The following is a 144179-nucleotide window of genomic DNA, read 5'->3' as shown; positions in this document are numbered from 1 at the left end:
TTAATTCAAAGCAATTGTACATATAGATAACCTCCTTAATTTAAGCAGGGATAACAGGTTGGGGGAAAATCCAGATATCCACAACTGGGAAATTTTAAGATGTGTATACATTAACTTCCAGAATTCCCCAACCAATTCTGAGGGTTAGGGGTCCACAAACCTTGAGAAACAAGGTATCACATGTATCTCTTTGCTGCCACCCCATGGTCATTTGGGATTTTGCAACTGATAGCCATAAGCCTTCACAAAGTGTAAAACAAACTGAATATATATCCATATGTATTCTCATTTAAGGAAGAAACATAAAAAGCACAGAAAAGCAGTAGGAAACTTAAAGACTCAGAAAAAGAAAGCAAATTTAAAATACATCAACACCATTCCTACAATTCTCCATCATTTTACAGTCTGCCTAGCTCTATCTATCTACAACTTTTACCTCACCCAAATGCCTGAGTGTCTTTAGAAAGAGACTTAGGAAACATGCACAAAAGCTTGCCCGAAGTAACACAATCAGTAGATCTGAGGCCATTATAGATAAGAACTTGTTATGATAAATTTGAATAACGTGTGGTATGATAAGAATGAGAGACTCATTTTCCAAGAGCTGTGCTATTCCTTTGAAAGAGATGCTTTAGAACAAGCAAGAATGAAAAGAAAATGCCTCTTATTCAATAGCCTTTTCTTGGCCTACTATGCCTGTTTTGAATTAGTTCCTGACAGTGCATACCTTTTAACAAAATGTGTTTGAAAATGTGCTGCCAGTCTCCTCTTTTTTGCCACTACAGACTAACAGGTCTCCTGCTACAATTCATATTTCACTTCACATTGTTGATGTTTCTTCTTTGTAGCATTCCTGAGCTATCTATGGCTTTTACTTATAGAAGCATAATATGCTGTCCTTCAGTCCCTCAGCCAGAAGAAAAACATTGCCCTGATTAACACAAAAACTAGTCCTGTGATTGTATCATCTAGGCCAAATTAATGGTGGATTCGCCGGCTTTTTTTTCTTATCATCTCCATTTGATGAGAAAAAGAGCTCTTAATAGCCTTTCTTGATGCATAGTGGGGCACATGTAGGTGGGTTTTAGGGGATGGAAGCACCCATCTATATTTCTGACTTCCCAGTATGGTCATTTTTGAATATGAGTATACCAGTGGTGGGTTTCAAATTTTTCTACTACCAGTTCTGTGGCCGTGGCTTGGTGGGCGTGGTGTAGCTTGGTGGCTGTGGCTTGGTGGGCAAGGGAAGGATATTGTAAAATCTCCATTCCCACCCCACTCCAGGGGAAGGATACTGTAAAATCTCCATTCCCACCGCACTCCAGGGGAAGGATACTGTAAAATCTACATTCCTACTCCACTCCAGGGGAAGGTTACTGCAAAATCTACATCCCCTCCCCACTCCAGGGGAAGGATACTGCAAAATCTCATTTCCTCCCAATCAGCTGGGACTCGGGAGGCAGAGAACTGATGGGGGTGGGGCCAGTCAGAGGTGGTATTTACCGGTTCTCTGAACTACTCAAAATTTCCACTACCGGTTCTCCAGAACTGGTCAGAATCTGTTGAATACCACCTCTGGAATATACTGCTAATAGATTACTGAAGGCATGGAGGAGGGAGTAGAGTAAAGTAACAGAAAGGTATTCTGGCACAATTGAGTACTGTACTTCCTCTTCATTCCATACAACTCTCCATATACCTTTAGTCTATCAGTCAACTTATTTCTGAATATAATTCTAACACTCTTCTATAGTACCACTAGACAGGTTTTTTTTAAACATGGATCTAGCACTCTTGAAAATTGCTTAGGCTGGAAAATTGGTGTTTTACTTTGAACTAAAGGAGGCATATGCAGGTGGAAGTCAGTATTACTGATCTGCACTGACAGGAATGTGTACATATAATCAAATGTACATTTGTACTTCTATGTTTATTCTTGGACTACAAGCAAATGGTAGCATCGCTAGTAGTACGTTACAGAGGAGTACAATTCTGACATTATGGCCTACACAGTATCTGGAATTAGCACAAGACAAAATGGTCATGGAGGGGGATGCCCAGTGACTATTGGATTCACTGGGAATTTTAAAAAACCTAAATTTGCTTCCAGCAGAGTACATTCTAGACTTTTTTTAAAAAATCATCTTTGGTGAGCAGTGGTAACAGCACTACCAATTTTTCTCTGAAAAATTGTAGCTTAGGCCAGCCCTGCCTCTCCCAATTATCACTGAATGAAAGCTCAACAAATGCAAGTTCTGTGTATGCAGTCAAGAGACCTTATCTTTTGCAGGATTCCCAATTTTGAGTATAGTTCACCTAATAATATTTAAATCTTTAATGGAATGTTGAAGATTTGAGGGGCTTTCTATTGGAATTGCTTTTCTTTCCCACTCCTGTGCACTCTGCATATCTGTTATGAATGCATGAAATAGTCTTAGAGTGATTAGATGAGAAGTAAACCTTCATCTTTCTATCAGGAAGCAAAAAATATGCTAGGCAAAACTTGCTTCTCACACTCAATATTGTGAAGGAAGGGAAAATCTATAGAAGTATCATGGCTAAAAAAGAAGTAGAAAAGTGTTTTGTTTATGAAACAACCAAGAATAAAATAATTGGTAAATACTTTGTTCAGTTAAATAAACTTTTAGGTTTTCAGTCATCTCTGACAACACTGTTTTACCAAAAATATGACTTGGAACAAAAAAGTGATGGCACACTTAATAATATCTCTCTGTGTTGCCAAAGTCAAGCTTGCAACTCAAGAAAAAATATATATCATGAGTTATTTATCTATGCAGAGAAAAGTTATTGTATGCCCAATATCTCAAAGAGAAAGGCATTTCTCTTTGACAGAAATTACTTCCATTAGAGCTGGAGGACTACAATCTAAATGGAAATTGTTTACAAGGACAGCAATAGAGCTAGATAATTATGAGTGGTTTTATTTGGTCTCAAAGGACATACTGTTCCACAAAAACCTGAAATGAAAAGAAGAGTAGATATAACGTTGCAGAAAGAACCTATCAAATCTGTTCCAGATTTAATCTACACTTAGCCCTAGCTTTTGATGTACCATTCTTTACTCCTACTATGATTCAGTTCATTATATAAATATAAAGAAACCAATGCCGCCCACCAGCTATATTTGCAGATAGTTTCAGGTTTAGTAGAAAGTAAACAGAAAAGGGAAAGAAGACTAACTGAAAAGCTGGTTGCAAGAGTTGCATTTGTTGCATTATATGCACAAAACAAATGTATGAAAGAAGTCCCTATTTTTTTGTTTTTTTGTTAACTTCAGGTTGCATGGAAAGCTAAGAAGGTCACAAGCAAAGTGTTTTTCCTGGAGAAAGGGAACTTTTCTGAATTTTATAATGTTTTCACTGTATTATCCACTTCCCATCAATCTGAATTCTGGAATATAGGATGCAGCACAGAGATGGATAATTTTTGGAACTGCATCCACATTTTTATAAAGAGAAACATCTGCAGTAGAAAGGATGCTCAATCCATAGCAATTCAAAGTTCTAAATATATGGGAAGCTTACATAACTAAAACAGACTCCCTGCTAGAGGAATTACTTGTCCAGGTGGTAGAGAAAGATAGAGTCAAGGTATCAAAAGATGCTTTGGAGATCGTGCTTTGCCATAAGGAAATTCTCATCAGTGGATAAATTAAAAGCCTGAACAGACTAAAGTGCACGGGGATATGAATACAATGTCTACACACATTTAATGCATTGTAATAGCAAAAAAACCCACTCTTGAATAGTTATGATTGTCTTTAACTAGCAACTGTAATAGCAGTTGCTAGTTAAAGACAATCATAACTATTCAAGATTATTTTTGTATTTAAATACCCTGAAAGAAACTTTCCTTTATTTTCTGTTTATGGTTGATATAATAAAATGTAATTTATGAGCTATGCAAACTATTTTACATATTAATACTTGTGCTGATTGGAGGACTAACTAGCTATGATAACAGGAATGATAGACTGGTGTCAAGCCACATCAGTAGCCCCATAAATAATATGGCTGCATCAATCTCCCCTGTTCCAAGCAGTCAACGTGAAATAATAAAAAAGAAAGTATTTGCTATTTTGCATTAAGTATTAGTATAGCATTTTCAAGTGAAATGTCCAATCAGATTCAAGGGCTCACTGTAATAATAGATTATAGTAGACAACACAAAGTCAGGCTGTCTAAATTGTTTGCTGGATTTCTAAAAGCAAGAAAAGTCAGTGTATAGCCTGGATTCATGTTTGTTTTAGAAATAACAATGGAAGGTTGGCCAATGAGTAGTAGGATGCATTGTTTACTCCTAAACATGAATTTGTAAAGTATCTTTAAGGAATCTCTGGCAGTCAGAAGTAGAACATCATGGCTTCTTCAAGGAAAAAAAATAACACTCACTATCTGCTCATTCTATTACAGAATCTTTAATCGAGATTGATTAGTACCACTATCCCTATATATAAAACTCTATAATGGCTCAATAAAAATGCAGTTTATATGAGCATTTTTTAAAAAAAAACAAATCCATCGAATACTCAGGGCAGTATAAAATAAAGCTGCTATCTAAAACTGAACAATTTGGGGCCAGTTATAGATACACAGAGAGAATTATATAACCAATGGCCTGTTACTAAAACCCTATTCTAAGTTACATCATTACGGTAAGACTCACAAAGTTTCCTTTCTACTTTTAATGCTCTTTTAAGAAGAGCTACAAAATGTAGGTTGCAAAAATCTTGTGGACCACCACTTGACAGCAGAGAAGAGTTTTCTGTATCTCATTGCTGTTGTCTGGATTTTGCAGCCCACACATGTTTTTAGGGATTTGCCCTATAACATTTTTAAAATGTATGAATGTTCTTGGTGTACATTATTTATGTCATGTACATTTAATAGCAACATAACCTTATATACTTAGCTGACTGTGCTTTCCTTTCTTGTATTAACATACCAGGCAAAAAATATCTGCAGATCACACAGGTGATTGTTACTAAAAGACTTGCAAGTCTAATTTGCTTATGAAAAATTTAATTCTTATAATGGAGCTTTCTTCTCCTCCCAACCTTAATTCCTAACCAAGGGTAAAAATTACCGGGAATTGTAGGGGTTGTAGTCTCAACATATTTAGAAGGCATCAAGCTAGAGAAGACTGAGAGGTCTTCTCTAGGTCAAGATAAGACCTAGAGAAGATCTATGGAAAATGGCTTATCTTGACTTTTGTCTCCTTGTTACCCTTTAGGTATGTCCCATATTTCCTAGTAAGTCATACTTTGCTTGGGAATTTTGGGGGGAAATCAGATTGAGGAAATTAATTCTTTCCCAAAAATATTTATAGTATTCTACCAAATATATATAACCTACACAACTTGAAAATTAAGTATATGCAGTATAACTGATTTTAATTTTTTTTATTCAGAGTGTATATTTTATGATAGCAATTCTATGCATTTTGTAACACTATGCACTGGTTGGAAGTTAATCTCCTGAAACTTGTTTCTGTTTCTAAGTAGACATGAACAAGAGTGTTACATTAATGTTGAAACAAAAAAGGTGAATTATTTTGGTCTTTCTAGATAATGTTAAAAGTTTACAAAGAATGATTGTTCACGATTTTTCAGTTGGATTCACCAGGGAAGACAATGTTTGTTAATTTACCAACAGAATAAAAAATAAAAGAAAGTTTCCATTTAATCCTAAATGTAAAACATTAACACTCTCACAGAAAATGATATCGCTTGGTTTGCTCTCCTCTCTAAAATATAGCTTACCCTTTAATTTTGTAAATTGGATGGAAACTGTTGATACATTTCTAGATGCTAAAAATGTACCACATGCTACATTATTTCCCTTAAGTATGGTAGTTCATTGGGACATCATTTAATTCTTATCTTTTTTTACCTATGGTGATAGGGTTGTCCCAGGGTGTAGTCAAAAAAACCACGATAATGGCCATGAACCAAAACTTCACTTTTTCAATACACCTTGATTTTTTTTATTGTCCTGTGTAGGCAACCCTGGTGACTGAGGTCTTAATATGTAATGCCAGGACAGGAAATTATAAAGACAAATACTTAGAATATTAAAAGCCTTGTTGTACCCCACAGCAGTCTCATATTTATGGAAAATTTATCACTATATTATCAGTGTACCGCTGTGCTGAGATGGTCATCCTAGTAGTTATTGCTAATGGACTGTTTAATGTTATAATAAATAAGCAAAAATATATTTACAAGAGAAGAATTGGATCCTTGAAGTAAGACATAATTAGCATCATATTTTAATAGAAGCAGGGTTGACATTCTTGGGATTTATTACTAACTGGAAAAAGTTAGTGGTAATTGTGGTCCTGTAACCTCCTTTCAAAAATAGAAAACCTAATGGAATCTGAAAAAAAATAGTATTGTAAATAAAACTACATGGTTGTTATCAGCCTCCTCAAATTTAAGATAGATCAGCTGCTGTGAATCTGCAGAGACAATATTAAATTCTAGAGCTGCAGGTTGAAATCAATATGAATAAAATGTTTGTTTTAATCATATCATTTTTTTATCCACACATATTTATACCTCCTGATTGCTACTGTTTAAAACCAATCCATTCATAAGATATTTTTGTGGGGAACAAATGAGCTCTATTTTCTTTTGTCTTAAGCTCCACTGATTAACAGCATAAATCAAATTTAATCTTTCTGACATTCTGAATGAATCATATTTTTCAGAGTCAAATGAACTGGGATTTCTTGTGCATTACTAATCCTTAAATGACCAACAGTAAGGTAACATTTACATGGATGCTACTAAATGGCCTCAACAGTTCTCCCAATACAGGGGTGAAATGCTACCGGTTCGGACTGGTTTGCCCAAACTGGTAGTAAAAAATGCTACCGATTCGCCCGAACTGGTAGTAAAAAAATGCTACTGGGTCGGGCGAACCGGTATTTCCGATGATCAGCTGTGACATGCAATTTATATTAGGATTTCCTGCTTTCTAGCTAATCTAAATCACGTAGCACAGCGGATCCCCCCCCCACACTATTCTACTTACCTTTCAGGCGTGCTTGGTAGCTGGCTCCACCCACCCACCTGGATGTCATCACATCCATTTTTGATGTGCTGTGCATGCACTGAAGGTCCTGCATATGCGTGCTCACATTTGTGAACCGGTAGCAAAGGTAAATAGATTTCACCCCTGCCCCAGTAGCATTGTTGAGAGATGTAATTGTTGCAAGAAGTGAGAAGTGAGACTGCCAACTAGCATTTTGGCCACCATGAAATTATTTCCCCAAACTCCTATATTAGCCGTGTCTGGAAAGCACCACTATGGTAGTATAGCAATGTCATCATGTTACAGATTTATTCTAAAAAGAAGAGTCCACATCATCTCAGCATCTCTGTAGTCATGCCCATAACTATCACCATAGCTAATACAGGCTTCTCTTAGAGAAACATTTGAATTTGTTAAAACATTGGCAATCAAAGCAAGAAAGCTGGTCTAATTCAGAGTCAGACATTTAAAGTACTTATGATAGCTAAGTGGCCTTATACCTACCTGTCAACCTGGATAAAATATGAAGACATTTGCCCATAAGTATCTTTATTCAGAGATACTGATCATCACTAAGAGGAATTATCTTACAGGAGATATATCATGAGCTACTCCAAATATTCTTATTTTCCCAAGTATTGTATTCATTTTTGTTTTTCTCAGCATCTTTTTATTAAAAATATGATTAAATAATTATTAAAAATTAAGTTGGTTTCTCTGCCCCATATTCTTTGTCCACTTGTAAAAAAAGACACCCCCTCTTATAAACAGAAATGACAATCACCCTTTTCCCTACCCACCATTGTTGAGTTGTCCTATCATGGCTCCTGTTTATTCATTAGATTTATATCCCACTTTTTGATCAGGAGCTCAGTACAGATACGCTGTCTTCCCTTTTCCTAATTGTTCCCACAACAGCCATTCTGTAAGGTAGGTTGAGCTAAAAGTAAGAAATTGACCCATAGTTGCCCAGTGAGTTTCCGTGATTGAAGGTAGAGTAGAATTTCAGGCAACCTTCTTCTTGACCTACATCTTAACTAATTTACCAAACTTTATATATTTGTTTCTTTTCTTAGTAATATATATCTCAGTTGATCCCAATAGGCCTACAGTTCCATCAGTTACAGGCATCACAATCTCTAGTCAAGGAGAAAAAAAATTGTAATTAAAAACCTCAATAGGAGTGATTGTTAGCCTTTTCAGCATCTTCATTCCAAAATTTCCAGAGATGCCAAATAATGAATTGGGAAAATTTAGCCTACAAAGGATGTGCTCAACCACCAAGTGACAGAATTGTGTGCAATAGTGGATCTATTTTGGCAGCATATGAGCCTTATATTCCATATCCAAGCCTTCTGTAATGAGTGATAATAGACTAAGACAAAATAATTACAGTTTGAAGGTTGTGTGTTGCTGTTCTCTGTGCAGCCTAATTAAATTAGTTCTTCTTGATTAGCTATTTTCTTTTAACATTTGTGGCTCTGCCTGGCAAGTTATAAGTTAAAACATGACTCAATGTGAAAAATAGGCTTGCAAATAATTTTTTTTCACTGATACAATCCTTTCCCCTGTATCTCTTTTACTTGCTGCTCTCATATACAAAATAGTGTCCTTTAATATCATTATACCTAACCAAAAGGCTTACCACTTTTTACTGGCTCCGCTCGCTATGCTCTTTAGCAACAACTTGCCATGAAGAATGAAAAAGGCAAAACTTTCCCACTGCTTATCTTTAGGCCACAGGCTCTCTCACAAACCACAACACATTTAAAGGAAAGTCAGGAAGCACCCACAAAACAAACCAGTGGTGTCTTTTGTTAAAATAAAAATTAAAGGAGACTTACTTCCTTTACATCAACTTCCCCTTCACCACATTGCTAACATTCTGAAACTAGCTTGTTTGGACACATTCTTGCTACTATAAAATTCATAGCTTGCAACTGAAAATCCTCTTCTTGATCAAAATAAACTAATCTGTGATAGAATCCTTGCTTACATTAAGGACTAATGGAAGGGGGAGAATAGTGGGATCCCTCCCAGAACAAGCATATTTTAAATTTTTATTTCTTTATTATTTAATTTTATTTATTTGCTTATTTTATCATATTTAAGAACCCCTCATCTCCCTTACTCCCCTCAGATATATGTATGTATGTATAGTCATTGCTTTTTCTCAGGAGATAACTGTTAACTATAGACAGATTGCTAAAACTATTACTGTGTCAATACAAGAAAATCCAAGTTGAACTCACTCTCGCTCACCATGGAAGTTCACTGCATGTCTTTTAGGCAAGTCATTATCTCCTGGCCTAGTATACTTCACAATACTGATGTGTGAATAAAAGGACACAACACTGAGTAGAATATGGCCACAACAAAATCAACAATGTGTCCTTGACATTCATTGGTGGATACTGGAATGTAATTGTAAGGATCACATACAGCTTAAAAAAGGAAAATGTTTTAGACCAGAAATGCACAATGAGAACCTACAAAATAGTCTGTAATCCCCAAAATCTTTAGCTGGGGGTCTGCAATGCACAAAAGACCAGGTCCACACACAAAGGTCTGATTAAACTGATTTATTACTAAAAGCCTATGCACAGCAATCTTCTCACATAATGCTTAGCAGCTGCTTAGAGTTAGATAAGGGAATGTGGTACTCAAGGCGGATTGGACTTAGCTTCCCAGTGGCTACATAGAGATTCTAGGCTGATTCCCCTTTTCACTCCACACCCAGGTTCTGCGATTCTGTCTCCTACAAAAAGTTAGAATTGAATTGTCATTTGTAATATGATGGAAAGTTAATAAAATGTATATATTACAGATTTTTAAAAATAGATTTATATGGCTGCCCAACTCTCACACAGTAAAATGAATGGAACCTATCTAGAAAGTCTCTGAGAATGAGACACCATTGAAGAAGAAGAAAATTACTGTATCATCTTGATCCCAGTCACTTCTCTGCCTAACCCACTTACTTTTTGGAATGCAGCTCATAGGACATCATTGAAATTCCCATTGGTCATCTTCAGTTCCTTGAAATTGTCCATCCCTGGTATACACAGTCCCTAGGAATTAACTCAGTTTCCTTCTCAGAAGCTTAGTAAAAGATGAAACAGGGGGAAAGTAATTCTTATGAAATGGTTTCTAATAAAGTACTTGCCTGAAGGGAAGCCTTGATCATGATAACAAGACCTCAAAGTGTTAGACAATCTTTGCTTATTTCTATATTATTTTTAATGTGTGAATAAGTGTAGTTAATTTCCATAAATGTTCCCAAAGCCAATATACCACAGTAGTCCAATTTGCTACTATGTGATTTACCACATACTCTCCATGACATGGTTATTTCATGTCTCTAAACCATTGCTAATCCTTCTGCTTCACACCATGCTAATTCTGAATCTGGAGTGATATGAGCTTTCTAACTCTGCATTCTAACAAAGAGTTTTGAGACAAATCTTATCTCAAATCTTTCAATGAACTTTGATTCCTTGATAGTTTTGTAAGGGGCTTCAGAGAGAGACCAGTTTGAATAAAATCAAATAGAATTCTTTATTGGCCAAGTGTGATTGGACACACAAGGAATTTGTCTTCCGTGCATCTACTCTCAGTGTACATAAAGAAAAATAAAATAGAATACATTCATCAAGAATCATAAGATACAACAGTAAGTGATAGTCATAGGTTACTAATAAGCAATCAAATTATACTAGGAAAAAAATAAAATAATATAAATTTTAAAGATACAAGCAGCATGGTTATAGTCATAAGTGGAAAGAGATAGGTACTAGGAGAGAGATAGGTACTAGGAAGGAAGAGAAGAAGAATAGTAATACAGTCTTAGTAAAATTTGACAGTGTTGTGGGAATTAGTTATTTAGCAGAGTGATAGCATTTGGGGAAAAACTGTCATGTCTAGTTGTTCTGGTTTGCAGTGCCCTATAGCGTTGTTTTGAGGGTAGAAGTTGAAACAATTTATGTCCAGGATGTGAGGGGTCAGGAAGGCAAGAAGAATAGGGGAAAAGTTACCAAGTGAGAAGAACTCAAATAAAGTATGTGAATCTTCTCTCCTGTTGGAAAATTGCCCCTTTTGAACTTAACAGATTTGCCAGAGCACTTTGTATTCAGCCACATATGTGCAGGTAGGAAAGTAGTTATTCATGGCTCCCTCTTATGTAATAGATTATATATACATATATACATATATACATATATACATATATACATATATACACATATACACATATACACATATACACATATACACATACACACACACACACACACACACACACACACACACACACACACACACATATATATATATATATATATATATATATATATATATATATATATAGTCACAACCCCTGGTATGCCCAAATATGGGAGGAAGGTCACACTTCCACTCTCTGTCTTCGGCTCGTTTTATCAGCATAAATATAACATACATACGTACATACATACATACATACATACACACACACACATATACATATACACATACACATATGTGTGTGTCTGTGTCTGTGTGTCTGTCTGTGTGTCTGTCTGTGTGTCTGTGTTTCTGTGTGTCTGTGTATACATACATACATACATACATACATACATACATACATACATACATACATACATTCTACTATTCATACTCAAAACAGCTCAGGAAGGTGTACGTGCTTCTCACCATTCATTTTGTCCTCATAACAAACCTTTAAACTAGGCAGGGCTGGGGGGGTGGGGTGGAAGGAACTTGCCTGAGCATAAGCAGTGAATTTCATGACCCAACAAACATTTGAACTGGTGCCTCTTGTCCTTGTAATTGAAAATGCTAATCGCTACATCACACTGCCTGCTTATCTGAGCATTTATGATGGCCCTCCCTTTTGATGACCCACCCCCTCCAGCCAGTTTCCTAAAGCACGTTGACCTTTTCCTTGTCACTAGTATCAGGCCTTTCCAGCTTGTTTCCATAAACTATAAAAAGCTGTAAATCATTACCAAGCCTCAGATTAGACCTGACAACCAAGCTTTTTCAGATGAGTCTGTTCCACTATATGTAATTAACATGTCTTGTCTTCATCATTTATATTTTATTTATATGTTCTTGGGAAGCAGGAGCATCTCCAAGAGGCTTTTATTTCTATGAATTATGCTTTGTAAAACATCGACAGAGCAATTATGATCAAGCAAAGGGCTCTGACTACTTTAGACTTTCTCCCTGCTGCAGTTTTGACCACCTGTCAGTCTTAAATAAAAACCAACAATGTGTGACAAACTGAAGGAGATTTCAGACAGAAAAAGAGAGAGGATGAGATTTTAAAAATGGGAAAAGATTTTATTGCTGGAGCACCATCAGAAATGGAATCTTTGTAGAAGTGGGTGTGTTTTAATCACACATCTAAAAGGTTGCTGCTTTTGGAGCAGCTTTTACTGATATCAAGGTTTTGTTGCTTGGCTCAGCTCACTCTAAAGAGTGGTTCTACCAGGTTGACAGTCCTGGCAGGATAATGGGAACTGAACTTTAAAAACAAAATTGTTGTTTTAACCATGTGTATTAGTTTTAATTGTAAAAACGGGGAACAAAAATTCATGAAAATGTAACAATTTACAATAAATGAATATTTTTTCCCTTGAAGCATACTTATTTAGAAGTATAATAGGAAGCTAGCTTAAACTCCCAGATTGTTGCTGTATTGCACATTTGTTTATACTTTCCCAAACCAGCTAGAGAAGTTGAAGGTAGAACTTGTGTGTTACTACTTGCAAAGCATATGCTCTGCTACTTCCTCAAAACAACTGACACACTATCTAATAGGAAGAAAGATATGGGCTTTTAAAAAGCTGATTCTTCTAGGTATTAGGGGAATGGATAGGCAAATTTTGAACCAAATAGCATTTTTATCGATGTTTTGATAAAGCTAAACTTACCAGCAATAATGCTGAAGAAGAAAGAAAGAAAGAAAGAAAGAAAGAAAGAAAGAAAGGGGTAGACAGACAGGCAGAGCTGATCGATAGATAAGATTGATATCACATATCAATGAAATATGATTGAACAAATATTAGAACCAAGAAAGAGAAATATAATGTTGGATAATTTCCAAAACAAATGGATGTTTTTCTTCATGTCCCACAATTGACATATGATCCGCAATAACTGATAACAGCATATCAGTATGCAGATAAAATTTCCAAGCATCCCTCAAATTATTCAACTTGAAATCACACCCTGTCATTATCTTTTAATGGCATCGTGTTATTGCTACGCTGCATGTTATTTTTTTGTAGAAACTAGTGGAGGCTGAATAATATAAAACACTTTGAAATATTAATTTTGGGTTGTTCGTTTTTATTTGCATAAATATGATATCAGGTTGAGTGTATTCTGTCAGATTTTAGGTTACAGAACTAGACTTGTTGCATAGGTGTAGAAAGGTAAGTTTTATTTGTAAAAACGATATGTGTGTGTGTGTGCGTGTGTGTTGTATTTGTGTGTGTATGTATGTATGTATGTGTGTGTGTGTTGTATTTGTGTGTGTATGTATGTATGTATGTATGTATGTGTGTATGTGTGTGTGTGTATGTATGTATATATGTATGTATGTATGTATGTATGTATGTATGTATGTATATGTATATGTATATGTGTATATATATATATATATATATATATATATATATATATATATATATATATATATATATATATATATATATATATACTTAAAGTCACAACCCCTGGTATGCCCAAGTATGGGAGGAAGGTCACACTTCCACTCTCTGTCATTAGGCTATATATATATGTTATATTTATGCTGATAAATAAATAAAGGGAGACTAGTATAGATCTATTTCAAGTTATTTAGCTCTCATCAGCTAGCCATACCCTTGCTGGGAATCGAACCTGTGCTCTATTGCCTCTTAGGCAGATGTGTTAACCATTGAGCTACAGGGCTCGACTCCTTATCAGCCAGGCCAGGGTGAAAGGTATATATTTAAAGTCACAACCCCTGGTATGCCCAAATATGGGAGGAAGGTCACACTTCCACTCTCGTCCTTCGGCTCGTCACAAGAGACCATCCAGACAGAAACCCAATATTTTTTTACTGTTGCCTTTTTGTTACATTTGTTATATTTATGCTGATAAATAAATACAGGGAGACTAGTATAGATCTATTTCAAGCTATTTAGCTCTCATCAGCTAGCCACAATATATATATTGTGTCACAACCCCTGGTAAGCCCCAATTATGGGAGAAAGCTAACTGCTTCCATCATCTGTCAATCGGCTCGTCACAAGAGTCCATCACGACAGAAACCCAATATTTTTACTGTTGCCTTTGTTATATTTGTGGGGTTTTTTTATTTGTGCTGATAAATAAATAAAGTTAGCTTCCTCCCATAATTGGGGCTTACCAGGGGTTGTGACACTAAATATATACCTTCTTCCCTGGCTTCAGCTGATAAGGAGGAAACCTGTGGCTTAATGGCTAAGACATTTGCCTAAGATGCAATACAGCACAGGTTCGAATCCCAGTAAGGATATGGCTACCTGATGAGAGCTAAATAGCTTGAAATAGATCTATACTAGTCTCCCTTTATTTATTTATCAGCACAAATTAAAAAAACACAAATATAACAAAGGCAACAGTAAAAATATTGGGTTTCTGTCGTGATGGACTCTTGTGACGAGCCGATTGACAGATGATGGAAGCAGTTAGCTTCCTCCCCTAATTGGAGCTTACCAGGGGTTCTGACACTAAATATGTACCTTCTTCCCTGGCTTCAGCTGATAAGGAGGAAACCTGTGTCTTAATGGCCAAGACGTTTGCCTAAGATGCAATACAGCACAGGTTCGAATCCCAGTAAGGGTATGGCTAGCTGATGAGAGCTAAATAGCTTGAAATAGATCTATACTAGTCTCCCTTTATTTATTTATCAGCACAAATAAACACACACAGAGACACACACAGACACACACAGACACACACAGACACACAGACACACACACACACACACACACACACACACACACACACACACACACACATATATATATATATATATATATATATATATATATATATATTCATATCTGTTAGGATGTATACTGTAGAATTAAAGAACATATAAGGAATATTGAGTTTAAAAACACAGAACAGTAAATATTCCATTAACTATACAGGCCAAAGCATGAAATAGACTCAGGGAATATCAATATTGTGTATTGTGTATCAATATGTAACAGATGTGTGTCGAGCATTATTATAGAACAGAACAGAAATGTGTAAATGTATAAAAATAATTGAGACAGGGAGAAAATTGATCAACTATAATTTACATGGTGGCCAGCAATTAGTTGTGGTCATTTCATCCCATTGAACAGAGGCAGTAAATGAGAATATGACATCTGTTGCCAGGTTTAATTTCCAAGCAGCTTTGAGAGAGTACCAGCACCGCTAAAAAATTGTAGGTACATATTTGTTGTTTCTGATAGCATTGACAAGAAGCATTTCACTACTGAATAACATAACCTTAACCTGTATATTTTATTTTGCATATGCCATATTGTGATTTGTATAGTCTACCTTGTAAAAAGCTTAGTTATATGTGCATAACAGTAACATTACTATCAAAATTCAAATACATTTGTTGACTCAATCAATACATTTCTTTTATCATTGTTTTTATTTTAAAGTGTGCACTAAATTGTAAGCCACTTAGAGCTTCATTTGCACAGAATGGCATATAAATTGTAGTAACCAAATAGCAACAATTATCACCATAAGAAATCCCTCTTGTTGGAGGAAAGAGCTCAGCAGAAATGGACTTACTTGCAGTGAAGTCATGTTTATGGCCTGCACTGACAATAAAGCACAGGACCAAGCTGAATTGTGAGACTGTAAGAAATCCGGACTTATTAAAAGGAAGGAAAAACAGCACAGCCGAATTCACCAAATCAAACAAAGATAAAGCAAAGGGATGTACCAATATGGCTGAAGGGGCAAGAATCAATAGGACCAAAAGCTGGGCGTCTGTTTCCTGGCAAAGCTGGGCGTCTGTTTCCTGGCAAAGGAGCAAGCTTTATTATTTATATCTGGTATATTTTAAACTTGCATGGTTTGACATTAAATATCATTCTCTAGTTTGGCTGGGGAAAGTCCAAAACTAGCATGAGGGATGATGGAGGTAAATTTTTGTAGTGGTAGCAATGTAATGGAACAAATTTCCCAAACTTGGCAACTTCCAGAAATCTAGAGAATGATGGTGTGTGTGTGTGTGGGGGGGGGGTGTATTATTAACAGTTTAAAAAGCAAGAATAAGAACTATGCAAAATTAATTAGAACAGAGAAAATGAAAAACAACAGAAAAAGTAAAGAAAATAGGGAAAAAGAGAGATAAAGATATAAAGAAATAACTTCCAATATTTTTCACAGCAGTTGCAGATAAAATGTTTTTACTTATCTTTTTATTATTATTATTTTCCTTCTACAACACCATACAGTCATTATATCAACATTTTTATGTCATCAGACCTGTACATGTAAGTATTATTTCGCTTCTATGTTTATAAACCTTTATACACAGTTCTCTCTCCCCCCCATCTATTTATCTATCTATCTATCTATCTATCTATCTATCTATCTATCTATCTATCTATCTATCTATCATCTATCTATCGAATATATATATATATAGTTTTGGTCACCATGATGTAGAAAAAATGTGGAGACTCTAGAAAGAGTGCAGGGAACAGTAACAAAGATGATTAGGGGACTGGAGACTAAAACATATGAAGAATGGTTTCAGGAACTGGGTATGTCTTAGTTTAATAGAAAGAAGGACTAGGGGATACATGATAGCAGTGTTCCAATATCTCAGGGGTTGCCACAAAGAAGAGGGAGTCAAACTATTTTCCAAGGCACCTGAGGGTACAACAAGAAGCAATGGGTGGAAACTAATCATGAGAGAAGCAACTTGGAACTGAAGAGAAATTTCCTGACAGTAAGAATAATTAATGAGTGGAACAACTTGCCTCCAGAAGTTGTGAACACTGGAAGTCTTTAAGAAGATGTTGGATAGCCATTTGTCTGAATGGTATAGGGTTTCCTGCCTAGGCAGGGGGTTGGACTAGAAGACCTCCAAGGTCCCTTCTAACTCTGCTATTGTATTTTGTGTGTGTGTGTGTGTGTACATATATACATATATACATATATACATATATACATATATACATATATACATATATACACATATACACATATACACATATACACATATACACATATACACATATACACATATACACATATACACATATATACATATACATATATACGGCTTAATTAATTTTATTCTTGTTTTGCAGCCATTTGTACCAATTGTTCCAAATTTCATAATATTTCGACTCTTCTTTGTCTTTTAATTTTAGTGTTAATTTGTCCATCTCTGCACGATCCAAAATTTTTTCTATCATTAATTCATCCAAGGGGATATTATTTTGTTTCAAGCATTGGGAAAACGCTATTCTAGCTGTGGTCAGCAGATATTTATATTTTGCTCCTTTAATTCCTGATTTGTTTTCAAATTTTCTTGGATGCCTAAAATTTCACTATTTCTAACCATTTTCGATGTGTCATGGCTTCCATAGTGGAAAGCCATGTCGGTATTTTCATGTAGTATTTTTCTCTAATTTTATTCCAGACCTGTATCAGTGCATCTCTAATATAGTGTCTATTAAAGTATTTTTGTTTCTTTTTACCCTCTTCCCATAGGAAAAAAGTGCCATCCCGTTTGCAAATTGTGGCCCTCTAATGTTAGTATTCTTTTATTTTTTAAATTTATCCAATCCCTAATCCATTTTAATGCTGCTGCTTTGTAATAAAGCTCCCAGTCAGGGAGTCCCATACCACCTCTGCTTGAAAAACAACAGAAAAAGAAAAGAAAATAGGGAAAAAGAGAGATAAAGATATAAAGAAATAGCATCCAATGTTTTTCACAGCAGTTGCAGGTAAAATATTTTAACCTCCTTCTCTCTAAAGTTATATCATTAATCTCTTCTTTCTATAATCTATACTGTGTAATCATCAAAACCATATATCACAAGTTGATTCTGTTTTTATTTTTACAAAAGTCATCCATCAGGGGTTTCCAGTCAACAATAAATGTACATATTGTCCTTTCTCTAAATCAAAGAAGTTTGTTCCTCTCAACAAATTCTGTCAATTTCACCATCCAATCTTCAATGGTAGGTGGTGCCAAATATTTCCACTGTTGTGTATGTAGTAATCGTTAATCATACATTGAAATTATCTTTCACAGCTTTTTTCTGTTTGTCCTTTAATCCTAAAACGACAATTGTAAGTCAACATTAAGCAGGGAATAAGGTAAAGATATCAGATATCTTGTTGGCTCTTTAAAGTATTTATAGATACATATGTACAAAATGTGTCTGGTGAAATTAGAAGTGCATTGATTATAGACATGAATATGGTCAGTCAAAGTTTATTTTTGTCAAAGACCAGTGTGAGGCCATGAACATGTGTACTTGTTCTCGATGGTGCAGTGGTTAGAGTGCTGTACTGCAGGCTACCCGCACTGATTGCTGGCTGCTGCAATTTGGCAGTTCAAATCCCACCAGGCTCAAGGTTGACTCAGCCTTCCATCCTTCTGAGGTTGGTAAAATGAGGATCCAGGTTGTTGGGGGCAATATGCTGACTCTGTAAACTGCTTAGAGAGCACTGTAACAGCACTTATGAAGCAGTATATAAATCTGAGTGCTATTGCTAGTGCTACTTTTGTATGAAGATGATCTTCGTGTTGTTCACTGGAGACATTGAATGATTTGCAACATACACTGGACAGATTGTATGAACCAATAGAGGTATATAACTGAAAATTAAGATATCACAAACCAACATTCCTTTTGATATGGAAAATGAGAGGTTGAATATACAGAATATTTAAAATGATGTAAAAATAGTTTTCCTTTCAGGAAGAAAAATAGTTTTTCTAAGTTCTGAATTCAGTAAGAAAAATAGTCCACAGTTTTGCATGTAATTAAACAATGGCAAGATGCTTTAATCATACAGGTAGCCTTCAAGTCATAACCAATTGCTTACCGATCATTCAAAGTTACAACCAACCTCCCCAGAGCTACAATCCATTTTGGAAGTTATACCGCTGCGCATACACATAAACACACATACACACACACACACACACACACACACACACACCGCGATACCATAGACAAGCAATTGTATTTTGGGTGGTTGGCAACCATGTAATCTTTATGATTATTTGCAGGATCCCACAATCACATGACTCAGTGATGGGATTCAAAAATTTTTACTACCAATTCTGTGGGCCTGATTTAGTGGGTTTGGCTTGGTGAGTGTGACTTCGTGGAGGTAGCAGGGGAAGGTTACTGCAAAATCTCCATTTCCTCCCAATCAGCTGGGACTTGGGAGGCAGAGAATAGATGGGTGTGGGGCCAGTCAGAGGTGGCATTTACTGGCTATCCAAACTTCTCAAAATTTCTGCTACTGGCTCTCCAGAACTGGTCAGAACCTGCTGAACATCACCTCTGACATGACTGCAATTTGCAATATCTTTTACGATTTCTGGTGTTTATTTCTAAATTCTGGCAAAAAAAATACATTGGGAAAAATGGATTTGCTTAATGACCATGGTGTTTGCTTAACCACTGCCTCAAAAATCTAATAAAAATATCGAGTCTGCTCAAGTGATGCTTCAGTTTATGACACAATTTACAACCATAATTCTGAGCCTGGTAACTTGCAATTGTAAGTCAAGGACTGCATTTTAGTTTTATATGTTTTACCTTACAATATAAAGCTCAATCACAAGAAAAAAAATAAAGAAATTAGACTAGCACCTCTAGCAATTGTATTTGTCAATATATTGGAGAGCAGCTAGAAATGATCTATTTCACACATATTTGGTCCATTGCCTGATTAACTCTGAATGAAAATCATCCAAGCCTTGCACTGAAATCAGTTAGCAATACAATATCTTACAAAGAATGTGCAATTACTTTTATTTTTTTTACTGAATGGTTGCCAATAACTGCAACTTTCACACAAGATAAAGACCTTTTCTGCTTCATTACTTTTGAGATGGTGCATAAGAATCAAATGTACCATCCTATTAAATAAAACTCCAGGAACTCTATATATAGCACCATTTCCAATGTAGCCTGGAAAGTGGCACTGATCAGATCAGCCCAGATGGTTGTTTACATGTTGAATGGTTAAAGTATTCTTACTGTTAAAAATGATACACAACATTTCATTTTGCATAGGCACCCAATGAAGTATGCTCAAAGTTCAACTGACTTTATTAGTGGTATTTTGGTCCAATGAAAAGAAAAATAATTACCTTCTGGCTAACCCAGGAGTAGGATCATTTGCCTGACACTTAGGAACACCATTGAAACATAATAATATAAAAAAAACTGTGGATGGAGAGGTGCATACAGTTGCAATAGATAGATAGATAGATAGATGATAGATAGATAGATAGATGATAGATAGATAGATAGATAGATAGATAGATAGATAGACAGACAGACAGACAGACAGACAGACAGACAATATAGATGATAGAAGATAGATAGATGATAGATGATAGATGATAGATGATAGATGATAGATGATAGATGATAGATGATGAGGATGAGGATGAGGATGATGATATGGATGGATGGATGGATGGATGGATGGATGGATGGATAGATAGATAGATAGATAGATAGATAGATAGATAGATAGATAGATAGATATAACTGATAAATATATATTTCTTTTGCAATAAATGCTATGTTTTTGTGCTTTTAAAATTTGCTACCACATATTGCTGGAATCTTCATAGTGGCAGTACTTACCATGCAGAAAGTAATACCTGAAAAGTAATTTCCAACCTGGCTACACTGATCATGCACATGTTTTGGTATGTGTTCATATCTACAGATATTTGGAACATGAATCTCATTATGTAATGGTGACAATCCCTATAATAATACTATAATGCTACCTGAACAGAGATCCTCTATTACATGGGAAATGATTCTGACAACATTCTCATTCAAAGTATTTCATTCCTGAAAATCCCAGAATTTTAGTGGATGATTTTTGTATAAAGGATGAATTCTTCCCCACAGGAACCAACTTGCCTTTTGCCAAGGAAAGAGCTTCTGTTGTTAAGAAATTACATTGTTCCATAATTCAAGTGCTGTGTTTTGCTACAGAGACAATTTGCATTTCCATAACAATTATGTTGTTCTGGTTAGAATGTGGTTGTTGAAGTGTTTGTAGGTATCTGGATAGGTGGAAAAGGGAGAATGAGATATATATAGTGATTAGAATATAATGATCAGAAAAAATAAAGATAATGCCTTGTTCTCATTCATAATGCTGCAATGTAGGATGACTGATCAAGATTTTATACTTTAAAAAGCTTAAATTATAGAACCAAATGTATTAGGAATACTGAAAGATTTACTTGGGTTTTATTTTGAAGCAGATAGGCATAATATACACTTTGCAAGCTACAATAATATTTATCTGAGAATGAAGTTGCCTTTTAGATTTCAAGCTTCTTCAAATTTTAACTTCATGTAAACATCACCATCTGCTACTGCCTTTAAAGTCTACCCAAATTATACATAATAATACAGGATTCAGCTAATTTATTGTCCCAAGGATGCTTTTTCAAAAGACAACTAGATTTTTGGGGTTTTTTTCTTGAAAACATTTAGCTTCTTTTTCAAGAAGCTTCTTCCCCAGTATTCAGTCAGAACTGAAGAAGCTTCTTGGACATGTTTTCAAGAAGAAAAAAAACCCCAAGAATGTCCAGTTGTCTTTTGAAAAAGCACCCTTGGAACAATCATGAATTGTATGTTTGAGAATCTCCATAGACATCTAATCTGTTGATGAAATTCTCCCTTTTCTATCCTGTTGGTTTTCTATGACTACAATATGACACTGAAATTGTGAAGCCTCTCCTTGAAAAGCATTATGTCTTTGATACTTCCAGGCAATCCCAAATCACGTTTCAAACTTATGTAATAACCTTTGTACATTGTTTTCCTTTGTACAAGGCTTTCCCACTGCAAATTACATCATCATAGAACCCACCATTGAAGGGTTATTCAGAACTTGGCCATTTCTGCAATTGCTTGTACCATCTGAATTAAAACTGCTGTCAGCTTTGCCGCTATTTTCTACATTTTGCAATTGCTGTATTACATCAGAATTTTGCAGGGTTGAATCTCCAATAAAAAAATTAATAGCAGTTGTTTTGTTATTGTACTCTTTTATCTCTGTAGTGCCAGAAGAGTAGTAACTCAGAAATGCATTTTTATCCAGTGAAAGTCATAAACAAACATCTCTCAGGCTTGCATAACTCCCTGTTCCATCCTTGTACAATCTATAACCTCAACATCTTCCTTTAGGATTGAGTTGGGAATCTGTCACAGAGTTTTGGAAACATATTTGTCAGTTTCAATGTGTACTCCCTCTCTACACCCTCTTTCATCCCTTATTATGAAAAAAAAATATTGCTCTCTTAATACTTAGAGTGTTTACTTTGGCTTTTAGTCTCAATGGACTTGGTTGCTCTCATTCAATGTACTAAACAGTACTGTGATGTTATCATGTTCATTGTGACCTTTCATCAAATGGGATGACTCAGATGAATAATCCAGATAGCAATGATAAGAAGGGGAAAAAAACTATTGGACTAGTAGCATAGAAATAATAGCATCAGACCAAACTGAGTATTTCAAGTTGTACACTGGGAAAAAAGCAAATAGTTGTGCAAAGACAAGCCTTTTAGGGAATTGTTTAAATTCAAGTTCATTATGTACAAAATGTGGTAAACATCTCTATGTCCTTTTATCTGACAGCTCATAGTGGATCTTCTTGCTGCTGTAAAGATTTTGCAGTAGAAATTCCAGCTACAAGTCAAAACTGCTGGGCAGAATTTGATACAAGATCCTGCTTAAACCATAAAAATGAATCCTGGATGAGGGAAAGGTTTAAAGGACAGCACGTAGGAGTTAATGTACCTCAATAACATTTTTGTAGACTCATTACCTCTTTATTTACCCTTCAAGATATTTGCTTCTGCTTTATAGCACAGTAAGTATTGAGGAAAGACATAAACTGGGCAGGGAGATGCCAATGAAATGAGAAAATAGAAAGTTAATGGTGAAACCAGAGTAAGCTAAATGAATTTACTGATTATATGACCATATCCCATCCGTAAGACATGAATTATTATGTTTACAATCTTCAGGTTGTTGCTTGGATCTGCTACCCTTCACTGTTTTCAATTTAAGCAGCAGTGATTGTAAAAAGGAGAGAAAATAAACCAAATGTTCCCATTCCACTTATAAATTTTATGTTTATAATCTTGTAGCCATCCATGGAAATAGGCTTGTTATTCAAGGGCCTTCAATTCCCAAAACAGAGCATAATTACTACCAATACATCTGGATGTTTCCTTTAACATCCTAGTGTTTCTTGAATTCTTTCCAGATTTGAAATACCCATTAATGGAAGAAAGAACCTGTTGGAAGGATGTGGAGGGAGAAAAGGAAAGATTTTCTAAGCTTATATCTTTTTTAGGTGGTCAGATTTTTAAAGCTTTTATCGCTTGCTTAACACTAAATAAGGTTCCAAATAGGTTGTCTCAGTTATCAATCATTGTGATACAAGATTGCAATCATTGTGATACAGGATTACAATAGTTATCAATCATTGTGATACAAGATTGCACTGGGATACAAGATTGCAAAAGGTACTATTTTGACCAACAGTGGCTTCATGTATAAAATTATATACCTTTGGCTTGCACATAAAGCATACATTACAAGTAACAGATACATGTGCTACAGTGGTGGGATTCAATTTTTTTACTACCGGTTCTGTGGGCGTGGCTTGGTAGGCGTGGCAGGGGAAGGATATTATAAAATCCCCATTCCCTCCCCACTCCATGGGAAGGTTACTGCAAAATCCCCATTCTCTCCAGGATCAACTGGGACTCTGGAGGCAGAGAATAGATGGGGGTGGAGCCAGTCAGAGGTGGTATTTACTGGTTCTCCAAACTACTCAAAATTTTCGCTATCGGTTCTCCAGAATTGGTCAGAACCTGCTGAATACCACCTCTAATGTTATGGGGGGAAACAATATCAAATTGTTCATTATTCTGCTTGGAATGTACATTTGCTTCTTGTTTGATGCAAGTTAAAAACACACTTAATTATCACTGGACTGTAATGCCCACTAAACTCCATGTCAAGCAATGCCAACTCAATGGTATAGTTGCTGTAATTGCAGCATAGAAACTTCGGCCTCGCAATGATTTGCCAATAGGAACAGAATGTTTAGCATAACCAGACCTGGATTTTGCCCCAGGAGATTTATTTCTCAACATGATCCTAGACATTTTTGTTCTAATTGTTCTAACTTTTTTTTTCAATTACTTTCAGATCATATATCTTAGTTTCTCATTAGAAGGACAGGACAAAGTAGACTGAAATCCAGAGATATTTCATGAGAAGAGTCCTCCCCTCCTCTGCTCGCAACAGAATACGTTATGCCATCAGACTTGAAATTTTGGGTTTAGACAACTTAGAACTACACCGCCTTTGGTCTGACTTAAGCATAGTACATAAAATTATCTGCTACAATGTCCTACCTGTCAATGACTACTTCAGCTTCAACCACAACAATACATGAACACACAATAGATACAAACTCAAGGTAAACTGCTCCAAACTTGATTGCAGAAAATACAATACAGCAACAGAGTGGTCAATGCCTGGAATGCACTACCTGACTCTGTGGTTTCTTCCCCAAACCACCAAAACTTTAACTATAGACTGTCTACTTTCGACCTCACCCCATTCCTAAGAGGTTTGTAAGGGGCGTGCATAAGTGCATCTACGTGCCTACCATCCCTGTCCTAATGTTTATTCATATCCATTTCATGTATTCAAAATCATGTTTATACTTATATATGTTATCTAATAATACATGATTGACAAAGTAAAATAAAATAAAAATCTCTGCTTTTTGATAAAAGAAATACAAACATTGCCATCCTATGAAAAAATAACCGCCCTATTACAACCAGATCGGTTATTTGCATTGGGAATATTTTTCTATAGCAAACATGGAATGTAATGTTAAAATAGATGCTGAGTTTTGATCTATGATCTAGGATCATCTTTTTTAATCCTTACAAGTATAACTTTTCTTCTTCATAATTCACATTCTGTAACCTTCTGGATGCCTTGCTTTGTTACTGTACTCTTTTTCTAATCTCAACTGCCTAAAGCCTTGTGTGGTTTTGTGGATGTCATTGACTAGATGAAACAGGCATTTCCATCCATGTGCAATCTATAGATGTTTGTATTACACCTACAGAATTCACTTAAATTGGATTTTCAAAGAAAGATGTTCAGATGTACTGCTATATATAGCTCAAGAACCATTTCTTTTCCAGACTCTAAAGGTGAAATAAGTTACTAAAGAAAATCAGAGAATAGAAACATATGTCTGGTTATTTCAAATATTATTAAAATTCTGAAAGTGATATCTGACAGAATATAATAGAATTAACTATCAAACACTACAACAAGAGTATTTTATTTGGGATTTTTTGTCCCCAGAATTTGTTTTTCTTCTTCTTCTAATTGTGGTAATATTGATACAGTATATCTAGTTTCTAGTTCCCATAACAGAGGTGGGTTGCTCCAGTTCAGCCCAGATTGGGTGAACCAGTAGTAGCAGTGGTGGGAGGCTCTGCCCAGATGCTTCTGTGCTTGTGCAGCAGCGTCATGCGTGCACGCAAGCATGGGAGTGCACCCAAACTGGTAGTAAAAAAATTGGCAATCCACCACTGCCCCATAAATATATATTTTGACGTGTTGTACTTTCTATATCAGTGGATCAGTCTACTGCAGATTTCATAGACATTAATGTTAAATTTTCCTTGTGTCTTAAACTATAAATAAGTTTGATTTTGGAGTAAAATTTTTGTTCTAGTCTACACAGAATGATATAAATAGTATAAGTGATATATTTATAGAACACATATCTTACTGTCAGAGTGTACAAATATTTAACCTTCACAAAGGTTTCTCCCTTAGTGGAACCCTGCAAAACCTGAAAAGTTAAATATACTCATCAACAGAAAGTAAGTATCGCATTACTTACAATGTAGACCTTTCCATCTAATCAAATTAAAGCACAAAAATGTTAAACTGCTGAAATAAGACATGAATGTTTTCCCTTAAATAAATACCACATATAAGGGCCTATCATATTTTTTTCCAGGATTCAGCTAGAAGTACTTTATTATTGAGAAATATAAGCCCTTTTCCAGGAAATGTACTCAGATTTGTATCTGAACAAGTATCATCATCATCATCATTTAATAGTATGTTATGTAGTAGAATATATAGTTCCAATTTATCTTCTTTGTTCCACTTTACAATTCTCCATTTTTGTTTTGTTTTGTTTAGGATATTGTGTATTCCCTTACTAGCAACATTTCAAAGAAAAATCTAAAGAAACCTGTCATATTCAATTCTATTTTACAAAAAGATTGTTAGAGGATAGTTCTGCATCTGAAGTCAAATATTCATTAATTTGGAGCATAGAAACTTTTTCAAACTAAGGGCCGCACTTATCCTTGAAATGGAAAATCAGGAACTGCACTCCAGAAATAATTGCAGCATCAGAGAAAAAACTAACTTTGATTAAATTTAAATTCAATTAGAATTGGAATCATTTACAATTTGTATTTATTGCCTCGTGCACTCTCATATATTGCAGCTTATGTGATGAGAGTCAACATTTTGTTTATTAGCCAAGAAAGAATATTGCGTACAAGGGCTTTGCAGGGGAAAAGGTTCAAATTTGGTTGTTATTTGATATTTGGAGTGATTGGAAGAAGCCAGGATGACTAACTTCCTAATTTGATTCCCTCTCTAGTTAGTTATTAGAGATTTTGTTAATAGCTACTTTATTACCTATTCATATTTTTCAATGTTTACCCAAGTTCTGGAAAAGGTAGGCTTAATTTATGCATTCAAGCAGTTGAGTCATGTCTGCTTGAAACTCTGAGGGCCAAACAAAATATGAAATTAATGTCTACTTGCAATTAACACCTAAACCTTCCAATTATATAGATAATGTCAGCTGGGGAGGTGCGATAATAACCACAAAGGGAGAAAGCACAGAATAGTGATTTCTAACCTTTCTTCTTTGTTTCGGTTCTACAAAAACCATAGAGAGGTGATTTCTACTCTTTCCTCTTTGTTTCATTTCTAAGAGAAATCATTTATTTGAAACCAGTATTTACATTGAGGGAAAATACTCCTATGCAAATATCAGCTTTAGCAGGGGAATTTTCCTCAGAGACTGTTGCAATGAAATAAAGATTACATTCCTTGCCATATCTCCCCCCAGCTTGAAAATTGTAATTTGTCCTTTTCACTGATGCTTTCTTCAATCTTAAACTCCAACATACAAAAATGAATTTAAAAGCACATCTTATTTGGATTTAATGTGTAAAAAGGTAAAGGTTCCCCTTGCACATATGTGCTAGTCATTCCCGACTCTAGGGGGCAGTGCTCATCTCTCTTTCAAAGCTGAAGAACCAGCGCTGTCCAAAGAAGTCTCTGTGGTCATGTGGCCAGCATGATGAAACACTGAAGGTACATGGACCACTGTTATCTTCCCACCAAAGTGGTCCCTATTTTTCTACTTGCATTTTTACATGCTTACTGCTAGGTTGGCAGAAGCTGGGACAAATAACGGGAGCTCATTCGCATTACTTTAATGTGCAGGGAAGGATGTAAAGGAATTCTACTATAGATTTATGGATTTTGACGCAGAGGAATCCAGGATGGAAAAGTGGCAGCAATAAATAAGGTTCAAATGATAGTTCCCCTTACATCATTTTTTTTTTTTTTGCAAAAAGCTGGATGATTACACTTATTTTTTTAAAACATGCACAATACTCAAGGGATTTCTTTCAATTTTGCTTAACCTTTAGAAAAGGCTGAGTTCTTTGTCCAGGGGCTTGCATGTCCTGGAATGATCAGATGATCATGAAGGATTGTGTGGTCTTACAGTCCTTCCACATTCTGCTGGGACTGGAAAATACTTATTTGTAAAGAACCAGGCTCTGCCATGAATAACCGTGACTTTTTAAAGATGAAAGAAAGCCAAAATTGATCCTTTAGCTACTTCATATATTTTTTTAAAAAAATAAGGCGGGGGCAATATTTATCTTTCCCAGTTAGTTTTTTAAAAAATGCATTGGATTTCTTTGGAACTTTTTTCTATGTAAAATTACAGTACCAAAACAGATTTTTATGATTCCTACTGAAATTGTATGCATTTGGCTAAATAAGGTCAGATAAAATAGTACAGCAACTATTATCAACTATTACTCATATGTTGTGCTTAAAAGCATCTGGTGGGAAATAAATATTGGGGTCAGGTTGGCCTTCATGATTTCGTGAAATATGGTCCTGCAGCAATTCAGCTAAGGTGACATCACACCTGATGTGCCACATAGTACAGGTATCTTTCTGCATCTAATCCAGTTACGGAACCCACAGTTACAGAATTTGCTGCCTTATGTGGATTTTCCTTACTGGATTTGGTGAACTACTCACCATTTCATATAAATTTCATAGCTGCCTATAAGTAACTAAAATGGAAATAGTTTTTCTTCCATCAAACTGTGTCAATGTCTGTAATATAAAACTTAGCAGAGGTCCTTTGTTATTATTCCATTTACTGCAATCCATCCCTGTTCATTCATAAGATAGCCCTGTATTCCACAGATTTAAGTCATCTAAAGGCTTACTTTCCTGCACCTTCACATCTACAGCTTAGAACATACTTCAAGGAGTGCTCTGTTTGCAAGACCAACACTTATGTATTAAGTGTCTGATATATTTCTATGGAACCATTATTTGCTTCCAAATAGAAGGGAAAATGGCATTGCTATGATCATAGTAGTTACTTTAAAAGTGACAGAGTGGAGGGATAAGTGAGACAAATTAAATGGTGAGAGATAGTTTTCTGAGAAGCAGTCTACTATATTTGGTCATGCAGTTAAGTATAAGGCTTTTAGCCTCTAATCATGGAGCAGCAGCTGAACCAAAAGAATCAGATTTAATACATCAGGTCAGATATAAAACATAGTTCTAAAGTTACCCTGCTACTACAAGATTTCTTCTGATATCATTTAACTTTTCTCTTATCCATCTGTCTAAAAGAAAGGGACTATCACTGCACTGGTTTATTCTTCATATAGAATCCAAAATGCCATAGTGCTTCCTATGACAAAACACATCCACCATCAGAGTTATTATGTACACTGTCTCCTACTGCTTGGCTGACTATTTTTTCACCTAGCATGAAACTCATTTCTGCTTATCTTGTCATGGTGACATAGTGAAAAAAGAAGTGTAACATATTTAATTGTTACCTTCTATCAAAGCACAAGAGTTTTACTAAATAACTAAAAAATAATATTGGCAACCATTCTGTTCTTCATTGGTCTTACGCACCTTATTTAAGGCACATGAGCTACCTGAGGTCCATACATTTTAAACACATTTTTCTTCTGTAGGAATTTTGAATTGCGTTAGCCTACTCAAAAGGTTGAAACTATGTGGCCCAGCTCAAGTAGTTGAACTCAAAATTTCAGCATCACCAAGTTAATATAGCCAAGCACTCGGGAACATAGAAACTGTAGTCCTATATGGTTTCAAATTTCCCATCCAAATTTACAATTTTTGATAATTGGCTAAGGGCATTATAAAGAAATTCAAGATGTAGGAGACTTCACATATAATCTAATTTTTCATATCTTGGAACAGATGCAGGGGTGAAATTCAGCAGGTTCTGGCAGGTTCTGGAGAACTGGTAGCGGAAATTTTGTGTAGTTTGGAGAACTGGCAAATACTACCTCTGGCTAGCCAAAGAGTGGGATGGGAATGGAGATTTTGCAATATCCTTCCCCAAGAGTGGGGAGGGAATGGAGATTTGCAGTATCTTTCCTCTGCCACACTCATCAATCCACATCCACAGAACCAGTAGTAAAAGAAAATGAATTTCACCACTGAACAAGCATGATATAGTCATTATGAGAGCGGTAATAACATATAGTCAGATGACTTTCTGATTGTCACAGAATTCACTGGTGCTACTAACCTCCATAGGGATGGTGTTTCAGTTTAGAATGTCTATGGAGATTCTCAGTCTTCCAGGTCATGGTTGTCCCAAAGGTGCTTTCTCAAGAAGCAATTGGACTTCTTGTTTTTCTTTTAAGACATTTTGCTTCTCATCCAAGAAGCTTCTTCAGCTCTAACTGTATGATGATAAACTAGATAAACCTTCAAGTGGTCTCAATGACCCTCTAAAAGAATTCAAATGACCAGCTGTCTGCAACGAATATAAATCCTTTCATTTCCCCACCATTCAGTCAGAGCTGAAAAACCTTCTTGGATGAGAAATGAAATGTCTTCAAAAAACAAGGAAGTCCAATTGCCTCTTGAAAAATTCACTTTAGAATAATCCATCCCCGCTGCCTTTGGTTCCAAATGATACATGGAGCCATGTATTCAGGAGTACCAAGAAATCTTTGGAAAAGATAGTCAGTGGCTGTTAGAAAAATATAATTGTAATCTAGGAAAACAAGACGGTGAAGAAATAAATTACAATTTGTCCTTGGTTGACTAGGATAAGGAGAGGAAATGCAACTAGACTTTTGAATTCTACTATTAAAGCTTTTATTAATAAAGTCACATTATTTCTTATGATGTCCATTTCTTGACATGGCCTTTCTTGAATGGCTGACACCATGATGACTTCCTGCTAAGGCTTTAATTGTGTACAGAATATAGAGGAGTGGGCTTGGATCAGATTGCAGTTTAACAGCTTATCCCTGTTCATTGATCCAAAGGGAGAACCTTGGTTTACCAAGGAGCTTCAAGAGATGGAACAAAAGAAGAGACATCTGGAAGACTGTTGGTAAAAGATAAACAATGAACATGACAGAACACAGGTTAAAGATTCATGTTGGCAATAAAAGCTGTGAAGTATATATCTTGGCTCCTCTTATTGTGCCCTCAGAGAAAATCTTCTTCCATTAGTGCTTGTTTGAGATTAAGAGAGAAAGTTTCCTCCAGTTTCTTACCCTTAGGAAATGTCATCTGTAGGATAGGTGGGATCATGGCTTCTCAGTTGTTGCTTCTCCCCTTTTTTTCGGGAACAGTTTTACCCCTGATATTAGACATGCCCTGAGTTTGCTAGCTTTTCATAAAGTCATCAAGATCTATTTCAACAGGAATTTGGAATCCAAGTTGTCTCCTGATGGGTGACCATACATATGGTCTATGGTTATTCCTCAGCATTGGGTAAGTTCTCATTTCACTGCTGTGAATCTTTTTACTGTTTGGGTGGTCTATAAGCCACTGAAACCCTGATAAGAATGAAGTGGTACATAAACCTAGTAAAATAAATGAATAGCTCAACAGATGGCTCAAGTTTGGCATCAGGGCCTGGCATGATCAGGCAAATGCTGCTGAGATTCATAGTCTATTGATCCTGACAGGCAGGCAGACAGACAAAAGCAGCTGGGTCAACACTGAGAGAGACGCACCATTAACTTATGGCCTATGCAGGGAAAGCACTATTTCATTATCTCCATGGCCTAAAGAAAATGATAGTGCCCATCTTCTTATAGGATTTACAACTATCTCACATTTGTTATTGCATACTCAACTAACTCAACTAGCTACAATGTTATCTTTAGATAAACTTGCTCCAATTCCTCCTTCCACTCATCACATAGTACAGGTCAAACTTCAGCCTCTTTGGAAGTAGTTTTTCTAAATTTTAACTATATATATCCCCATACTATCTATTTTGCCACAGGTGTAATATTTCTATTCCCCCAAACTGAGCTTTTTTATGAAAATTGCAACCTCTTTTTAAAAACAAGTCAATGGCTTTATTTTTCAATAAGGAATTTAATGCAAATGGATTATAAGAATTTTAATTAAAAACATGATTTGCGAGCAAGTTGCACTCGGGTTAGTGTTAAGCAAAGTGAAATATATTAGCAGTTTAAAGTGGGAAATAATGTGCAGAAAGGTGATGTAGGTAATTACAGACTATATTATTTACAAAGGTTTCTATCTTTGTAAAATGTGAAATCTTTATTTTGCTGACACTATAAGCATGATGGGAAGCTTAGAGTGAGCCACCTCACCAAAAGGTACTATCAAAATAGCAAACAATACCAACCTTTGAAAAGCATGCTCAAGCACAACAGTGCCTCCAAAGTTTTCCAAGGGAGGAAAACTGGCATGAACAAAAAGACAATTAAAGTCCATATTTCTTGGAGGTTAAGATGTAAGCACCAATATCCATTACTGTTTCAACAGGATGCTCTTTTTAAAACAGAAGTTGTGCAGTTGAAGGAAGGAAAAGATGCTGGCTATCAACTTTAAAATCCTACATAGCATGAGACTATGTTGCCTGTGGGGCTGCATTTCTCCATTGTTTCTACCCACCTCATCAGATCTGGCAGAATGGACATGCTCCAGGACCTTTACTGAGGTAATGTCAGCTAGTGGGGCTTAGAAAATTGGCCTTTCTCATCATGGCACCTGTTCTATGGAATAGCTTCTCCCACAGATATATGGATTCTGTAATCCCAAACTTACTGGACTTTCAGAAGACTGTGAAGATGTGGCTCTTCCTATGGCATTGGGGCTTGGCTGTCAATTAATTAGATGTATTTTGCAGGTTTATCTGTCTTTAACAAAAGGGTGTAAATCCAGATTTTTGCTATTTATTTGTTTTATTGCTGGTGCTTTATATTGCTTGTTCACCATCCAGAATTTCATCAGGTAGATAGGCAGCCTTACAAATTTGATTACAATATAAATAAATAAATCCTGATCTTAAAATAAATAACAAAAAGAAGAACAGATAAACAGAACTGTGCCTGTGATGTGCTATGCCCATCTTCCCCATCTTATCAATTCTAGGATTACTAACTCCAAAGGGAAACCGGGCCTGTAAATTCCACCCCTCCCCTTCTCCTATCTAATGAATATGTGCTTGTGACTCATTGGCATATATCACGTATGCAGATCTTTATATGAATGTACTGTATCTTCTAGAAGCTACCTTCCCCAAACAATAGCAGAGCAAAGGCAATATACACCCACCACTCTCTCATTCCCACAAGAACACCAAAGGAGAAGTTAAAAACGGGTTAGATATGTGGTGAGGGGAAGATGCACCTTCACTGGGAGAAAGAAGAAAAGAGAAAAGGGGAGCAAAACTGGAAGATGAGATGAGAGGAAGAGGTCAACTGGACAGGGAAGGAAAGAAAAGATAGCCTTGTTTATGTGTTGCAAAAAAAGGGATTAAATCCAGCAGTTAAACAACCATTTCAAAGCAATAATGCGGGCTGATCTTCATAGGGACCCAAGCTTCGCAGCACTGGAATCTTCCCCATTTGTTTGTTTACAGTATCATCTCCTCTATCAGGAAATATTTCTCCTGTTCACAATTAATTAGATGAAGTCCGACTGCACGGTATTTTGTCTATATTTAGGAATTTGTATTTATAGTTATCTTTTCAGAAATAGAAAAATAATAAAATCCTGGTATAAGGAAGTTTCATATAACCTAGTCAGATCCTTGCCTGGTTCTTGAAAGAATCCAGGATGCTGAGATAGCTTTGCCTTTCCAGGTATGAAGAGTTTGCAACTCCAAGAATCCCCAGGCAACATGGAAGAAGTATAGTAGTCCTGAGATATCTGAATTACACCAGAGTAGGGAACAATATCTTCACACATGAAGAAGAGTAAAGCTGAGATGCAGAGACTTCCCTAATTAGCAATAGTAAGTTGGTCTGAAACATATTGCTGAGATCAATGGACCTGTCTGTTCTTCCACTCCTAAGAATTATCTTCAAATAGCACTTATGGTATTGAATGTAACATATTAGGACTGTAGCTGTGATGTAAGAAATATATAAGGAATATATTAGCTCTTAATTCTACTTCAGTTGACATCAATCACGCCATCTTAAGATTTCTTAGATAATAAAGTGCTCAAGGAAGGGCTGGTAACTTTTGGTTCAATAAAAAGATCTCCTTCTTTGTGGATCTTGCTGCATTCTAAGTTCCATTTTAGAGACACATTTTCCCAATGCGAATAGGAACTTTTTGCGATGATTTACGCAGGGCGGAAGTCGCGTTGGTGGGGAAATATTGATCAGTACTCTACCAAGTTTTCAGAAAGACTGATTCATATCTATCTGGGAAGGGGATTGCATATCTCACTGTAAAAAAGCAAAGCCCATATGAGTGGGCTGCATTAATCTGAAAATATATTTTTTCAATTTCATTTCCTGGTCAGGCAAAGTGCCCTGCTCAGAAATGAAACCTAAGACAAAACCCAATAATTTCCTTGTCACAAGATGTTAAAAAATGTTAAATGTTTATCCTTCAAAAAACCCTAAAGTAATTGAAGTTTGGCTATTTGAGGTGCCGGGTTGTCAATAGCATAAGTCACAAAGGTTTTTAATGAAGTAGGTTCAGGTCATTACATATCGTAGATCTATTTTTAAAAACTTATTTCTAGCTTGGCAGGGCTGCCCTTTGTAGTATCATTGTAGAAAGCTGCTGTGTCTATCAGTTGTGTCTGATTTACAATTCAGTGTCAATAGTACAATTTTGCCAAAATCTAACAGAAGTATCTAGCAACCAACAACATAGTTTGATGTACAGTTTAAATTGTGCCCAAATGTGGAAAGAGAATCATAGCTCTCTATTTAATGCAACATTCAGAAATTATTGCAAGATATTATTTTTCTGATACTACCTAAAGAAATAAATTTCATGTTGCCCCCTCCCACCCTATGTTATACTTGGGGTTCACTGGTTCCGCTGAAGATTTGTAATACAATTGTGTATATGTATATGTGTATGTATGTATGTATGTATGTATGTATGTGTGTGTGTGTGTGTGTGTATTCAAGAACCTGCATTATTAACTTCTCTTTAGGTTTTAGAACTGACTATATGGAGACCTCAGAAAAACAATGGACAAGGCAGTGAGTGCAATCCCATGCAAAACATAGATTTTATAGAGGGCTTATATAATTTCCTTCAATGGACTAGAATCTTCTCACTTGTTTTGTCTTCTAAGATTTCTAAGAAATCTGGTCTTCTGCAAATATAATTATTTACAGATTGGTTTACAGGAGGATCTAAGTGCTTATAAATATTGCAAAGTGGCAAATATATAAAGGGGAAAGTCAGAAGTTCATCAGCTTCTGTGTTTCTTTCTTTAAAAAAACCCTTTATTTTCTTTTTTTGCCTTTTTATTTCACTTTTGTAGTCTCCCAAATTTGTTAACCCTATTTTGTTCCTTTATTTTTCCTTTATTACCATGTATAAATATATATCCATCTACAAATTCCATGTAACAACATGATGGAGGTTTTAATATCAAGTAACTTACTTTAACATCAAAACATTTACTTAAAAAATACCTTAATGTATTCTCTTCCTTTATTTTTTTTGTTCCATTTCCAATGTTATTTAATTTTGAAGAAAAAGTCAATAATCATTGTACATTAATATTCAAAACTATAATTAACATTGATAAAATAGCTACTTTTTCTTTCTGTCATTTATATTCAATACTCTGTCAGCTAAATAATAGAATATTAAGAAACTATGTCTATTATATAAACATCATTGTAGTTAAATAAAACTGAAAAGTTAATATATATGGCTGGATTCAACAATATGTTAGAGAATTAAGTTAATTTGGATGCACATGTTATGATATATTTTTAGTTTCTTTAACACTCACTTATTTATTCACTATTCTGTATATTCTTGTGATTTTATTAGCACTGTTATATTTTTTGGTTGTACATCATCATATCTTCTGGTTGTGATATTTCACCATAAAATATTTTTTAAAAATAAAAGTGGTTTTCTTTCATCAAATAGGTTAAAATTTCTTTTGTTTACAGAAAAAAAAACAGGCAACAAAATTGTCAGCTATTTCCTGTAATTGGTAATTCCATTTAAAACAGACAAATTTATCTTATAAGACAAATGCAACTTTTGTGCACTCTTTCATAAGCAAGAAAATGCTTTGGGTATTGTCACTTATCATTTTAATAGATATATAGCCCATAGAAATCAGCTAGTTTGGTACTTTTCTTCCATTATATGCTACTTTTGTTATAGCAGAGTGTCTACATAGACTGATTTGAATACTCAATTAAGTGGAATAACTTAAGGTTGTCACATCAATTCTGTTTGATTTTTATGGTAAGATAGTTACTCAGCAGAATGAAAGTAATGTAGTTTTTGAACCAAAATCTTCTGGAATGCCAAGAGAGCAAATGAGGCTAGGATTAAGAGTAATGAGTAGCACACCAGGGACAAGAAATGAATGGCCCTTCAGGTGTTATTCAACTATAGCATTCCTGATGTTTTGCCCTGTTGGCAAGATTGCTAGGCACTGGAGACTACAAGTCATCTATGCCTAAACAATTTGTTTTTTTAAATCTCTTTATTGTTAAAATGATTACTTCATGTTTCTGCTTATAAAAGCACACAGGGTGACTTAAAACAATAAAGCAAGTAGAAAACACAGGAGAATATTTCAGACAATTAAATTCAATTAATGTGCCATTAAAGGCTTGGTAAAAGGGATGCTTTTGTGGTTTTTACTAAATAGCAAGAGAAGGGGGTCAAAAACATCTCCTTGGAAAAAGCATTAAACATAGGGGAAGACTCCTTCCTGCATAATATAGAACTAAATTTGTGGCAGCAGATGTATCTCCAAAAGGATACCATGGTCAATGGAAGCATCTCAGATGCTAAGATGTGACCAAATACTGCATCCTGGATGAAAACTCTGTTGAATTAGATCTAGATATTCACTTTCATTCCAACATCTGAAGTTTGATGGTAAAGTCACCATCTTCAATGTTGCTTTATACAAAAATAAAATATTTGAGAGTATCCTATAATTAATGATATGTTGGGTCCAGAATGGGCTTTTAATAGAACTCAAGGATGAACTGACTGCCTACCTTCAATGGGGCAAGACCTAGCTTAACAAGTTCAATCGATGAAGAAGGGTCAAACAAGCATGTGGTAATAGTTTTCTCTTCATACAGCCATGTCCTTGAGATCTACAGCTGAAAAGAATATGTAAACAGCACACGAGTTGCCAATATTACCTCTTTATGACATGCTCCTACACTAGAATCCAGGTGAAGAAACATCTAATTGACTTTCTTTGCAAAGAATAGTGAAAAATGCTCATTGCTAACTTCAGATTATTCTGTTTTATCTCTAAACAAGAGATAGCACAAAGTTCAAAAAAGCACTCTTGGTCTATTCTGTGCAGGTGTAATGTAGTCAGAGAAGTAAGCCTTATTCTCTCACATACTAGTTATAGCCTGCTTTAACAGAGTGACTTAATTACCCTCCCTCCCTCTCCCTTGTCAGTTAAGTCTCTGTAATATTTTCATCTATGATGTTTACCACTATATATGTAGCCAATAGGTCATACAAGCATCCCGGGAAGCTTTCTTGTTGTCCTTTTTTGTTGTCATAATATATATATTTTTGTCTAATCACTGAAACAGAGAACTGGGAATGCCAAAGAATAACTGTGTCTTATATTGTATATTAATGAACTGTGAATCAGGCAGATATAATGTCAACACATTTCTCCTGATTCTTATTTCCAAATAAATATGCATATGGCTAGACTGTAAAGAGTTTTAAATAAGTTTAAATAAAGTTCTATACATAATGAACTCTTTTCCCAGGATAGCATAGGAAACCACAATAATACACGGGCAAACAATCGATACAAACTCAAGGTAAACCGCTCCAAACATAATTGTAGAAAATATGACTTCAGCAACAGAATGGTCATTGCCTGGAATGCTCTACCTAACTCTGTTGTTACATCCTCAAACCCTCACAGCTTCAACCTTAAACTGTCTACTGTGGACCTCACCCCATTCCTAAGAGGTAATGGGGGCTTGCATAAGAGCACCAGTGTGCCTACCATCCCTGTCCTACTATTCCCATTTACTTGTATTCATTTCCTTTGCTCATGGTCATATTCATACTTATACCTGCTATTCTGTACATGTTTGACAAAATAAAAAATAAAAATAAAATAAATAAAATAATTCTACTTCACAGATGATGTAAATCAACACAATTTCCATTTTTAGGCAAAAACCAAAAGCCTAAAATTAGTCATATTACAAGATTATTAAGCAGGATATTGTAATATTATGGCACATTACATATGTAGTAAAATGTCACATATGTAGGTTTCTATTAGGAAAATATTAGTAATAAAAGGAAAAACTATGTTTTCAATAACCCACGCCTTGGTTTCTATTAGCAATTTGTCTCAAATCTGGTTGCTTTTAATTTTTGGCACAAGAGAAGCATCTTACCTCTTTCAATAAGAAAAACATAGCATATATACAGTTTCCTTATAAGTCAATAAAAATATTCTCCTTAGGCTAGAATGCATATGCCTACCTTTTTAGTTTTTTAACTATACAAAAAATGGTTTTGGGTTGAATATATCTACATTCTTTCAAATATCCATTCAGTAATAGAGGAGTACTAAGCATAACATTGTCAGCTTTTTCAAAAAAGCAATCTCCTTGAAGGACTTCACTGTAAACTCAATCAGTGAACTTATCTGTAATACATAATAGAGTAGCTATGTATGTATTCTTGCACCAGTTGTGATATACAGAAAACAATTATTGTGAGAAACTGTACTATTGTCAGTTTAAATGTAGGTAATTTACATTACATTTTGTTCTATTATTCCAATAAAGCAGAAGGAAGCTGTTCTGCCAAATTTTCAAGATCTACAACATCCTGCACAATCTGATGGTATAAACACCCAACCATTCCCAAGGATTTCCCAACACCGAGAAGCTGCAGAAACCTGGAGCAGGAAACAGGCGAACTGTATTATTTCTTCCTGTCCATTCCAGGAACAAACACTTTCTCTATGTGTGTCTCACACAGAGACACATATGTGTGTATGTATCAGAACACTAATAGTAATATGATTTGGATACATTTCATAAAAATAGTGTGTCCATAAAGGCTGTTCAGATAAAAAGATAAGGTTTGGTCTACTTCTATTCTCTGATACAAATTGTATTTGTTTGTTTCTTTGTTTGCATCCTACCTTTGTTATTTTTACAAATCACTCAAGGTGGTAAACCTTTCAAACACACCTTCCTCCACCTACCGTATATACTCGAGTATAGGCCGACCCGAATATAAGCCGAGGCACCTAATTTTACCACAAAAAACTGGAAAAGTTATTGACTCGAGTATAAGCCTAGGGTGGGAAATGCAGCAGCTACCGGTAAATTTCAAAAATAAAAATAGATACCAATAATGTTTTTGAATATTTATTTCAAAGAAAAACAGTAAACTAGCGGTGTATTCAATGAAATACTTCACTCACCTCATGATGCTGATGTCCCGCTGTGATGATGATGTCCTGTGCAGCCGCGGGAGCGATGTCCCGCCTCCTATGACACACGGCACAGTGATTCCTATCATTGGATCACTGTACCAGAGGAGGTGGGACATCGCTATGTGGCTGCTTGCCATAACAAGGAGGAGGTGGGACATCGTTGCAGAGCGGCAGGAGGGGGAATCGTAAGACAGCCCTGCATTACATTAGAACGTGAGGAGGGGGGATGGTGCGGTGTGCGCTGCGCGGCAAACTGACACAGAGGGAGGGGAAACTCACAGGGGCACTGGGCCATTCACGAGTGTCACCAAGCGGCATGGCCCCGCCCCTTTTTCTCCTCCATTTCGGGCAAATTTTTCACTGACTCGAGTATAAGCCGAGGCGGCTTTTTTCAGCCCAAAAAGTGGGCTGAAAAACTAGGCTTATACTCGAGTATATACAGTACTTTCCCTTCAACAATAATCCTTGGTGGTGAGATGGGCTGAGAGAGTAGCTGCCCCAAAATGGGTAAGGCAGGAGTTGAATTCACAACTCTTTTGCTTTCTAGGCTGGTACTTTAACCATTAGACCAAACTCTTCCATAGATGATGTTGAAGGCAAAGCTACAGGGAGCAGATAGACAGGGCTGCAATCATCACTGCTGAAAAGAGCTGAGGATTTGAAGATGATTAGCCTGAATATTGGCCCTTGCTTGTATGGAGAATTTTAATCTTTTTTTAAAATGTCTAAATACTCTATATTTTTCTTTTTCCTTCCCAATGTAGCTACCCCTTCCCTTCATGCCATCTCTGTCCTTTTTCCCCTCCCTCTTCATATATGTTTTTCTGACAAAAAGAGGAGTATATATGGGTATGGTTGCATACTTGTTTTTTCAGTGTGTGATTGTATGTTGTGTGTAATAGATTGGTTGCAAATGGAGATCAGAGATCAACTAAATTTACAAATGAGGCATCTTATTTTATAAGCTATTAATGTAAGTCAGCAGTTATTAAATGGTTGGAGGGGAGCCTTTCCTTATATGTAATGATGTGAGAGAATGACCCTGGGAGACAGGAAAAATAAGGATGTATCACAACCAGGGCAACAGGTTGGATAGGAGACAGCTTAGCCAGCAGAAGGTTTGTGGAGATGGCAAGCATCTCAGAAGGCACCCTCCTTAGTTTTGGGGGCTTGAAACCAAAAAAGGGAGACATGTACTTTTATTCTTGCAAGATTCTGTTAATGTGAAATTACAATAAAGTTGAATTAGTTCATCTGAGCTGCTTCCTGCTTGGACTTATCTCACAAGACTGACATGATCTTTCTGGGATTGTGTAAAACACATAGAACATATCCTGCTTACTCTCTCTGTGTGTGTCTGTATGTGTGTGTGTGTGTGTGTGTGTGTGTACAGGGGTGGTTTTCACAAATTTTAGCAAGGTGTTCTCTGCCCAGTTGATGGGTGGGCATGGCCATGGTGGGCATGGCCTACTCGGCTTCCTGCACCACGGAAGAGTTTTTTTGCCCTCCCTGGACTCCGGAGGTTTTTCTCGAGCCTCTGGGAGGGTGGAAATGGCCTCCCCAGGCTCCGGAGGCCCTCTGGAGGCCAGAAACATCTGGTAGGCCCTGAGCCTCTGTGCATGCCCTGCACTTACATGCATCCAAAACGGGCCGCGTGGTGACTCCTGGGAGGGGCTGGGTGGGCAAAGCCAGTCAGGAGTGGGATTTGGTAGTTCTCCAAACTGCTCAGAAGCTTAGCTAGCGGTTCTCCCAAACCCCTGCGAACCCCCAGCAGCCCATCCCTGTGTGTATCAATCACATCCCCACCTTTATTAGAGAGTGGAAAATCATCAGACTGATTTGCAGTTCTAGGTTGAAAAGGCGCAGGAATTGTTCATTCCCTGAGAGTTTGCCTATTTTCCCATCCCATTTAGGGAGGTTCTTAAAGTTTACAGTCATCTCCCTCCCTGGTAAATTTGCATGCATTCCTTTCGTTAGATATTTAAAGCATGGAAAGTGGAAGTAAATAAATGCACCATGTGATTAGGCCAGACTCTAATTTTCTTTTACCAATAGGGAATATAAACATGTTTGTTTTATAAGAAGCTTTGATTGTGCAGGATTGATAATGATATAAACCCTTAAGTAAAAAAAAATAGTTACATATCCCCTGCAGATCTCCATAAACATTTAAAGATCAAGGGCAGGGTCCTATTTCATAACCTCTCTCTTCACTTTCTTCCAAATATCATAAAATTAAACAAAACAGTTTAACCAATAAATAAATAAACCTGTCAATAAAAAGATTGTGGACATATTCCATACCTTTTTAGATGTTTCTGCAGAGAGAAAAAGAATAGAAGACACAGTAGAAAAACACAGGGGATGGGGCAGTTTAGAAATAAGAGATGACATTGAATCCCTATAAATCTCCATGGGTAAATGTTTGTATTTGTGTGTGTGATTTTTAAAAAAACCCACATATACCTTTGGTTCCATCTGTATTTTATTAAAAATTTCCTTTGTCAATTCCTTTTTATGAGGTTTTCAGTTTTTTTTAAAGCTTCCAGCTTTAAATGAATATGCAATTGGTACATAGGCTCACCAAAGTTACATTGTTATAAATGTATTAATTTATACTTTTAACAGCAAGTTAAAATATTTTAATTAGCTTTTTCATAGGCTTATATTAGAGAGGGAAGACCCAATTAATCTGTTTTATTTTTAATGAACTGAAATTACATTTAAGATGCAGTATTTCTTAATCTCTCTTGAAATATCTATTTTATTATAATCTCTCTTGAAATAACTATTAGAGTTCCACCCCCCCCACCCCCCACCCCCATATACTTCAAAAGAAAGATATACTGTTAAAACTTTTTATGCCTACCAGATTTGGTCTAGCCGTCATTTTGCTACAAATCTTTGAACTCTCAATTTTCAAAAAAAATACAGGAAATGAGTGAGTCAGAGCTTAGTAATAAGTGCTTAATATGGTGTCTACATAAGGTGTGTGGGAAGTGGAATGAGTATTATAATGCAGGCTAATATAAACTTCAGTTAGTAACAGGCTAAACCACAACATTCACCACTGAAATGTATATGTTGTTCAAGTAAAAAGAAAATCACAGAAATATATGTCAGCACAAAAGTGGGAAAGTTGGCAAGCCAAGAAGTTCCATTCCACTGAAAGTTGTAGCAAAGAATTTTTACTGAATATATCAGTATAAAAATTGCTACAGATACTGAGTTTCTAAACTGTCACAGAAACATCAAGAAGCTTTTATCAGGCTATATAACTATTTCCTCTTAAGACCATCCAAACTCCTTGATTTAGTATTTATATTATTTAGAACACATAGCCTTTTAAAAGAAATCAAACATATGGCCTCAAACTTTGCTCTAAACAAACATTCTCCTTTATCACCCTGCTTTATAATTCTATTGAACTTAAAACACTTTAAAAAAAACCCTCACCCCTTTCCTAAGAGGTCTGTAAGGGGGTGTGCATAAGTGCACCAGTGTGCCTACCACCCCTGTCCTATTGTCCCCATTTATTCATACCCATTTCTTGTGTTCATGTCCATGTTTATGCTTACACCTGTTAACTCGTACATGTTTGACAAACTAAATAAATAAATAAAAAGTAGTTCTCAGATCACAATTGAGCCCAAAATTTATGTTGCTAAGCAAGACAATTGTTAAGTGAGTTTTGCCCCATTTTACAACTATTCTTGTCACAGTTGGTAAGTAAATCTCTGTAGCTATTAGTGATATGATGATTAAATGAATCTGGCTTTCCCATTGGCTTGGCTTGTCAGGAGGTCATAAAAGGTGATCACATGACCCCAGGACACTGCAACTGTCATGAATATGAATCAGTTGCCAAACATGTGAATTTTGATCCCATGACCATGAGGATGCTACAATGGTTGTAAGTGTGAAAAACATAAGTCCCTTTTTTCAACGCTGTTGTAACTTCAAATGTTCACTAAGTGAATTGTTGTAAGCCGAGGACTACCTGTAGTATATGGGCTCCACAAATTCCATTTTTGCACTTCTCGCCCCAAAAATGCAAGGCAGAGTTGGATCCAAGACTTTTATAAATGAAGGAATGGTTTTTCTCCCATCTGGTAGTAAGCAATATCTGAAAACTTAAATATAAACCCTAAATAGGACAACACATTTTTAAATGCACAGAATCCATTCATCAAATTTCTAAAGGAATACTGTTAACCCCACCTACATACATGATACAGGGTTTACATGTGGAGGTGGGGAGAGTGATATTAAGTACCTGTACAGTATAACACAGTGGTGGGTTCCAGATTCCGTTCCAACCGGTACGGTTGGAATGGCCCCAGCGTCACCCACATGGACGTGGGTGGTGCGTGCATGTGTCGTACTTGCCTGCAATGCTTCCACAAGCCTCCAGCTGCTCGGCGGAACATCGCGCAGGCGCCGTACACGCCATGCACGTGCACGGAAGCGCCAAAAGCTTAAAGCATAGATAAGGAGCTTGGGCAGGTGGGTGGGCCTTCCAGAGCACCATACCAGAACAGTATCTGGTGTTCCGGGCAGGCTCCGGTACACCCGTACTGGGGCGTACCGCCTGCAACCCACCACTGGTATAACATCACATCATGATGCAAATAATGACATTCTTGTGCCAGATGTCATAAGGCAACTACTACGTTGTGCCGTTTGCACAATGATATCATCACACACACAACATCATTATTAAATATCATCACTTGTTATGGATGATATTATGAGTTCTGATTTGTTGCTGAACAGTAGGGGTGTTAATTTAGCAACATATGTAAAACTATTTATTCTGTGTCCCATTTTATTTGAAGGATTGTCTGGCATGAGTCTTATTAATCCAATCCACCTCACAGGTTTGGTTCTGTGGAGAACATAGGATGAGGAAGAAGTATTATGTATGTTCATGGCCTTGACTTCCTTATAAAATAATAAAGATGGAATAAAAATTGAATAACTAAATAAATAGGAGCCCAAGGCCATGGCATTGCCCACCAACAGTTACCATTTGTTAACAGGGACATAAGTCCTCTGATCTAGTTTCTTCTCTGTTTTTTTAATATTAATGCTTTTGGATTATTTATTTATTTATTTATTATATATATATATATTATATAAATTATTTTATATATATTATATAAATTATTATTTTTATTTACTTACTTACTTATTTATCAATCAACCAAATACATCTAATTTAAGTCTCGCTGTGAATGAGATATTGTCTCACACAACACCTTGACTAGTTCAATCACTCCCTAAACGTCCTTGAGCTTCTGGAGCAAATGAGCCCAAACAGAATATGCAAGGCTGAAATTGGCATCCAGTCTGTGTAAGAATCCCAAGTCTGATTACGCAGCACTGGCAACTGAGTCTGATTTAAAAAAAAAAAAAAGTGGGGGGGGGAGGGTGGAAACTGAGTGGGACAATATATTTAGTCAAATAAATAACTTCATTCCCAGAGCAGAATGGATTTTGTCAAAAGCTTTTCTTCATTCTGTCAAAATTGAAAACAGAGTGAGCAGCCCTTTCATTCTGTCAGCACAATGGCATTTGTTCAGGTTTCTTGCTTCATTCTGTGTAAAAATGCAATTGTTAAGCCCTATGCAGTGACCTGCACCTCTCTCAGTAAGCAAAGCAGCAGCCAGGCCCCAATGATGGCTGGGAAAATCAAGACTTTTCCTTCTTGATCAGACAAGTTTGCCAAGGTGCAAACCAGAAGTGTGAGACACTTAAGAAACAGATTTGCAGACAAAGTAGTCAGGGTCAGCTTTTTTTCTCTAGGAATTCTCATTCCACATGGAGAAGTTGAAACCAAACATGCTATCTGGGCCTGCTGCTTCCTCACCCCCTTCCTTCCCTGCTTGAGGCACAGGAGCAGGAAAGAAATGGGGTGTCTTGAAGCAGCAACACCTGACTGAGCACTCTTCCAAAGCATGCCTGACTCCTAGTTGCCTTATAGTGGGGGGCAATGGTGGATTCCTACCAGTTCGGACCAGTTTGGCTGAACCAGTAGTGGTTTGGTGGCCTGGGTTGCTGGAACTGGCAGCGGCCCAGGCCTGTCACGCCCCCAAACTGGTTCTCCGAGAGATGCCATAGACACCTGCATCTTGTTTTTTGCTCTGCACATGCACAGAACAATTTTTATTGCAATGCGCATGCACATTCACGTGGTGCGCCCATGAGTGAACCGGAAGTAGTGACTGCCAGAACCCACCCCTGGTGGGGGCCTATACGTGGGGATGCTGCAGATGAACACTGCACTGCAGATCCTGAATGAAAGCTGAAGTCACACTAGATGACTTCAACCCTGCACTCAATGCTATACTACTTTTGGGGAAAAAATAAGAGATTAGCTGCAGCCATGAAAATAGACCGTAACAGTGATTAAATGAAGTTCAACAACCACATCCATTTATCCAAATATCCCCATTGAAAGGAAGGAAATAAAAGCAATACCAAAGTAACAAAGTCCAGATAAATGTTTAAGATACGGATAGACTTCAGGCAATGCATGTGAACAATGTCAACTCCACAGCTCAATTGTAATGAGAAACTAAAAGAAAAATAGCAACGGGATAGCTCATTCAGAGTCAGAAAGTGAATAATGGTTCATTAGATGCCAATTGATTGATAAAGCACCATTTATTGAAAGGTCTAATATGTGTAGCCAAAATTACTTTGTGATGTAATTAAGTAAAAAATTACTTAAGCAAATGCATAATTAATTATGTTCATTCAGCCAACTTGTAAGAATTTTCAAGCATTTAATTGCCATTTGATAATATAGCTATAGCAGGCTAATTAGGTTTCAAATTACGGAATGTGCTAATTGATATTAAATAAGTATGTGAATTGGTAACTAGCTACCCAGTAAATTATAGTTATTTTAGAAAGTGTCAATTAAACACCCAAAGGTCTCCCCCCCCCATAGATATTATGTGTGAGGCATTAAGGATGTAGTTTCAGACCCTAAAGCTGATTTAAACTTATTTGCTATCTGAACATGCAAATGCATTATAGAAGTCAATACAGTAGAAAGATCATCTTAAGATTCTAACAATTGCTTAGAGCTATGCTGGGCTCTTGAATATGATAGCATTTGTTTTACCTTCCCCAGTGTGTAGTGTAATTTTTTTTTTGCACTTACCAAGAAACCACAGTTAAAAGGACAAGTCACAAGTTCAGATGGATATGTGTTGAGAATGTGGACTTAGTCAATTTATGAAGAGTATAACTTACTGTATCTAATAGAAAACATGCCACAAGTAGATCTGCAAAAACTGTAATTTACAGTAGACTTCTGCTATTGTTCCAGTTATTCCATTCAATTCTTTTTCCTAATTTTCTAAACTTGACTCCAACCACCTATCAACATTCATGACCAGTAAACACCTTCTGTCATCATTGGACTGGTATCAAACCACAAAGCAAAACATTTTCATCTGATAGTAAGCCTAGCTGATCTTCTATGGTCTCAGAAGCTGAACAACATCAGGCTAAATGGGTTCTTAGAAGGAGAATGTCAGTGACTTCCAGATTGTAAACAAGCCTGGGAAGTTAAAAAACATTGGAGAAGATGGGGAAGCTGCATTGAATTTTCTAAAGTATTAAGATTACTTTCAGATGTGTTTTCCTTCCTCTTGAACACTGCCATTTTGAGATCAATTGCTAAAAATTACAAATAAAGAAAATAGTTAGCTATCATTGTACAGTATATGATGCTTTTTTTCGAAAGAAATTGCCTTCAGAAGAACACCCCATAATATACAAAATAAAAAAGATACAAAATTAGTTTTGAGTAGTGAGATGTGGACTGAGTGAATGAAGTTAGACATCTTTGTACCCATTTATGTGATTGCTTCAGAATTATTACCATTATTAGTTCTCAGTTGAAAGCATACAATGTAAGATTTATCTGGCTAGCACAGCAGTATATGCACTAAATGCAATACGCTTAAGTCAGTTTTCATTTAGAATTAGAAAAGTTAATATTCTGATATTTTGAATGAATTAGAAGCACTGCATCCTTTGCTTTCCAACTATTACTTTCATGATTAAGATACTACATTCATTTCCAAAGCTCAGTAGCATTAATTTACAATGAATAACTATTAAGTTTAATTTTCTTCAGGACTTAAAGTATATTTTAGGCAGCCCATTAAACCACCACCTAATCTTTATTGAGTCTACAGTTCATGGTATGATTATTTACTTCTAAAAGATGGTCACCAATTTCACAATCATTATACAAACAGGCTTTTCCTCCCAATAACTGAAAATTGGTGTTGCAAACATTATAAATAGCCATCCAAGTATTATGTATCATTTACACTGTGTTCTACATTGACTGTTTTTAACATAATAAAAACTGACCTGCTGTATTAAAACTACTTTCTGATTATCAGTGTTTGAGAAATCACATTTTTCTCCCTTATTTCAAATAACAAACTCTGAAAAATAATCTATCACATTTTTTTTTCATTCTACTGCAAAGCATTCAAATATATATTGAGTGACAAACAGTAATTGTAGTCTTTCCACCATGAAATTGACTGGGAACCGGAATGTCCAATGTATAGTTTGAGTAATCTATGTTTTAGGTTTTTGTATTGTACTATAAAGCTTACAATAGCAAATATTCTAGCTGGATATAAGAACCATTTTAAGGACATATAGTTTGCTCTTAAGACCATTGTCCAAAGGACACATTATAATGATGTGCAATATTTTTTTAAAGGATCAAGGATAAAAAAAGAAAATTAAAACAGCCATAAACATGCAAAAAACTGCCCATAATCTGGAAAATCAGAGAGCATTAAAGAGAATAAAATAAAATAAAAATCATACAGGAGCCAACAGTGTTTGTTCAGCTCTCACTGTTTTTTACTAGATGAAATATTTACATGGAGATCAAGGAATAGAAGAGAAAACATGTCCCCAAGTGCCCCAGATTATCTGTAATATCAAATATCTTATTGCAATATTTGAAGCAAAAAGCTCCTTCCTTGTCCCATGAGCCTCTACATACCTTTGTGAAGAATGCTGCTGTTTTATTGCTATTCTCGGCAAAGACAAAAAAGCAGTGAAAGAACCAGAAAAGGGCCTTTGTAATTTACTGTGGATTGTAGGCTCCAGAGAAACCATTCAAGAAAGTCAATCTAGATGGCAGCTCCCTTATGCCAAACCATTTTTCATGAGCTTTTTAATTTTTTAAAATGTATTCATTTAATTTATATTGCTCTACATGTCACAAGCTACTGACTCTGGGTAGCCTTCTAATTATGATAATCCTTACAATTCTTGTGATCTAGCAACCTAGTGATTATTTTATCTTTCATGCTTTCAAATCATGTCCATGTTCTTTATAATGCAAAGACAGCAAACAGTTTAATAGCTGATTTTGGCCTTGATTTCTCTCCGACCACTTACAACATAGAATATCTCCTATAAAACAAGTAAAGAAGAAAATGTATCATGTCAGATTAAGACATGTTTGATCTGGGGAGCCACAAAAGGGTGTTCAATTTATGGCTGATGGCTTTGGCTTTGAACTGATTCTTCAGTGACCCATCAAGGCAAGATGGGGGGGGGGGGGTGGAGTTGTTGGGTAGGACCTATATTAGGCACATATGTAAAACATGTGTTTATTTAGGGCTTATTTTTGGGATAGATCTTATTTTGGGGAAACAGGGTAGTAGCTCTAGGTCAAGGGTGTCAAACATGTGTTGTCATGGTGGCGTCACATGATGCATCAGGTCTTTTTTCCCCTTTGCTAAATCAGGCATGGGTGTGGCCAGTCCATGATGCATCTGGCCCGTAGGCCGTGAGTTTGACAGCCCTGCTCTAGGTGAAACATAGATAAATCCCTGATCTTAGATTTGTCTTTGGCCTCAAAGTAGAACTCTTTATTGAATGCTCACTATAATTAAGACTATTTCTACAGGCCTGACTTGCCCCTTCCTACCTGTAAGGATCATATATGGCTTCTAGGAATAATTCCCCTCCTCAGTTCAGTCATCCAAGGGGGAGGGGGAGTACAAAAACTCAGAGGTAACCACGGCCTCACTTCCTTCCTCCACCTTCACCATATGACAATGTTTCTCAACCTTGGCATCTTTAAGATGGTTGAACTTCACTTCGCAGATCTCCCCAGCTTAACCTAAACTTAACCCATGCTATCTGGTAATTTTGGGAGTTGAAGTCCACTTATCTTAAAGTTGCTAAGGTTGAGAACCAATGCCATATGGCATTAGTTTTTCTCAATTAGGGAATGGAGGGTGAGGAAGCAACCAAAGCACTGTTGAGAAAGAGGCTTAAGTTAAGGGCATCCAAGTTAAAAGTCCTGAAGGGAGATTCCAGCTGAGGAAGAAAAGCGAGATTTGTCAACTGAAAATAATGTTTTCATAAATAAGAAAGACTAAACCTTTGGTCCCGGTGATCAAACCAGATTGAATTCTGAAAATAATGTCTTTGTACAGAGTATGGATGTTAAAATAACAAAATTGCAGTTCACTCAGCAACATTTAGCAAGGATATTAAGTCATCCAAATTTCTAAGTGTCCGGAATCAAAACCATTGGATTTTATTTTTTTTGTAGTTTAACCCTTCCCAGGTTGTAGATGGGACTTCTTTTATTTGAGTCCATTATATATGAAAGGATCTCTGGCAGTCCCTTCTTCCACTTTGGACTGGAAGCTTGTTGCATCATACTGAAATGGGGCCTTCTGAGATTTGCTTTTCAAAGACAAATGTGTGGAGATAAGTCTTCACTAATTTTCTGGGTAAGCGCTAAGATTTCTTTCTTAGGTGTACAATATTTGCATAGCTGTGATCTGAGTACTTGATCTTCATGAGTAGAGTATCCAACAGCTCAATTTAAATTGACAGAGAGAGAGGGGGAAAAATTGCTGCCACTCTTAACAGCAATACATTTTCAGTTACTAATAACAATGGTTGCCATGGTAACAGCCAGTCCAGCATGAATGTAAGGATTTGCTTTCAGGTCAGTGCTGTATTAGTCAGCACCCTTTCACAATCTCCTTTCTCTCATAACAGAGGCTTCTATCCAATTTACTTGCTACTGCACTTACCATACATCAAGCATGGCTGAAAATTAATTGCAATAATGCAAAACTGTTTCAATTTTGCTCTTTATATAATTATTTGGAAAGGCATTTACAATTTCAAAACAAGCCTTTTGTATTATCATCTTCTTCTGCAAAACACACTCCTCCCAATGTAATCCCAAATACGAAGAATGAAATCTAAATTATGCAAATTGGGCATACATTTTCTAGAGATGAAAAGTTATCAGAGATGTTGAAAACAGAAACAGTTTTTTAGTTTTTTTAGTTTTATTGCAAATTTATATGCCGCCCTTTTCCCTGAGGGGACTCAGGGCGGCTTACAACAATAAAGGGAAGGGAGTGCAAGACAAGACTTAAAAAGAAAGAATCGTGATTAAAAGGAAATTGGTCATAAAAACACAACATTCACTCAACATTCGGGCGGGGTGAGAGTAATCCTATCCCCAGGCCTGACGGGATAGCCAGTTCTTGAGGGCTGTGCGGAAGGCCTGGACTGTGGTGAGGGTACGGATCTCCATGGGGAGGTTGTTCCATAATGTCGGAGCTGCAACTGAGAAGGCTCTCCTCCGCGTAGTCGCCAGTCGGCACTGACTGGCGGATGGAATTCGGAGGAGGCCTACTCTGTGCGATCTGATAGGACGCAGGGAGGTAATTGGCAGGAGGCGGTCTCTCAAATAGTCAGATCCACTACCATGGAGCGCTTTATAGGTGGTAAGTAAGACCTTGAAGTGCACCCGACGATCAACAGGTAGCCAGCGCAGCTCACGGAGGATTGGTGTTATATGGGCGAACCGTGGTGCGCCCATAATCACTCGCGCGGCCGCGTTCTGGACTAGCTGAAGTCGCCGGATGCTCTTCAAGGGCAGCCCCATGTAGAGCACATTGCAGTATTCCAGCCTAGAGATCACAAGGGCTCGAGTGACTGTTGTGAGAGCCTCCCGGTTCAGGTAGGGCCGCAACTGGCGCACCAGGCGAACCTGGGCAAATGCCCCCCTGGTCACAGCCGACAAATGGTGGTCAAAACTCAGCTGTGGGTCCAGGAGGACTCCCAAGTTGCGGACCCTATCTGAGGGGAATAAATTTTGCCCCCCCAGCCTGATTGATGGAACGTCAGCCAAATTTTTGGGAGGAAAACACAACAGCCATTCGGTCTTTTCCGGGTTGAGTACCAGTTTGTTAGCTCTCATCCAGTCTTTAACAGCCTCAAGGCCCCGGTTCATCACATCCACCGCTTCATTGAGTTGGCACGGGGCGGACAGATACAACTGCGTATCGTCCGCATATTGATGGTACTTAATCCCGTGCCTCCGAATGATCTCGCCCAGCGGTTTCATGTATATGTTAAATAGCAGGGGGGACAGAACCGAACAATATCTATAAGGCTTTGATCTTTCTCCCAAAGTGCTTTGGAGACCCATATTTCTCAAATACAAAGTCTTCCCTTGTCCCCATTTGTAATTCTCAGCAGTGCTTAAAGAAATGTTTACAGGATTAAACATTTACAGAATGGGATTGCTTGGGAACTATTATATGACCTGATACCTCCAGGACTAGTTGCTAAGTACAATAATCAGAAGAGGAGGGGGTATCACTGATTCTCAATTTGCAGTATTCTAATGCCTAGTATAAAATCCACTATTCAGCTTAGAAATGTTTATCAAATCTGGGGCCCTGCATGATTGTCACCAAGAACCTAGCTGATTTCTATTTGAGCAACAGCATTATTGTGCTAAACTTCTAGCAGTCAGAAGGCATCAGAGAAGTACAGAGAGAGGAAAAGTTATTTTTGTGGATTGAGGTGGACATAAGACACGAGAGCCAGGACTTCCAAACAAGCAAACGATTTATTGAAGTATAGAACAGATGACAGCGATTCAAAGGAACGGAATCCGCGCCAAGGTATTTATATGCAGTTTGTAAGACAGGGAACCAATAGGGAGCAAAGTACTGTCCAGCAACTGCTGACGCAGTACCTCGGCCAATCAGAAAGCGTTAGCTGGCTAGCAACAGGCTATGCTGCGTCCCAGCCAATCAGGGCGCAGCATAGGCTGTTGCTGGCCCTTTAGGAATATTTACAAATATTCTACAGTTATTACTATTATTTCATTTTGTATATGATTAACATAATTACTTGGACCACTTCTAAATGCTGGCTTGCCCCTTCCTCCCTGTAAGGACCATGTATGGCTTCTAGGAATAATTTTCCTCCTCAGTTCAGTCATCCAAGGGAGAGAGAGAGTACAAAAAACCAGAGGCAACCAATGCCTCACTTCCTTCCTCCATCATATGGCAACGTTTCTCAACCTTGACATCTTTAAGATGGTTGAACTTCACTTCCCAGACCTCCCCAGCCTAGCCTAACCTTAACCCGTGCTGGCTGGGAATTCTGGGAATTGAGGTCCACTCATCCTGAAGTTGCCAAGGTTGAGAACCATTGCCATATGCCATTAGATTTTCCCTATTAGGGAATGGATTTTTTCTGCGCAAAATGATTATGGGAGGCTAAAATAAATAAATAAAGGAGAAGGCTCTGTTTTTCCAATCTCTCCTTCTACTACATCCAGGCAGAGTTGGGTAGAATGTGGTTTTTTAACTTAAACTAATGATCCAAATGAATATCAGAAATAAAAAATGAATCAGGATTTAGAGATGGTAGAGAATATGACATTAATGAATAAGACATGTAGCAGGCATTATATAATGTAATAAATGTAAAAATGTAATATTTACCTAAATAAGAACAATTCAAAAGAAGGACAAATTTACTAAATCTCCTATCTTGGTTAAGGCTTATATGCACTCAGGACTACAAAGTTTACCTTAATAAGTGTATTAGTAAGAGATATTTGATAATTGCAAATTGACTTGGTCATTTAGAAAAGTGTTCAATTTGTACATTGATTGTTCAAATGATAATACTTATACACATATAGGTATTATATATGTAAAGATATTACAATGTATCTATATTTAGTTCAGTCATGTTTCTAAAAGAGCCTTGGCAGTTTCCACACTAACTACAAATCCCAGAATTCCTTTGTGGAAAAACTGCAACAGACAAAATTTGAATAAATGGGATCAAAAAGTACTTTTAATTAGCTTAGAATCAGAAAACTGAAAGGAGACACTGAAGGCATTGAATCTAACCACATTTCCCCCAATAATTGGTTCTGCATAGTAACTGGTTCTCCTGTCAGATTGCTCTTACTGTTAAAAAGATTTTCCTAACATTCAACTTAAACCATTGTTCAGCATTCTCGACTCTAGGATGACAGAGAATAGATTTTGATTTCCTTTTGTGTTTCATCCTTTCAGGTATCAGAAGAGCCCTAACATAAATATTCCCAATTCCTTTGATCTTTCTTCGTCTTTAAAGCTTTATCTTTGCTTATTGCTGAACCTGTTCCAGTTTCTTAAAATTCTTCTTAGAATAAGAAGTTGGGACCCGATAATCAGTTTTCTTTGAGCAATGCAGAATAGTGTGCAACTGTTAGTTCCCATGAATAAAAATATAGTATTCCGCTAGCAGCCAAGAATTTTAATTAAACACTGTTGTACATCTTTTCCAGATGTACTATTACAAGTCATTTTATAGTATCCCCCTGGGGTATGTGGTTTTTAGTGGTTTGGCTTGGCTGCCGTTGTACTGGTGTGAGTCAGCAAAAGTTCAGAGGAAGCTCAACTCTAGCCTAGAAGGACAGGTAACTGTCATCAGTCCTGATGAGCTGAGTTGCCCGCTTACCCAGGACACTTGTGGGGAGATATAGACAGCATTCTCATTGGCCCACCCTTGTCTATAGATGCAGGGGACTGGAACCCTGGGGAAGTGACACCCATCGCCACAGATGCTGTGGGGGATATGCTGCCAGTCTAATCCAAAATTGGAGAGAAACAGAGAGAAGGAAAGGAGAAAAATGGGGTGGGGGGGCTATGAGGAAAGAAGAGAATGAGTACAAACAATGATGTAAAAGCCAATGGTTGGAAAGAAAAACTAGAGAATAAAGTTGTGTGACTATACAAAGCAGGCATGGGTTCCAGTTTGGAGAGGGAGAAGAAAAATCAATGGAATATTTCCCTGATAGAAGAGGTAAAGTCCCAGAGAGATGGTGTCTTCACCTAAAATCCAAGGCAAGAAGGAGGGAGAACACTGGCTACAAATAGAGGATTGGAGTTATGGGTCTCTGGGGAAGGACTGGACAGAAGACTCCCAGATTCTTCCCCAGTTGAGGAAATACAGATGAGGATCAGCTGGATGGATTTAAAGGAGAAAAGCAGGGCGGAACACACTCATTCATTAATCCAGCATATTCCTTCCTTTTATAGGTAATCCTTGGTATATGTCCATTTATTCAGTGACTATTCAAAGATATGGCAGGGTTGAAAAAATGAATGTATGACTGCTCCTCTTGGCTCATTGTAGCATCCTTATGGTGATGTGATTGCAATCTATGTGCTGTGGGTTCATGGCTCATGGTACAACATCACGGAGCTCCAGTTTAAAAGAGGAGTCAAAGAGGCCATCTATATTAAAACTGCACAGCAGTGGTGGGTTCCAGGCGTACATCCCTGTATAGGCGTACCAGTGCCTGGTGGGAGCAGCAGGCACCGTTCCAGTACGGTGCTTCGGCAGGCCCGCCCGCCCGTGTTCCTTAGCTGTATTTGACCTAACCGGGCCACTTGCTCATGCGCACACAGCCTACGGCGCCTGCACGATGCTCCACTGAGCAGCTGGAGTGTCATGGGTGGTGGGTGCACATGCATGCATAGCGCATGCGCATGTGGCTGACACCCGGCCCATTGCAGTGTACCGGTTGCGATGGGATCCAGAACCCACCACTGTTGTACAGGTCTCTCTTAACACAGGGGGGGGAGGGGTATGACACCACCTACCTCCTTTTTACAACACAATCCTTTCAACAGTCCCAATAAGCTTCCACACCTATTTGCATTCTGATTCAGGTGACTCTGAGAATACAGATAAACTTCTACATGGCTTCAATGACTCTTAGAGAGTTAACAACTGACCTTCAGAGTGCTAAAGACCAGATGACTGCAAAGAATATACATCCTTCTATTCCCCATTCAGTCAGAACTGAAGAAGCTTCTTGGATGAGAAGCAACATGTTTTCAAGGAAGAAACCAAAAATGTCCAATTGTCTTTTGGAAAAGGACCTTTGGGATGTGCTGTGTTTACAGTACTCTTTCTTACAACTGCATAACTTCTGTGCAATCTATGGTTAAAACTGTTAATTCTTAAATTCAATAATTTCATTTCCAGGGAAAGGTTAGGGTTAATGATGCAGATAGAAGCTCATTTACTGTTAAATAGAATGAATTTATTCTGCAATCATTATTACTGGCATCATTTTGTAAATCTAGCTCATTATCTTCTCCATTCACTCTATGATAACTCAAGAGGAAGGATTTATTTCATATCTCTTCATTTTATGCACTACATTTTTTTAAAAAAATAATTACATAGCATGAAACATTATGAAAAAAAGAAGCTAATATTGATAAAAATGTTCCAGATTTAATTGCATCATGCTGTACTCGTTCAGATGGCATATAAGGGGGTCAAAGCTTAGATAACAATCGTCTTTTGACTTTAGATATCCACAGTTTGGCATCCCTGTCAGTCATCCATTCTGAACAGACCACTTCAGAAACATACTTCATCACCACACAATTTGGGACACAATATATACAGCATGCCAATACCATTATTAGAATGTATATAATTATAATGCATCATCACTAACTGTAATTATATTTCAGCAGAATAGTTCTATTGTCCTAATGGTTTGAAAGCATGCACATGCAAGTAGATTAATAGGTACCACTTTAATGTTCTGTGCACCTTTGACATATAGCCATGCTGGTCACATGACCAAGGAAATTTCTTTGGACAATACTGGTTCCATTGGCCAAGCAATGGAGATGAGCACCAGGCCTTAGAGTTGGACACAACTGACAGGGAAACTTTTACCTTTAGTTATGTTGTATTACTCTTATTTAACACTTACAGTATGTACTTAAATTAAGTTATATGTTTTTGCATTCTATTACATCAGTCAACATTATTCAACATTTTTATGCTTCTTGGGAAAAACAAAACATTTTAATAGAGAGAGCTATGAACAAACATCAGATGGTTATGTCAGAGAGCAACGATACTAGGGAACAATAATAGGGAAGGTATTCAATAGTCTTGGCTCCCGCTGTGTCAAAATTTTCCTTTTCTTATTGTTCATCTTCTGAAATTGACAGATTTGTTCAATATAGCATGATGTTTCCCTGGTTCAGGCATTATCCAGATATGTTTCAAATTACTGAATATATTTCAGAACCAAATAATTAAATATTAGAATAAATATAAAAACAAGAAGCCATTTAGACATAGAACCCCTTTTCAAGGGCAGTATGTGTGTGGATGTTTGCATGTGTTTTATACAGTACAGTTACTTTGATGATGCCTTCACATAGCCAAATCTAAGTGACTTATCAATGTCACTGATTGAGGGAGGGCATATGCTGGCTCTGTTTGTCTCAATACAACTAATTCGTGATCTGAAGGTGGACCCTAACATCAGCCTATTGACATGATAAGATCATTATCATTTTTAGACTGTGCCTACCATCAACTTTTGTAAGTGGAATGAATCCATTAAACTTGTCTATCTAGAATGAGGCTGGCAGAAGCTATGGGGCAACAATAACCAAATATGAGGACACATCTATTTTTAAGCCTATACCATGTCATGGGTACTTCTCAGGTCTCTACATTTTCTGTGGAATGCAAATCAGCAGGTCTGTTTAGTACAAGCTGCTCCATTTTGGATTCTGGGGCAGCAGATCATCCTGTGAGACTACATTGGCAGTTTGCTAGCCATTTTGAGGATAAAATTGCTCATATTCACCAGGAGTTAGTATCAACTGGTGAGACCACTGTAACTGTTTGGATCTTGTAATACTTGAAAAAGTTGGCAGAAACTAGCTCTCGATTCCTAGATCCCAACCTAACAAACAGGATCTTTATCTATGGAACAGCATCACTGAAGGCCCTCAGAGATTGTCCGATAACTAAATGTGTTCTTGATATTTTGGAGAAAGAGAGGTTGAGAACTTCAGCCTTGAGTTTAGCCCTGCCATCCATTTTATTTAACACATACACGAAACTATTAGGAAAGATCATTTATCAACTTGGGGTAGAGTATCCTCAAAATTCTAATGTTAGCTAGCTTTGCATTTCAATCCAGGCCAAACAGGAAATGTAGTGAAAATCTTGTTTCCTGGAAGCTGTCGGAGACTGGATAGGTGAAACAGATCATGGTTGAATCCCAAATGCTACTGCTGGTTCAGAAACCTTGCTGAACCAGCAGTAGCATTTGGGATTCAACCGTATATATTCTACCTATAGTTCTTGGTGAGAGAACTATATGCCTTTAAGTTGCTGGTGCACAATCTGGGGCTTATCCTGGAATCATGGCATTTAAAAGAGTAGGTGAAAGCTATAGCCAGGAGAGCTGGTGGCCATCTTCGGTGGATCTGCCAGTTGTTCATTGTCCTGGAGCAAGAAGCACTGGAGACAGTGAATTGTCATATCTCAGCCATTTTATGTGGGGTTTAACTTTATATGAGATTGCTCTTGAGAATTACTTGGAATCCACAGCTAGCATAGACCATGTTGTCCTACCTGGTGTTTCCTTAGTTTAGCAGAATAACATTTACTTTGCAGGAGCTGCACTGGTTGCCATTGTGGCTTCAACTTCCAGGATCATTTTCTTCAGATACAATCTACCTGCACTATATGGTTTCGAAGGGAGAGGATTATCTACTTTGAAAGAAAATTAATTTGTATCATGTTGTGGCAGGAACCCGTCCACCTTAATCCCAATCTTCCAATTTATGTTCGATGCTGGCTTTGTCTCCAATTTCATTCTTAGTCTGCTTTTCTCTCTTTATATTTTTCTCTCCACCAACTCTTCCCCAAAGTGTATAACTACATCTCTTCTTTAATGCAATCACTAACTGGAGCTTTTTTGCATATGGTGCCCTTTTATTACCCCCACACTAAAGAATGCATTAAAAAGCAGCCAAGTATGAAAACAGAGCTTTTAGTGTATTGTGAGTTTCCAGATCTCCAGAATTTGTGTTGTTTTCAGAGTTAATGACTAAGGACACTATTGTGTCTATTCCTAGACCTTCCATCGTATTAATGTATCTATATAACAGTTTCCAACATCCTGGGATATCCCAGAATTACCAAGAAAAAAAATCCAAGACAAACCAAATAGAACTTTGAGTCTGTTATAGATCCAAGAACAATGAACTTTGTGTACAAAAGTTTTGGCATTTTTTTCCCCTCCTGTAATACAAAATCCTCTACACACCCAGTTATACTCCCCAGATTGTAAAGTTGATTTTATCTTTTAAGGGGCAATTGAAACAGAACTGTATTCTTGAAATTCAGCATAGCTGTTCTTAATCCCAGCATAAATAATACTTTAATTTACCCTCTTCTTGAGAACCAAATCCAAATTCATTATTAAATTCTAAAATGTGTATCCCTCATTTCCCATTCAGGATTCCTTACTTGAATAAAATACAACTTTTAGTAGCTGATCATGCTAACCACGATCTGTTTATCCTTTAGTGGTATCGCACAATATTGTTATGGCTTGGTGGATTAATCAACATAGGTATACAGAATCCTTTCCAATTTTATAAATCTTAACTCTGTGCCTCTTAAGGTCTAACAAAGGGTACTTGATTGCTTCTGTTAATGTGTGCTTCAATAGGAACTGATAGCTAAGAAGGCATAAGTCAGTGGTAGCTGGGGCCCAAAGGAGCTGATGGGGTGAAGAACAGGTCAGAATCAGAAAAGACAAAGCAGAACTGCTATTGTAGAAAGGCTGAAAAGCAATATTTGACACACATTTTTCTGTTCCCACAGCAAGGCAGAGCACAGAAAAGACAACATGGGACAGTTCCCCCTGAATGTATTAATATGTTCACTTTAAATTTATCTGGCAATCAGTGGCTTGTCATGTATTGAATATTTAAAGAATGCATCATTTCAGAGTAATTGCACACATCACCAGAAGATGAGAAGAAAATCTGCCTTAGATACTTTTTGATATATTTATTTTTGGTTTTACCTGCAATCTTCAGAGTTCCTTCTTCTGTTTCCCCATTCTAGCTCCAGTTCAGTTAGTGAGGGCAAGGAATTTACAAAGGAAGGAAGGAGTGATGGAGAAAGAGGGAGCAATCTATTAGCCATTGACTGTATGGAATGGTCAGTAAGGAAATGTTGCACCCAGAGCTATTTAAAAAGTTTTTATGCTGCTAAAATGTATTAATTGCAATGTCTAAGTCTGGGATTATTAACAAAAATGTCCAAACCGACAGTAATGATTGTAGCCCACCTTCTGTGGGAGCATTTGCAGATTTGCAAAAGAAAAAAAAAAAACTTTACTTGCTGCCTTGTGCAGCTGTTGAATATGGATGTGCCTCTGTGGGTATGTATCATTAAGAAATGGTTTGCTATGCAGTTAATTAAGCTTGTGAAATGGTCAGGAGTACTTTTGGAAGGGAATGTATAAGTAAAAAATAATAATTGTGGTTTTTAATGCAGAGTTAATTCCTGATCTCACCCCTTATGTGTCCACTTATTTTTTTCTTTTTCTTTTTTGGACTTTCCTGCTGTCTTGTTCTATCAAATAAAAATAAAGAAAATATAGAAACCGAATACATACATACATACATACATACATACATACATACATACATACATAGCATTCATGCCTGTTTAAGGGCCATTTTTAAGTGGCAAAACACACAATCATTTTGAAGTACTGTATTAGCAGGATGAGTTGCCCATTTTGGTATAATGTACAGCCCTGTAATATTCCAGTCACTGTCGCACAATTGCAAATTTGTCATTCATCTGAAACGTGTGAACTCTGGTGTGGTCAGTTTGGAATATTGCACATATACAACAGGATCTTCTAAGTTCAGATCATTCCGTAAAGCATAATATTAGATACTAAGGCAGAAATATTAATGTCAGCCCTTTTTTAATTAATAAGAGCCATTATTTTATCTCTAAAGTAGATTTTCAGAAGTTGAGATTGAAACCAGGAATGAAGCATTTTATGCAAACACTACACTGAAATAAAAGCTACAATTAATACAGGCTTTGGACTGCAGTTGAAGTATGCACATGGCACAGGGGATAGAATCATAGAATCATAGAGCTAGAAGAGTCTTCTAGGCTAGCTCCCTGCCCAAGGCAGGATTCCTTGTACCATCCCAGACAAATGGTTGTCCAATCTTGTTTCGAAAACCTCCAGTGATGGAACACCCACAATTCCAGGAGGCAAGCTGTTCCATTGATTCCACTGACAGTTCTCACTGTCAGTTTTCCCCTTTTCAAACGGAACCCACTGCCCACAATGGAGCTTTCCTACTACTCTGCAATCCAAGACACAAGATTTATTGCGTGGGGAGGGGGAGGCAGCTTTTGTAATTTAATATAACATCCAGCCAGAAACGTTGCATCTAATTTAACTTGACTGATTTCAAAAGGGGCTCAGATTTGGACTTTGTTAGCATTTGCATGGTAAGGTATGCGAGATAGATTGATACATATATTGTGATTTGTTTGGTTTTGGTTTAGCATGTTGTGCGAAACCAATCACTATGATTTTCTAACATGGCTTGCCATTACAAATTCATATGAACCAAGGTAGATGAAAATCATTCAATAAACTATGATCAAGTAAACTGGGGGTTAATGTTCATTGAACCCAAGTATTGCAGCTTACTTTCAGATAATACACGTTGCTTTGTGCTGCTTGCTAATGTAGGTTTACCAGAATTGAATATAGCATCTTCTGTTTACTCTCATTTCCATCGTCTTCCATCTCTTCCGCTGCTTTGATTGGAAACATTATAGCAGCTTGTTATTATTCTATAAATGTCATGCATAGTTTATACATACACAAATAAGTAACATTTGCTTGAACTATCTCTTCTGCACAGGGTTTATATTTAGATAATATTTTAATTAGATCCTTAGGCAAAGTTCTCTATTGTCTATCGATTCCTCACATTTGGAGCAGTCTCTAACAATGCAACAGTTAGATGCCAATAGAGTCGCTATTTTCAATGCAGACTGATGTGCTGATTATAAATTTTAATGTGACAGAGAAACATATGCAATTCTACATAAATATGCCCTTTTTTGCACTCAGGTCCTTATTTGGTGATGAGGGTATTAGCTTTACATTGAGATTCCATCAATCTTTCTTGAGAGTAAATGACTAAAATCAGTGGGGCTTGAATCTGAATAGGTATGTACAAGATTGTCAGGTTCTATAGAGCTTCTACTATATTACTCATGAAAGCAGTGATTGATTTCCTTCCTTCCCAATGTACCGTATTTTCACCCATATAACCCGCGGGTTATATGCGTTTTTTACATGCGCATCACCACCACCACCCCCGCGCGGGGTATAAAAGTGGGCGGGGTATACGGAAAATATTTTACACAGATTAACTACGGTAAAGGGAGAGCTTGGGAGTTCGAGGAATTGGGAGGCAGCTTTATCTCGGCTCCCCGTTCTCCATCGGGGGCACGTGCAACCAGACTGGAAAGGGCTGGGGAGACTTGGCTCGGCGGGTCGGGCTGGGGAAGGGTTGGAGGAACGGAGGAGAAGGAAACTGCTGAGATCGGGGGAAGAAACGGAGGAGGAAGCCTGTGCAAGCTGGGGAAGGAGGAAGGAACGGAGGAGAAGGAAACTGCTGAGATCGGGGGGAGAAACGGAGGAGGAAGCCTGCGCAAGCTGGGGAAGGGGGAAGGAACGGAGGAGAAGGAAACTGCTGAGATCGGGGGGAAGAAACGGAGGAGGAAGCCTGCGCAAGCTGGGGAAGGGGGAAGGAATGGAGGAGAAGGAAACTGCTGAGATCGGGGGGGAAGAAACGCAGGAGGAAGCCTGCGCAAGCTGGGGAAGGAACGGAGGAGAAGGAAACTGCTGAGATCGGGGGAAGAAACGCAGGAGGAAGCCTGCGCAAGCTGGGGAAGGGGGAAGGAACGGAGGAGAAGGAAACTGCTGAGATCGGGGGGAGAAACGGAGGAGGAAGCCTGTGCAAGCTGGGGAAGGAGGAAGGAACGGAGGAGAAGGAAACTGCTGAGATCGGGGGGAGAAACGGAGGAGGAAGCCTGCGCAAGCTGGGGAAGGGGGAAGGAACGGAGGAGAAGGAAACTGCTGAGATCGGGGGGGAAGAAATGGAGTAGGAAGCCTGCGCAAGCTGGGGAAGGAACGGAGGAGAAGGAAACTGCTGAGATCGGGGGAAGAAACGCAGGAGGAAGCCTGCGCAAGCTGGGGAAGGGGGAAGGAACGGAGGAGAAGGAAACTGCTGAGATCGGGGGAAGAAACGGAGGAGGAAGCCTGCGCAAGCTGGGGAAGGGGGAAGGAATGGAGGAGAAGGAAACTGCTGAGATCGAGGGAAGAAACGGAGGAGGAAGCCTGCGCAAGCTGGGGAAGGGTTGGAGGAAGGGGAATATCTTCCCGATTCCCCCATCTCCTCGCCCGTAGAACTGAAACGAGAGCTGCCCAAAGAACTCCCGGCCCTTCAGGGCTGCCGTAGCGTGGAAGAATATACTCCTTCACTTCAGAGCGGGGCTAGGAGAGCTTTTCCTCCGACGGAGTTCAATAAAGTAGATGGAAGGGAGGGAGGAAGGGTCCCTCCCTCTTACTTTCCGCCCATTGAGATGAACCAGAGCCCTTCTCCCCGTAAAATCCCCCTTTTCTCCCACGATCCTTGCAGGCAAAGCGTTGAATTCCCTGGCAAAGAACAAACGGCAGGAAGGGAGAATCCGGCTCCTTTATCGTAGGAAACGTTTCTGAGGTTTATGGAGCTTAAAGGTTCAAGTGCAAGAAAACGGGAAAGAAAAAATGAAAGAGAGAGGGGGGGTGCCGTTCTTGACTTCTGCAGGACTTCTTCTTGTCGTCCTCCCCCCCCAGCTGTAATACACATGCTCGTTCAAACACACACACACACACACACACACACACACAAGCACGCACACACACACACAAAACACACAGGTGCGCGCGCTGCCCGTCTGCCTTGCTAGCGAAGGGCGAACACCGCGGAGCGGCGCGGGCAGGGGGTTTTTCGGGGCGAGAGAGGGGTGGTCGAGAGGTGAAGAAGCGGAGGGTGAGGCGTTGGGCTCCGGTTGGTATGGAGAAGGGTGAGCAATTGTCTTTTGGGGTCTTTTTTGGGGGGGGGGGGAGATTGGCACGGTTGGGCTCTCCTTCTTCCTTCTGATCTGGAAATGTGTAAAGGGGCCTGATGGGGAGGAGGGGAAAAGGTCCAGCATATAATTTTTCCCTTTTGAGCTGCCAACCTGAGCAGTTAAGGAGTTTTACTTCTCCGTGGGAAGTAGGAAAAATGAGGCAAAAAGCTTGACAATTGGAAAGGGCCAGGAATGAAAACGAAGGGAGAAGAAAAACCAACCAACCCCCCAAAACAGAAACCTACGCTTCCAAAGGGGCAACGTCTCTTCCCCATGTGAAGCTGAAGCAGCAGACACGTTTGGGGGCGGGGGGGAAAGGAATGCTTTAGAATTGTCGAGGGTGTCCCGCTTTGCCTTCCTTTCCCCCCCCCCCGCCCCCAAACGTGTCTGCTGCTTCAGCTAACCCTCCCTTCCCTTTGGCAGCCGCTCGGCAGAACGGGGAGATTTCTGACATTTTGCGGGCGAGCGGGGGGGAAAGGCAGCCGCGGTGGTCTCCTCACCTTAGTGGCCATGGTGGGCTTTTGGCGGCGTGTCTCCCCGCCTTGGGAGGGAGCGACCAGGAAGAAGCAGGAAGCGAATGCCAGCCAGCATCCCTGCCTTCTTCCTCCGAGAGCCGCTTCTTTGCCAGCCTCTCAGCTGATCGGTGCCAGGCAGCCCCTGTGACACACGGACCCTTTGCTGCCGCGCAGGGCGAGCGCTGCCAGGGAGAGATCCGGGGGAGAGGAGGGAAAAGGCGTCCCGAGCAGAAGTTTCCCTTCTCCTCCCACTCCCGCTGACTTCTCCCCAGCAGCGCTCGTCTCCAGCCGTAGCAACCCTGGCGGCTCCCAGGGAGACTGAAAGGGGCGCAGCGGTCTCCCAACCACCAAGGAAGGAAGAGGAGCCAGCCCTGGGCTGTTGGGAGAAGCGCCCTAACCCTCCCTTCCCTTTGGCAGCCGCTCGGCAGCTCGGATTCTGCCCAGTTCAGCAGCTCCTCGCCTTCTCTGGCTTGGAAGTCCGGCAGGAAGGGAAGGCGGCGGCAGCGGCGGCGCGGCTGTGGCTCCGTTTTCAGGCCAGCCGCCGCCTCCCCTTCCCTTCCTGCCGGACTTCCAAGCCAGAGAAGGCGAGGACCTGCTGAACTGGCGGCGAAGCAGAATCCGGGCTGCTGAAACCTTTCAGTGAATATGCTAATGAGGAAGGAAATTAAGATGTTCTCCCAGGCTCTGGATCTCTGCAGTCACTAACTGTAGATCTTTTTCTGCCAATCTCAAAAGCATGGAAGCAAAGCAGCCACATAACTACCGTAATCTTATATTTGTGTGGGGCGGGCGAGCGGGGGGAAAGGCAGCCGCGGTGGTCTCCCAACCACCGAGGAAGGAAGAGGAGCCGGCCCTGGGCTGTTGGGAGAAGCGCCCTAACCCTCCCTTCCCTTTGGCAGCCGCTCGGCAGCCCGGATTCTGCCCAGTTCAGCAGCTCCTCGCCTTCTCTGGCTTGGAAGTTCAGCAGGAAGGGAAGGGGAGGCGGCGGGAGAGCTTTTCCTCCCACGGAGTTCAATAAAGTAGATGGAAGGGAGGGAGGAAGGGTACCTCCCTCTTACTTTCCACCCATTGAGATGAACCAGAGCCCTTCTTGAACCAGAGCCGCTTGCTTTGATATACTGTCCATCTATCCGTCCATCCATCCACCCTTCCTAAATAACAGCCCTGGCGGCCAGGGCTCCTTCGTCGTAGAAGACCTGGCGAAAAAAGCTCTAGGAGCCCGTGGAATTAGCCTTTCACCGCCTTTGCCAGGGTCCTCCGGGATGACAGAAATTCGGAGGACCTGTACGAACCACGAGCTGAGGGAAACCGACGCCTCCGGCCGAGCCGGGACCTCAAACTCTTCAACGCGGTTGGGCGTCCTTGCCGGCGGGCGCAGCGGCCGCGGCGGCCGCATGGTCATGGTGGAAGCGGGGGCGACGAAGGGCGCTCTGCGGTGGCTCCGGCGGTTCCAGCGGCGGCTAGGCACCCTCGGCGGCAAGTGCAGCAGTTTTACGGTGGCACTGGGAGCGGAGATGAGTAAGGGCGTTCCGCGGCGGCTTCAGCAACGGAGGGGTTTTTTGGCCCCTTCTTTACTAGCTCTGAAGCCTGGCGAACAGCTTGGCGGACAGCGTGGCGGACAGCTCAGAGAGCTTGGGGATTTTATGGTGACTCTGGCTGGGCTGATTATTGATCATCGTTGGTTGGAGCTGGGAAATTCGAACGGGGGCTTTGTCCGGCTTAGGCAAAGCGGGCGGCTGACTGGATGTGCCGTGGCTGGAGCCTTTTCCGGATGCCTCCTCCCCCCTCCATATTTAACTCAGCTTCACAGCGACACCAGCGCCTTTAACAACATTGTTCCCCTCATCAATGCTGTCCCTTTTTCTAATACTGCTACTGGCACTGTTACTACTCCTTCCAGCAACATAGTACCCTGTCCCAGCATTGTTTCTTTTACCAACGCTGCCTTATTTCTCAACGCTGCTCTTGCCATCAACGCTACCTACTGTACCAACATTGGTTCCCTGCCGCTCTGGACTTTGCCTACCAGATTTCCCTCACCCATAGACCTAGGGCCTGTGACCCTGTTTGTCTTAGCCCAGACTATTACCATCATTACTACTAGTTTCTATCCCCAGAAGGAAACTTTGGTTTGGGCAATAGATGGACAGCTGATGGCAACGAACTGAACTCGCACTTTAAAAACTTTTTAATCAATTTGCGCAACTATTTTAGCTACTATTCTTTCTTTCCTTTCACCTTTTTCTTCTTTCTTTGTACGGGCTATGCATGAGGTACGTATGAGATGAATGAATGTCCCACTTTTTATGATTATATTGTTGTATATTTTGTGTTTTTTTAACTACTACGTGGGGACTGTTTGGGAGAGTGTATGAGTATGTGTGATTCGGAGGACCTGCCGGGAGTTGCGGGGGTTGTGGGGGTGGTTGAGGGGACCAGAGACACGGGAGAGGGTCGGGGTATTGCGGTCGTAATAGGGAAGGGCAGATACGGCGGGGACTTCAGGGCAGGCCATTACCGGGGAAGGAGGGTTCGCTACATTACAGAGATCCCCCCTTCCGGCCCTGGGAGTCCCACTCCAAGACCAGATGGCGTAAGTAGTCAGGACCCTGGTCTCAGGCTGTTGTCGCTAAATGCCAGGTCTGTTGTCCATAAAGCTCCTCTCGTCCGGGACTTGATTATAGACGAGAGGGCAGACCTGGCATGTATTACTGAAACCTGGCTGGGCCCAGAGGGAGGAGTCCCCCTTGTAGAGCTGTGCCCAGAAGGATTTCAGGTGCTGCATCAGCCGAGAGCCCAGGGAAGGGGTGGGGGTGTGGCCGCCGTTATCCGGGAGTCGTTAGTTCCTCGTAGGGTCCCTGCTCCGGAGATTGTCGGGTGTGAGTCTTTGCTGTTAAAGTTGGACCTCAAGGGTCAAGTGGGTTTGCTGTTAACGTACCTGCCTCCCAACAGCGTTGCAGCAGCCCTCCCCTCGCTCCTCGAGTCGGTAGCCGAGCTGGCAGTTGAGTTCCCTAGGTTGATGGTCCTGGGGGACTTTAACTTGCCGTCGCTCGGTGAAAACTCAGATGGGGCGCAGGAGTTCATGGCTTCCATGACAGCCATGGGCTTGACCCAAGTAATTCGAGGCCCAACCCACTCAGCGGGACACATGCTTGACCTTGTATTTCTCTCGGAGCAGTGGATTTGTGATCTTGGTCTGAGGGGGAGTGACATCATACCCCTGTCGTGGTCAGACCATTGCCTACTGAGGCTCGACTTCCGGAGGCCAAACCCCCACTGTAGGGAGGAGGAACCGACCAGGTGGTTCCGCCCCAGGCGTCTTATGGAGCCGTCAAGGTTCCAGACAGAGCTTGGGGTTATTCCTGACACTTTCGCCCTCAGTCCGGTAGAGACTCTGGCTGCTGCGTGGCACTCGGCAGCGTCGGAGGCCCTCGACCGGATTGCGCCACTGCGGCCCCTCCGAGGCGGCGGATCCCGGAGACCTCCTTGGTTCACCGAGGAGCTCCGGGAGATGAAGCGTCGGAGGAGATGCCTAGAGCACCGTTGGAGGTCCGATAAGTCCGAATCGAACCGAGCAATGGTAACCACCTGCACCAGGGAATACACCAGAGCACTTAGGGCAGCTAAAAGATCGCACATAGCCACCCTGGTTGCATCCGCTGAGTCTCGTCCAGCCGCCCTGTTTAGGATAACCCGCTCCCTACTGAACAAAAGGGAGACGGGGGAACCCCTGCAGGGCAGAGCTGAAGAATATGCCCAATTTCTAGCGGACAAAATTGCTCGGTTTCGGTCGGACTTGGACTCCACACCCGCAGTTCCAGCCGAGGCACAGGGGGACCAAGTAGAACAGCACTGGGTTGAGTTTCAGGACGTTACCCCTGGGGATGTGGACAAGGCCATGAGAGCTGTAAGTTCCTCCACCTGTGTTCTGGATCCGTGTCCCTCATGGCTGGTTACTAACTGCAGTGAGGTGACACGAGGCTGGATCCAGGCGGTTGTAGCCGCCTCCCTTCGGGAGGGGAACTTCCCCGCCACGCTGAAAACGGCGGTGGTGAGACCCCTCCTGAAGAAACCATCTCTGGATCCAGCTGTTCTTAACAGCTATCGCCCGGTCTCCAACCTTCCCTTTTTGGGGAAGGTTGTTGAGAAGGTGGTGGCCTTCCAGCTCCAACGGTCCTTGGAGGAAGCAAACTATCTAGACCCCTTCCAGTCAGGCTTCAGACCCGGTTACAGCACAGAAACCGCTTTGGTCGCATTGATGGATGATCTTTGGAGGGCCAGAGATGAAGGACATTCCTCCATCCTGGTCCTCCTTGACCTCTCAGCGGCTTTCGATACCATCGACCATGGTATCCTTCTGCGACGACTGCGGGAGGTGGGAGTGGGAGGCACCGTGCTACGGTGGTTCTCCTCCTACCTCTCGGACAGGTCGCAGTCGGTGTTAGTGGGGGGGCAGAGATCGTCCCCTAGGCCCCTAAATTATGGGGTGCCGCAGGGCTCGGTCTTATCCCCCCTACTATTCAACATCTACATGAAACCGCTGGGAGAGATCATCCGCAGGCACGGGATTAGATACCATCAATATGCGGACGATACTCAACTGTATCTGTCCGCCCCGTGCCAAATCAATGAAGCGGTTGATGTGATGAGCCGGGGCCTTGAGGCCGTCATGGACTGGATGAGGGTTAACAAGCTTGTGCTCAACCCAGAAAAGACCGAGTGGCTGTTGTGTTTCCCTCCCAAAGATTTGGCCAATATTCCAACACTCAGGCTGGGGGGTCAAAATTTACACCCCTCAGAGAGGGTTCGCAACTTGGGAGTCCTCCTGGATCCACAGCTGTCATTCGACCACCATTTAACGGCTGTGACCAGGGGGGCATTCGCCCAGGTACGCCTGGTGCGCCAGTTGCGACCCTACCTGAATCGGGAGGCACTCACAACAGTCACTCGGGCCCTTGTGACCTCTAGGCTGGAATACTGCAATGTGCTCTACATGGGGCTGCCCTTGAGGAGCATCCGGCGACTTCAGCTAGTGCAGAACGCAGCCGCGCGAGTGATCGCGGGTGCACCTCGATTCACCCGCATAACACCTATCCTCCGCGAGCTGCGCTGGCTACCTGTCGATCTCCGGATGCGCTTCAAGGTGCTATTAATCACCCATAAAGCCCTACATGGCAGTGGATCGGGATACTTGAGAGACCGCCTTCTGCCAATTACTTCCCTCCGACCTATAAGATCACATAGATTAGGCCTCCTCCGCATTCCATCGGCCAGCCAGTGTCGGCTGGCAACTACAAGGAGGAGGGCCTTCTCAGCAGTAGCCCCGACCCTTTGGAACGAGCTCCCCGTGGAGATTCGTACCCTCTCCACCGTCCAAGCCTTCCGCACAGCCTTGAAGAACTGGCTCGCCCGTCAGGCCTGGGGATAAGAATTATTACCCCGCCCGAATGATGAATGTATGGTGCTTATTATTTTATTATATGTTGTTATCTCAATGTTGTATCCCCCCCCTCCCTGGTTTTTGTGTGAGCCGCCCTGAGTCCCCTCAGGGAAAAGGGCGGCCTACAAATACTAATAAAACCTATAAAAAAAAAAAAAAAACCAGGGAGACTGAAAGGGGCGCAGCGGTCTCCCAACCACCAAGGAAGGAAGAGGAGCCAGCCCTGGGCTGTTGGGAGAAGCGCCCTAACCCTCCCTTCCCTTTGGCAGCCGCTCGGCAGCTCGGATTCTGCCCAGTTCAGCAGCTCCTCGCCTTCTCTGGCTTGGAAGTCCGGCAGGAAGGGAAGGCGGCGGCAGCGGCGGCGCGGCTGTGGCTCCGTTTTCAGGCCAGCCGCCGCCTCCCCTTCCCTTCCTGCCGGACTTCCAAGCCAGAGAAGGCGAGGACCTGCTGAACTGGCGGCGAAGCAGAATCCGGGCTGCTGAAACCTTTCAGTGAATATGCTAATGAGGAAGGAAATTAAGATGTTCTCCCAGGCTCTGGATCTCTGCAGTCACTAACTGTAGATCTTTTTCTGCCAATCTCAAAAGCATGGAAGCAAAGCAGCCACATAACTACCGTAATCTTATATTTGTGTGGGGCGGGCGAGCGGGGGGAAAGGCAGCCGCGGTGGTCTCCCAACCACCGAGGAAGGAAGAGGAGCCGGCCCTGGGCTGTTGGGAGAAGCGCCCTAACCCTCCCTTCCCTTTGGCAGCCGCTCGGCAGCCCGGATTCTGCCCAGTTCAGCAGCTCCTCGCCTTCTCTGGCTTGGAAGTTCAGCAGGAAGGGAAGGGGAGGCGGCGGGAGAGCTTTTCCTCCCACGGAGTTCAATAAAGTAGATGGAAGGGAGGGAGGAAGGGTACCTCCCTCTTACTTTCCACCCATTGAGATGAACCAGAGCCCTTCTTGAACCAGAGCCGCTTGCTTTGATATACTGTCCATCTATCCGTCCATCCATCCACCCTTCCTAAATAACACCGAAACCTTTTACAAGAAAATCCGCTCAAATCCTCTTACAAATATCTGGGGATATGGATTTTTTCTTCTTTGGGGAGAAACGGCAGGAAGGGAGAATCAAAACGAACCTTTAAGCTCCACAAACCTCAGAAACATTTCCTACGATGAAGGAGCCGGATTCTCCCTTCCTGCCGTTTGTTCTTTGCCAGGGAATTCAACGCTTTGCCTGCAAGGATCATGGGAGAAAAGGGGGATTTTACGGGGAGAGAAAACCGCCCTGGGACTCCCAAGTCCTAAGAATCCTAACTCCGAGATCAGCTCCGTTCTTCTGGAGGGGAGTGGAAGGAAATATTTTTCCCCAAAGAAATCAGCTGAAGAGGTGCCCTGTTAACTCTAGTTATTGAATATTTTGACCAATAAAGAATGCTTTAGAATTGTCGAGGGTGTCCCGCTTTGCCTTCCTTTCCCCCCCCCCCGCCCCCAAACGTGTCTGCTGCTTCAGCTTCACATGCCTCAACTCTGTTCCAGCTGCATAATTTTGGTTTAGGACCCAGGGCTTCTTCTTCTTTTTTTTTTTAAGGAGAGGTGATGTGTGTGTGTGTATGAGGGAGCGGGGGGAGTTGAAGAGGGCGGAGGTGCCTTAAAAGCCTCCTCAACAAGGTTGGGCAAAGAGCGAGGGGAAGAGACGTTGCCCCTTTGGAAGCGTAGGTTTCTGTTTTGGGAGGGTTGGTTGGTTTTTTTTCTCCCTTCGTTTTCATTCCTGGCCCTTTCCAATTGTCAAGCTTTTTGCCTCATTCTTCCTACTTCCCACGGAGAAGTAAAACTCCTTAACTGCTCAGGTTGGCTGCTCAAAAGGGAAAAATTATATGCTGGACCTTTCCCCCTCCTCCCCATCAGGCCCATTTACACATTTCCCCCTCTGTTTATGGAGCTATTGGCAAAAGGGGATCCCTCTCGGTCCCTCCCACTCTGCGTTCTGCTGGGCGGATTTCGCACCGGTGCGTTTTTACGCATACAGCAATTTCTCTCCAGCTTTTGGCAAATGGAATAGATTGAGGGGTGGGAAGGCATAAGGAAAGGGTGCTTGTCAGGCGACCCTCTTATTAACCCGATTTGTGGAGCAGTGGAAACTCCACAGAGACGAGCTTAATGATCAACATTTGTAATCGTCGACGTCCGAGGCTGGTTTCTCCGCCTTTTTTTTTTTAACCCCGAGCTGGAACTGCTGCAACGACTGGACTTGAAGCGGTTTAAATGACTTTTCGAGGGAGATTTCCTTCCTGCGGGGCTGACTTGCTGCTCTTTGTATCTTTTGCTGCTATTTGGCACGAGGGAGCGGAGACGCGGTTCGGATCAAAGGGGCATCGCCTGCGGGCGGAACTGCACAGCCCGAACAGTCAGCTGAAGAGGTGATCAGAAGGAAGAAGGAGAGCCCAACCGTGCCAATCTCCCCCACCCCCAAAAAAGACCCCAAAAGACAATTGCTCACCCTTCTCCATACCAACCGGAGCCCAACGCCTCACCCTCCGCTTCTTCACCTCTCGACCACCCCTCTCTCGCCCCGAAAACCCCCCTCCCTGCCCGTGCCTGCTAAACGAGAGCGCTCCGCCCTTCGCTAGCAAGGCAGACGGGCAGCGCGCGCGCCTGTGTGTTTTGTGTGTGTGTGTGCGTACGTGCTTGTGTGTGTGTGTGTTTGAACGAGCATGTGTATTACAGCTCGGGGGGGGAGGATGACAAGAAGAAGTCCTGCGGAAGTCAAGAACGGCACCCCCCCCTCTCTCTTTCATTTTTTCTTTCCCGTTTTCTTGCACTTGAACCTTTAAGCTCCATAAACCTCAGAAACGTTTCCTACGATAAAGGAGCCGGATTCTCCCTTCCTGCCATTTGTTCTTTGCCAGGGAATTCAATGCTTTGCCTGCAAGGATCGTGGGAGAAAAGGGGGATTTTACGGGGAGAGAAAACCGCCCTAAGTCCTAAGAATCCAAACTCCGAGATCAGCTCCATTCTTCTGGAGGGGAGTGGAAGGAAATATTTTTCCCCAAAGAAGAAAAAATCCATATCCCCAGATATTTGTAAGAGGATTTGAGCGGATTTTCTTGTAAAAGGTTTCGGTGTTATTTAGGAAGGGTGGATGGATGGACGGATAGATGGACAGTATATCAACGCAAGCGGCTCTGGTTCAAGAAGGGCTCTGGTTCATCTCAATGGGCGGAAAGTAAGAGGGAGGGACCCTTCCTCCCTCCCTTCCATCTACTTTATTGAACTCCATGGGAGGAAAAGCTCTCCTAGCCCCGCTCTGAAGGAGTATAAACTATGCCATAAGGAAGTATCTTTAATGTCATCGTCACCCAGCTGACTGTACCCCAGTCCTCCTTCTGGGGGTCGCGGGCTTGTGCCTCGTTTCACACGCTTCGCTTTTGGCTGGCCACGTTGGAAACATGGAGGGGTCAATGGGCTGTGGGGTCTCACGTTCCTTCCCCCCCCATCTCAGCAGTTTCCTTCTCCTCCATTCCTCCAACCCTTCCGCAGCTCGCACAGGCTTTCGTCTCACGTTCCTTCCCCCCCCATCTCAGAAGTTTCCTTCTCCTCCGTTCCTCCAACCCTTCCGCAGCTCGCACAGGCTTTCATCTCACGTTCCTTCCCCCCCCCCATCTCAGAAGTTTCCTTCTCCTCCGTTCCTCCAACCCTTCCGCAGCTCGCACAGGCTTTCGTATCACGTTCCTTCCCCCCCCATCTCAGCAGTTTCCTTCTCCTCCATTCCTCCAACCCTTTCCCAGCTCGCACAGGCTTTCGTCTCACGTTCCTTCCCCCCCCCATCTCAGCAGTTTCCTTCTCCTCTGTTCCTCCAACCCTTCCGCAGCTCGCACAGGCTTTCGTCTCACGTTCCTTCCCCCGATCTCAGCAGTTTCCCTTCTCCCTTACTCGTCGCGGGTTATATGAGTGGGCGGGGTATACGGAAAATATTTTACACGATCTTGAAAACCTGCGGGTTATTCGCGTGGGCGGGTTATTTGCGTGGGCGGGTTATATGGGTGAAAATACGGTATATGTTTGCATCTAGCAGATTCTGATAGGGAAATCCCCACGGTTTTCCTACTAAGGTGGCAAAGCAGCAACTGGTTGAAGAGGAAGAGATGTTTCCATGTCCTGGCCTGATGCAGCATTTCTCTTCTCATGGAATTATACATAGCAGGCAGCCTGTCAGCCATGTCTCTGACCCTTGCAGAAAATGCATCCAATAAACTAAACTGCAGGTGGTTATTCTCATGGAGAGGATCTATAAAAACATAATTACCCCATGGATTAATTCTGATCCTCATTTTGAGCCACTCTCTTCATCTACTATTTGCCATGATATAAACCTTTCTGGCAACTTGCAAGCAAGCAGATGTTTGGAGCCTAAATCCAGTCAGCAACATCTGAGACACATGATACTGAGTTTGCATTTGGGCTCTTGTGATTTGCATGGGCCATCTGTGTGTGATGAATGCTTACATGTTATATCATGGTGATACACACACACACACATACACACACAGGGAGATCCTTAGTACATTTTGTATAACCCTGATTGCAATTGCTGGAGACGGTCAACTATTTTATAACTATAATGAGAGCCCAATTCTCCCAAAGCAGTTAGCATGGGTGGGAAATAGAATGTCTGCCCTGCATTCTTTCTTCCTTTTTTTATTGCATTTGGTTAATAGGAAAATTTCTCACTAGAATGGGAAATCATCTCTTAACTTCTGATTAAGCCAAATTTAGTTCTGAGATCACTTTTATTTTTAGCTACATCATGCAACAGAACATTTTGAAGAGAAATCATAAGAAAAGAAAAAGTGACATACCATAGCTTAATGGTAGAACACATATTTGGATTACCAGGTAAACCAAACTTTCTTATGTGGTAGTCCAAAATGATGTCAAGTTGAAGACTGTAAAAACCTCTGGCTTCCCTGAGGACAATATAAATCAGTAGTAGTCAACCTTTTTCTACCTACTGCCCACTAATGGATCTTTCTTGATGGAAAAATTTCCTTACCGCTCACCAGTTTTTGCGCAAGTGCAGAATATTTTTTAGAAAGGAGGGTATTTTTTAAAAAAAAGAAATGTATGGACATTTATCTTTTTGTGTTGTGTTTGTGCTGATAAATAAATAAAGGGAGACTAGTATAGATCTATTTCAAGCTATTTAGCTCTCATCAGCTAGCCATACCCTTACTGGGATTCGAACCTGGGCTGTATTATTTATCAGCACAAACACAACACAAATGTAACAAAGGCAACAGTAAAAATATTGGGTTTCTGTCTGGATGGTCTCTTATGACGAGCCGATGGACAGAGAATGGAAGTAGTGACCTTCCTCCCATATTTGGGCATACCAGGGGTTGTGACTTTAAATATATTTATCTTTTTATTTCTACTTTATGCATGTTTATAATGTTTTTAACTTTATAAAGTTTAATTAGAAAACAATAAAGTAAATTGAAATGAGCTTTACTAGTGATTAATGAGATCTTTGAGGCTGATACTGCGAAACTAAATATTTGATAGTTGGTTCGATTTTCGTAAGGAACACTGTATTAAGTGCCAATTTTTATTGTCACCATCCAAAAAAATTCCTTTTCCTGCCTTCTTCTTCTTTACCTTTCTTATAGTATTTCACTATATCAAGGATCTCTTTTTCCCTTTTTTATTTTCTCCTTCTCCTACCTTTACTTATTTCTTTCTTTTATTTTATAAGATAACAAAACTTAATTTATGAGTCACACTAACCACTGCTTACTCTCCTCCTTTATTTTATCCCCTTTTCTCTATTTTTCTTCCCTTTTTTGTTAATTTTTTTAATCTTTTCTTTTTTATCTCCTTTTTTTTTACTTTCCTTAGGGCAATGTACAAAAGTAAGGCTGAGCTAGTTAGCCCACTTATTATTATTAGCCAACAACAATTCTATCCTACCTATAACTTTTCTTTCTCCTATTTTGCAACTGCTCTGTTCGACTTCTGCCTGTCCCTGCTATCCCCTCCTCCCCTTCCCTTTCCCACGTGTTTGCTTCTCCTATTTTGCAACTGCGCACGTTGGTTTATTGATGTGTGAGCTCGTGCCTGGCCACTCACTCAAAAGGAGGTTTTAACCTCCGAAGTCCCTACCGCCCACCTGGAATCCCAAAACGCCCACTAGTGGGCGGTAGGGACCAGGTTGACAACCCATGATATAAATCATTGTAGTGGAATTGGATGGGGAATTCTGGGTACCTTTAACAGAAATCAGGAATATCTCAGTTTTAACATTCTCCCTAAAGAAGTGACATATAACCTTTATTTAACCCTTAAGTGCCCTTCAGTGAGAAAGAGTTTTAATCACAACAAAATGAACTACTATGTTATGTTCCATTTTTTTAAAAAGTATACTCTCACTCTACCTCCCACCTCTTTTCTCTATAAATATAAAATTTCAAAATCACATCCAGGACTTTATACTTTTTTTCCTCAAAAGTATCTTCACAAATATCCTATGAATATGCAACCAAAATAAGATCCCAATAGAGCAAACCCAACTCAAATGATCCCCTTCATCATTTTACTCTCCAGCATAAAAAAGTTACAATACAATACAATAGCAAAGTTTGAAGGGACCTTGGAGGTCTTCTAGTCCAACCACCTGCTTAGGCAGGAAACCCTATACCATTTCAGGCAGATGGCTATCCAATATCTTCTTAAAGATGTCCAGTGTGGGGGCATTCACAACTTCTGGAGGCAAGCTGTTCCACTGATTAATTGTTCTAACTGTCAGGAAATTTCTCCTCAGTTCTAAGTTGCTTCTCTCCTTGATTAGTTTTCACCCATTGCTTCTTGTTCTACCCTCAGGTGTCTTGGAGAATAGTTTGACTCCCTCTTCTTTGTGGCAATCCCTGAGATATTGGAACGCTACTATCATGTCTCCCATAGTCCTTCTTTTCATTAAACTAGACATACCCAGTTCCTGCAACCGTTCTTCATATGTTTTAGTCTCCAGTCCCCTAATCATTTTGTTGCTCTTTTCTGCACTCTTTCCAGAGTCTCCACATCTTTTCTACATCATGGCGACCAGAACTGAATTCAGTATTCCAAGTGTAGCCTTACCAAGGCATTATAAAGTGGTATTAACACTTCACGTGATCTTGATTCTATCCCTCTATTTATGCAGCCTAGAACTGTGTTGGCTTTTTTGGCAGCTGCTGCACACTGCTGGCTCATATTTAAATGGTTGTCCACTAGGACTCCAAGATCCCTTTCACAGTTACTATTACTGAGCAAGGTACCATCTATACCAGTGGTCCCCAACCCCCGGTCCGCGGACCGGTGCCGGGCCGTGGAGTACCTGGCACCGGGCCGCGCAGCGGCCGGGGACCATGATCGCTGCAGCGGCCGGGGGCCATGATCCCTGCTGCCTCTTCACCCACACGCGCAGCCTGAGATCAACCCCGGGACTCGAACCCGAGAGCCGCCTCTCCGGTCCAAACCCCACTCCCACCCCGGCCGCCCGCCCAGCCGCCTTGGTAGCCCGTGGAGACGGAGCGCGTTCGGTTCGCCGCTACCTGGGGGCGCCGTCCCCATGACGTCACCGCGGAGTCCTCGCCTCCTTCCCTGGCGAGGCTTTCTCCCCGCCAGCCAATCAGAGGCCAGTCCCCGGGCAAGCGGGGACAAGTTGCTGGCCGGTCAAAGCAGAAGCGGGAGATTGGAGGGGGGGAGAGAGCGAGAGAGCGAGCGCTGGGCGGGTGGCAGCGCGTTCCACAGCGGACTAGGCGCGCCGCGGGCTGCCAACCCCCCTCCCACACGTACACACACTGCCTCTCTGGCAATTGGCTGCCCAGGAACGGAGTGGGGAGCTTTCACAGATAGGAACGTGATGGGGTTTGTTTTCTTCCCCCACTCCTGAGCCCTTTTTTTTTTTTTTTGCTTGCCTTCTGGGGTCTCCGCAGTGGAGCAGCCGAGGTCAGATGGGGAGGCAGAGAGAGAGAGAGAGATGGGCGGGTGGCAGCTGTCTGTGAAACATCTTCCCCTCCCCACCTCCTGGGCAGCCAATTGCCAGAGAGGCATGGTGGGGGTGGTGGGGGTGGTGGGGGTGGAAGGAAATAAAAAGAGAAGTTGCCCTTTCATTTTGCAATCTCTCTCTACAACCTTGTTTCATTCTCTTCCCTTTTGTTTCGTCCTCATTTCTCAATCTCAGCAACTTTAACACTTTTGGACTTCAACTCCCCAAATTGCCCAGCCAGCTAGAATAGATAGATAGATGGTGGATAGGTGATTGATAGATAGAGAGGGATGGATGGATGGATGGATGGATAAATAGATAAATAGATAGATAGATGATAGATAGATAGAGGATATATACACATACACGCATACACACATACATACACAGAGAGAGACAGAGACAGAGACAGACATGGATGGATAGATATCACAGAAGTGAGTACACCCCCTCACATTTTATCAATATTTAAGTATATCTTGCAGCAGTTTAGACATTAATGGCTGGGGGCCGTGATCGCTGCAGAACAACGCCCCTCCACCCCTGCGCGCGCTCAGCGGGCCACGGTAAAATTATCAAAGGCTGACTGGTCCGCGGCGATAAAAAGGTTGGGGACCACTGATCTATACTGTACCTATGCATTTTGTTTTTCTTGCCTAAATGTAGACCCTTACTCTTTTCACCATTGAATTTCATTTTATTAGATAGTGCCCAATGTTCAAGTTTGTCAAGATCCTTCTTATCTTGAGCCTATCTTCTGGAGTGTTGGCTATTCCTGCCAGCTTGATGTCATCTGCAAATTTGATGAGTTCCCCATTTATTCTCTCATCCAAATCATTGATGAAGATGTTGAAGAGTACTGGGCCTAAGACAGAGCCTTGGGGTACTCCACTACATACTTTCCTCCATGTAGAGGTAGTTCCATTGAGGACTACACATTGAGTGTGGTTGGTCAGCCAGTTACGAATCCATCTGGTGGTGATGCTGTCTAACCCACATTCTTCTACTTTATCTAGTAGTAGGTTATGCTCTACTTTATCAAATGCCTTACTGAAGTCCAAGTAAACTATATTGACGGCATTCCTCTGGTCCACTAATTTTGTCACATTATCAAAGAATGCAATAAGATTAGTCTGGCATGATCTGTTTTTGACAAACCCATGTTGGCTTTTGGCTATTACTTTGTTTGCTTCTAGGTGTTCGCAAATTCATTGCTTGATTATTTTTTCCAGAATTTTTCCTGGTATTGAGGTCAGGCTGATAGGTCTGTAGTTTCCTGGATCTATTTTTTTCCTTTTTTGAAGATGGGAACCACATCAGCTCTTTTCCAGTCCTCTGGTAGTTTCCCAGTGTTCCAGGATCTCTGAAAGATATAATTCAGTGGTTCTGTGATCTCTTCTGCCAGTTCCTTCAGAACCCTGTGGTGTAATCCATCCGGTCCTGGTAATTTGAACTCGTCTAGGGTAGACAGGTGCTCACTTACCATTTTCTTCCATATTTCAATTTGTGTTCCTAATCTGATTTTTGTGGTGCTGTTTTTGATAGGTTGGACTGTTTTATCCCTTTGTGTAAAGACAGATGCAAAACATGAGTTAAATAGTTCTGCTTTCTCCCTGTTGCTTGTCACCTTCTTGCCACTTTCTCCTAGCAGTGGACCAATTGTTTCCTTAACTTTTTTCTTGTTTTTAACATGTTGGAAGAAGCTTTTTTGTTAATTTTTATTTTTGTGGTAAGCCTTTCTTCATTGTGAGCCTTAGATTTCCTCACTTCATCTTTACAGGCTCGGGCTATTTGCTGATATTCTGCCTTAGTTATGTCCTCCTCTTTCCACTTTTTATGTTTATCTTTTTTGTCTTTCAATTTGTCAGAGAGTTCTTTATGCAGCCATGATGGTTTCTTTTGGGAGTTGTTATTTTTCTTCTTCATTGGGAGCTGTTATTTTTCTTCTTCATTGGTATTGTGCTAGACTGGGCTTTTGTAATCTCATTTTTCAAAATTTCCCAAGCTTCTTGAGTTGTTTTCCCCTTGAGGATTCTCATCCATGGAATTTTTCCCAAGCTCTCTCTAAGTTTATTGAAATTAGCTCTCTTAAAGTCCAAGATTCTAGTTTGACTTTGTTCTACTACTTGTGCTTGCATAATGTTGAATTCCAATATTGCATGGTTACTTGCCCCCAGGGTTCCTGTGGTTTCAACACCTTCTATCATTTCCTCTCTGTTAGTGCGAATTAAGTCCAATATGGCTGATCCCCTTGTTCCCTTCTCTACTTTTTGGGAAACAAAGTTGTCTGCTAGGTTTGTTAGGAACCTGTTGGATCTTCCACTTGGTGCAGAGTTTGTTTCCCAGTTGATGTCAGGGTAGTTAAAATATCCCATTACTATTGTGGTGTACTTCCTACATACCTTAGTTAGCTGACTAGCAAAATGTCCATCTACTTCCTCTGCTTGGTTGGGTGGCCTGTAGTATAGACCTATGGCAATGTCATCCCCCCCACCCCAATCTTTAATATTGACCCAAATGCATTCAGGATAGTTCTCATCATTGTTGTGCTCTATTTCTGTAGAGATGTAGTTATTTCTTATATATAGTGCAACTCCACCTCCTCTTTTATTTGGTCTATTTCTTTTAAATAATTTAAATCCTTCTAGCTGTATGTTCCATTTGTCGGTTTCATCCCACCAAGTTTCTGTAATGGCAATAATATCGTATCTGCCCTCTTTTACTTGAATTTCTAATTCACCCTGTTTATTCATCATACTCTGTGCATTGGTATAGACATTTGAGTCCATTTTGATTGACATTATATTTACTGTCTACATAACCTGTGTTGTGCCTGACTACCCCTATTTTCTTGCCACTTGTATGATTCATGCACATGGTATGGCAATCACTATTAAATTCTTGGTTTTGCTTGACAGCAGGAGTGATAATCTTACCCACACAAACATCTATGTTACATGCACTTATAACCCTATGAATTTTAGTTTGCTGGGGACAGAAATGTTCTGTATCTATTAATTTTCTGTCCCTGCTGTTCAGTTTAAATGTTTAAACTGTGAATTTAATGCCAAATCTGTGAATTTAATGCCAAGTAACTCAGTCCCTTTCTTGGATGGGTGCAAACCATCTCTTTTGTATAGTTTTTCATTGGACCAGCTACAGGCACCATGACTAATAAAACTAAGGTGACCAGATTTTCAGATTGGTAAAGAGGGACACCTTTGACTGGGGGGGGGGGGGGGGGGAGGTTGATTAAAATTTTTATACGGAGCAACAAAAATTTTCATACGACGCAAAAATAGTATTGTAATGGTTTTTTTTATTTCAACATAACTACAATTTACAAATATAAATTGTAACTGTTGCCAAACATCCGAATTTTGATCACATGACCATGAGGATGCTGCAACGGTCGCTAAGTGTGAAAATGGTCGCTAAGTGTGAAAAATGGTCATCAGTCACTTTTTTCAATGCCATTGTAACTTTGGTCACTATATCACCTTTCTTGCCACAGTTCTTAAGTGAATAAATGCAGCTGATAAATTAGTAACATAAGTGAATCTGGTTTCCCCATTTGACTTTGTCAAAAGGTGATTACATGACCTCAGGACACTGAAACCATCATAAATACGAATCTGTTGCCAAACATCAAAATTTTGATCGCGTGACCATGAGGATGCTGCAACGGTCGCTAAGTGTGAAAATGGTCGCTAAGTGTGAAAAATGGTCATCAGTCACTTTTTTCAATGCCATTGTAACTTTGGTCACTATACCACCTTTCTTGCCACAGTTCTTAAGTGAATCTTAAGTGAAGATGTTATATCTTAAGTGAATCTTAAGTCTTAAGTGAAGATGTTATACAGTAGAACCTCTGGTCACGAACGCTTCTGACCAAAATATTCACATTCTCCCCGCTGCTGATTTCCCCTTCTGCACCATTTTTTTTTGTAAGCACCAAATTTCCAAAATTAGGTTTGATTCATGACCAAATCAGTTTGCGACCAAAGTTATGGAACGAATTATGGTTGTGACCAGAGGTTATACTGTATTCATGTCTTTACATACTCTATATCACCTCAAAATGTTGCACAGCCTTCATAAGTTTCTAATACAGATAAAATTAAATACAACATCAAAACCATAAAAAAGTAAAATTAACCTGGCTGGAAAATCCTATGCCTGTCTTGCTATTATTACTGACACACTTGCTGCAATATTTGATGACTAAAAGAAAAAAAACATTGTTAAAGTGTGTATTATGTTCACTCCCATGTCTTGTCTGCTGCGTTGATTTTGAATTCATTAAAAGAGCTTATTTTACATCAAATCCCTCTCATATTATTCTCCTATGTTCAATAAACCCTAAGAGACAGCATACTAGATACATGGAATTCCTGTAACTGTATATTTAGTAAATGGTGGAGCTGGGTTTATCCAATTAACTCAGTTTTTGGACTTGAGTAATCACATACAATAAAGGAAATAAAACTATTTAGAATGAAGTGTAGTTGGCTATTTCTGATTAAGGGTGTCATGCAGAAACAATTATAGTTTTGGTCAGGAAAATACCCTTAAAAAACCCTTTTGTTCTTTCAGGTTTTTTTTTAATGATTTTTCCATGGCACATCACATATTGTTTTGAATAAAAAAACAGTAGCTGCACATTTTTAAAAACCTACATTATTTTAAAATGCATTAAAAAATAAAAGAAAAAAACCCAGCACACTTACCAGAAAGCTTCTTTTCCCACCATTTTGAGCAGCCCTCCAACCTCCGTGCCCCTCCCCTCCGGAAAATCCAGGAAGTAACACTGGCGACCCCTCTAGCCATTTCCTGCAGCTCTATGGTACTAGGATCATTTTTTTTTCTTATAAAATGAGGTAAACGCGATCGGCGTGGGGGGAGGGGAGAGGTCTGTTTTGTTGCTTTAACGTTTTAATATCTTCAGTGAAAGTACTGAGACAGAGAGAGAGGTTAGACAGGGTGTCTTTTGTCTTGCCCCGGTTAGGATTTCTTAAGCAAATCCATTGGGCTTTCAACATGAAGCCAGAAAAAAAATCGGGACTTTTTTAAAAAGGCGGAGGGACGCGGGAAAAATTGTTAAAAATCGGGACTGTCCCGCTGAAATTGGGTCATCTGGTCACCCTAAATAAAACCAAAGCCTTCCCTTTTACACCACTCCTTTAGCCACACATTAAACTCTGCTACACCCTTCCCTTTTTGTTCCTTATATACTGGTAAAACCTCTGAAAAGATAAGCCTACAACCTATACTATTAAGTTCATACCCCAAGTTCTGGAAATCATTTTGCACAGAAAGTACATCTTTCTGGGACAGATCAATAGTGCCAAGATGTATAATAGCATCAGCGTCACAGTGCCTACTTCCATTCTTGACTATCTTAAAAATACGCCTCTTGTCTCTGCTGGCAGTAGCACCTGGCAGACACCTGACCTCTTTTAAAACCTCCATATCCTTTCCTAAATTTACATCCCTTAAGATTGAATCACCAATCAGAAAGTGACTTCTCTTGTTGACAACCAATTTTCATGTATCAGTGTCTGGGGTATCTAATAATCTTTATGAAATATTCTACTGAATTAACTTTGGTGTAAGATAGTAACAAACATTCTAAATATTCTTTAAGAATTTTAATAACTGGTTTTCCAACTCTTCCAAAATTCTCGCCCTGAGTGAGGAAAGAAATTTAAAATTGATGTTTGGCCTAGTAACTGGTGAGTAGTGGGAGAACACATGTACTTCAAGTATTTTTTATTATTTCAGAGTCCAGATTGTCTAAGTACCCTACCAGTATTTATAAAAAGTGTGTATCAGGTAACTCCCGGTAGCTTACAGTCATAAAATATATATCTATATTAAAACATAAATAAATGTTCCATAGAGGGTGAGAATAAGAGACAGTAACTGTTAATTGATCAAAAACATTCAAAAAAACATTCAGTTTTTCTCATAGTTTACTCAAGAGATCGAATCAAATGCAGACTTGAGAATTATGAACAGGTGCAAAGCAGAGCATGTGGTAATATCTTAATTAAACACTGAATCAGTAGGCATGGTGATTAATCTGGCTTGTTTCTCCACAGGAAGGTTTTATTGTTCAAGAGTCCATCAGTTTCTAATACAAATGTGTGTCCCGTAGCAAATAAATGATAAGTATCTTTAAATATTATTTAACTGTATATTAAACAAAGTGATAGGTTTAGAATTGTCCAACATGTCTTTCAATATTAATATTGAATTTAAGTATAAATGCATTTATAAATGCATTTGGACCAAATATGTTTTAATTAGCTGAATTATTTTCCTGCATTAGATAATAATTTTTCAAAAACTTGAATACCCATTAAAAATTACCCGTGATTATCTCAAATTGTAAGATTATAATAAAAATAAGGGTCAATGTTCTACTTACTTCCCAGCATTTCCAAATACATGTGTAGCATTTACTTCTGTATACAGAATTTTGTCTCCTAAGCAACCTCTAATTTTTTTATTTTTGCAGCCTTATACTATGTTGTAGCTCTGCAAGATCAAATTAGGAACAATACATTATAAATGCAGAATGGCTTAAATTCATTAAAATGTCATATAAAACTTAATATTCAATTATACATTTCAATCCTGGTAAATCAGATGGGTATGCAATGTCCACTTTCGTGGGCCATGGATATTTAAAATATATGAATTTGCTACACATTTTTTTTTGTCAATGCAGTTATTATCTCCAAAGTTAAAGTATAAAATTGAAAAAAGGGAAAAAATGAAACAAATATCAACTATAAAGAGAACAACCAAACAATAGTAAGAAAAATGTGTGTACAAAAAATAATAAATGATAAATATATTATATCATTAGAATTAACATTAAACATAAAATGTCCACCCTAGTTGAATGCTGAAAAATATATTTGAAATGTATGGTACATATTTGCCCCTACAAGCAGGGTGAAATTCAGCAGGTTCTGACAAGTTCTGGAGAACTGGTAGCGGAAAATTTGAGTAGTTCGGAGAACCGGCAAATACCACCTCTGACTAGCCCCAGAGTGGGGTGGGAATGGGGATTTTGCAGTATCCTTCCCCTTCCATGCTCACCAAGCCACACCCACAGAACTGGTAGTAAAAAAAATTGAATTTCACCACTGCCTACAAGTAATTATAAACTTTCCAATCTATATTTAATTAAAATACTATATTGATATATATTCCACTAAGTTTTTACTTCAAACACAAATGCAACTTTCACTGTTTGGTATTTTTTTATATGGAACTATATCCCAAACTTCAATTGTATAGAGTTGTGAGAAAACTAAAGTGTGTCTCTGAAGAGTCCTTCTTTTCTTCTATATTGCTTTCTGTGGATTTGGATTTATACCCCTGAATAATGGTGGATTCTCACAGTGAATATGGACCAATGTGAATTCACTGCCTTTTACACTTTTAGAAGTGAATTCAAAGCAAGACTAGGAGATCTGAAATAACTCCACTTCAATTATTAAAAGTACACACATAGACACATGTACAAAGAGCACAACTTCCTCCTGACAAAAGAGCCAATTAGATTGAAAAAAACAAGTTCCTATCAAAAGCCATGAAACTTAAGAGAGTTAGTGGGAAAACCATTAATGGGCTTCTGCTTGCTTAACAATTTACTATTTCCAGGAAGAAATCAGGTGGGCTGGCTTCCAGAAATAGCCCTATTAAAGAATGAAAGTATGTACAATATTTTAGGAAATGCCTCAGCTATAATTGTCTTTGAGAACTTTGGAACACCTAATAGGCCCTCAGTCCTGTGCAAGTGCATTTAGGATTAAATTGATTTAAGCCTGCAAAGTAGATCTGCTAACAATGATAACTAAATAATGGCAAGGAAACAAAGATCACTTCTTACTAAATATATAGGAAATCAGTACTTGCTATGAATTCATTTCTAATCCTCAATTTTAATTTTAGTTTTCATAGCACAGTACTTGGCTTTGAAGAGCAGGTTTACTCTGACTTATTTCTCTCTCTCATGTGTATGTGCATCAATTCTATTAAAATTATCAAATAAGAATTTTGGTGCATGCATATTATATTGCTATCTATCTATTAATCCTTCACAATAATGGAAACTACTCCCTCTCATTTTTTTATTGTGTATGTTGCTGCAAATTTATTCTAATCATTGTTATATCAGACAAAGTAAAATGTTCTTCATATATTTAACCTTATTTCAGTTTGAAAACAACTTTTCCATAACATCACATTATGAACAGAATTATCTTCCAGAAAAGATTTGCTTATTAAATTAAATTTTCAGATCTTTAAACTTCTGCTTTCTTCTATATTATTCATGGTTTATTCAATAGCACTCAAGGACAATAATTACGAAGTTATATAATAGAGATGATTCCTTTGGATATACGTATGAGATTCTCTGATCTAGTCCCTGTTTTTCCAAACAACTCACTCTGACAGGCCTTGAAGTTACAGAGAATTAGGAATCTCTTCGATCTCTGTTGTGATTTTCCATAGATTCCAATGGAGAATGTATTGGGATCCAGATGTTATCGAACCACTTCGATAACTTCATCACTGAATTTGCTCCATTTGTGAAAGTAAGGTAAAACTGAAGCAGAAGGTAGGACAAATTCCATTCAGGAGAGAGGAAGGGTATATCATTATATACTGTACATAGATACTGTACTCTCTTTTCCTTTAAAATGGGCTCTAAGCACATTGTTCATTGAGTTATCATTCAGATGAGCTTTCTAATCAAGAAAAGAGTGAAGAATGAGAACCCTTGTGCTGCCACTGCATTGGCATTGGTATGTTTAAAAGAAAAGCAACAGAGAAAGTAGACCTATTGGCCACTAATAGAATAAGATGAGATATCTTCTCCAGTCTTCTGGACTCTCTGTAAAATTCCTTTTCTCCCATCCAATAAAAATAGCAATAGCACTTAGACTTATATACCACTTCACAGTGCTTTGCAGTTCTCTCTAAGCAGTTTACAGAGTCAGCATATTGTCCCCAACAATCTGGCTCCTCATTTTACCCAACTCGGGAAGATGGAAGGCAGAGTCAACCTTGAACCTGGTAGGATTTGAACTGGCAAATTGCAGTCAGCTGGCAGTCAGCGGAAGTAGCCTGCAGTATTGCACTCTAACTACTGTGCCACCAAGGCTCACTGTATAAATAGTCTAATTCAGCCTGGCATTAGTGACAGAATCTAAATTGATGAATGTTTAATGGAGAATGAATAGAGAAATTTCAACCTACTATAGGATGGTGGTATGGAAGAGGTATCTCTGCATTGCTTTTAGGAGTAGAAAACATAAAAGTTATTTCACTGTGGTTTCTGGGTATCTGGAAATCATAAAGACCAGTTCCGGCTTGCCCTTCCCATACTATTGCAAGGGATGGAACATGGTTTTTTTTATCCAGAAAGAAAGAAGAGTCACCAAATGAAATACAGAAATATAGGATGCGGTGGCTCAGAGATAAGACGCTGAACTTGTCGATCAGAAAGGTCGGCAGTTCAGCGGTTTGAATCCCTAGTGCCGCATAATGGAGTGAGCTCCTGTTACTTGTCCCAGCTTCTGCCAACCTAGCAATTTGAAAGCATCTAAAAATGCAACTAGAAAAATAGAAACCACCTTTGATGGGAAGGTAACAGCATTCCATGTGCCTTCAGCATTTAATCATACTGGCCACATGACCACAGAGACGTCTTCGGACAGCGCTGGCTCTTCTGCTTTGAAATGGAGATGAGCTCCACCCCCTAGAGTTGGGAATGACTAGCACATATGTGGAGGGAAACCTTTACCTTTACCTTTAATACAGAAATGAAAATTACAACAGATATGTGAACTGATTCAGTCAGTGGTTGCATGCAATCTAGTCAGATTATTTACTAAAACAACTGATAGCAACATCTTTATTCAAATCCAGGATATTAAAAAAGGCATTTATTTGTATATAGGCCATTGAAAGACTTGAAAGACCAGAGTTAGAGAAAGATTGTTACGAAAAAAAAATCTATATGTGGTTGCCAGAAGTTAAAAATGACTTTGATGGTATACAGTCAATTAATTTGTATGCAGAGTTCCAAGAAAGATAAAGAAGGGTTTTAACCTTGACAGAAAGAATTCTGGGCAGTTTAGGAGGAAAAAATGCTATTCTGTAAGATAACTCTTTTAAAATTCTTTTCCAAAAACTACTTAGGAACACACAATTTAAGGAATTAAGAGTTTGAACAGTAGGTTGGGAATCACTCTCAAGGTAGATGCAAAGAGAAGGAAATAAGAAGTACCAGAACAAAAGCTAACTTTTATTTAATCAATACTTAAATGTAATTCTAATCAAATACTTATTCCTCATTCAATTATTTGATAATCCCCTCTCTGCAGTTAAAAACATTCAGCTAATTGATAATTTTCGTGAGAGCTCTGCAACCATATCAAAGACTTTGTGTATTGCAAGCGGCCTTGAGGCTTCAGGTGGGGCATCCTTGACCTAGAAAGAAAATGTCATGTAAACAAGAGTCCTACAGGATAAATCTGTTATCTAGAGTTGCACATTTGTTTGTCTGTTGCAATTAACAAAGCACTAATAAAAAGAATGACTCCTACATGATGCCTACCTAGGAGTTGGAAAGTTGCTCTGATTATAGATTCTTTCTTGAAAGAAATGCAGGTGGCCTTCATAATGTCAACATTTAGAAAATCAAAAAACAAGCCTGTTCACTCAGGAAATAGTGATATAATGCTGCCCCAAGGAAAAAAAATGGTTTTATTTAGATGCCTGTTGCCTATGCATTCGTGGGCATATTTTTGTTGTTTGCTTGTAATTATTTTTAGTGTTGTATTGTTCAGTGCTAATGAACTGTATTTTTACTGATCTGTAAAAAAAATTACTGTATAAAAAAGCTGCAAGATATACATACATACATACATACATACATACATACATACATACATACATACATACATAACTACAGAATCTATTTGTCAATACCAGTCAGGAAAATAACTCTTCCAAATGCATACTTTTGTTTCATATTCTTAATCTCACAAAAGCCCGTGGTTAGGTGGTACCTCCACAACTTTCCAAAAATTGCTGCCAAAATATAATTTTAAAGTGACAAATATATTGGGAATCTTATTAAGCATTGGAGATGATAATATTGAATTAGATCCATAATATATATAGATACAATTCTACTATTCCCTTTTACCATTCCCTCAGTGAAATCTCAGTAAATAAGAAATAATCAGTCAAGGAGAAATTAAAAGAATAAGAATTAAAAGAACAAGGAAAGGAAATATAGCTAAATGTAGTTTATAAGAAAATCATTTGTTGCATTCCTCTATACTTTTCTATCCCATACAAGCCATCTTGATTCTAATACATCAACACATTTGATCTTACATTTTGCGTTGTCAACTTCTATTTTTTTTCCTTAGGAGGATTTCATAGACTTCATCCCATAACATCTACTTTGGCTTTCCCTCTTCTCTTCATTTACAGGCAGTTAACAACCATAATTGGGGCAAAGAACATCACTAAATGACATGGCCATGAAGCAAATAATCACATGACTGTGCCAACTAATGTTGGCAGTTCTGGCAGTTCCCGTTGTAGTTGTTAAGTAAATCATTTGTGGTCATTAAGCGTAACTTTACATGATTGTGACTTGCCTTTCCCGCCAAGTTTCCCCATTCCCTTTGCTTTTGGAAGCTATCAGTGAAGACAAAATTGCCACAAAATGGCAATTACATGACTGAGACAGAGGTGGTATTCAGCAGGTTCTGACCATTCTGGAGAACCGATAGTGGAAATTTTGAGTAGTTCGGAGAATCAGTAAATACTATCGCTGACTGTCCCCGCTCCCCATCTATTCTCTGCCTCCCGAGTCCCAGCTGATCGGGAAGAAATGGGGATTTTACAGGAACCTTCCCCTGTAGTGAGGTGGGGATGGAGACTTTACAGTATCCTTCCCACGCCACACCCACCAAGCCACACCACGCCCACCAAGACACAGAACCGGTAGTAAAAAAATTTGAATCCCACCATTGGACTGAGGCATACTGCAATCAGTGTAATTGTGCATCAGTTACCAAGTACCTGAATCATAATCACACAGCAATAGCACTTAGCCTTATATATCACTTTACAGTGCTTTATAGCAATAGCAGTTAGACTTATATACCGCTTCATAGGGCTTTCAGCCCTCTCTAAGCGGTTTACAGAGTCAGCATATTGCCCCCAACAATCTGGGTCCTCATTTTACCCACCTCAGAAGGATGGAAGGCTGAGTCAACCCTGAGCCTGTGAGATTTGAACAGCCGAACTGCAGAACTGCAGTCAGCTGAAGTAGCCTGCAGTGCTGCATTTAACCACTGCGCCACCTGGGCTCCTTTATAGCCCTCTCTAAGCAGTTTTACAAAATCAGCATATTGGCCCCAGCAATCTGGATCCTCATTTTACTGACTTCGGAAGGATGGAAGGCTGAGTCAACCTTGAGCCAGCCAGAATCAAACTCCTGGAGTGAGCAATGAATCAGCCTGCAGTATTGCATTCTAATCACTGCCCCACCATGGCTTATAGTTATAGTAGGTACGCTGCAGTAGCTGCAACTTCAAGGACCTGCCATTAATCTCCTTCTTCAGCATGATTGTAACTTCGAATAGTCACTGCCCAAGTGGTCTCGAAGCAAGAATGACTTCTATTTTATTCTTTTATCTATTTGTTCTGCAATTCAGTCACATTCAATCTCCCTGAATGACTAAAGCATCTTCATTTATTTCTAGTCACTCACTTTTAATATTTAATCCACATTCATATAGCATTCATGCATTCTTAATCCTATCTCTCTTTATTTCATCCAAACTCTTTTTAATTACTGTATTCCTACCATATTCAGCTTCCTATCATGTTTCTCCTGACATACCCAATTCTCAAGTCCATATAACAAAGTGGTCAGATCCATGCTCTTACAAACAGTTATTTTCACTTCTGTTGACCAAATTTCATTTCTCACAATAGAGACATTATTGCAGTCAGCACCAACCTCCAAGTTCGCATTTCTGCCACACATCCAATAATTCAACCCTTTCATTTTGGCATATGTTTTCTCTGAATCAACAAATATACAGCAAACTTTCTCACATTCAGATATTTCTCAGTGGCCAGCTGGAGAACAAATATCTAGCCTGCACGCACCCCTGCGTGGCATAAAATCACATTGCACATCAATTGTGCTCATTGTCATCTCTTGTAGTCTTTTCAGTTACAATTCTGCCAAGCATCTTCTCAGGCACACTTAACAACTAATCTCCTGATAGTTTGCTCATTCAGTTTTGCTACCTTTCCTTTGTATACTGGAACAGTGATGGCATTTTTCTTATCATCAAGTATGCACACAATTATACCAGGCATACTACCACTACATAAATAAACATCATTCATATTTCCACAGTTACACCATCCACACCTACAGTTAAAAAAAAAATCAAAATTTATCTTCTTAAAGATGTCCAGTGTGGGGGCATTCACAACTTCTGGAGGCAAGCTGTTCCACTGATTAATTGTTCTAACTATCAGGAAATTTCTCCTCAGTTTTAAGTTGCTTCTCTCCTTGATTAGTTTCCACCCATTGCTTCTTGTTCTACCCTCAGGTGCCTTGGAGAATAGTTTGACTCCCTCTTCTTTGTGGCAACCCTTGAGATATTGGAACACTGCTATCATGTCTTTCTGAGACTTTCTGTAACATTTTTTAAAAAATTCTATTGTTTCTCATCCTCTTTTCTCATATTTATTTTCCATTCCTTTTGCTGGGAGGTTAATCTGTCTTGTAATTCTTAGACATTCAAACTTTCCAATTTTCCCCCTGAAATTATCCTACTGTTACTCTTTCATTTTACAGATTGTCCTTGGCTTACAACAGTGCTTTTACAAAATGTTAGACATTAAAACGGCACTGAAAAAAAAGTAGTTTATGACCATTTTCCACACTTACGACCATTACAACATCTCCATGGTCATGTGATCAAAGTATTTATGACATATCTATGACAGTTGCTGTGTCCTGGGATTATATTATCACCTTTTCAGGACTTCTGACAAGCAAAGTCAATGGGGAAGCCAGATTCACTTAATAATCATGTTACTAACTTAACAACTGCAGTGATTCACTTAACAATCATGGTAAGAAAGGTCGTAAAATGGGGCAAAGTGCATTTAATATCTGTCTTGCTTAGCAACAGAATTTTGGGTTCCATTGTGATCGTAAGTCAAAGAATACCTATATTTACTTCTTTCCTTTCCTTTCATGTTTATTTTTTCTAGGCTATATTGCTGACACTATCAAAACCACGTTGATTTGTTTGACATTCGGAACAAATGTTACCACTGTATCCTTCATTAATCCTTTTAATATTTCAGTCTATACAATTTATATACTGTTTTAGATTTATGTTCACTTCTTTTCCATGAGGATGAATGACTAGAGATAGAACAAAACCACTTATTCAGAACAGACTTTCTGGGTTGATTCTTACTATTCTTGAGTCTTTGTATGGTTCAATCACTTTTTTGGAGTCTCTTATTCCTACCCATCCATTCATGTCACCTAACATGAATATTTCCCCTCCTCTGGATTGCCTTCATTCAGCATATTGCACATTTTCCCCAAAAACTCATCTCTGATTCTTCCATTATCATCATTCAGTGGAGCATATATGCAGCTGTCATTAAAGCACTGATTTCTGCTTTCATTTGCACGCATAGCAACCTAGATGACTGCAATTCATCCTTCCTTTTTATTTTTTGTTTCAAAATGCGCATTTAAAGAAAACGGCCATAGAAAAGAGCAAAACAAAAGTCATCAGAAAAAGGAAAAAAAGGAATGAAAAAGCAGAAAGACATTATAATAATTATAGAGACTAGCACATTTTTTAAACATAAAATTAAACCTTGATCACAAGAAATATTACTGGCTAACTGTGTTAATAGAGAGCTACTTTACAGGTAAATAGCAAACATATAAGATTGTAAATCTGGGGTTGCATTCTTTCATCATAAAATGTTTTTTTTTAAATACTTTCTTACATTTAGCTTTAGCCCTGTTTTTTATAATGAAGCCCACACTTTCACCTTTCTATGTGTATTCATTAACTCTGCCCCACAAGTTCAGATGAGATTAATTAATTTAGATTTGTTACCCCCTTGTTTTTTGTTTCACAGACACACAACAGCCCTAATAATTTTCATTTCATTTGTTTAGTCGTGATTTTTATTCTGTATTCCTCTTAAGATTCCAAGTCACAATCATTGTTTATGCCACAGTCAGCAGCAGATGGTAGATTGCTATTGACTTCCATTCTTTATCCACTGTCATGGCTGTAGGTTTTCAGATACTTCTTTTCTTATTATACAGAAAATATAGATTTGATTAATAAGATTCACTCATATCGCATTACATGTAGCAATCCAAGCAATTGGTAAATTGTAGTAATTTGGGCATAATTTGTCAAGTATTTAATTCATTTAATATTATTTCTGTATTTTAAATATTCCAGTCTTCATCCATTACTTTTTGGTGTACTCCTTCTTCTTTGGAGAAAAAAAAAACCCTTACTAAATGAAAGTATGTCTGCCATTTAGGTCAAAGAGCAACTCTGAGCATAAAAACTCAAACTACAATTTCTGTAAAAACATTGTCACTGATTAGCAAACTGTCTTTGAACTGGCAATAAAAGTAGCCAAAACATCATTCCACAACAAAAATAAAGATAGCAGATAATAAACACACCATGGCTTTCAAAGTCATCCTCAAAAATCAGTGGAATGTAAATACTTTGAATTGTTTTCTAAGAGGACAACATAGAAAAAGCTTGTGGCCTCTACTGGGAGAATAAATGTCACAAGACTCTGCTGAATGAAGAATTCCATTCTCTAAAGACATTGTGCAACTTTCATTTTAATATATTCATCTCCTTATATGATTTAAACAATCTGAAAAATGCAACAGAGAGGGACTTTACTCAAGATTTAAATAAACTGGTTACCAGATTAAAAAGCTAGAATAACAAATGGGATCAATGCTGTATGTCAAACACAATTGTAGAATTGTCCTATGCTTTGCATTCAAAGTAATAATCGATATGTCAAAATGTATCATTCCTACAAATAAATATACTAAATAATAAATTCCCTCTCTGTTACATGGTTTATATTGTATATAGAAGCAACATTATTAAAGTTATTAAAATCAAAATTTGCAAGGGTTTTATACCCCCACCCAGAGGTGGAATTCAGCAGGGTCTGACCAGTTCTGAAGAATCGGTAGTGGAAATTTTGAGTAGTTCGGAGAACCAGTAAATACCACCTCTGACTGGCCCCACCCACATCTATTCTCTGCCTCCTGAGTCCCAGCTGATCGGGAGGGAATGGGGATTTTGCAGTATCCTTCCCCTGCTACGTCCACCAAGCCATGGCCACTAAGCCACAACCACAGAACGAGTAGTAAAAAAAATTGAATCCACTACTGCCCCCACCCCAGACACAAGCACAAATGCACAAACATGCACACCATCTCCTGCATTTAAACATATTTCTTTATGTTTTGTTTACATCACGCAAAGCAAATATCCTGCATTTAAGGAAGTTTCAACTATACTCAGAACTTTTACTTTTTATTGATTGTTGGAAAGAAATAAAATAAAGGGGCCCAGAACTAGTATCTATCCATTTGTTTATTGCTCAGCAGTATAACACTCTGAAAATAGAACTGAACCAAATGTAGTGCTGGGGAAACAGCTGGCATAAGAAGAATTGTTAGGCCAGGGATTGTGGGAAAAAGAAAAGAGAAAAAATTCACTGCATGAGAGGCAGTTGGTCAGGAACTAGCAATATTGCTGACACCTTCCTTTTAAGTCCCTCCTGGACTTGTGACCTAAAGCATAGTTAATATAAAGGGGACGGAAACAATCTTTATCATACCTGTTTATTATCCTGTTATGTTTCTGGAAAACTTGATGGATGCATTTTGGGCAACATATACATATGTATGCTATTTTTTTTTTACTTCCCGCTATATACTGAAGGTGAACCACAAAAAAGCAATGTATTTTAAACATATATCTTCTATTCTTGAACCAAGATAAAAATGCATGTATCTTCCAAAATATATATATATTATTTCCCTTTGGACTGTTACTGTCAGAAGACTGAAATTTTGTAGCAGTAGTTAAATTTACATGGAGTTAGAGATGCTGGGGATTTTCCCCCTATGAATTTGTTGCAGATAATAATGGCCCTTTTTTCCCTCCTTTTTCTCAATTTTCTCTAGTGTGTACTCTCTTATTTTTTTCTGAAAGAGGAATGGAGCTTTTCTGATATACTGAATATTTAAAGACTAAGAATTTGCAAGACGAAGCAAAGACTGCCTCCTGCGATAAGAGGAATTATTGTTGTGAAGAATTCCTTTAAGATTCAATCTTAATCATTTTGCTATTGAAATGGAAGAATAAAGTAATATGAGGTTTGAATAGACTTGATTAAAAAGAATAATTATTTTGCTTGGGTGAGTTAAATATATAAATTCATGGCGAGTTTGCATTCGCTTAGCATTCGCCTATTAGAACAGTTCCACTTTTCAGTAATTAGGAGACTGGCTTTTAATAAAGAAGAGACTCTTTTGTCTTCCAAGGTCCTTCTTTCTTCTCTTATTCTTGATGACTGATGGTAAATCCTCACTGATGTCAGGTTCCAAAAATTCACTATTCCAAATCTCAATAACAGAAGTCATGTTGGCTGAGCTTATGACAGTAAGCTCCTAAGAAGTATGGATCTTCAGACTGCAATCTTCATGGGTAGTGGATTATGAGTTGTGGTGGCGCAGGGATTAGAATGCAGTACTGCAGGCTACTTCTGCTGACTGCTGATTGCCAACAGTTTAGCAGCTTGAATCTCACCAGATTCGAGGTTGACTCAGCCTTCCATCCTTCCAAGGTCAGTAAAATGAGGAGCCAGATTGTTGGGGGCGATATGCTGACTCTGTAAAGGGCTGCAAAGCACTGTGAAGCAGTATATGTCTAAGTGCTATTGCTATTACCAGGAACAACTAACTTAACCTGGCTTCAGCCTTTGTTTCAGTGCTATGCCAAAAAATTAGTCTGCATTTATATTTGTTTTAGCCATTTATTCTGCCTTTCATTCATTTTAAACATTTCCATTCAGGGCAGTGCATATAATTTGCTTTCCATTTGTGTTTTTCTCAGCAGAAGAATTCAATTAAATTCCCAAGACAGGGTGTAGTGTAATTATGAGGTAGCCAAAAGTTGTGCGTGAATGTGCTGTCTTGCATCATGCAATGATTAGTTCACTGGTTGCAACCTTGCCAGCTTGTGGTATCAACAAGGGGGAGGGCAAAATCAGCAAAAGGCAGGCCAAGTATTCTGATGAAAATGCCTCTGGACACTACTGTGACTGCTCAAATAAGGGAAAGTCTTCCCATAGAGTTTTCCAAGATCATAAAACAGGAACAGCCAGAGAGGTTGAAAAATATTAAGAGATACCCAACAGGAAATGAAATCCTCAAGAATATTCTCCCCAAACATGATACAATAAAGTACAATGAAATGAATTCTAAAACAACAGCAAAAGAAATTCTAAAGATAAAGGTAAAGGTTCCTCACACATGCGTGCTAGTTGTTTCCGGCTCTAGGGGCAGTGCTCATCTCTGTTTCAAAGCCAAAGAGCCAGCGCTGTCTGAAGACGTCTCTGTGGTCCTGTGGCTGGCATGACTAAATGCCAAAGGTGCACAGAACGCTGTTACCTTCCACCAAAGTGGTCCCTATTTTTCTACTTGCATTTTTTATGTGCTTTTGAACTTCTAGATTGGTAGAAGCTGGGACAAATAAGAGGAGCTCACTCCATTATGCAGCACTAGGTATTTAAGCCGACCTTCTGATTGACAAGTTCAGCATCTTAGCCACTAAGCCCTAGAAAGGAAATTCTACAACCTTCTAAAATAAAGTTTTCCCAAGAGAAGCTGAATAAACTGTGGAATAAACCAAGAGTATAAGAATTCAAAATATCATATGCTGGGAAGACCCCAAAGATGAAAACCAAATGTCCAGCTAAATAGGGAAAAAATGGGGAAAAATTGATGAATTTCAAAAGATAACTGCATATTGCGTTATGTATTGGTTCAGATTGGATAATTTAAGCAAATGAAAATCAAATTTGTCCTTTTGGTTCTGTATGATACACAGATGTTTCATTCCCCCAATTCATCTAATGTTGTTACCTCAACATAGATTGATGATAGCTAGCATATATATATATGCTAGCATATATAAATATATTATTTATCAGCACAAATAAACACACACACACACACACACACACACATATATCTATATCTATACTAGTCTCCCTTTATTTATTTATCAGCATAAATATAACATACATATATCCCAAACTTGGGTATGGCTAGCTGATGAGAGCTAAATAGCTTGAAATAGATCTATACTAGTCTCCCTTTATTTATTTATCAGCATAAATATAACAAAAATGTAACAAAAAGGCAACAGTAAAAAATATTGGGTTTCTGTCTGGATGGTCTCTTGTGACGAGCCTAATGACAGAGAGTGGAAGTGTGACCTTCCTCCCATACTTGGGCATACCAGGGGTTGTGACTTTAAGTATATACCTCCCACCCTGGCTGGCTGATAAAGGAGTCGTTCTCTGTAGCTCAAATGGTTAACTCCCTGCCTGGGAGGCAATAGAGCACAGGTTCGATTCCCAAACTTGGGTATGGCTAGCTGATGAGAGCTAAATAGCTTGAAATAGATCTATACTAGTCTCCCTTTATTTATTTATCAGCATAAATATAACAAATATATATATATATATATATATATATATATATATATATATATATATATATATATATATATATATATATATATAGTGTCACAACCCCTGGTTGTATGGGAGGAAGCTAACTGCATATGTGTGTGTGTGTGTGTGTGTGTGTGTCGTGATGGACTCTTGTGACGAGCCGATTGACAGATGATGGAAGCAGTTAGCTTCCTCCCATAATTGGGGCTTACCAGGGGTTGTAAAAATCATATACATACATACATACATACATACATACATACATACATACATACATACATACATACATATATATATATATATATATATAGAGAGAGAGAGAGAGAGAGAGAGAAATTGATGGATGGATGGATGGATGGATGGATAGATAGATATATCTTATGCTGAAGACATTATATACAATATAATTAACATTTTATAAAAATCACTTTCATAATATGTAAAATGAAATGCCTTTTCTTTTTCCTTTCTTTTTTGTTGTTCTTTTTTTCTTGCTCTTTTTCTTTTCATGATTCCTTTTCTTTTCTTCTTCCTTTCTTATTTGGAACAAAATGGCTGTCATAATGGGCATAGCTATTCCCCACACCCTGATTGATCAGAAGGCAAACCATTGAGGCTGCTTTCCACTGTACCTCTAACTCCTTGCCGCCACCCCCAGTTCTCTTGACATCTTAATTTATTTTTTCATTTCTTCTGGGTCAGCGGGTACAACCAGAGGACTGAACCACAGCCAGCCCTGTTTTTCCACTTTTTATAATTGCAAGCAAATCTGTGTGGGAGACATTCTTGGAAAGAAAGATATTCTGGAAGCTTCAACTTGCCATTGTAGCATGCCACACTGCATTTTAATCCTTTTCCCAACATTGACAGGTTAAGAGATCTAATAATACACATCTCTTCTGTGTCCCCACAAAGTGATGCTGAGATGCAGGATATTCCATGGATAAATCATAATACAGACTATTTAATTCATTCAGAACTACACACTGACTGGGGAATTCTGGGAGTTGAAGTCCACACATCTTAAAGTTGCCAACTTTGGGAAAACACCAATTTAGATGTTTTACTGTAGGATCTGAATGAGCTTTGTTTCTGCTTGCTTCAGCATATAGATTAGTTTGTTTCTATACTGAGGATAAGTCAACTGAGAGCACAAATAATATTACCACCTTACTACTCTGAGAAAGGAAAATAAAAGTAATAACATATAATTTAGCAATTAACTACCTTTGATAGTATATACCAATTTCTAAATTCTAAGCCTTCTGTTTCAATCTAATCTCACATCTATATAAAGTACCCTCACCTAATTTAGAGGATAGCAGTAGAGAGCAGAGAATCCTTCTCTGGGTTGTATGAATAGGTACATTCGTCTTATGTTTTACTGAGAATTGGCTAGCCCAACTTCTAGCCAGAATATATTTATTTCAAAGTGTCTGCCCAAAATGGTTTCAAAGGCTGAAGGTGCTCGCTACCAAACTCCCATCTTATCATCAGAAAATTCCCAGCAGGCTTTGTGTTGAAACTAGGGATCTATTCTTGACAGAAAATTTCACAAGTGGATCTTTGCTGCACAGGCCCATTTGCTGCATAGCTTTTAGACTTGCTTTCCGCGAAAACTAACCTTGAAGAGTGGCTGATGAAATAACAAAATGGTTGATGACTTCTCTTTTAACTGTATTCCCCTGACAACATAATTGTAAAAAAAAAAATGCATTAGTTGCAGCATGGAACCTTATGGTTGCAGTTGAAGTATCCTCAGGTACATTTATATCAGGGGTGGTGGGTTCCTGCCAGTTCTAACCTTTTCTATAGAAGAGGTTCCACAAATCTACAGTGCCATTTAGAACCGATTCCAGCTCCCTCCCCCCACCCGTCTGCACATCATCAAGATGAAGAGCAAGAGGAGGAATTCTGGGGGTTGAAGTCCACAAGTCTTAAAGCTGTCAAGTTTGAACACCCCTGAGGTTTTTTTCTAAAGAGTTAGGGGTTCAAGGGTCTTGTAACTTGACAGCCTTGCGTGCTTCAAATGCCAGAGTTTCTCAGTCAACATTTTGGTTGCTAAGCAAGAGCGTTGTTAAGTGAGTTTCACCACATTTTACAAGTTGGCCACGCCCACCCAGTCATATGGCCAGCAAGCCACTCCCATAAAGCAGGCCAGATCTACAGAAGAGATTCTAAAAATTTTTGAAACCCACCACTGATTTATATCCACAGAAACATAGTGCCAATTGCAAGGATAGTCGGTTATAATAAGTCCCCTAGTTACTTACCTGATACCTCTAAAATGACACAGGTGCATCACCACCTTAAAAAAAAACCAACTAGCTTCTATACAACAGAAAAAGCCTCTTTATTTTAGTAGAAATTCTCCTCCATGAAAAAGTTTAATATTTTATCAATGATAAAAAATAAAACATACGTTGTCATTTCTCAGTTCGGTTTTTATAGCAAATTGACATAAGAAATATAAATAGATTCATAGAAACTCTCTAAAACACAGAGATAATATTTGAATGATCAAATAATTCCATGGCTGAAGTCAAGCAGTGCATCAATTACATGACTGGTCAAGCAGTGCATCAGCTACTATCACTAGTGAAAAAGATTTCTTTTTGTCTTTGGAAAAGAACATAGCAATAATAACAGTACCATTACAAAAATGTTGGTTAGAATTCAGTGGTACTCTCATTTCAAAGGAAAAACAAGTCTTGGTGGATTGTTTGAAATGTTCTAAACTGATAGAATTTTTGAGTGGCTTTTTCCAATGCAAACTTGGAAACCTATCTCCATGGTATCAATATGCCCTCCTTTGCACTTTACTTCCAAGTATATGTACAAAGAACTTCAGCCTCCATGTACAAGCTGCTTGGCATCTAAATAGCAGTTCCCAGTCAGATTAAAAGATGATAAGATAATGTGGTTACTGCCACTAACGAGACTACTTTCTTGTGACTCGAATGTTCTCCATTTTTCTCTAATATTCTAGAGAAAATCCCTTATCCCATTTCCATCTTTAATATTCAGGAACATTGTCGTTACAACTTAATACATGGGACAATCTTAGCTGATCCCAAAATGAAGCAATAAAAAGAAACAGTGTCCTGACTGAGTACTGAGTAGACCTATCTGTATGTGTCTCCTTGTTGTATACATTATACCTTTGAGCTCAATTGTGTATGACATGACTCAGCAGAGTGCTGCAGGCAGAAAACCATGAACCCAAAAGAGTGATACATTGCACAGAAGGAACAGATTATAGCCTCCCCCCTATCTTTCTTTCCCTCTTGCCTAGGTGTTGTATATGTTGTGACAGGCTTTGACTAGAAGCCAGGATGGTCAAAGATTTCATTCACTTCAAATTTTGAAACAAACTCATCCTATTTGTACTTCCCAGTTTAATACATGGATCTGAATGCAGTTCTCTTTTGACTAATATATTTCTCCAAATTTGGAAGTATAGTTCTCAACTCAAAGCAAAAAGCACAAAATCTACTCTTTTGGGATACATCTCAGAAAACCTGGTATGTTTTCAACTGGAATTTCAACTGTGCTGTTTTTGTTTGCGTTGGCAACACTGAATACCATCTAATGGCATAAAATGATGTATCAACTTTATAATAATTAACATATAATTTGCACATGAAATATATTCATATGTTGATGATTTAGGGCACATCAACTTACAAACACTGGTTTGTAAAGTTTGTAGAATATATATATTGCTATTAAGATGGCTGCCCATCTTACCACAGGGTAAGGTATTCATCTGGAAGGAGAGTTAGTTTTCATGGAATCTGAACACAGAGACCTCAATTTTGATTTATCATGTCCTCATACAATCCTAAAATAGCCCAGCCAAATGGACATAAAAGCCTATAAAAATGAGGATAACCTCAAATATTTGCTGATATCTTCCCATGTGAGGACTCAGCAGGATATTTTTCTCCCATTGTCAACATTTGAAACCAGAACTTCATATTCCTCAGCTTTTAGCATCTTTTGTATTCCAGAGGTATGTATCAAGTGGAGAGCAGTCATGTGGAGCCATAATTTCTACTTTGTCATCATTTCATCGAGATGTCAACTAACGATGAGATTGTCACTGCTCGTCAGTGGAATTCTTACTGAATGAGATCTATTACTTGGGACCTTGACGTTGATATGCAATCTGGTACCCTAGATATATTTGGTAATTTCCTTTTTTTAGCTATTGTAGAAATTATAGTCTAAGGAACTTGGAGTCACTACATTTCTTACACGTGGGTGAATTGCTATTTTCTATAAGAAATTTGCCTACTAAGGAAATCTTGTCCATTCAGTTGATTTGTTTTGTTTAAATTTGGAAGCAATGTATTTTGCAAACAATGACAATGATGGTGAGTGATTGCTGACCATAATAGTTCTCCCTGTTTGTAAGCAGCAATGCCCCATCTCTCTTTGAGACCTGTTCTTTGCCAGCTTGGGCAAAAGCTAGCTGTAGTTTGTCTAGACCCATTGACATATGCTCAACACTTATCTGTAAAGTCAATTAGCACTAAGGGTGCATTACTTCTTTCATATTCATAGTCACAAAGAAGGGAGTGTCGTTTACTATGTTCAACTTTTTGACTTTGACAAATCCATTCAACTCATCAATGCCGAGGTGGCGCAGTGGTTAGGGTGCAGTGCTGCAGGCCACTTCAGCTGACTGTTATCTGCAGTTCAGTGGTTCTAATCTCACTGGCTCAAGGTTGACTCAGCCTTCCATCCTTCCGAGGTGGGTAAAATGAGGACCCGGATTGTTGGGGGCAATATGCTGACTCTGTCAACCGCTTAGAGAGGGCTGAAAGCCCTATGAAGCGGTATATAAGTCTAACTGCTATTGCTATAATGCTTGGGCTATCTGGAATAATAGTGTTAACATTCTTGCCGTCTACTTTTTCAGAGGTGTGCATCTTTTAACTATTCTGGTGACAGTAGCAAATGCAATAAGAATTTTCTCAATATAAAAACCGATCAAAAATTATTTGAGACTAAAGTGTCCCAAGAAACAGTTATCCAGGCTTACCATATTGAATGAATATGAGATACCTCATTTTGTTAGTTTTGTGAATTCAAATGTAAAAATGAATGTGTTGCCATGTTTGCTTCCTAATGAGAATCCCCATCTATCTTGACTGTTTGCATTTCTCTGGTTGATTTCACCTTGGTTGCCACTGTCTCAGTGAAACTGTAGATTTGTGACAAGTTAATATTCATGGACAAACATCTCTTGGTTTCCCAAAGTTTTTCTGCAAATAAAAACTTTGTTACATTATAATTTTGGGATGGATACCAATCTTCATGGTTTACCTTCATACCTGAGAGCTGTATCTATGCCCTTGCTTGGTGTCAGTCCTAAAATCCTTTTGTATCATGTAAAAAGTTCTACGCTTAACTGGAGTTTTAGATTGTCCATTTTTATTTTAGATGTATGATTGTAACAATATGACTCGGGCTTTTCTCATTTATCTTGCTGCTGTGGTATTTCTTCCATTGTTTTTATTTGTTATTTACTTTGCAAGACTTTGAGCTAAAATATGGAATAAAAATACAATAACTACATTAACAAATATGACAATTACCAATTAGTTGGCTGGACCCATGGATTACTTACAATTAATAAATGTATTAATATTTTAAGGTGATTTAGGACTGATGTTTTAACTATCTAAAACATTTGAAAAAGACGTAAAACTACTACAGTTCTTTGAATTATTCCTTTCTTTACGTAATAAATTTAATTCTATTGACAGCACAATTCTATATATGTAGTAAGCCCAATTGATTCCAAATAAATGTGTACAGAACTATACCCCCTGTCTTTAATCCTTTATGCACTTATCTAGGAAGAAATATATTTAAAGTATCATTTTAAATGTAAAATATTCACCATTCCTGCCATATACTGAATGAACAAAAAATCAGAGCTACATTGTTGTGGTAGTTGGTTCTTCCCACTGCTGTCCAATAGGACATACTCTTGAGAATTGTCTATTTGACATTTGCTGGAAAGAGATCTCTGTGCAGAAAGTTTAGAGGTGTGATACACTTCTCTGCCTAATCAGGATTCTTTTTTTTTTCATGTCAAAGCTCTCTGTAGGGGGCATAGAGATGGTGTGCAGAGATCACTGCTATTCTGTATGGTTCTGCTATAACCTCTAATAAACCAGATTGTGTCAACTATCCTCAAGCAAATACTCATGGACTTAGTACACATCTGTATTCTACTTTGATAACTAGTTCATACATTTTCCACTTCCATTATCTTAACCCAGAGTATGATCTTAACTCAATTAAAGTTCTAAATCTTCTAGATCATTTCTCATCAACTGGGAGACCTATGGGAATTGCCTTATTATGAAGAAATAGAAAATTCAGTTTGACCTCTATTTACAATTTCTTTATCTTGAGCCTGAAAAAGATGAAGAACTTCTACCAGGACCTGAAAATACAGATAATTGTTATAGACTCAGCACTGCTGTCTACATTTCAGAACAGATTGGACGCTAAAGTGTATTCAAGAATCAGAACCTTACTCTTAAAGTCACTCTATATCAAGTTTTAAGACAAATTGTCTAGAATTATAAACCACCTATACAAATCCAATTGCAGCTAAAGGTAATGACTTACTTTTGGTCCAGCTAATATTATACTTGGAAAAATTCTAGTATTTAATAATGGTCTATTGAATAAATCATGGTTAGATGAGATTAGACAATATACTAAGCCATACAAAGCAAACATTATGGCTTAGCATGGTAAACAAATCCAATCTTTGATTACTTGACTCTTGAAATTCCAATCTTTGTGATTTTGGAACATCAGACTGTCTCTATTGGTCACTGCATGTATATGTAATCTTGGCATCAAAACCTCAATCTGCTGTATTAACTCTGGTTTTGGATTGTGATTTCACATATCAGTGAACACTACTGTCTATGATTTTTGGATTGTTTCTAATTTCTATGTAATGTTTCTCACCCTGACAATTCATCCTTGGAGCAATTATTGGCCATTACAGAAGGAATTTAGAACACAGTTTTTAGAATAAAATTATCAGTGGAGGAACAAAATGGATACACCAATCCTAAATGCACAAAGAGATTAATTTTATGACTATCAAACTGTCTGAAGTTTTAAATTGACTAATTAGTATAAAAGAGGAAATAATTAATCAACTGAATAAGCAGATTACTTTTGTGATTCAATAAGCAAGCACTGCCATTCACTATTAAAAAGAAAAATCTTCTTTGGGACTTTTCTCAGGCATGTTCCTGCAAATAACTTTTCAGAATAAACAAGTCTTCCCATTATTTGCAAACTGATTAAATTTTGTTTAATTAAAACTAGTTCATAATAAATAATCAACAAAAGCTTTACATGATTAAGATATTGGAAAAAAAGATTGCAGCCTCCCTTTATTTCAATCAAATTTATTAGTAGGTAAGAAAACTTAAGATTTGTAAACTTAATAGTTGATTCTCTGTTAATAGTCACCAAATCTGCACTCTGCCCCCAAACCACATGCAGTGAGCCACGTAAATTGTGTCTTCCACACGTAAATCAATGCAGTTAGATTTGTGACAGACTGAAAGCAGCAACCACATAATGACCTATTTGTGTTCCTTGGCTTTTGCCTGTGATGAAACTTCTTTCTTCAACCTTTAATGCTTGACCTCATATATTTATTCAGGCATCAAATTCCCAGTGTACTAAAGCAGGGGCATCTCCTTTACAAGCACAGCCATAACAAGCAATTTTGCACTCTGGGCACACCTCAATGCTCAGGAAATTGTTTTCTAGCAAGAGAGGTTGTGGCGGGGAGCACAGCAGGCCTAATTTATGTGTCTACTCTACTTGACTGCACTCCAGGTAACAGCGCATTTTGTCTATCAAGGTATGTTATGAGTTACATAACAGGTAATACTAATTCCAAGATTAAAGATAAAAGAATCTTCCAAATGCAACCAATTAAAATGAAACACTTGCCATTATTTATCAAGCTGTCCTAAACAAAGTTCAATAATTGGTTTATTCAGCCAAGTATAGTCCATCCAGCTGGGAGGTATTCTTTAAATTTCACAGTTTACTACAAGTTGCACTAATACCATTTCTGGTAGATTCTAACAATTTAGATCTTCGATCCAACCTAAGCGTAGTACATAAAAGTATCTACCTGTCAATGAATACTTCAGCTTCAACCACAACAACACACGAGCACACAATAGATACAAACTCAAGGTAAACGGCTCCAAACTTGATTGTAGAAAATACGACTTCAGTAACAGAATTGTGTCAATGCCTGGAATGCACCACCTGATACTGTGGTTTCTTTCCCAAACCCCCAAAACTTTAAACTTAGACTGTCTGCTGTTGACCTTACCCCATTCCTAAGAGATCTTTAAGGGACGTGCATAAGCGCACCAGCGTCCCTACCGTCCCTGTCCTAATATTCCCTTGTATTCGCATTCACTTGATGTATCCATAATCATGTCTGTACTTATATCTGTTATGTAATTCATGCTTGATGAAATAAATAAATAATCTTAAACATAACCCTTTCCTTCCCAGCCATGACAACAATGAAAATTTCTCTTGCCACAATATAACTTTCAACAGCTATAGAAAGAAGAAAACCCATTGGCTTGCTTTCTTCCATGAACTGTAGGATGGGACCTAATTGTTTTAATGTATATGAGGCACTTAAGGTAAGGGGTTGCACCATGAAATAAAAGGAGACTATTGCCTCATGAGGCCCATGGTGGAAAGCAGAAAGCAACTATCAGGGGTGAAGGACATGCAATGGGAAACTGCAAACTTAATCAAAATCACCAGCGAATTTTCACCAAAGTGGCATCTAAGCCTAGCATACAAGTACATAAATCAATAGGAAAACAGCTTTGCTTTCATCCTTCCCAAGGATTTGGATGAAGAATGAGTTGGGATGGGAAAGATATAGTGTGCAAATATTTCTCATAGTTATTTCCCAGCATAATCATGATTTGTGTTACTCTTCAACTACCATTTTCATTCCATGACATTCTGGGCATTCACTATGCAAAGGTATAAATGCTTAAAATATAGTGGAGGGATTAGTTCAAATGTTATAGTTTCCATCCTGAATGAAGTATATGAAATGGACTGTCAGAAGCAGTTAAATAGTTATTCCTGATCAAGCACTTACCAAGGTGAATATCCATGTTTGCTTGGCTCTGTAGTTCAGCCAAGGCCAGCAAAGGGCTGCCTTCCATTGAGGCCTTTTGCTGAACAAAAACAATTTTACTTTTTTCTGCCAAGGAGCCTCTCATGAAATAATGAGGGCAATTTATTATGATATCACTCTTCAGAATAATATGTATTTATATAGTCTTGAAGATTTTCCTCTTTTCAACTGAATATCTTCCATCAAAAACACTTTCTGCAGAAATAAAAGATTTGCATGAAAGAAGCTGCGTAAATCCTTTGTATAAATACATTGGCTTAGGCTGCAATCCTAAATACACATCACTGAAATCAGAGGGAGTTTAATTTGAATAAACATACATATGCTGAGCTATAGAACATCTTAATGGATCATTACCTTGTGGAGGTGAAGAGAAGTGCACATTCCAATTATGCTGTGAACTTTAATGTTGAGATTGTACCGTTCCAGAAGACCAACCCATGAAAAGCAGCTAATGGATGAGGTATGAAATTAAATACAATTCAATAGAGAAGGAAATGGCAACCCAATCCAGCCAAAAAAAACCAAACAGACATTCATAACAAAGGCAGAAGATAGTACCCAGTTTGAAAGATATCTAATATCCTACTAGGGAGGAGCAGAGACAGATGTGGGTAGCACTGATGTTTATGATGTGACTGGTTTAAAGCCCAACTTCTGATATGCTCAAAGACAAGAAGAAACTTCAGTGGTTTAGTGATATACTGTATATACTCGAGTATAAGCCTAGTTTTTCAGCCCACTTTTTGGGCTGAAAAAAGCCGCCTCGGCTTATACTCGAGTCAGTGAAAAATTTGCCCGAAATGGAGGAGAAAAAGGGGCGGGGCCATGCCGCTGGGTGACACTCGTGAATGGCCCAGTGCCCCTGTGAGTTTCCCCTCCCTCTGTGTCAGTTTGCCGCGCAGCGCGCACCGCACCATCCCCCCTCCTCACGTTCTAATGTAATGCAGGGCTGTCTTACGATTCCCCTTCCTCCCCCTCCTGCTGCTCTGCAACGATGTCCCACCTCCTCCTTGTTATGGCAAGCAGCCACATAGCGATGTCCCACCTCCTCTGGTACAGTGATCCAATGATAGGAATCACTGTGCCGTGTGTCATAGGAGGCGGGACATCGCTCCCGCGGCTGCACGGGACATCATCATCACAGCGGGACATCAGCATCATGAGGTGAGTGAAGTATTTCATTGAATACACCGCTAGTTTACTGTTTTTCTTTGAAATAAATATTCAAAAACATTATTGGTATCTATTTTTATTTTTGAAATTTACCGGTAGCTGCTGCATTTCCCACCCTAGGCTTATACTCGAGTCAATAACTTTTCCAGTTTTTTGTGGTAAAATTGGGTGCCTCGGCTTATATTCGGGTCGGCCTATACTCGAGTATATACGGTATATGCCATTTGTTTATGGAATGTCTACATAATGAAAAAATAAATTGTTAATTGGAAACACCAATAATTAAAGTAAAGTTTAGATAGGTTTGACATGTAAAGTAAAGGCGAGAGCATTTAAAGATGATCCCAAGCTTTATAAAAATTGAAGACAACTGAAAAAGAGGCCAAAAGAAGACCAGGTGGGTAGATGTTATCTCTGATGACATCAATTATGAGCTCACAAAAAGCAGTTACAGACAGACAAATCTGTGAAATTATGTCCATTGGATTACAGAACAACTGAAGAGCAACAACATGAAATATATGTTGCTTTGAGACACTTTTGTGTTAATTCCCCACCAGCATAATACATGGTGTTTTCTAAATGATGTAGTACTTTCGGCACCAGGAGTGATGAGAAAAATCACCCACTCTTCAACATACAACATCATCATTGAGAGATTGTAAATGTAATCTATCTTGAGCCATGGTGGCACAGTGGATAGAATACAGTATTGCAGGCTAATTCTACCGACTGCCAGGAGTTCAATCCTCACCAGTTCAAGATTGACTCAGCCTTCCATCCTTCCGAGGTCGGTAAAATGAAGACACAGATTGTTGGGGGCCATATGCTGACTTTGTAAACCTCTTAGAGAAAACTGTAAAGCACCATGAAGCTGTATATAAGTCCAAGTGCTATTGCTATTGTGCAAGTGCTATTTTACTCTTGAATGGAGAAATGCTGCTTCAGCTCAGTATGTGCTGTTTCAGAATCAACAGCATATGCTTCGTTATGCTTCAAGGGTTGATCTGAACTTCCATTGCTAGGGATTCTTGCCTCACCCACCTTCTGAGCTCTCACTGGTACAAAGCACTGGTATGTTGAGAAGATGAATGTATGCAATATTGCTGAATTGTTCACAGGACCTGAGGTGCTAACCTCCACCTCAGCTGGAAACAGGACATTTCCCTAACTGTTTTAACAATTGAGCTCCCCATCATAGGGCTTCCTCTTAAAATATCCCTGGGTTGTTTGTTTTGTGGAACAACAGAGAACATCCAAACTACATGTATAGAAATGTAAATGTAGATGGGTAGAGGTAGGAAATTGCTTTTTGTGAAGTTATGGAGAAGATGCTTGTTTAACCAAGGATCCAGTGGAATCTGAGAGGTCAGAAAGAGTCACTTAGCCATTAATCAAGAAATAATAGCAAATGAGCACTGACTGTTGAGGAGTTTTAAATGCTCAGCAAGCAGCAAGAAAGGCAGGTACTTACTGACTGGATCTCTGCAATATCTGGATCCCCAAAAATTCAGATATTTGTCTACTGATTGATCTGATTAATGTAGTGCCTCATTCCAAGTACAAACAATACTCATTGCAACTTTGTGCATGCACAGATCTGCAAATACTCAAAACATCCCGGCTGAATTTTAGATTTGTTTTGGAAATAATTTAGAAACAGAACAGTTGGATAACTGGAAGATATCACAGTCTTATTCACTGCCTTGAATATCATTTATGCTAAGTCTGAGCACTTGAAATGTGTTGTTTAAATCAGAGATGCCCTTGTGACATTTTTTTCACTAAATTCTGGACAGAGAAATTGGGGAGGGGAAAATATTCTAAATTCTTTCAAGTGAATGAGAAATTCTCCAACAATTTATCCAGGGAAAGACTTTTTTAAGAAGTGTAGGTAGTACATTACTGAAAAGCCTTCTGAGAGGAGTTCAGTCCCCTTGCAATTTAGCTGAGAATATGTCACTCTAGTATTAATTCAAAAAGTATTGTTGCAATATTGGAAGAAATGTCTATCTGGGTTCAGTTCCAAGTGGGGAAAAAGACACTGGAGGCTGTTTGGAAAGATGGTTTAATACCCTGTTTCCCCCCAAATAAGACGTCCCCGGATAATATGCCCAATCAGGCTTTTGAGCTCATGCACTAAAATAAGCCCTCCCCCGAAACTAAGCCTTCCTTGAAAATATTGCAACACAGCAGCAGCCATGAGGTGACCACCCTCACTTCCTCCTGCACCTCAAAAATAATAAAACCTCCCTGAAAATAAGGCCAAGTGTTTATTTGGGGGGGTCAAAAGAAAATAAGACCCTGTCTTATTTTCGGGGAAACATGGTAGTTGACAGGATAACATGGCTTGAGTTCCTGAGCAGAAAAGGGAAGAGATGCTGAAAGTTCCTTGGCTTTATGCCTTCTGTTGGGCCCTAAACCTGAGCTTTTATTCTGATTGATTGTCAGACTCAATGGGGGGCATGAAGGGGAAACTCTATAGGCTGTGTTTTGAGTCCAAGTTTGGTTGAAACTTGGTGGATGGTGCAATGAAGAGCAATGCAATGGGGTAGATCTTTGTTATGTAGAATAGACTGGTCCAGGACTTAATAGCTCATTAACAAAGGTGGGGACTGAGTTTCTGCTTCTCTGAGTTTCTACTTCTCTTTTAGGGGAAATATTCTGCCTTTTTAGTACAGTATATCCTAAAATATTTCATTTTTCTAGGAGAGGGGGTGGGTTTTAACTTCCAACAGTCAGTATTATTATCGTGATGTTGTGCTTGCAGAAAGAATGCAGTCATACAACACAGACCATTTCCTTCCTACTACAGATTCAGTTCACTCCACTAAATACACTTTTTCAGACTATCCCCAATTACCAGGAACAGTTTTTCAGTGGCATGACATGGTTAAAGGGTAGGGGTGGGGGGTAGGGAATTGTGTGGATGCTAAAACTAACCAGGAATGAGGTTAGAATGACTTAATTTAAATCAGCTACTACTGCCAAGTGTTCTGGGCTAAATTAATCTCATCCAGTTAGCTGAATCATTCAAATAAGGAGAAAGGAGTAAACAGAGGTTTAACCTTTTCTTCCTGCAATTCAACATAGGAGTTTTAAAAATTCCCTCTCTCTTTGTTCATTTTTTCCCCCTTCTCTCATGGTTGGAGCACAGAACAGTCAAACTACTCTGATTTCTTGTAGTTACTATTGCTTTTCTAAAACTACTTGGAGAATGGATGATTTATGTGCAGTTCCCATTGGGATTTGTATATAATATTTTTAGTCTGGTTTATAAAGATACTGTATTTTGTGAAAACCTTAAAGCATTTGCAAACTAGCTTTGTTGTGGAAATGATAATTTATTAAAATCCAAACCCTAAATGAAAGTGGGGCCCACCCCTAAACAGGCATGCACACACGCACGCGCACACGCACACACACACACACACAAAAACACACACACACCTCGATGTAAATCCATCCCTAACACAAAATGCCAGGAAGTGAAGCCGAGTACATCTCTTCAATTACTATTGTTCTGATTTCCTCTTAGCTACAGGATAATAAGTAGCTTTCAGAGAAGCATTAAGCAGATTTGCCCTCCAGGGTTTGCATTCCAGGAGAGTGACAGTTATTTTCATAAACAGAAAGGGGGAGGAGAACCCTACACAATCCATTAAAAAAAAAATAGACAGACGCTGGTTAGCTGAACTGCTTATTATGTTAGAATCGTGATCCAGACAGGAAAATACCTAGTTTTTAATGTCTTCAAATGTCAAATGCATTATGATTTAAATCAGTGTGCAACATATCCGGCTTTATTATACGGCAACAAATTTGCACACACACACACAACATACTACAGTATAGCTATTGCCGATGCCTTTAGGATTTTAAAAGCTTCCCTTCTAGATGGAGGGCACAAACCTACTTTGTTAGTTAAAGCTCATTGTTAATCACAGAATAGATAGATGATAGATAGATAGATAGATAGATAGATAGATAGATAGATAGATAGATATGAAACCTGACTTAACAAAACAAAAATACAAAACACAGCTTTCTATAGACTTTATGTAAATATAATGTGACAGTGCAGTTTATTTTATTCTCTCCTATGACAGTTAATTCCAGACCAGAAAAACTGTCAAAAATGTTTAGTTCTGCTTGGGTTGAGTTAATTACAAGCCCTAAGGCTGCACTGACTTTTTCCCTGGCTAATGGCACTGTGCTACAGGTAAAAATCCATTTGCAAGAATGTTTTCATAGCTACAGATCTAATTTACTGAATATCAAATATTTATGACATTGCAATTAAAGTGACAGCATTCTAGCCTCTTCCCCCTCACCCGCAATCATGCAAGCTTCAGCTTTTTAATAGAATTTATTACACAGTAAATATTTGGTGAAAAGTTCTTCTATAACCTAGAACATGAAATCTTTGAATATTTCCTTGATTTTATTCTTTTACTTTTACTTCCCATCAACACGGGGAAATTTTAAACTTCTATTCAGTACCTGTTATGATAGGTCTTCTAGTCGTGGCACTGCTGGCACATTAGAAGCTGTTTTATTGCTACAGCCATTATGGCAATTAGGAATACAGAAGGGCACCGAGAAGAGGCTAAAATGTCAAACAGCATTTAGTAATTCAGAAGAGGAGGAGGGAAAAATAAATACTAACAATGAGCGTGCCTTGGTTCCGTAGGAATGAGTCACAAAGTTTGAATGCTAGACAATTCATCTGTTTAGCCCAATACAACAAATGTGCACACAGGCTTCAGTTTTTGGACACACAACAATGGGATCCTATGGTATAAATGTGGACAGAATTGGCTGGGGATAAACAGTTCCCAAACTTACAACAATTGGGCAGAGCAGGATTCATTTTTGAACTGACAACTCTCCAGATATGAACTTGCTAAGAAAAAGTTTGACAAAAAAAACAACACCTGGAGCTCACTGATAAAGTATTTGCTGTGTATTTTGGGGAGTCCCAGGTTCAAATCCCTATTTGACTATTTTTTAAAAAAAAGTTTGTATACTAAAATGGGGTTAATATAGTTCAAAGACCTGGAAAGATTACTGACACTAATGGGTATATTTTATAGAATTGTACTTAATCAATAAAGAATTTATCTTACCGGTTTTATATTATCTTGAAATTTGCTTTTTATTGTTCAAGGATGAAGAAATCTTTGAAGAAAATTTCTCATGGTACACTGAAATATAAATCATCCAACACACTTTAACAATATATGTTATGCACATCTAGATAATTGTACTGGTTTAATAAACCATTGTTAAGCATGCCTTGCAAGTACTATTACCATACTTCTAAAAAGAAAATATATGCATTTCTATAGATTCTTGGATCATTTCTCTTTTTTTAAAAAAAGTTTAAAATACATAAAGTTAATTACTTCTTCAAAAAGTATAGTAAGGAAAGTTATCCTGTTAAAAATTTAAAACTTAAAAACCTGAATCATTAGGACACACTAAAAAAAGCTATCAATTCATTTTATCTCATTTAATATTATTTATAATGTCCTGAAAAATTATAACTCAACTCATAACTTGACAGCTTTAAGACTTGCATGCTTCAAATGCCAGAGTTTCTGAGCCAACATTTTGGTTGCTAAGCAAGAGAGTTTCATCACATTTTACAAGTTGACCATGCCCACCCAGTCACATGGCTGGCAAGCCACTCCCACCCGATCACATGGCCGGCAAACCACTTCCATAAAGCAGGCCACACCTACAGAAGAGGTTCTAAAAAATTTTGAAACTCACCACTGCCCATATTCCACAGTCACACCCACTATTTTGATGCCATAAAACCCTTCCCCGAATCCCTGCAGCTATCCTGAAAGATGTAAAGAAAATATTTGAATAAACCTTATGGGATAGACTTTTAAGAAAATCATTTCATCTTGAATTAATGGGTGACAAAAGATCTGAACTTCATTTCTCTCAGCTTGAAATGAAATTCAGAGGCATCTGAAGGCAAGTGTAAAGATCTAGAAAATCTCAGTTCTGGAATTGAAGCCCCCCTCCTTTTTTAAAAACCTGTGTTAAGGCTTGTACAGAGCCGTGGTAACGCACTGGTTAGAATACAGTACTGCAGGCTACTTCTGCTGATTGCCAGCTTCCAGAAATTTGGCAGTTTGAGGCAGCTCAAGGTTGACTCAGCCTTCCATCTTTCCGAGGTGGGTAACATGAGGAAAAGCTGCCTAAAGAGGGCTACAAAGCACTGTGAAGCGGCATATACTGTAAGTCTAAGTGCTATTGCTACAACAAATAGAGCAGAGCTTTTTCCATGATGAACAATCTACCACCTTGCAGAAATTTACTTTGTAGCCCATGGATACCATAACTAAGTTGAGCAAAGTTGAAGGTAGACATTCAGCATTATAGGTTTGAGATCTTTCTATATAATTTGGTTTCACATCAGCAGCCAGAAGGATTTTCTTTGGAAAAGCCTCTTTGAATTGCCATAAACACAAAAACAGAATGAACAAAACTCTTAGTTCCATCCCCAAAACATCTCAGGGCTCACAAATTCACATCCTGCCATTAAAAATCAACAACAAGGAAAGGGAAACTCTCAAGTCTGACTGAGCATTTGGGACTTTGGTCTTTGAAGGCTACCAACCAGTTTGTTGGTAGCAACAAACAAGAAGCAAGATGATGGGAAGAGTTTCAGCAGTCTGTTAAGAAATCACATTTGGCGTCAAAATCTCAAGAAAAAAAATAGCAATAGCAATAACACTTAGACTTATATACTGCTTCATAGTACTTTTACATCCCCCTCTAAGCAGTTTACAGAGTCAGCATATTGTGCCCTCAATAATCTGGATCCTCATTTTACCCACCTCAGAATGATGGAAGGATGAGTCAACCTTGAGCTGGTCAGGATTGAGGCTCAATTAGCTTGCAGTACTGCATTCTAACCACTCCGCCACCATGGCTCCTAACAAAAAAAAATGGTTACCCTCTTTCATTGACATTTATATGATTGGCTTTTCTTGTAAAACTCTCTATATTATCACTATTATTATTTTTCTACTAAATGAATATATATCTATCCAAATTATTCATATGTTAGAACAATGAACTAGTTGTTTTAGAGATGTCTGCAGGGAATGAGTCAAAAAATCAAGAATGTGGCCACAACCATGCATTTGAAACATTCAGACACATATAAAAAAGGAGAGTCGCATGTAATTGTGGCAGTCAATCCTGGTGTTTTTGGCCTTCTCATTACTGACACGCTGAGTGGTTTTTCCCAAATTGACTTGGATTAACTTCAGTATACTGCTTTCTCCAGGATGGATGGCTAGTTAACTGAAAAGAACCATACTGGAGGAAAATTTGCCTGGAATAGTATTACGTCATGGTTAATCATCCATTAAAGGACTCACTGGCTCCCAGATCTACTTAGACTTATAGTTTTGGAAAGCTAAGATGGCCATGTCCAAGTGCCATGTAAGGGTAAACATTGTTAGAAAAATTATTTACATGTATTTAATTGCTTCAGTTTTACAGACTGGGAAAAGGAGAAGTGCTAACTTGCTTGAGTGTTATTGTTATATACACAACAATGTAAAATCACAGTGATCAGTTCTTTTGCTGGTGTTTGCCTTCTTATGCATTGTGTACTTCCCAAGATCCTAGGATGTTGCAATGTAACAGTGTAGTATATGTGTGAATCCAAGCAGTGTGGCCTTTTGTACTGGACAGATGGAAATATTGTCAGTGTGCAGATTTTCTAAGTGCCATCCAAGACTTTTTGGCATGACACCCGGTGTCCTGATAACCACTGGGACCACAATGGCCAGTTTATGTCATGTAATATTAAGAGTGGGGAGAGTCATGTTCTCTTAAGCATGTAATTGGTCCCATTATATTCCTTTAACCCCAAAACAGTCAGGCTGAAAAACAAATCCTTTATCACATCACATACTGACAAGTATATTGCAACAATTAAGTGCAATGCAGATAAAACAGATCCTGTAACTGTGGAGCAAAATGCTGGGATGAAAAATATATTCACAAAAATAAATGGGGGAGGGTACTAGATGGAGAATATTGATCTAAACAAGGCAATTGTAAGCCAAAATCTGAGAGAAAACAGAAGTAATTACAGCCCATCAGAATAAACTGGCTGAATACCTAACTCATGGAAGAAGACAGCCACTCATCATATAAAAGTGTGATTATCAATATCCAAAATAATTGCAAGAGTAAAATTGAAGCCCAAAGTCAGAGAAATATTAAGGGCAAAAAGGGGGGCACGTATAGAGCAGAAATTCAAAACTACCATAGAAATAAAGATAGAGCTAGCAAGAGGTAACATAAACCTAAAAACCATGTTGATAATTATTCCATTATCTGTCAGGGTTCCAAGTAACACCCCCAATGCAAGAAGACTCCAAGGATCCATTTTATTAGAGATGTCATATTGGCACATCTGGAAAAACCCGAACCTGAGAGTTTTCCCCACCCAAAAGAAAGTCAAAAGATTCATCCCCTGTTCCCACAAGTCCATCACATGGTCCAATCAATTCACCATCCCAACAGGAGACCACCCCCAGTCACTCCCATCCATGTGCAGGCCAAATGCCCTTGACTCCCAGAGAAAGGAATGTTATTATGGCTAATCTTCCACCACTCCTTGTAATTCCCCCCTCCCTTTTTCCCAGGCACTAAATATGGCAGCCCTGAAGCTCCAACAGAAAAATATGGCTTCCAGGGCTGACGTCTTCATTCCATTTCTTTTTTTATAAAAATATGTCATTTGACAGGCACATACCAAGCTCATTCCCCAGATCCTTAGTATTTTTGTACCTCCATTCAATATATTATATATGAATTCTGTGAGTTCAACAGATGTTGCATTGTAACCTGTTCTCTACAGATTTCTTAGTGCTGGGAGTCTTTCCGATATTATCTCAAGTTGGACTTCTATAAAACAACTTAGGATAATGGAACATTGACACTTGCTACCAGGCTGACACAAACATTTCCAGCACAGTTCCAATGGAGCAGCAGAGTCACCCTGTGGCAATGGATAATAATAAAGGAGCACTGTGTACAAATCTCCAGGCAAGCAGAAAAATTTTTAAAGTTGGACTTCACAGGGGACAATGACATTTCAAGATGTATAATGAAACTAACTTCTCTTCCTTTTTTAAAAGGCAAACAATAGCAGTATTATAGAAATGGCAACTTGAAGAGGTGTCCCATTGATTTATTTTCAATGATGAGTAAAAAAAAAAACATCATGGGATTCCTCTGCCACCAAAATAGCCTGCAGTTTATCTACTTCTTTGATCACTCTCGTTTCCATCTGAGCTATATCACTCTCTGGTTAGGAAATAAAATGGGACCAAAAAAGATGTTTTTAAAAAAAAGCTGGTGCAACAAATCAACACTACATAAGGTCATCCTTTTAGGGTGCTGGTCACATTTAGAATGTTGAGAGTATGTTATAGGTATTCTCACAAAGAGGGTTGCTGAGATGGAACTTGTTCCCAAGCTGCATGTAATACTGCAGGCGCACTTTGTCCTGTGGAAAACATTTTAATTATTTTCACCTAGAGTAATGTTGGATTCCATATGTGGACATATTTGACTGAATTTTCCCAAATTACAATGATGCTAATTCCCTAGAAATCGACATCACAATAAATTTCTTTATTCTTCAGCTCTTCGTTGTATACAGAAACTAGTAGATTTAATTAAGGATATAGAAGATGCTTCAATTCAAGATGTGCCCAGTTGAATGCATAAAGAACCCGAGGAAAGGAAAACACTCAAAAGTTTACATATTTTGAAAATGCTATGAAGAAATAGAATAGTATGCTTTCCACAACCTGGGGAAGGACAATAAGATTTTTCAAAAGCCATTATTTTGATCAAATTCCACAATGAATGCAAAAGTAAAGTGATCAGAAGAGGACAAAAGCCCTAAAGTATTCATCTTTTGATCCTTTTTTCTGTTTTATACCTTTGAGAAAAAAAGATGGTAGGTAGGTAGGTAAGTAGATATAGATAGATAGATGATAGATAGATAGATAGATAGATAGATAGATAGATAGATAGATAGATAGATAGATAATGGGATGGGATGGGATGGGATGGGATGGGATGGAGGGAGGGAAGGAAGGAGGGAAGGAAGACCGAATCTTTAATCATATGCTTAGTTTAAGATACTTCAGGCATTCTCTACTACACTGATAGCTTTTTGCTGCTTTATGTTATTAAAACATTATTATCAATTTCTATGTATTTATTTAAGAAAGTATCATTTAATTAAGTTTCAGAAATTATCAGGCACACCAACATCAGCAATTGTTTAAGAATCAGTAGGAGGTTAGTTGGACCCATTGTATTTGCAGTAAAGGTTCTTTCACCTGTATACTCTATATTTTTAAGTCTTACATTTTCCTAGTTTTGCTATGCAAACATGACTTACCATTATATGACCTCATAAGTTGGTCTTTAAATGTCAGGGACAATTACCATGGCCACCTGGCAACTTTTCGTGTGGATCACAACACCTGTAGTAATTATGAACTTTGTAGTCATATTTATAGGTTCAGTGTGAATACAGGTAATTCATGATCTGTATTTACATGAAGCATTATTATTGCTTCCATTGTGCATGCAGTAATCACCCGGAACACATTAATTCACATTACATCATGAAATAATGATTGTTTAAAATGGCCCCAGTAGCATTTGCTGATGTGAGACTATGGCAGAAAATAACACATGGGAGTAAAGGAAATGAATCCAAGTGGACTTTTTTGTATTATTTTAAAATTAATGGACCAACCAACATGAAGATGATGAAACAGATTTGGTTTCTGAAGCAATTCTCTCTCAGATCAAGTAATAACTGAGGTGTGATAGATGAAAATGTTGCCTACAGTTTCATAAATAAGGAAGATCAGAATTAGAAGTAACAGAGGGGATTTTAATACTGTTGTATTATATATTATTGTGCATGCGTAACCTTCTAGTTTATATAAACTATGCATGCTCCACAATACTTCCACAATCCCATACTTCTAAATTATCCAAGCTTTATAATATCGTGAAATAGACTTTGGGTCATGTATCCTCAAAAGTGAAGAATACAATAGCTCTGAGTCGATAGATATTGGTTATGTCTGCTTTGAATTTTATTTACAAATATTCACACTACTAAACTTTGTTCATCATATGCCATTTTCAACCACTGAAAGTTTCATGCGTTTTAAAATAGTTTTAAAGTTTTGCCTCTGGTGAGTTGACCCTAAAAATTCAGTGTTTATCTCAATTAAGTTACCCCTAAGGCCCATGAAAGTGGTAATTTAACGCTTATTGCTGTAAAGTATATACCACCAGTTTTTCACATGAGAAATTGACACACACACACACAAATATAGTATTTTCCCTAAGGATTTTTAATGTTTAGAAATGTTCTCCAAGGGTTCTATTTCCATGTTATGTGGTGATAATTATGCATCTAAATCTGCTCTTAGTTAAGTGTGAATGCCACAGAATACAACAGACCGTGTTTCTATGACTATACTTTCTGCTTGGCACATCACCGTTAGAGGACACTTTCCACTACCTGAGTACAGAAAAGGACGTCATTCTCAACAACAGGCTTGTTTCTATGACTATATTTTCTGCTTGGCTCATTACCATTAGAGGACACGGACCACTTCCCAAGTACAGAAATGCATATCATTCTCCATTTCTGAACTTTGTGCCCATGTTTTCCAGCTTTATTTCATCACTGCTTGTTTCCAACCCAAGGTGACTGAAGCAGTGGTGAAATTCATTTTTTTACTACTGGTTCTGTGGGCGTGGCTTGGTGGGTATGGCAGGGGAAGGATACTGCAAAATCTCCATTCCCACCCTACTCCAGGAGAAGGATATTCCAAAATCTCCATTCCCACCCCACTCTCGGGCCAGCCAGAGGTGGTATTTGCCGGTTCTCTGAACTACTCAAAATTTCCACTATCGGTTCTCCAGAACCTGTCAGAACCTGCTGAATTTCATCCCTGGACTGAAGTCTTTCAGAATGGATGGTTTTCAGAATTTCATTCCACTATAGCAGCATCCCAAGCCCTGGGAACCCTTTCATTTTTGCCCAGACTGAATAAAACTTTCCTCTATACCTTCCTTTTCCATCCCTGGCACGATATTTCAAAGCTGCCTTTTATTTTTAAAAATATTTTAAAGTTGTAGTGTAGGAATATAGCTACTATTTCTGTGAAATTGAACTATCAGTTCTTCCTTGACATAATGTTTCCATGGATCTTTCCGTATGTTCCATCTCTAATACGTACATTTCCAGAAAGTTTAGACAATTTCTATGTGAAGCATCTTCTAGAAAGTTTGAAACCTTTCATTGCTTGTTTCAGTAGCCAGATTCTGTATTGCCACCAAGAAATAACCACCTCTTTTACAGTATTTATCGCTTTAGGTTTATTACACAGATTCTGAAACTATATTAATTACCTTGTTTTAGGTGACATGTTTTTTACTTCTTAGGTTGCTATATTTAGACTTATACTTGCACAGTATATTAACATCATTATAGTAGTTTATGTTACATTTTTATTATAATGACTCTTTGAATATTTTAGTATTCTTTTTCACCCATTTGATTTTACTTTTGTGTTGTATATTTTGTAGGTAATTTTTCTGGTCATTGACCAAATAAGCATTACTGGTTACTGGTTAAATAGAGGTTTAGCGAAAGTAGGAACAAAAACCAACATGTTCCCTATTGCTTCTAATTTTATAGCATCAGAGCTAAGATAGGTATATAAAGGGTGAAAAAGAGTCTATGTAAGTATCAAATAAGATTATGTGTATATGGAGGAGAACATGTGAAGGCATAGTGTGCAAACATCTGAGAAATCAAAGATAAGGCTTGAAGTTTAATAGGGATAAGTCCCTAGAAGGACAAGACAGATATAGTGCTTGAGGAGCAGCCAATGAAGCTGAACAATTGGGAATGTCAAGAAGCAGGAGAATGACCAAAAATATATTGTCATGTTCAGAGTCTGGACTCAGCACAGTCTGATCTTGTTGCCAATCGACTGGAATTTCTGGAGTTGACTTAAATATGTGAGAGGCAATGGCAAACAACCTGCTGAGGCTATAGTCCAGAATTGTCTATGTGTGAGTATCTGTGTGTATTATAGCATTAATGTGACAGGATCTGAAGCAATTTTAGCTCAAGATTTAGATTGCTTCATTTGGCACCTTCTCAACTTGACAGACAGCAATACATTATAATAACCCCCATTCTGTATTTTCAATTTGCAGTGAAAATGCAGTGAATAGTGAAAGCACATTTTTATAGTGAAAACACTGGAAACCTGACTCTCAGACAAATCAGCCATGAACAAGCATGGGTAAATAATATCTACATACATTTCAAAAGAGACAATCAAAATGCCAAAAAGAATACAAACCAGTGGTGGGTTGCAGGCGGTGTGCCCCGGTACGGGCATACTGGAGCCAGCCCCGAGCACCAGATACCGTTCTGGTATGGTACTCTGGAGGGCCCACCCACCCACCCGAGCTCCTTACCTGTGTTTTAGAGCTTCTGCTCTGCATGGCTCGTACAGCATCTCACAGAGCATCATGGAGGCGCTAAGACACATGCATGCACGTGCGCTGCATGCCTCCATGAGGACACTGCTAGCCCCGTACTGGTTGGAACGGGATTTGAAACCCATCACTGATACAAACAAAAAAACTCCAAACATCTCCTCACTACCAATCACCCAGATGATCAGAAATTACACTAGACCAACAATTAAGAAGTAAACAATACCCCAACTGAAGAACTACGAATGCAGACAAACAAACTAACATCAATCAGTAGCCTAATCAAGGAACCACCAAGCCAACTCTCACTAACACTGACAGGGTGAGCTACTAGTATTCAAACTTCACTCCCTTCTAGGGTTGATGATGTTATATAATTTGGTAATGAAACATCTGCAAGAAAAACCACCAAGCTCAGAGAGCACTAAGGTCCTACAATTCAATTCTGAGCTACAAATATTCTCTTCCATCTCTCTCTCTCTCTCTCCCTCTCCCTCTCCCTCCCTCCCTCCCTCTCTCTCTCTTTGCATTTTTAAGCATGAAATTTGGAGTTCTCAAACCACCTCTCTCAGATTTATATAACCTGGTCTATCATAGCGTAACTGCTTGGTAGTTTCTACTGCCATAACCTATATTCAGAATGCCTTTACCTGACATCCTCCTCAAAACCTTGGTTTGTGAGGCAGATAGAGATCTCTCAGGTGATGATAAGAATGAAATAAATTCTCCAGCATCAATTCCCAGACAATATAGCTTTGAGGCACATGATACGGGAATCACTCAACACCCATACCACCTCTACACATACAGCAGTTAAAGCAATAGATCAATTTCACATTATAGCTTTATTAAGAAAAAGAAAATGTATTTTTCTTTAGGTTACAATATAGTAAAATATCAGGAGGGGGGGTTGAAAATACAAGGTTCCTAAAATTATACAGTGCCTTGGAGGAAAATCGATGCTTAAGGCAGATCACAAGGTAGAATGAGATCCATCTTGATTTCTGCTGAGAGATCCCAAGAAATATGAAACATACAATATTTCAGCTTGCAGAGATATGCACATCAGGGACTATACATATCTTAACTAGCACGCAGAAAATATAGAATAATCTTAGCAAAGTACCAACTATAGACATTTACTTATGTCTATCAGAATAACAGTTCTTTAAATCAGAAATTACATTGTAATCCAGTTTTCTCTGGACTTGTTTTTTCTCAGTTCTAATCTGTACATTAAAGAGATTAGTGTCAGTTTTCCCTTTCACTATAACTAAGCACACTCTTCTTAGTATCTTTCTTTTCCATAGGAGATAGCCTCCCATCTTCCCCAAAACAACAGTATCTTCCCCTAGGAAGATCATCTCAGAGTCAATATTAACTTAGATTCAGATGGTGTCTTTCTATCATTTAGACTAGTGAAGTCAGTTATGGGAAAGGACTTCCATCCTTAGAGATACTCTTCGGTTGAGTTGAATATCTGAAATGTAGCTTGCTCCCCATAATATATCATGTTTCTTTCTTTTATTTTATTTTATTTTTTCTGCTGTTTTATTATAGAATCCTTTTCACAAAGAGAAAAGAAACATGGGTAAAAAGGTGCAGTGAAACTGTATCCCCTAAATTGCGTAGTTCCCTCTTTTCAGATTTGCATGGTGTGATCAAGGAGAGTCATCCTCCTACTTCCAGGTTTGGATATGAAACATTAAATCAGCTCTGTCAGTTTGATAGTGGGCAAAGATGAAAGAACTTCAATTCCAAATCACAGACAGAAGCAGAAAAGTTTCCTTTCTCAATTGGGCAAACAAGAGAATGGAAAACTCTATTTTGTCTTTACTCTTTTGCCCTCCATCATGGTAGGACACTATGTCTATTCACAGTTAGGCAGTTAAAAAACCTATCCCTGAGAAAGGTTGGCGAATTGGAAGAAAACAGCCACAGTAAAACATGGAATTAGATGCCAATTAGGATACTTTTATTGACTTATTTTATGGATTGATTTGAGTTATAATTTTCTATCCTATTTTATTCTATTTGTATATCTCCGTGTAACTACAGAATTTAAGACAGTACATTCAAGATACTTTTCCTTTTCCATTTCTCTCGTTGTTTTCAACTAGAAATGAATAAATAATAAACTTTCACGTAGTTTTTCTTTAACCCTTACCTATGTAACAAAATATTTGCATCTTCATCCAGAACCAGAATCTTTATTCTGATAAGCACTCGCACATGGGAAAAATAAGAGAAACAACAAAACAAAAAACAAAAAAACCCTGAGAAATGGGTATGTTTCTGTTCTCTTCTTTCCAAACTAATGAATAAAGAAAAAATTGAGGGACTGCCTATCTTCCTTGGTTTCTGCCCTACTGGTAGGATCTGGCAGAGTAGACATGCTTTGGGTTCCTTCAATCAAATCATGCCATCTATTGGGACCTAGGAAGTGTGCCTTCTCGGTTACAACAGCATCCTCCAGATATTTGTGGCTTATAGTATTCCAAAACTTTTTGAAAATCTGATTATTCACCCAGCATTTGAGACTGGGTGGCTCTGAAGCCCCCATTGGTTGTGCTTTTTAAAAAAACCATATTTACCCTAAAATAAGACAGAGTCTTATTTTCTTTTGATCCCCAAAATAAGCACTTGGCCTTATTTTGGGGGTGGGTTTATTATTTTTAAGGTGCAGGAGGCAGCAAGCATGATCACCTCATGGCTGCTGCTGTGTTGCAATATTTTCAGGGAGGACTTATTTGGGGGGAGGGCTTATTTTAGCGCATGCGCTCAAAAGCCCGATCATGCTTATTATCTGGGGAGGTCTTATTTTCAGGGAAGCAGGGTATGCATATTGTGTAGTCTATCTAGGAATTTTTCCTCTTCCCCTTTTGTTTTCTACTGCATTTAAAATCTGGAGGTAAGTAGCCTCTAAAATAGATGTATAACTAAATATATAAAACATATGGAATAGGCTCCCCCTAGGAGCATGGCAGGATATCATAGTAAGAATTGTGGAGGAAAACCTTAGGAGCCCCCACTTGAGAAAGCAAGAGTGGGCAACCCACTACCTTCCAGTGTATGCCAGGGTAAGCAGCTGCCTTGTAACATATAATTTCTCTGATGTTGCCCTGTGTTGCTGGCCAGAATGCCTGGAATATATGTGCCCTATTGTGAACCTTGAAATCTATTTTTTGTTTTAAAATAGACATCAAAATTTAAACTGTTTTTTCACAATAGTGCATCTATTCAGGATTGGCTAGCAGTTTAATAATTCAGCTTAATAATTCTTAAGAAGTTGAGCTGAAGTCTTAACTAATTTCTCACTGCTGGCACCAGAAATGGGAGTTACTTCTCAATAGGCTCAAACAACCATTTATTTTCATTAAAAGTCCAACTTTCACTGATTTCCAATTCTCATAACATGGGAAACTTTACCATCCATTTTTGTTCTGAGATTTGATATTGGCAAAGAATTCTTCATGTTAATGGCTCTTAAAGTTCTACTTTTATACACAATGTAGTCATTATCCATTAAATGTATATACACAGGTTTTAAGAAGCAGCCACTTATATAAGCTTTATTAGGCCTATACTGCAGCTGGTCCTGGAGTTTTGGATTTCATGTGTGTCCTTCATTATTTGGTGTGATACATTTACCCTTTTATGGCAGCATGCAATAATTCTTATGTTTGCAAAAGCATACTTAGTGAATGGAAAGAGAAATCTATAAAGGGCATTTTAAACCACAACACTGGCTTTACAGCAAATATAGAAACCCACCACCCTTGAAAGGGAATTAGAACTGAGTTTTTGTAAATAATAATAATAATAATAATAATGCCAAGCTACTTGAAAAATCATTTTCCCATTGGCTGGGCTCTTTAAATGTATGAGTTAAAAGACTAATAGTTGAAGAAAGCCCGTGTTAGCTACCATGGAGCCTCTATGATGTTTTTTTTCCTTTGTCATTTGTTTGTTTTCATCAAAGTATAATGTTATTCCTTCTACCTTCTAGTCAGTTGTCTTGATTGTTGCTATGCTAAAAATAAGGCTGCCCAATTTTGTAGTCCTTGGTGCCATTTTTCCTTCAAATATCAGCCAAGACTCTGGCATTGAGCTGCTGAGATAAGAGGAAAGATCATTGGTTAAATCCTCTCCTCAGGTGAACTATGTGTGTAACTGAGATCCAGCAGTGCTACTTTAGCAGCACAAAAGACTCTGGAGAGTTTGGAGAGATCTGACTGTGTGTTAGCAAGCAGCTAAGTTAATGAAATCCTACTTCTGATGGTAAATGCTGTATGATGTGTAATTAATGGATTTACTGGAGTTGGAAGTAGCCAAAGCTGAAATCTAAGTATTTAAACAATCTAGTTTTGAACAGTATCCTCCAAACTGTTTAATTATAAGGTCATTACCTGAGTGAGCAAGGGCTTGTGTGTTTGTGATTTTGTTTTTTTTTAAATCAGGCAGGAGTTTGAAAATCAGCACTCTTCTCCAGGAGAGCAATTGCACATCAGATTAATTGTGCAATGCCATCTGTAGCACTGTACAACACAGCTTGGAAGAAGAACTCAGTGAAAGAATGCCTGTTTCTATGACAGTGACGAAATGTATATGTCCTTTGTAACATATATGAAGGCTTTTGAAGGAAGCACATATGCTAAAGCGTGACCCGTCAAAAGCGCGTTCCACAAAAGCACGGTCGACGAAATCGCGTATGTGACGTCATCACAACGCGACGAAAAAGATCGAAAAATTGAAATAAAAATTAAATTACAGCAAGCCGATTCACATAAAGGTAAGGGTTAGCTTAAGGGTTAGGGTTAGGGTTAGGCTAAGGGTTAGGGTTAGGGTTAGAGCGTTAGCGTTACGTTTAGCGTTAGGTTAAGGGTTAGCGTTAGGTTTTTCGTTACGTTAAGGGTTAGGTTTAGGGTTAGGTTTAGGGTTAGGTTAAGGGTTAGGTTTAGGGTTAGGTTTGGGGTTAGGTTTGGGGGGGTTAGGGGAAGGTTTTAGCTTTATTTTTACATTTTTCGATCTTTTTCGATCTTTTTCGTCGCGCTGTGATGACGTCACATACGCGCTTTCGTCGACCGCGATTTTGTCGTCCACGGTTTTGTGGTAGAACCATGCTAAAGATGATCTGATCAAGACTAATGATGATGAATAGTGATACAGTTAGGTTTATTATTACACATAATAAATATTATAAAATCTGGGCTATCTTACATCAGAATGAGACAAGTAAAGAAAAAAAAACAGATTCTCAGATGTTTGGTCCTTATTTAAAGTTATGCTCTTTGGCCTGATTTTTTAAACTGGCCTGCTTCTCTCAAATATGGTAAAGGAGCAAAGATATATATTTAAAAAAGTCAAGACAATAACTGCAACTCTGTGATTAAAGCCCCCCAACTTTTTTTTACATGAATTGCCTATGTGACACACATTAAAAAGAGTTGGGGCTTTGATCATGCATTTGCAGCCTCCCTCTTTAACCTTCTTGACCCTGCCCTGGAGATCCTCCCCCCACAGGAAGGAGGATACCTTATTCCTAAGATAACTAAGATTCAATTGGCAGCCCTGTCAGTTTCTGTAGGTGGACTTTTATTTGCCTTGGGTGTCCTTAGGCCAGCCCTGTTTTAAGACAATGACAAATTAGAACAATCCAGTTCTAATTAATTGATGTAAGGCCACTTCAGTGCAAGCCACACCACATGCTTATTGCTAAATAGTCATACTCTTTATTTTAATGATGAGATTGGATCATACCTATCTTGGGTTCCAAATAGTTTTAGAGACTGTGAAGCCATTTGTGCTATCCCAGGTATTCAAAAATCATGGCTTTTACACAGAACCTTTAGCTAGTCAAGTAACAATAGATTAGCTTCTTTATATCAGAGAAGCAACTTTTTATTACCACTCCCTCCCTTCCATTTTATCACATTTCTACAAGAAACTTCTCTAGAGTATATAAAGGATCCAGAGCTCATTGTGAGGAACAATCACGGCAAATTTTAATAGCTGCAGTTACACTTAGCTGTCACCATCTGTGTTCTCCCACAGAAAATGCAGAATGAACATGTTTTACAATGGCATCTGGAAAGAGTGAGAGAGTAGTTAAAGTCATGATACAAGGAATATGCTATTCGAGTCTTTTCCCATGTAAGATTGAGATTGTCTTGGCAACGTTTCGGCGAGGTCTCACTTGCCATCTTCAGACTGGGTTTTGGCCTGAAGATGGCAAGTGAGACCTCGCAGAAACATTGCCAAGACAATCTCATTGTTACACTGGAAAAGACCCGAATACAACAAGACCAGCATACCTACACCCGTGAAAATCTACGAAAATGTTTGTGTGTGTGTGTGTGTGTGTGTGTGTGTGTGTGTGTGTGTGTGTGTGTGTATTAGCAGCAATACATTCCTGATTATGCCTGAATTTAATTCCAGTTACAGAAATAATCTGGCTCAAGCTTAAGTCTTGAGTACCCAGGCAAAAGCAGATTGCAGAAATAAAATAATTCATGTAATTAACATAGCCAAACAAATGATATACAGAACTAATGCTCGGGGAGCTCAGGGACCTTTCCAATTTGGTGATTCTATTATTCTAAGATTGGATTGGACAAGTGAGAAGCTGCCACAATGGTCAAAGTGATTTGTCTGGCCTAGCTGGTGATAAGTTTCCATAGAAACCAAATAGTTGTTCCTCAAAAGCCGCCAAGTATCTGAAAGGAGGATATGTTTCTTTCCCCTCCCTACTGAGGATGTTCTAATCCAGTGTCTGGGAGTGAACAATAGCCAGCAGATTGAGGCAGACTGAAATAGAGATTTTATTTTTATTTTTTTAAAAACCTCTAGGCATTTTAGGATTCCAACAGAGATCAAATTTCCTGGAGATTTAATGCATGAGAAGGTTCTGAAATCTCTGTTAGCATGTTTAAATTGTAATCTATGAGTTTTGCTTGTATATTTGCAAATAAAAATGCATGTTAGAAAATATTATTAAACTTTTAATGAGTTTTTACAAAAAGGACAAATGACCGTCGCTGGAATATGAAAAACTGGACTGGTTGTGTTTGTGTATAAATATGTTTGCATGAATCTATCCATTCGTTTACATCTAAGAAAGTGTGTACATGTATGTTTGTGTATGAAAAATAGCATGATCACTTAACTTGTGACCAGTGATTCTGCTTCTGAGGTAGTAGAATGTAAATGTGTTACATTAAACCATGGGGAAAGGCTACAGCTGGTAGTAGTGTGCTATGGCTAGTAGGGTCCTTAATTGTGTTTCTTGGCTTGGTACCTCAACTGGGGGGCAGAGTCCAGAACAGTCATGAATTCATGTTTTCCATGATATCCCAAGACATATGGATGGACATAAATAAGATGTTATCTGTGCCTGAGAGCCATGGTTCATGTAATCTGGATATTGAGAGCATTATCCACAGCCCTTTGCCATAAGCATATCACTTCCTTATCCAAATAGCATTGACTGTCATCTGGGATCTCTACTGAACGCATACACCCAATTTAGGAGGTATCCATGCCAGGCATCTAACACTCAGACAGCTTCCACTTAGGGAGTCTCTGCCAGACAGGCAATTCTGACCAGGCTGCTAGCAACAAGAGGCTTTGTGCACATGTGATATGTTTGTTTCTGAATGGCCTTTCTAAGCTGGCTGATCCCAGAAAGTTTCTTGGTTTACTGGGGAAGCCCAGGAGATGAAGCAGCAGAAGTGACATTTGAAGAAAAATGAAAAGTGATGGTTGAAGGTGGATATGAGCAGTCTTTACATCTTGCTTCTAGTGACTGCAGGCTAGAGGCCAGCTGTCTTGTTTAGAGGGGCAAATTCCACAATGGGAAAGGGCCTAAAGGTTAATCACCTCCCTTGCCACTGTGACCAGTTTTGCGAAGCATTTTGGCAATAAAGTAACTCATATTGCCAGAGTCTTGATTTTTCCTGGGCAGAGGCAGATGTGGTAACTTGGTCAAGTTATCCGGAATTCCTTCCTCTTTGTGACTCTGATCAAGTGGGTAATGTTCTTTCTATAATGACCTCTGCCACTGGTGAACTTGATCCATTTACTTCCTCATTCCACTGGGAGGATGGGAAGCAGAGGTGGGTTGCTACCAGTTTGCAGCAGTTCAGGTGAACTGGTAGTGGAAATTGGGACTCGTCGAACTGGTAGGGATGGCAGACTGGCCATGGCCCCAAACTGGTTCCCCAGTCACCCATGCCATTGCTGGCATGTTTTTAGTCATTTTATAATGTTCTACTCATGCACAGAAGAACTTACAGGCAACTGCGCATGTGCAAGCAACAAGCGGCGCATGCACATGCCAACTAGCAGTAACACCGACAGCAACCCACCCCTGATGGGGAGGGTGTGGTTAAATGGAACTGAGAGGTTGTCCGTGCCTCACTTTGGAAGAATGATGCCAGATGATGCTGTTTTATCCCTTGTAAAAGGCCCTCCCTAGACCCAGTTATCTTAGGAAACAATACTGCCATCACCATCTTTCCTTTGAGAGAAAGATTTTGCACCCAATGGTAGTGGATTGATTATAAATTTTCTAGTTTATGTGGCTATTTTTGATCAGAATTCTGGCCTTAGCATGGATGGAGTCAACTGGTCATTTTAGTAGGATTCCATTAAGACATGGATTATGGGGACTTGGAATATGCGCCTCCTCGTCTTATTCAACTTCCCAGTTGTCTTGAGTAAAATTAAGCATAATTTTCTGGACTATCTGGATTGGAAACATTGTTTTTGCAGGGGTTCCACTCTTTCATGCACAGGTGGTTCGCAATAAGAGACCCAGAGAAAATAACTTTCATTTGAACCACAAATTCAAAATATCTAACAATTAATCATTCTTCTAATCTCCAGAAGAATTCTGGTAATAATCATCCTGAGAGGAAGGATTTCTAATGTACTGTACTTCTAAGTATCTTTACCAAACTACAATGCACAGAATACTTTAAAGAACCATCACAATTAACTGGAATAATTATAAAATTGAATTAGACATAATAAAAATGAATTAGACATTTCTAATATAACTATAACTACAGAAATCATGGATAGAAATACTTTTTTTAAAAAACACCTAACTAAAATGGATTTTCTTTTCACATATGTACATTACTTTTCAGGTAGAAAACATAATATATTGCTTCTCATTTGAGGAAATTGGCCACATTAGGGAAAGGAATATATAATATATTTTTATTTTAAAAAAATGGGTCAAAATTTGAAGTTTGTCAGCCTACACCAAAAATTTCATTCCCATAGAGTCAAAGACAACTTTTTCTATTTGAGAATTTTAGAAGTGTAATATCAACACAGCTACCTATTATCAAATTATATAATTCTGATCTAATTTCAGAGGAAAATAGTTTCCTGAGACAAAGAATATGTCAAGGATAGAGTATCCCTCCCCAGTGGCTCATAGCTGATTATAGTTAAGAATATACTGCTAGCATAGGGAGTCTGACAGTAAAATGACTTAAAAGACAGCAGAATAATTACTTTTAAATCAACTTCTTTGAAGACCTATAATATTGTTACTATCTTCTTCCATTTTAGTAGCAGAACAATTAAGATGAAATCTTCAAGTAATTCTCCATAACAATAAAATGCTCTTATCACGAACAACTGACTAGTACTATCATACTAATATTCCTGTTTTGAATATTCACTATTTCAACAAACTACTATATTATCCCACAAAAACAGACAAGAAAAATGACTCTATATAGGAATATATTTCTCCCCTTTCCAAAAATCATGCGATACCTTCTGTTCCCTGCCCTTCCTATTCAAGACAATGTCTTCTCATTAAACGAGGCTTAACAGATACAGTATGGCATCAATATATTGAATCCCATAATTCCTTAGCCAGCAGTTGAAATACAAACATCTTAAAAATGTCAACTTTAAGAAATACTGGTGTAGATGTTTTATAAGAACTCTTACCTGGTTCAATGACATGGGTTGAAGAAATACTAGTTGAAGAAATACTAGTTTCTGTACAACCTTTAAAGATAAACTTAAACAAATTTCCAGTTCAGGACATATTGACATAATCATGCCCTGATCATATATTGAATAAACAGGAAGATGGGTTAAAAAAATAAGTAATAAATACATTCCCATAATACAGATCCTTTTGGGTTAAGTGAATATATGCTACAATAATAGTGTTTGGAGCTACACTTCTCTCTCTCTCTCTCTCTCTCTCTCTCTCTCTCTCTCTCTCTCTCTCTCTCTCTCTCTCTCTCTCTCTCTCTCTCTCCCTCCCTCCCTCCCTCCCTCCCTCCCTCCCTCTCTCTCTCTCTCTCTCTCTGCATATGTGTGTATAGGGCAATTTTATTAGTTTATCAGTGAAGTTGCATTTGTTCTCTTATTCTGTAAAGCAACAGACATATGTAAGGTATAATAGTAATAACGGCAATCATTACAAGATCAGTAACAAAAGCTGAACATTCTTACAATTTATTCATAAGAGGTCACTGAGGTCAGTCATACAAATGTAAAAATTGAAATACATCCTTTCCTATTATATGCAAGGCTATGAATCCAGTACTATCACACTTCAAATTGTGATTACACATTAAACAAAACCTTGAAGATACCTGCTTAGAAATGAAACTAGTTAATGCTCCTGAATTCTCACTTGGCAACTGTATAGCATAGAAAGAGGCAATTAGGAGATGCTGAACATCGAAGCAGTGACACATAAGTGATGACTTGGCATTCTAAAGGACGATAAAGAACACAGCTATCACCAACATCAAGTACCTGATCTTAGTATCTCTCCACAAATAATCCAAGCTCTAGGAAATTGAAGAAGTAAAAAGTCTTTAAATTGTAGTCAGATGTCATAATTTCTAAAACAAATAAAATATAGAAATTCACAGATAAAAATCTTTCTGAACGTTTCCAGTATATGTTATTTTGAGGTTAGGGCATAGGCTTCCTCTCTGGAACCAATCATATAGATACACAAATAAGCAGAGAAAATCTATATGTTAACGACTATGGAATGTTTGAACAAAGATTCTCTCCCAGTTTTACCCCATCAATCAACACAGAAGAGAAGAGAGATATATTTTCTACACATTCTTCAAAGAAATTGTGAAACACTCCTTTTAAAAAACGTATGGAGTCAGAAGAAAAAATAAATATTGAGTTATCTTAAGATGCACTTAGCTTATAAATTAAAATACCTTACACCCACTATCCTGCAAATTTTGGAACTCATTTATTTTGACATAACACACTATCAGAGCTCAGCAGTCGGTATATATAAACAGTATTGGTTAGCCAAAGTCATCTGTCACCATCAAGATTAGAGGCAAGCAAATCTGTCAATTATAGTTTCTCAGTTTTGCAAATATGTTAATTGCAGTATACAAAATATGAAAATTGTTTACACTGACCTTTTTATTTCTTTTGATGTCTCAAACCATAAGCATTATTCTTATATGCAGCATTTTGGAAATGTTTGTATTCTATTTTCATGAACCTATGCATATTTTTTCTCTAAAGTATTTAAAAATTATTATTTATAAAATTATTGTTGGTAAAATTTGAAAATTAGGAAAAGACCACATTTTGAATCATTTTGTATTATGTTGTTTATTAAATTTTGCCAAGAAAACTGCAAGGAGTTGTCCAAGCAGTCACTGACTCAAAGGTACTTTAGAGAGAGAGATTTGATCATTCAAAACTGTCTAAATGTAAACTAAATAAATTTATTTCCCTACCTATCTGCACACCTATAAACACACACAGACAGGGAGAGACCCACAAATATACCACATTGGTTCTGAGCCAATTATTTAACTATAATGTTTGTTTTGGACCATTGGTTTACTGTTGCATCAATGTTCTCAAGATGAGTAATTTTAAATTTTACCTATCCTCGCAAGAGTAGTAGCAGGTTCCCCATCCTGCCTGTCTAAGATGGAAATTACATTCTGCTAACTGCCCAGTAGTAATTCCTCACTGACAGCTGTTTCATTAGTGCATGAGAGCTGGCATAAAATAAATTTTAATTAAACTAAGAACTGAAATAATACAATTTCAAATGCAGATTGTTCCCATATGGAATGCTTTTGTCCCCTGCACAGCAGTTTCAGCACAGTTCCCATTTAGTGTAAATGGAAGCATAAACAGATGATGTTCACTAGAACAAAAAGTTCATCAAAGAGCTTGAAAGACTCCTAGAAGATAAAGAAGACTATTACAATGTACCAGTTATTGAACATGTTTACTTGACAACTTCCTTAATGGGATTTTATATGACAAGAGAGGGAAAAAGGGGGAAGAATAATAATACTAAAAATTGGCATCTATAAGCTAAGATCAGCCTTGTATAATGCCACCAACTGAACTGCTTTTCATGCTTTTCTGGCTTTGAAACAATTAGGCAGAAGAAACCTTACATTCTAACAACAACAACAACAACAACAACAACAACAACAACTTTATCTTTTTTACCTTTTTACCTTTTTATTTTTTTATGTTTTACCTCTACCCGAGGGTAGAACCAGAAGCAATGGGTGGAAACTAATCAAGGAGAGAAGCAACTTGGAACTGAGGAGAAATTTCCTGACAGTTAGAACAATTAATCAGTGGAACAGCGTGCCTCCAGAAGTTGTGAATGCCCCAACACTGGAAGTCTTTAAAAAGATGTTGGATAGCCATTTGTCTGAAAGGGTATAGGATTTCCTGCCTAGGCAGGGGGTTGGACTAGAAGACCTCCAAGGTCCCTTCCAACTCTGCTATTGTATTGTATTGTACTTAGGTACTTCAAGTAACAAAATGCAACCAACTGGCTGGCAATTTTTGTAAATCCGTTTACAAAATAAAATTGGAAGCTGTCTTATGTAAGCCTAGAATGGCATTTCCTAAACCGTAGTTCTTAAGATTTTCAAGCAGAGGAGCCTTCTACACTGCTTGCAATTTGAACCTCATAAATGGAAATTAAAATTGTATGGCATATGATAGGTTTTTGAGATAAATTCAAAATCTGAGATATCAGAAGGCTATGAACTGCATTCATTTTTGTAGCACATTCAGAAAGTCAGTTTGGTTGGGAAAGAAAATGCCACAACCAGAAGGGAACCATTGGCAACATTACACACACACACACGCGCACACACACGCGCACACACACACACACACACACACACAAACAAACATTTATCTAGTAAACAATGAAGAAATAAGACCAAATTCAAGCTTGATGTTATTTATCCCATTTCATCTATAATATTACTTCCGAACTGCCTCACAAGATAGATATTACCCCAAGGCAACTTGTAAAACACAAATGTATTTCATAGACAAAAGTATAACATAAACCAACGATAAGAGCATCAGCAGCAGTATCTTAAACTGACCACTGAGCTACCAGTAATAGATTTTTCTCTAAGTGAAAAAAAAGAGTTTTGCCTTTTGCAAGTAAAGAAAGACAGGGCCAATCTAATTTCCTCAGGGTCAAAATCCTGCAGTTGGGCTATGTCTTAACAATTAATTAGCAAAGGTGTCTCAATAAGTGGACTGAATAAAGCTCAAACGATTCAGAGCAGATCAGGATAGGCTTGAGAGCTGTACAATATATATACACCATACAAAGAACACTCCCATGCACAGAAAAAGGTTGAAAAGCAACCTTTCTTTGTTGCACTTGGTTGCTAGGCAACATGCACAAAAGATCAGCTAATTAGGTCTGTGGTGTGGGTGGCCCATATAATGCTTATTTAAAAACTCCACCGATAAATTAATTAGTAGTTTACAGTTTAAGTTGATCCACTGCCAGCACCAATCATTTGATAATTTTGGTGGCAAGACACACAGGAAAGGTAATCTTTCATGCATATTTCCCCAAACATTCTGAGGGAGGTGGGCAGTTAAAAAAATATGAAATATAAATAAATAAAATAAATAAATGAGATCCAGGATTCCTTGAATTATACCTGGAATTAAATTGGCAACTAATGTAGTTGATGTAAGAGTAGTGTATCATGGTCATTGAAGCGACACCCAAAAATAATTTGTTTTCAGCATTCTGCATTGGTTGCAATTTCCTTAGACTCTTCAAGAGAGCTGTTCGTAAAACACACTGTAGTAATTTAAAGATCAAACCACACACTTCCTTAAACAAATGTGCCTTCTCCAAGATCAGTCACAAATGGCACACAACTTCAATGGCTTGCCAAGGAGTACCATCTTAACCAAGCCTTTTGTGAACTGAGCACCAAATGTATTTACTATGTATGCTTCTAAAAGCACTTCTCTAAGACCATTTTCAATTTGATGTAGTAAAAGGGAATGTTCTGTTTACAGAAACTAGTGTGTTTGGCTTCAGTTCAATTGAAATTCACTTAATGGATTTAGGGATAAAGTCCTGTTTAGAGTACAAGAGTCAATTCTTAATTACTAGACAGGAAACATATACTAAGAAGTAATTACTTGAATTGAAGGACAGAAATTTAAAAAAATCATTCCATACCTCTGTACTTCCTCAGTTACAAACATAATCATCAATGACAGATGGTCTCAGAGAAAAATGATTGCTGTTATGATGTGCAGACAGAATAGGTTTTATTCTCATGTTTTTCTCTCCCCAGGGAGGAACAAAATGGCTCAAGCTTCCAAAATGTCATAGCATGTAGCAGTTATGCCTTCCCTTGGTTTCCTTAGACTACCTATTGCAACATATTAAACATAGCCCCATATTTTAACATTTCTCAGTTTGAATGTCAGATAGAGTACAGGTAATCCTCGACTCAAGCCCATAATTGAGCCCAAAATTCCTATTGTTAAATGAGACATTTGTTAAGTGAGTTTTGGCCCATTTTATGATGCCACAGTTGTTAAATGAATCACTGCAGTTGGTAAGTTAGTAACATAATCTAAATATATAAAAAAATGACTGTATGTGTGTGTGTTATGTTTCAGCATAACTATTGAACTCCTTGAGCAATTCTAACTAAATTTGGTACACACATGACTTACTCTCTGGAAAAAATACTATGGGGGTAAGACACCCTAACACCCCTTGGGGGGGTGTTCTGTTAAGATACACCCTGTTGTGCCTTAAAATAGCTTCTACTGTACAGCACAGTGGAATTGACATAGTAACAGCTTCACAGTACTCCATAAGGGGGCTCCCACTGATAAGGGGGAAAATCCAACATTAAAAATTACATTTGGTCTGGACATTTTCCCCCTATAAATAAATACCTGGAAAAAAATGGGTTATCAGCTAATAATGAATAAAACATAATATATCACTATAAATTACTAGACTAGTCTTGCTTTCATTGCTTTCCAGAAAAAAAGCTTCCTGAAGTAACAAGCAGAGAGGTATCTTAGGAAAAAGCTTTGATATATATATATGATTCTTAAAATCTGTGTTCACTTTAATTTTATTATACCGCAAACAAGTATGACATACAAGTTTCAAATCATAGGCCTCCAAATTTAATAGCTTCTTATTTTCCATTCTTCCATCTAAACCAAACAGCAAGTATCAAACTATAGCCCCAATTCCACTCTCTTTAGCATTCTTCAACAATTTATATTTGTTACTTATATTTAATTCTTGTTTTTTTTCATTGTCATATAAACTCAGGAATATTTTTGTCATTGCTTAAATGGAACATTTGCCATCAATATTTGTAACTTCTGGAATAAAAACAACATATTAGGTAAAGCATTCATCTTAATTACAGTATTTTAATACATTTTTAACAATATAAAGTGGACCCCAATATATTTCATGTTCCTTTGTACTTTTTTGACAACCCATGGTATAAATCAACAATACATCATTTTATAAAATATTCTGTCTTAAGTTAAGACACTAAGTAAATTTATCACCAGTTTCCCACATTTTCGTCATAATGGTTTCTCAATCTGAAACTGATTTATCCAAACTATTTCTCTGAAAAATCTCTGAAATATATATCTTCGATGACATCTTTTCTCGTTCTGTTTGGAGATACAGGAAATTACACTGGTATTTTCAACAGGCAAAGCAGTTCCTGTGCCATACTGTTACATCCTCTCATTTAATTTAGGAGTAGATACAAAGTCACTATTTCTTTGCAAATTATTCAACCAGCCATTCTACCTAGTAGAATCTATAGTTCGGGGTGGTGGTGGGGGCTTCAATCAGCAAACAATATTGCATCTAAATGCTTTGTGTAAAATTATTTATTAGCAATTAGTAAGAAAGTCTGTTATTTGAAGTTTTCAAACAGAAATTTCAAGAGATGAATAAGAATGAGCATTTTCCATTACTGTACCTTCAGTAAAGACAGACAATTTAGAACCATTTATCTGCAAACTTTGAATACTGCACTATTTAAACTCCAGAAGCGGAGAGTGAAGAAGGGAAGGAAAAATGAATCTACGGCCTTGGATTTTATGCAAACTGCTTAGATCAAAAGATATCAGGATGAATGTTTTGTTCTATGATCAAAAGATTAAACAGAAGCTGCACCTGTCAGCATAACAAGTTCAGTTTTGTATAGACAAAATCTAAAATGTAGCAGGCATCGTATGAGAGACGGGACTCTGAAACAACATAGCATAATTGCAGAGAATGTATTTAGAGCAAGGATTAAATGCTAATGACAGATGATAAAATTCTAATGTTCTTTCATTAGACCTTTTCTAAGCAATTGTTCCTTGATCAGCATATATCTGAAAGTTAAATGGGATGCAAGAGGGCTTGTTTATATGTCAGAAACATATAAACAATGCACTACACTCATTGTTGAGATGTAATTGAATGGGTTGTTCCTATACTGTTGGACTCATATGTATTAATGAAGTCAGATAAAAGGCTCATCAAATTATACTTGTACATTAGTTCTAATGTCTATGCAAGTTCTGAGGCTCCACTTCCTGAGAAACATTGTCTATAAAGCCAGCATGGTGTAGTTGTTAAAATACTGGACTAGAATTGGGGAGAATCGGGTTCAAATCTATGTGTCAGGTCTGCAGTCATAGGATCTTTGGCCTGCCACACACTCTATTATTTCATTATGCTGTTTCATTAGTGTAGTAATTGGGAGGGGGAATAGAAAGGAGTAGAATTGTGGAATGTGCAGTTGTCATTCTTTTCTAGAAGCCCAAGGTCATCTTTTGTCTCTGCACCTCTGCATCTGACCGGAACTAGATGGGTGGAAATGCCAGCATGGCTGAAGAAGATTGGACCATGTGATGGATTTATGAGGGTGGGGATAAGATCATGAACTTTCAACTGGGTGGAATCCCAGGAAGCTTTTAGATTTGGGATTCCATAGATGTGCCAACATGTTTGTCTTATTAAATTGGAACTTTAAGGGTAGCTCTGCCTTGGACTCTGATTTAATTCTGCATGATATTTGGAATGCTGACACTATGTTTAACCATGACACCTGGGTTACTCTGAGCGAGGCATTCCTCTTAATTCAATAAATTTGTCATACGGACCGATCTAGAGAAGCACAATACAATTTTGAGCTCCTGGACAAAAGAAAGGATATCAATATAAATATTAAAAAATAGCAAGAATAAACACATCAGGGGAGTGCCTGTGAAGATAAAAGTGCCAAACACAGTTCTTCTATGTTTTATTATATTCTTGCTTTCTCCTCATTAAACATTTTATTTTAATAAACAAAACAAGGTAATTTTCAGGGAAAAGGTTAGGTTAGGTAGTTTGCCACAAGTTTTCAGGTGAGAACTCATTAGGTTTTAGTTAAAATATTGTAAAAATGTTATAAGACTTAGACCATTTTTAATTTTTAAGATTTGGGAACTTTTGCACAAGATTGTGTCAAAGTAACCAGCTGATTCTTGAGTTGTATTTTTTGTTCAGTTGGAAAACTAGCCACTAATACTTATTCCAAAATGTGGAATTTGCCAATATATCACATTTTCTGAATCCGCTACTTGAACCTGGGAACAATTTTGATTGAGTTCAGTAATCCTTATTCCCCATAAATATTTCTATTCTTTTCAGCTTTTATGGAAAGTCCTGAGGATACTGTACCACTGCCTAGTTACATGTAGTTTTCATCCTTAGAGCTATATATCAGTTTAATTGTAGAAGAGGCCAAACTGGGGGGCGGGGGGGAGGCATGCTCAAGAATGGCCAGAAGGAAATTCTAAGGACACAGAGTAGTATGCATCAAGCAGAGTTCTGATTTGCAACTGAGAATTGCAACCACTTTTCATGCATTCACTTTTTAAGGACACGCTGCATTCCATTGCCTTTGTTATTCTGCTCTTGTTTATCACTTTGATTATATGGAGAGTTTCTCCCCCAATTCCTGTGCCAAAGATTACTGCAGCCCACTTATCCAATGCAGACTTGCAGACTCTATTGAGACTTTTCACTATAACTGTGCCATTAATCGAAAGTTCCTATTTACCTTCTAATTATTTCCTCTTTAGAAAGCTTTTGCATTATTAACAAATTTGTTCCATAATTAATCCATACAGGATTTCTTGTTATTGTTATTGTTGCTGTAGAAAGATAAATAAAACAAACTTATTAAGAAAAACAATAACTGACTAAGGGCAATATACTCATCACTGCACAGGAAGTAATTAGGGACAAACGTTATAAGTAAAAAACATCTATTTGCTGAATCTAATTTAAACTCCATCTTATCTCCTATGCCTTTTTTCTATGCATGGAATACATGTAAGCAGCTATCTGTACTTTTGAAATGAAGCACGGAACTATATAATATGATTACTCTGTGCTAAAGCAGTAGTTTAATTCTGTTTTGAGTGGACTGCAGAAAATCAATGCTTCACTGGCAGTGAATGGCTGCTGTATGGAACCAAATCCAGACAGCTTTCATTCTGGAACTGATAATCTAGCACTGTAGTCATCCAATCAACTCTACTGTTTTATGCATGGAAGTGACAGACATCATGTAGGGCTAGGATGCAAGGCAATTGCTATACACAGCCTACACAGTCCTGATGCCGCAGCTTTTAGCCAATCCTCAAATTTAAGAGAAAATCCAATGTATCCAGCTTGTCTCCTTCTCTTACACTGCTAATGTCCCAATATACAGACACTCATAGTCATAGAAATGAGTAGTGGCATTGGGAAATCTGAAAGTTCTAGGCACTGGCCTGTCAAGGAAATATCTCTGGTAGGTAAAGTTCAAAACCTGTCCCAGGAGATTTTAGGATCATCACAGCTGGGAATAGGGGTAGGGGGATACGTTAAATTTAACTTTTCTCAGCTTCTTGATGAACTTTGATTTTTTTTAATGCCCTAAAGCTTACTGTGTATTTGGATGTATATTTTACTAGATACACATTCTGTTTGCAATTATGTATAATTTATAAGTGCTGCAAATACATACTTTATTATTATTTATTTTATATCAATATATAAAGACTTTTAGGATATACTTTCCCCAAATATATGTTTCCATTTCCAAACTCTATTGCAAAATTCAGAAAATAAGGCCATTTTGAAGATCAACTACGGTCAGTTCAGGTTTTCATTCCAAAATGCAAAAATAAGTTTATATTCAAATGTAACTTTATTTCTGTACAATTTCTAGATAGAAATTGTTGGTGCCTTTGGGCAGCCCTACATATTATGTTGTTCCAGAATTCTAAGCTGATGCTGGAATAACATTCATCTACATGAATGAGGGGTCTGATGGGATATCCATCAATGAAATGCTTCATAAGATATCTGCTTCTTTGCAAACAATTTGATGTAGCTTCTCTATCTGATCCCTATTTCAAAATAACTAACTTTCATCTCTCTTACACTGTTCATCACAAGGTAGCATTTTGTCTGTACGTTTGTACTGTTATACACAAAAAGTGACACCATCTTGATTTTTAGTTGTCCCATGTGGATTACCTTCTGTAAATATATATGCCTAAAATCAGTGGTAAAATTCTTTTTTTTTTACTATTGGTTCTGTGGGCGTGGCTTGGTGGGCATGGCAGGGGAAGGATATTGCAAAATCTCCATTCCACCCCACTCTAGGGCTAGCAAGAGGTGGTATTTGCCGGTTCTCTGAACTACTCAAAATTTGCACTACCGGTTCTCCAGAATCTGTCAGAACCTGCTGAATTTCATCAATACCTAAAATTCAAAACATGTACACAAACTGAAAAAACCACACTATGCCAGCCTTTGCCTTTCATATTATGGACATTTATTTCTTTACTCTTTTTATCTTATATTGTTTTACACTGGTCTTTGTATTTAATAAAAATTCTGTTTTCTCTCCTTGTCTCTGTTTGTATGTCAGTGGGAGGGTGTGTGGGTGGGTGTTGGCATTGCCTTGTCATCTCTATCTCGGGTCCTCTACCAGAGTCCTGAGAGTTTGAGAGTTCTGTACAATAATTGATATATTCTTAGCACTGCACTAGCAGCATTGCCTTGCCTACAGCAGCATATAGAGAGAGATTCAAATCATCACTATCTAGACAACACCATCTCTATGGCTTATAACCAACTCATCAGAGACCAAAATCCAAGAAAAGCTTCCTTGGGTCAACAGAAAACTTCAAAGAATTTGAAGGCAGAGTGAATCTAGGGAAAGCTACAAAGAACCAACAACTGGATGGAACCAATAGAGGAGGTAGCACCTGGGTTTGACAAAAGCTGGGAAAATCGTTGAATAGACTACGCACAAGTGCAACAATATCCAGAGACATTCTGAACAAATGGGGCTACCCAACAGCGTCTGTTCTTTTTGACTGTGGTGACACGCAAACAACACATATGTATACCTGCCCCTTTCGTCTCGATCAGTGGATACCTGAAACCTCATGACAGTGTAACAGAACACAATTAATGTTGCTGGTTTCTGGGTATGATCTGTTTAATTTGTACATAGTTTGGTCTTGTATTTTATATTTTACATCATACGATATGCCTTATTTTAATTCTGATGCTTCTGACATGAATAAACAAACAAACAAAATGAGCACTGCACTCTTCTGGACAGACAAAAGAACAATCAATCAATTTATTAAGCTCAATGCAATATGATGATCCTTAGGTAGCTTTCATCATATTGATGTTTTCTAAATAGATTGGACATAGATCCCCAAATTTCCTGCCAGCATATTCTTCTGAAATTTCTTTGGAAATCCCCAAATTTCCAGCCAGCATATTCTTTTTCATCAAACTGAAGAAGTCTGTTTAAGAGGATTGAAAGGTAGCTTATTTTGAAGGGGTTTATAATAGAGGTTCCCTTAGATTATTTCAATCAACATATATACTGTATATACTCGAGTATAAGCCTAGTTTTTCAGCCCACTTTTTGGGCTGAAAAAAGCCGCCTCGGCTTATACTCGAGTCAGTGAAAAATTTGCCCGAAATGGAGGAGAAAAAGGGGCGGGGCCATGCCGCTGGGTGACACTCGTGAATGGCCCAGTGCCCCTGTGAGTTTCCCCTCCCTCTGTGTCAGTTTGCCGCGCAGCGCGCACCGCACCATCCCCCCTCCTCACGTTCTAATGTAATGCAGGGCTGTCTTACGATTCCCCTTCCTCCCCCTCCTGCCGCTCTGCAACGATGTCCCACCTCCTCCTTGTTATGGCAAGCAGCCACATAGCGATGTCCCACCTCCTCTGGTACAGTGATCCAATGATAGGAATCACTGTGCCGTGTGTCATAGGAGGCGGGACATCGCTCCCGCGGCTGCACGGGACATCATCATCACAGCGGGACATCAGCATCATGAGGTGAGTGAAGTATTTCATTGAATACACCGCTAGTTTACTGTTTTTCTTTGAAATAAATATTCAAAAACATTATTGGTATCTATTTTTATTTTTGAAATTTACCGGTAGCTGCTGCATTTCCCACCCTAGGCTTATACTCGAGTCAATAACTTTTCCAGTTTTTTGTGGTAAAATTAGGTGCCTCGGCTTATATTCGGGTCGGCCTATACTCGAGTATATACGGTATTCCTCATGCTGGTTAGAATATGGTAACAGTATACTAAACAATACAGGTTAACAGATTTTAAAGAAAATCTTTTTTTCATGAGCACTCCAGCTTAATAGCATATCAAATGTGCCAGCAATATAACATTAGTATTTGTTTATGTTAGGAAGAACGTCATTA

Source organism: Thamnophis elegans, chromosome 5 (genome assembly GCF_009769535.1).
Source record: "Thamnophis elegans isolate rThaEle1 chromosome 5, rThaEle1.pri, whole genome shotgun sequence".
Lineage (NCBI taxonomy): Eukaryota > Metazoa > Chordata > Lepidosauria > Squamata > Colubridae > Thamnophis > Thamnophis elegans.
This window is presented reverse-complemented; position numbering follows the sequence as displayed.